The 144,179-nt window shown below is 41.0% G+C and overlaps 3 protein-coding genes across 7 annotated transcripts in view; 1 reads left to right on the forward strand and 2 right to left on the reverse strand.

Annotated features, from left to right (window-relative positions):
• Positions 1-7,068: 7,068 nt before the first annotated feature.
• LOC144595886 (transcriptional regulator protein Pur-beta-like) lies at positions 7,069-30,047 on the reverse strand. 4 transcript variants are annotated; one of them, XR_013547548.1, is made up of 3 exons: positions 28,636-30,047; positions 26,784-26,879; positions 7,069-8,592 (listed from the first exon to the last, which is right to left on the reverse strand). XR_013547548.1 is itself a non-coding variant. In XM_078403765.1 (2 exons), exon 1 carries the CDS (start codon positions 29,881-29,883, stop codon positions 28,642-28,644), a length of 1,242 nt encoding a protein of 413 aa, XP_078259891.1. In that variant the 5' UTR covers positions 29,884-30,047; the 3' UTR covers positions 19,814-26,874; positions 28,636-28,641. The 4 variants fall into 4 exon arrangements, 2 of the variants coding, with proteins under 2 accessions (XP_078259891.1, XP_078259873.1); XR_013547546.1 differs by having other exon boundaries at positions 7,069-10,012; XM_078403765.1 differs by lacking the exon at positions 7,069-8,592 and having other exon boundaries at positions 19,814-26,874.
• Positions 30,048-30,290: 243 nt separating this feature from the next.
• Positions 30,291-104,440, forward strand: wrn (WRN RecQ like helicase). 2 transcript variants are annotated; one of them, XM_078403778.1, is made up of 35 exons: positions 30,291-30,811; positions 35,221-35,322; positions 37,104-37,219; positions 37,799-37,944; positions 40,137-40,285; positions 42,033-42,182; positions 46,014-46,086; positions 46,807-46,918; positions 49,016-49,460; positions 53,548-53,686; positions 53,848-53,923; positions 56,090-56,157; positions 57,055-57,163; positions 58,894-58,962; positions 60,002-60,084; positions 63,348-63,454; positions 68,914-69,101; positions 69,954-70,128; positions 71,855-72,036; positions 74,156-74,257; positions 77,632-77,724; positions 79,471-79,615; positions 82,438-82,608; positions 84,739-84,842; positions 84,931-85,006; positions 86,523-86,602; positions 88,867-88,918; positions 91,355-91,467; positions 92,872-92,986; positions 94,539-94,640; positions 95,463-95,622; positions 97,506-97,663; positions 100,570-100,683; positions 102,078-102,239; positions 103,338-104,440. In XM_078403778.1, exons 2-35 carry the CDS (start codon positions 35,248-35,250, stop codon positions 103,452-103,454), a joined length of 4,326 nt encoding a protein of 1,441 aa, XP_078259904.1. In that variant the 5' UTR covers positions 30,291-30,811; positions 35,221-35,247; the 3' UTR covers positions 103,455-104,440. The 2 variants fall into 2 exon arrangements, with proteins under 2 accessions (XP_078259904.1, XP_078259913.1); XM_078403787.1 differs by having other exon boundaries at positions 79,474-79,615.
• A 36,254-nt stretch (positions 104,441-140,694) lies between these two features.
• Positions 140,695-144,179, reverse strand: part of LOC144592469 (uncharacterized) — a 12,397-nt gene continuing 8,912 nt past the window's right edge. The window contains exons 3-4 of the mRNA XM_078397100.1: positions 142,142-142,312; positions 140,695-141,342 (exon numbers count right to left, since the gene is read on the reverse strand). Of these exons, the coding sequence (XP_078253226.1) occupies positions 141,214-141,342; positions 142,142-142,312 (300 nt within the window). The 3' untranslated portion in view covers positions 140,695-141,213. The remainder of the gene's footprint in view (positions 141,343-142,141; positions 142,313-144,179) is intronic.

Here is a 144,179-nt window from a genome sequence, read left to right on the forward strand (position 1 = left end):
GCTCGCGGCAAATTTAGTGTATCCCGGAACGGCTCATCGGTGTTCCGTGGAGGGGGTCTGGGACATCGACATAGGTCTACGGGCTGGGATCCATCCCACAGGCCGGGAAATCTATGTGGACGGTTCCAGCACGGTGTCAGCTGGCGAACGGCTCACGGGATGTGGAATTTATGACCCCAAGGCAGGCATTGCCTTGGCAATTAAGCTCCCCAGCACCATGAGCGCGCAGCAGGCCGAGCTGTCCGCAGTGGCATACGTCGTTACCCACCCAGAGAGGTTCCCAACCCCGTACACGATCTGCTCGGACAGTATGTTTACATGCAATTCGTGTACCGAGTACCTGGCCATCTGGTCCCGTCGCGGATACACTTCCTCAGACGGGAGGCCTTTAACGGTTAAGCCCATGCTAGAGCAGATTTTGGCCGCAGTAGGGGAGAAAGGGGAGAAAGGGGAGGTTTTTATCCATAAGGTAAAGGCCCATTCCACCACAGAGCCCCGGGGGGAGGGCAACAAGCAGGCGGACGCCCTGGCTAAGGAGGGCGCCCGCAGTGGCATTTTTTGGGACCCCTATGGGCACAGGCAGATAGCAGCGATCCAGGGTAAGGAGGGTAACGTCGGGACCCCAAAGGTCACATTGCCTCTGGACCTGAGGACCGTCCAAGCTCAGGATCCTGTTTTAAAAGCCGTCCTCAGAGCTGTTAGTGAGGGCGAGCAGGTAGAGGGTCTCTACGGTAATGCGGCCCTCTCCGTAAAAGAAGGCATGCTCTTCCATGCCGAACAGTGGCTTGTGCCACAGCAGCACAGGAGGGAGTTCCTCCAGCTGGCACATGAGGGTCCAGGGGCAGGGCACCCCGGACCGGAGGTTACGTGGCAGCGGGTAGAGCAGGCGGGATGGTGGCCGGGGCTTAGGGACGAGGTCCGTGAGTTCTGTGCCAGCTGCCTCGTCTGTGCTGCCAATAACCCAGACCCCCAGAAAAGGAAAGCGCCCATGGAACACGTCAGGAGGGTGGAGGGACCATGGCAGTCGATCCAGATCGACTACATCGGGCCCTTGCCCACCACCCAAGGAGGCTATAAGTACTGCCTCGTCCTCATTGACGTGTTCACAAAGTGGGTGGAGGCTTTCCCCTGCAAGGCAGTTACGGCACTGGGTACTGCCAAGATCCTGGTCCGGGAGGTGTTCTCGCGGTGGGGGCTCCCTCGTTTTGTGGAGTCCGACCAAGGGAGTCATTTCACCGGACAGGTGATGCAGAACACCCTCATGCTCCTGGGCATTGAGGGGAAGTGGCACGTAGCCCACAATCCTCAGTCATCAGGGATTGTGGAGCGCATGAACAGGACCCTGAAAGAAAGGTTGACGAAGGAGGCTACGGGCTCGCCCCAAAAATGGGCGGAGGTCCTGGCCCTAGTCCTCATGGGGATCAGGGCCAGCCAGTCAAAGAGCACGGGATATTCCCCATACGAGCTGATGACTGGCAGGGTTATGCGCACTCCCACCCATGTTCTGGCCCCGGTGCTCACGGAGGGTCAGCTCGAAGAGGTTAAGAGGGACAGGTTTGTCCAGAACCTCTTCGAGCATCTGAAGCAGGTCCACGGGCAGGCGGCTGGGAACATGGGAAGGCAGCACCTCGGCAACAAGCTGTTGCTGGAGCTGCGCAAGCTGCAGGAGTGGGAGGTAGGAGAATTGGGAATGGTTCGGAACTACGCTAGGGTAGGTAGTTTCGAACCACTCTACATGGGGCCCTACAGCATTGTAGATAAAGCCAGCCCCATGGTCTATGCCGTGAAGATGCCCCGGCGGATTAAATGGTTTCACATTAACCAGTGTAAACTATATAAGCCTGGAGCACAGGGGTCAACCACAGGGGCCAGCCTTGTGAGTGGGGACTCACAGCCAAGGATGAGGCAGGTCACGCAGACAGGCAAGGTTGCTTGCGTGAGGGGGGAGGACATTCCCCCGGAATGGAGAGTCTCACGTTGTGGGTGGGATTCAGATGAGGAAGAGCCTGATCAGCTCGACCAGAGGCTGGATCCCATTACGGAGGAAGAGGAGTCGGAGGGGGACGACAGTAACGTCCCCGACTCAAGCACCAGGAAGGCGGGGGTAGCGGGCGGAGGCTCACCACCTGTAGGTACAGGCAGGGTGAGGTCGGATGCCGCGGGTATACCCAGCACCAAGGGGGCAGAGCTGGATGAGGAGGGGGCCAGGGTCGGCAGCTCTGGGGGGTACCCGAGCTGCAACACGGCAGGAACCGGTCCTCAGCCAGGCTGTCCAGGGGGCAGTGCCTAAGGTGACTCTTCGTAGGTCTAGTAGGGAACCCCAACGTAGAAAGTTTTGGCCAGAGGTCAATCACGCCCCGAGGTACGGGAGCCAAGTGAGGAGGAGGGAGCTAACGTTTCAGAGGAGGTTTAGCCCCCGCCAGGCAACAACAGGCTGCGGAGGATCAAAGGTGGGAGACAGCGTGGTGCAGCCGCAGGAGACGAACCGCTGCAGCCCTGACAGGGATTAGCTGAGCCGCCCTGGGAAGGCGGCGCTGTATTATATTTTAGGATAGATAAGGATAAGTAATATAGATAAGGATAAGTAATATAGATAAGGATAAGTAATATAGATAAGGATAAGTAATATAGGTAAGTTTTGTGGGGGTACTGGTAAATAAAGTTGATGCGTCCAGGATGTGTGGGTGTGAGGTGCAGGCTGGGGGTCGAGAGACCCGCCCGCAGGGGCATTAACAAAGCCAAGCACTCCCAAGAGGCTGGCTATACCATATTTTATCTGTTTTCTGGAGTGGAAGGAGGCACTCGTATGGTGGATCGTCGCCACGGCGATCGGATGTGGGTGGGCCTATCGGGGCCGCACCAAGGACATCATCGTCTACAGCTGCTCCGGGGACACGGCTCCCATCGCGACCGATGGGACTGGAAGGAGAGAAGCGGAGGAGACCGCAATTCACTTTCATGAAGGCCGGTGGCCGGGGTGGCTGGGATCGAACTCTTCAGACTATTCCAGCGCCTCAGGCTTTGCTTATCGGGACACTTCGTTATTGTGCCCGAGAGTCAAGATCGTCGCCCAAAGAATAAGCGCCACCGTTGGCAAAAGGATCTGCCTGGTATGCACGGGGAAGGTCCCCGCGAGCAGGCGGTGGTGGCTGAGGAAAACGAGCCGGACAATGGCCAACTCCACTGTTGAGTGGGAGAGACTTAACAACAACACTCACAGGACTATTTCTGGGACTAATGAACAGTGTGTGTTGGGACAAATGGTGGGAACCGGATGAGGGGATCTATATGTGTATGTGGGGTTCGAGGTATCGCTGAAGTGCGGGTGGGCGAGCAGGACCCAGCCGCAAGCTGCTAGGAGGACGGGCCCCCTCCGCACCGAGTGAACTGTGTTTTGCATTGTCCTTTTTCAAAATTGTATAAAGAGTGATTGTGTTGAAGGAATGTACAAAATGTATCGTTTTGCTGTTGTGTTGTTTTCATGTCCTACATTAAAGCTAACACCAGTAGGAGGATAGCGGAGGCATCGGCCTGGGACAAGGTGTAATTGTATAGGTAGACATGAAATGTAAATATTTGTAATATAGTTTTGCCCGGGACACGGACAGTATAGGTCAGCCTAAAAGATGGGGACTGTATGTTCGCAATGGAGCACTAGTTAGTTAAAACCTCAGGGGTCTGGATGTGGAGAATCGGGAAAACATTGCTCAACCACATTATTTAATTGATTCGATAAGCTGGGGTTATGCAAATCAACAGGAGGGACTGTAAGATATTGGCCGTGCAGAAACCCGCGAAACCAGGTCGAAGTCCAGACACTGGGGCGCTGACATCAGCATGCTTCACAATGCCCCAAGCCGACCTACACAGTTAATCTCGTTAAGGGGGCACAATAGCCCATAGAAACCTACCTGGCAGCTGATGGGAAACCAGTTAAACCCATCACCTCTTAACGAGAAACAGATTAACAGACCATCTAGCCATCACCGGTACTCCCGGACATAACACAGAACAAAGACAAAACTCGAAACCCATCTTTGAAACAAAGAGATCCCAAGATCTGGCGGGAGATAGGACGGGTCAGGATTAGTATAACTGGCCACGATTTTGGGGTTTTAAAGGCAGAGAAACTCACGCAAGAAAAGATCGGGAAAACGGAACGCAAGAAGGGGACGGCAGTCAGAAGGAAGAAGAAGTCTCACGGCAGAAGTCAGAGAACGCAACGAACGGCACGGAGAACGGAGACTCACCGAGAAGAACGGAAGGAAGAAACTCACGGAACAAGCACGACCCTCACGGAAAACAGCGGAGAAGCAGCACGAACAGCCAGTGACCCCAGTAATAGCCCCATGGTGAGCATGTACCCCGATCCTGCACATCCTGGACATAGTTTTAGTGTAGAGGAGAGGGTGGCTTAATTAACGTGGGTGTATAAGTAAATATGTGTTGGCCAATTTTGCGATGTGTCGTACGTTCCCCATCTTACAGTCGAGTATATGTCTTATAGAACTGTGCGTTTATAATTCAGAGTCAAAGTATTCATGTAATTCAGTATATGTCTTATAGAACTGTGCGTTTATAATTCAGTCAAAGTATTCATGTAATTCAGTATATGTCTTATAGAACTGTGCGTTTATAATTCAGAGTCAAAGTATTCATGTAATTCAGTATATGTCTGATAGAACTGTGTAAAAGCATTCATGTACAATAGTCCCAAGTGCACAATAAAAGCCTTTTCCGTTTAAACCCTGGTCTTCAAATGTGGCCTGGTTGAATTTTTCTGCACTATCAACGCTCCTGCATCTAAGTCCAGTGTCTAGAACCGTAGGGGGTGAGTGGGTCGAACCACTCACGGGGAACCAGTGTGCGCGGCCTGGTCGAGGGACCAGAGCAAGGCGCGGGGACCTTAGGTCGGGCGAAAGCTCGGCGCAGAAACCCCTTACACCCTTATTCTTAAACTGTGGCCCCTGGTTCTGGACTCCCCCAACATTGGGAACATGTTTCTTGCCTCTAACGTGTCCAACCCCTTAATAATCTTATATGTTGCGATAAGATCCCCTCTCACGTCTAAATGTCAGTGTATACAAGCCTAGCCGCTCCAGTCTTTCAACATATGAGTCCCGCCATTCCAGGAATTAATCTAGTAAACCTACACTGCACGCCCTCAATAGCAGGAATATCCTTCCCCAAATTTGGAGACCAAAACTGCACACAGTACTCCAGGAACGGTCTCACTAGGGCCCTATATAACTGCAGAAGGACCTCTTTGCTCCTATACTCAACTCCTCTTGTTATGAAGGCCAACATTCCATTGGCTTTGTTCACTGCCTGCTGTACCTGCATGCTTCCTTTCAGTGACTGATGCACTAGGACACCCAGATCTCATTGTACGTCCCCTTTTCTTAACTTGACACCATTCAGATAATAATTTGCCTTCTTATTCTTACCACCAAAGTGGATAACCTCACACTTATCCACATTAAACTGCATCTGCCATGCATCCGCCCACTCACACAACCTGTCCAAGTCACCCTGCAACCTCATAGCATCTTCCTCACAGCTCACACTACCACCCAGCTTTGTATCATCTGCAAATTTGCTAATGGTACTTTTAATCCCTTCATCCAAGTAATTAATGTATATTGTAAATAGCTGCGGTCCCAGCACCGAGCCTTGCGGTACCCCACTAGTCACTGCCTGCCCTTCTGAAAGGAACCCATTTATCCCCACTCTTTGCTTTGTCTGTCTGTCAGTACCCTACCCCCAATACCATGTGCTCTAATTTTGCCCACTAATCTCCTATGTGGGACCTTGTCAAAGGCTTTCTGAAAGTCGAGGTACACCACATCCACCGGCTCTCCTGTCAATTTTCCTAGTTACATCCTCAAAAAATTCCAGAAGATTAGTCAAGCATGATTTCCCCTTCGTAAATCCATGATGACTCGGAACGATCCTGTTACTGCTATCCTCAGGTATGTGAATTTATATCATCATATCATATCATATATATACAGCCGGAAACAGGCCTTTTCGGCCCTCCAAGTTCGTGCCGCCCAGCGATCCCTGTACATTAACACTATCCTACACCCACTAGGGACAATTTTTACATTTACCCAGCCAATTAACCTACATACCTGTACGTCTTTGGAGTGTGGGAGGAAACCGAAGATCTCGGAGAAAACCCACGCAGGTCACGGGGAGAACGTACAAACTCCTTACAGTGCAGCACCTGTAGTCAGGATCGAACCAGAGTCTCCGGCGCTGCATTCGCTGTAAAGCAGCAACTCTACCGCTGTGCTACCGTGCCGCCCTAGATTGATACTGATAAAAGCTTCCTTTAAAATGATCTTGTTTGAAATAAACCTTTGCACTCTCAAACACATTAGATTCACAAATTACTGAGATTGGATCATAGTGGATCAAGGAGTGGTTAAAGAATAAAAAACCATTTAAGGCAGGAGGAGGCAGTCATTAGCTCCATACAGATTTGCTACCTTGACCAAAATGTAATTGGCAAAGACACTGGGGAGCAGTGTTTAGCCATCTAGCTCTTAATTTGTCAAAAATAGCACACATTTGCTTTGCATCAGCTCAAATTCTCTTTAAACTAATTGGTGCAGCATGCACACACCAACTTCAAAGGATGTGTGGTAAATATTTCCTTCACAGACTATTGTAACGAGGGTCAGCACAGTGGTGCAGCGGTAGAGCTGTTGCCTTACAGCGTCAATGACCTGGGTTCGATCCTGACTATACTGGGTTTGTACATTCTCCGTGACCGAGTGAGTTTTCTCCGGGTGTTCCGGTTTCCTCCCACATCCCAGAGACGTGTGGGTTTGTAGGTTAATTGGCATGTGTAAATTGTCCATAGTGTGTAGGACATAACTAGTGCGTGGGTGATCGCTAATCGGCATGAGCTTGGTGGGCTGAAGGGGTTGTCCCACTCTATCTCTAAAACTATTGAGGCAATTGTGAAAATGTCATAATCCATTCATTTAATAAGAATTAAAATGTGTAAATTTGTACTGATAATTGATGCACAGAGGCTCTTTTTGAGAAAAATGCCATTTTAATCCAAACATAAGTGTCAAACATAACTGACCACTTGTTTCACAATACTACCATATTTGTTTATTTTACATACAGCATCAAATGCATTACAAACATATCAGCTGCACTAGACCTCAAATGATAAATACAGTTAAGCAATTTTATTACAAATATAATAAGTACATATTTCATAGTGATATACCATTTGAATTTGAAGACTTCAGGGGAAGAGATCATTTTTCATATAAAAATATTTTCTTAATATTTAATAAAATAATTTTGCTTCATGAATAATTCTAGCCTGATTGCTAGAAATGAACAAACGGCAAAGATCATTTTCAAAAACATGCGTAATTTAATTTATGAGTAGTTTATAGTACAAATACCACAGATTTTAAACTCTTGCAATTTATTAGGAGGTATGCATAGCTGGGATCTGTAGAAGCACTATTAAGAGGAAATGCTGCACTTCAGCAATCATATACATGAAATAGAAAGTACCCAAACTTATGGACCTAACTGAAATTGTACTTTGCGTAAAACTAGAACCAAATTAGATACGTGTGTTTTAGGCCTAAAACTTAAGGGCCTGTCCCACTTAGGCGCATTTTTAGGCGACTGTCAAAGTCGTAGCAGATCGTCAAAATTTTCTTTTACCCTTCGACAATGCCGAGTCAGGTCGAGATTACACCATCTTCGGAAACATCGTGAGAATTCCCACGATGTCAATGCTTCTCTGGAGTCCTAATTTTCGCTGAAATTACTGACAAGTCGGTAAGTACTTGAGAGTTTTGAAATATAACATCTTGCCCGGGTTACTTGAAAACCAAGCTTCACGGTAACAAGGCATAAACTGGATTTACTTCCAATTTACTAATAGCAGTATTAAGAAATTTAATTTTTAAAGTGGTTAAATGGATTTTTGTGCGGAGTGTGGGCATTCTTTGAAAATGTACGGGAGATGCATATCTGGTTTCTGGGTTGCATATCTGGGTTGGGAGCCTACTTTAAATGTAATCGCTGATGGCCATAAACATCGCAAAAATTCCCACGCTTACCTGACCGTCAAACTGTCACCTCCAATCTATCTGTCAAATGTCCTGACGGTAAATAAATTGGTTAAACACAAGTATTTTATGGTATCTTCAAATGACTTTACTTATTTTAATACTATGTGCTTCTAAATGCATCTATGAGAACCTAGCAAACCTGGGGACGGCATGCGACAGCGCCCGCAATAAGCAACAATACCTGGCGACAAGCCAGCCAGCTGTCGCCAAGAAATTTCACTCCGGTTGATTTCTCAGCGATGCGCTGAGGTCCACTACGATTCTTGGAAGACTCCTCACGATCATGCCCGCAACACCCTGGCGAACTGTCGGCGACAGCCTAGTCGCCTTAAAATCACCTAAGTGGGACAGGCCCTTTACCGATGACCATTAAACCCTACCCGACTATCATTTCAAATAGCATTTGTTTCTCCTCGAAAAATGATCTCTTCCTTCACAAGGGCTTCATGCTCAACCAATGTAGGTTCACATCCTGTAGTAAAAGAAACACATACAGTCAAGGTTTGAAAATGCACAGCAATAGTCTGATCCCTTTATTTTTATTAGCAGAATTAACGACTTACAGGTCCTATGCATGGATTTAAATAGCTCCCACAAGTCTCAGAGGGAAAAAAAATAATCAGCATCAAGCCCTACCTGTTTGTCTCTGTCATGTCATGCTATCAGACATCAAATAAAAGGCAGGTTTTCTGAGTTTCAACACATCATTTGTTGAACATGAAACAAACAGTCTAAAACTTTGCAAATACAACAATAATTTCTGCAAAAAAGCACACTTCCACTTTTCTGAATACATTGTGTGTATATTATAATAGACGGTTGGTGCAAACAAAATACAGACAGAATGCTATTGTACCTTTGTGTTGCAAGGAATCCCACATAAAAGAAATAGTTTTAATAGTAATACATGGAATAACATTTTATTTACGATACATTAAGATATTACTGACAGTTTCACATTACAAGTGAACTGATGTGCACTATAAATTATGAATCAAAGGACAATAAAAAGACGGAAAGCTAATTAAATAGACCGATGATTAAATCTAATGTTTTGTAAATTTTGACCGACATAATTATTAAGATGATTTTTAGAAGTGAATAAAGGATTTTTTTTTACCTGAGAATTTAATTTTTTTTGAAGAATTAAAAAATTAGCATTAAAGCCAAATGTTTTTAAGAGTTTACCAAAGCAAGGTTTTAAAGTATTGAGCAGACAATATAAAGTGCCTGGGACTTATTTGCACAGTGACCAGTAAGAGCTTTTTCAAGTATACAAACCTCTCTCCCTCACAAGCACAAACACGCGCTTGGATGATACACAATTAGTGCAATTTAGTTAGTGCATAAAATTTGAAATGCAAGACTTTTTGTTGATATCATATTACTGGATTAATTACTATGATAATAATACTAGCAATGGGCAGTTAGAAATAGGATTACAATTTTTAGAAAATAAACCAAAACAAGCAAAACATTTGAGAGGGAATTTAGTATGCAGATTGGTCTGAAGTATTCATACATATCATCCATTATTAAAAAATACATCTACTCACTTTCCCTCAGCATGATCTACTTGGGAATTCAAATACACACTTAGTTTTATAACACTAGTTTTAATCTCACTAATAGATTTTGAGTAACATTAAAGTGATAAATCATAGGCCAATCAACTAGGTTTCAATATTTCAAGTGCAGGAATGGTTTGACGTAAATAACAACTTTGGAAATATGACATTTTTTAAATATTAGAGAACGATAGAAAAATATTGTGATGATCATATTACATATTATTGTGTGAAGGGGAGAGTACTTAGAACAATGTAAAATCAGGATGAAATATTGTTGGTTCAGGCCTCTTACTGGCCACATTAATTTAATAATTTGAGGTGCTGAAATAAAAGTAGGAAAATGCTGCATATTAGCAAACATTAAATTCTTAACTTGATTGGTGCTGGTTAAAATACATTTTGGCATCAGTAATGCCTAATGATAATGCAGATAAAGTTTAGCAACTGTTTACTAAATAATATAATCATAAATTAAATCTGTGTGACAATTGCAGAATTTAACAAAATTGCATATTGTATAATTACTTCTGATCAGTTATATGTCCCAAAAATCTAAAAATTGTACAAATATCAGCTACATGAACTAAAATCTAGTAAATAAAATAGTTGTAAAGGAAGTACAAAATAGTTACATTGCCTTATCTGGGCATCTAAAAATGAGTCAGTGCAAATCTTCAAGAATGAAATTAAAATGTGCAAAGTCGCAGAATTTTGGCTGTTCAAGCACCAGGATTATTTTACAGAATAGTAGTGCAATAGTTTAAACAGTAAACTTACTGCCAAATAACCAGAGCAAAATCAAAATAAATGCTATTGCATCTCACAACAAGCCAATACTGGATATAAATATAAATGTTTGTTAATAGAAAGCATTTATTTGGATACCAACTTAATTTTCTCACATTTTGTACAATTCAACTGAATTCAAAGGTGTGCAATTCCCAATGTACTAATTATACTAAGTTATAACTGTAATTAAACACATTCATTCAGGACATTGTATAAAACAGGATTTAATTTTAAAAAGTTAAATTAAACTCATAACTAACTTTATTGAAAAATTCTCTCATCATAACCAATTCTGACTAAGTGTCATGTTTCTTACTATCTTCATAGAAACGACCAAATTTCATAGAAACGACCAAATTTCCTCTATTTTCCTCCTATAACTTACCTCAAATCAATGCTCAGATTTTAATCTCCCTGCCAATTCGTTGTGGCCTTCCATAGTCACATTCACCTCTGCATGCAAAGGAGCTGATAGTGTTACATCCTGCTGAACTAACATTCTGTGCAGTGTACAATCAAACAAAAAGTTATTCGCACCTCCATTTGCCTTATCTCCTCTCCCATTCAATATGATTATGACTGATATCATACCTCAACTACACCTACCTGCACAATCTACAAAATCCTTCTGCACTCTGGTATTTTTCTCTTTTAACTACCCGTTGTACTTCTGTATGGCTTGATTGTACTCATGCATAGTATGATTTGATTTGGACTGAATAATATGCAAATAAAAGCTTTTCACTGTATCTCGGACAATGATAAACCAATGCTCTTTATCTAAAAGACTAATAATCCCTTGAGTATACCAAAAAACCATCTATAAGCACCAAGGTAGAAAATTCCAAAGATTCAGAACCTTTAGAATAAAGACATTTCACTCCGTCAGCCTTAAACAAGAAACAGTAGTTATCCCCTCCTTCCTCATTTATTAGATATTTTATAAAACAGCAGAAGAAACACAAGGGGATTCAGTCGATTCATCCAAAATTGACCCCGTTTCCCCCCAAATTTCTGTCTGTAAATATATATTCTTTAGGAATTCTTAGAACTGTAAAGGAGGCAAGCTGAGGCCAGCATTTAGAATTTCAAAGAATATACAGATTTCTCAAACAAGATTTTCCTTTGATAAATCTTTTGACTCGGTCCAGCCATGCTTTTTCAAGTTCCCTGCTACAAACATTATAATACATTCAAACATTTTCACTGCTGCTAATTTCAGAATAACTCTCCTTTGGTCCCATTTCTTTAGCTCTCTTCTTTCTGAAATTGTTATATTTGCTGACTTCCAGTTCATGAGAACCATACTAACATTTAAAGCAATCTGAAACAGGAAAACCAATCCACACATTATTTCTTTTGAAAACACTAGGAACTATGTAATAAGGTCTCAGGACATTTTGAGATTTAGTCCCAGTAATTGCTCCGGTGTTACACATTTCCCACTACTTTGGAATGATGTTTGTGTTTTCTTCTGTGAAGAGTACCCTTTATGTCTCTGCAATATCCTTAATCTCTATTTTAATCCTCTATTTGTACTCTAAGGGAACTGCATTTAGTTCCAGATCTGCTTTTGTACATACAACGGAGCTTCTATAATTTGATCTTAATGTCTGTTGCTGTTTAAATCTCATTACCATTTTCTCTCTCTATCCATTTTGTCTCAATTATGTCTAAATTGTGAAATCCACCAGTTTACTATTTTAAGCCTGATTCTTTTAACTTGCCTTTGCCACAGTTTTAGAGGGTAGGAGTATTTTTGTTTGAATTAATCAACGTCTTGTTCATGCAGTTTGCTCTATACAGATTCTGGATGAAAAGAAATCCCCGTTATAACCATCCTTCCCCAGATATTCATTTAATAGAACATTATTATATCTTTGTAACATGGATCTGTGAGCTTGTAATCGGTTTCCTCAACATTGTCTGGAAAAGATCCTTCAGTACATTTGACAAATTCATATTTGATCTATATATTACTGAAACTCTCATATATATATATATATTTATTTAGTATGTTCCCGAAAGATAGCCAAAATGGTACACTTTAGCACAACAATTTTAGTCTCATCCTACTCACCATTTCCCCGCGGTCTCAATAAATCAAGTTTTGTTACTTTTTAAAAACAATTAACTTAATAAACTTCAATAAATGCCCTCCCCACCGGGAGGACCAGCGCCTGTCCTGGTATGCCCCATGCCTGACCTTCCTCCTGTGGTGCAGCGCGGCAGAGAGTCAAACAAGATGGCCGTTGCCACCGTTCGCTGCATGATGTTTTGGGTCTACGGCTCGCTCCGGCCGCACGGGGCCGAGGTGATTGGCTCCCTCTCCCCTTCCCTGTCCCCCTCGCCCACCCACAGCCCCAGGGGACACTCCCCGGCTGGCAATGGATCCACGGATCGTCAGTTGGGGGAGGGTTGCTGGGCCCGCAGGAGAGGTTTGCATGCAATGGGGATTGCCACGCCCGCAGGAGAGATTTGGACCCAATGGGTCCACGCCCGTCTTATATTACTAAAGATTAGCTGTACCCAGTTTACATGAAGATCCAAAAAGTCCTTTGATCACCTGTCCCTTTATTGTTCAAATCTCAAACTTCCTAATCTTATATTTTATCCAATAATCCTGCTTTGTAAAAAAGTGAAAATTTCCCCAAAGTTTATAACAGTAAAGTTTAGCCTCTTGTTATGCAAATATTCCTCAATTTATGAATATCCGATGAACAAATTATTGTTGTAATGTCATTAACTCTCCAGGGTATTTGACCTCAATTAATGATGTTTTCCTTGCATTATGAAAAATTGAATACTTGCTTCCATTCCACGTTGACTTTGTAAATGTCACAATGCTGTTTGTTGTTGAAATTCACAAAAATTTATTTCATGCATCCTCAAAATCACTTTAAGAAAACCTCAGCAGTTCTGAGGATCGAACCTCTTGGAAATTCATCAAGGAAGCTACAACTATTAACACTGAAATGTGTGTAATTATTAGAAGTAAAAAAGGTACGTGTTTGGTGTTTGCAGTTCTTTAATTTCTGCAGTTTCAAATGTGCGAACAAGCCTTAACAATGTTAATAATAGTGCTGAAAATGTTACACTACACTGCAAGCACATTGCATGTTACTGAGGGAAATGATCCCTTATCAGCACCTGAATTTAGAACATATTTTCCCTTAGTGGACTAATGAAACCCATGCATCAATGAATGATGTCTATGGATAAGGGAGTCTACGACATAGGCGTGTATGCAGATGAGAATACTTGTCAGATAGACAAATCAATTGAACTATGATGGCATAGAATAGATGCTAGAATTCCATGAAGAATTTAAAAAGAAAGATCTGTTAAGAGCAAGATAGGAGGAAAAAGCCACCAGCATTGCACCACCTCCATTACAACTTTCCATGAAGCGGCTTTCAGGTGTTCTGCAACATCAAGAAAACAATAACCACAATCAAGGATAGCATTCCATTTTGGTGCAACGTTGGATGTGGCTACATGATGCAACATATAATGCTTTGTTACAACAAACTCCATCAAGCTCAGATTCGCCAATGTCACCAGAATCTGAACACCAATTGCAACTCTGCCTCTCACCTCCAACTCAACACATAGAGGCACCATTAATTAAGTGTGTGGATTCACCTCTTTGAATCGGTTCTGCCACTCAGCAAATCAAGGCTGATCTGTAACCTCACCTGTGCATTCCCACCTAATCATTGTAACCGTTCATCACTTTGCTTATGAAGAATCTGCCCCAAAGGTGATTCTACTTCCATTGGTTTTGAGCATCCTCTGACAAAAAGATGAGTCTTAAATGGAAGATACAGTGCTATCTTTCCCACATGTCCACTCTGTCAAGAACTTTTATTTTCTACTTGGTGGTTACACTAAAAAATGGTACCTTACATGAGTTAAAAATATCTTAAAACTGAATTGCCATTGAAACGGTAGCTAATTATTTCAGATACTTCTGTTGATATATCTTTTCAGTGAATAGGTTTCATTGACTGAGATTCTTTAAATCTGAACACAACTTGAGCTCTAACATTGCAATTAATTTTAAAAGCCCTCAAATTATTGCATTCATCAATATTCTAGAATGCAATACTGTATTGAAGAATATTTCTGGTAACTGTTACTTAATCAAGGGTTTATTCACCAATCAATAATAATTTGAAAGTATGAAAGGGAAATTTGTGTCCTTGTGGAGTAGCTTGGAGGGGGTAATGACAGCTTTTTTGGGAGAGAGGGATGCTGACGAGTGGTACTGGGAGATTAAAAGATATTTGGGCATCATTGCAAGCCATTTTTAGATCCAAGATCTAGACTGATGGGTGAAAAAACTATGTATTCAAATTAAGATGGTACAAATTGGATAGCAACCTACAGCTGTTGGTGGCCCCATGCATACACTGCCCTTATCCTGGGTCATACATGCTGTTGGTGTGGCAAGTGCTGTTTTGAGATGCTCAGGTGGGTAACTGCAGCATGTGTAAATGGTGCAGTTACGTGTATTGGCGGTAAGGGGAATGCACGTTAAGAGCAGTTATCGAGGCAAGTTTTATTGGAATTTTTCTCATCCAGACAAGGGATAATATTCCATCACTTCTCACAGGGTATCTGGGGATAAGCTCACCATAGGATATCCAGCCTTTGATCATGCTCATGTATCTACATTATTTATATGCATAGGCTGTATTGAGTGTCCTGTCAGCAGTGACCCCCCCCCCCCCCCAGGATATCAATGAAGGGGGATTTGGAGTTGATAATGTGAATATCAATGATTGGATACAGTCAATACCTGGCACTTTTGTGTCATTAATGTTACTTACCACACATCAGTCAAAGCCTGATGTTGTCTAGGTCCTGTTGCATGCAGATGTGGATTATTTCATTTGGTGAGATGTGGGCGGAATCAGGAAAGATCCGTACTTTTGACACAATAGAAGGTCACAGATGCATCAACAAGTGGTTGTGCCAAGGAAATTGTACTGAGAAATCTTGCAGTTGATGCTCACAGACAGACTAGTCACCTCCACAACCATCTTTCTTTGAAGAAAGTAGGAATCTAAATCTTGTTCCTGTGATGGCGGTTCAGTTTTATCAGGCCTCCTTAATGCCACACCTGGTCAAATATTACCTTGATGTCACTTCACATCTGCATTTCAGCTCTGCTGTTGCTGTTGGTTGATGTGATGTGTTTTGAAGCTGAGTGTCCCGATGACTGGATTTTAGTGGACAGTTTATTGACAGCATCGATGGCATTGCCAACAATAGAAAGTAGAACAATTAGCAAGTAATTAGACATGGATTTTTTTTCATGAAATGGTCATACATCCATTTTTTAAATGGTCAATACATCAATCATTGATGTGTTGATGCAAGCATATAATTTCCGTGGAAGGGTCCCTGTCCTGAAATGTAAACTGGTTTATCTTTCCACAGATGCTGCATGACTGGCTGAGTTCTTCCAGCAGTTTCTGTTTTGTTTGAGAATTTGCAATTTTGTTTATTTCCAAGGATATCTTCCTCTTCGCTCCCAACGCGTCCTTTTCTTCACCCCTCTTTCCCTCTGGCTCAGCATCATATGCCAAAAGAACAAGCAATGCCCACAATGTACCTCTCTTGCCATTATCAGCAGTTTTACTAAACAGTATTGCAGTCCCATTGAGTAGTGTAACCTCTTACTGACCTCTCGTGATCCCAGACAGTATAGGATAGGCTATCAGTCCTGGAAAGTGTGGTGGAAAAATGGGGCAACAGTGGGTTAGTTTGGAGTTGGGAGGGCTGAGCATGACAGTGAGGTTTATTAAATGGGAGGTTCAACGTATGAAGATGCATGTGGCCTGATGAAGACATGTTCTCCTGTGAAATTATAACGTAATGGGTCTAAAAATTTCAAAATAAAAACAAATTGCAAAGCTGGCTGAAAGACATGTGTATACTTCATATAATTTTCTTCAAAAATGTATTCTGCAGATCATCAATAGGCAAAATTGAGGCACAGATTGTGATTGTTTCTCATAGTGGATTAAGCTACAAATACCACCAGGGAAATTTTCTACTCAAACCCAAGATCAACTTAAACCAATTTAACATTTTAACTATCTGATCCACTACCCTTTCCCTCTGTTGTTACTATTCATAAGGATATGTTTGTTAATCCTTTACATTTTGCACACCATTTAAAAAAAAAATTCACACATGATACCTGCTCCCCAGCTTCATCCACTATGCACAGGCCACATGCATCAGGCCACTATCCACAGAATCGGGTGAAATCTATTTTTTCCATTTCTATTATTAATTCACCCATTTTGTTCGAAATATTTTATGCACTGATATACTGCTCATCGCTTTAAGTGTGTTCTATATTTCTGAGGTTAATCTAACGCCTTTTTACCATTGTTAAATAACGTATTTTACTATATACTGTAATTTTGCCATATATTTGACCATTTTTAATTTTCCTTGCTCCAATCTTTCTGATAGTCCTGCCTATAATTTAAACCTCCATAGTCATACAGCATGGAAACAGGCCCTTTGGCCCAACTTGTCCATGTCGAGCAAGATACCCCAACTAAGTTCGTCCCATTTGTCTGCATTTGGCCCACAGCCCTCTAAACCTTTCTAAATCTATTTACTTCTCTTAGTGTCATTTAAATGCTGTTACAGTACCTGCCTCAACAACCTCCTCTGGAAGCTCATTCCATATACACATGACCATCCATGTGAAAAAGTTACCCCTTAGGTTCGTATTAAATCTTGTCCCTCTTACCTTAAACACGTCCTCTTGCTTTTGATTCTCCTACTCTGGGTAAAAGTGTGCATTTACCCTATATATGCCATTCATGATTTTATGCATCCAGTGCCCTAGTTATTTTGTTCACTGGGACTTGGGTCCAGTTTACTTTAAGTGAAACTAGTCACAACAGATAAGATCCCTTAATACAGTGCCCATTAATTAAATCTTCTCCCATTCAGGTCAATCTATGAGCTATGCATTCAACCTACTGAGCAATTTGTCTTTATGCCAATTTATGGATGGCTCAGGCAACAATCCAGAGATTTAATTTTGATGCTACCTCAAACTTCCTCATATGAAGCAATTAGTTAAAATTACAAAGCTTAGGTGGATTTAACATAGAACAGTTCAGCATAAAAACAGGCAGCCTCTGCCCACACCGACTGTAGCTATCATGATGTCAAGACGAACTCGCATCTACCTGCACATTACCTACATCCCTCCATTGTGTGCACATTCACACGCCTATCCAAAGTCTCTTAAATGCCACTGTCGGCCTCAACTACCACCCCCAGAAGCACATCCCAGACACACAGCGGCCTCTGTACACAAAACTTGCCCCGCACATCTCCTTTAAACCTTTCCCTTCTCACTTTAAACCAATGCCCTCTAGTATTTGATTTTTCCTTCCCGGGAGAACAGTTCTGTCTATTGCATAATTTTATATACCATAAAATTCCATAATTTTATATACGTCTATCAGGACTCCCCGCAATCTCCAGCATTCCGTAGAAAACAATCCACGTCTGTTCAACTGCGCTCTGTAGCATCATTCTGTTAAACCTCCTCTGTACATTTTCCAAAGCCTTCACATCCTTCCTCTAATGGGGGCGACCAGAACAACAGCAATAATCAAATTGTGGCCCAACCAAAGTCCTATAAAGCACAATCATGATTTCCTGACTTTTATCCTCAATGTTCCAACCGATGAAAGCAAACATACTATATGCCTTCTTTACCACTCTATCGACTTGTGTTGCCAGTCTCTGGGAGTAATTGTATAAACTTTAATGAAATAAAATAAATGTATACTTGTTTTATTTCATTAATGTTTATACATTGAAATCCACAAGCTTAGTTTGAATGTATGCATCAGTAAAAGACAAGTTTGCATGTTTTCATATTCAATGGGCAATTACTCCTGTTTATGTTCAATATAAGCACTATTAGGTTTTTAAAAATAGTAACAGGACACACGCATGCAATCCCACGCACACAATTTAAGCATTTACATATTATAACATTTTCATCTTTGGTTGTATTGGAACAAATCCTTCATGTATATTAGAGCAATTTCCTCTGAAATGTCTGTGCACAAAGACTAAGCAAGGGTATTAGATTATTGTCATGATGATCCAGGTAGCCAAGAAAAGGGATAATATTTCTTTCCTTGATGATCCCATTAGTTTCCTGCACTGATAATTCAGAAAATATTGGAATATGTTTATTTGACACCATAACAGTACAGCAGTACAAAATTGCATGAGGTCGATTTATGCTTTTAATGCCACTTAAGGATATTTTCTGGATCTCAAAGATAAATAGACCCAGCAAGAATGTTGAAATAGAACAGAGCAGCACAAGAACAGACTCTTCGCTTCACAATGTCTGTGGAAAGCATGATGTCAAATTAATCTCCTTAGTCTGCATGTGATCCATATTTCTCTATTCCCTGCACATACACGTACCCATCTAAAAACCTCTTAAATGCCACTATCATGTCTGCCTCCACCATCACCGCTGGCAGCGTGATCAAGTCACTCACCACTCTCTGTAAAAACTCGCCATGCATATTTCCATTAAACTTTGCCCCTTTCACCTCAAAGCGTTGCTCTCTAGTCTTTACATTTTCACCCTGGGTAAAAGATTCTGACTGAGCAAATGGGACTAGCTTTGATGAAGCATCTTGGTTTGGCATGGTCGAGTTGGGCCAAAGGGCCTGTTTCCTGTTTCCATGCTAATATGACTACGTTTACTCTATCCCTCATAATTTTATATGCTTCTATCAGGTCTCCAGAAAAAATAATCCAACAGAGAAAGATGGAATGACAAGATGATATATTCACACATGTTAAATCCCCAGTTTATCCTCTAGGTATGGAAAAGAGCTCCACAACTACAATTGCCAATGAACTATATAGTCTGTATTAAATGTTTGAAAATATATAAAAAAAACACAGGGGTAGATATTAAACTTATTGATGGCATGTAATTGTAGATTCATATATTGGTTGGTTGTTGCTTATAGAAAATGGTTGATTTTCATTCCCATTCATTTAATTGAAAATTAAATGGTTTCCAAAATGGCTAAATATTTGCCTTGTATTGAATGCCTTATATCATATGTCTATCAATTTTACTTTTTACCTTAACCTCCACAAAACAGAGAGGAAAATAAAACAACCTATTTTAAATTGCTGTGGAATCCCGTTTTGAACTATAACTTTATTTTTTTTCAAACTTAAATAGATCATTTTATACTCATTCACAAAATAAAATGCACAGTACCATTCTGCTTCCAACTCTGCAGTGAAATCAAGGTTTAATAGAAGATAAAGATTTACATATGAAGATTTCCCTCCTCTTACACATAAATATCAGTCAAGAAAAATATAATGATTCTGTTAACAAGGCAGCATGAACATTACGATAAATAACATGCAAAACAGCGTATTTGTATTCTCAATATCACACCTTATTAATACACCAGAACATGCGTAAAGTCCCAAATTCAGATACATTTTGTAAATGGAGCTGCAACACTAATGTTGGCCTGGCCCCATCTGTGCTTACCATGCCTGCATATAACAGACAGATCTTGCTGGCCCCCTGTATTCATGAGTCTAGAAGCATGACATGGAAAGACAAAAGGCCATTTACAGCACAGTAAGGATAACCACCTCAACATGCCCCAGAGAGCCTCTGACAGCTGCAAAATTGGGAGGGGGCATTACTGCCTGTAAAAGTTATACATTTGCTTTAATAGTTTTTAATCCATCTCCGACATTGAGACAGTTAAACTATGAAAATTGGAAGTAAACAAAATATTGATACGAATTAAAAGAAACTAAACACGATGAAAAATAAACATAAATTAAACACGTTAAATCAAAAACTTAACTTAAGAGTGACAACCTTTCCCCTTTTCTCCTAAGTCTTTAGGCCACAATTCCCAATTAAATCAATGGGGATTTTGATTCGGCATTAAATTCTTCCACTGAACATTGGGAGTACAATGGTGCAAAAAACTACCAGATTCACTTCTCCAAACATTTGCTTCCCCTTTCCATATTTCACAGTACATGTGCCATATTTCAGGATTTCAGATTCAATGCCCGAATACTAGTGCATAAGCCAAGAGTCAAGTCTATTCCACGCCATGTAAACTCAGTCCACATCCTTGCAAAATAAATTTATAGTTCTTGAATGTAATATTTAAAGTGCTCCAGTAATCAAATCAACCAAAAAGAATCCACTCAAAAGTGAGATTCCAGGAACAACACACCCACTATTGGTATCGGCATTCATTTCTGCAGGAAATTGCTTCCCAATCTTGTCAATTTGGCTCTTTGGTATTGCAGCACTAACAGGCATAAACCTTTAAACCCAATGAATAACACGATCAATTAAAATAAATATAAAACCACTCACTATAGTCCATTTGATGTATTAAAAGAATTTGAGTTATTTTCATCCATTATTAACAGCATTTGACATGATCTAAAGAGCCGAACATTACAATGGAATTGTTTCACATGGGTAGACATTGCTCAATGCAAAAAGGTGAACAAAATAAAGCAAAAAAAATGTTTTAAGAGGCTGAAATTAACTAATTGCATTTAGATCTGTAAATCTTCAGACAAAAATCAATTTGTAAGGACCAGATATTTCATGTCACAATGGAATAAGTAAATTCAGCAACAGCTTTAACATGATCAAGTATTCTCAAACCTCAGTAAACTTACTATTTTTACCTGTTCAAAAAGATTGACTGATTTTCTCCCCAAAAATAACTACATCATGGCAGGAATTTCAGTTGAATATTCCGAAGTGAACTAACAAGATTAACATTCTAAAAGATAATGCACGCATTCTTGTAAAGAAAAATACAGTTCCTAGATTCTACAGCATCTTCAGATTCTTTTAACTTTAACACAAAGGGTGACTAAACGAGATTCTGCATGAAGTATCATCAAAACATCATAAAGGGTTAACTCTATCCTTAATGCACTATGGCTTCAAATTTCAGATGTGCAAATATCTCCACATTTAGAGTAGTATATAAACTAAAATAACTGAAACACGTGTAGAAAGTTGGCAGACAATTGTATTTGAAGTTTACTGACAGCAACTTTCTGATAAAAACATTTGGATCGACACTTGTCAGCTATAACAACCTACATTTCAAAGCACGGATACAATCTCACCAAACTCACTTACTATAAGCACCATGTTAAATAAATTGCAAAAATTTGCTTGTTTCACTTCCTTTAAAAGGTTGTTTATATTTAAAGCGAATAATAAAATTAAAGTGAATACTAATTGGGGAAAAAAGACAATTGAAATAATTCCAATAAATTTGCCCAGACTGGTTAATACCTGATGAATATTCAGAACCAAATCATTCATAAGCAAAAACAGAAAAAGTTAGGAATGCTCAGGTCAAGTGATACCTGTAGAGAAAGGAAAAGAGTTGAAGTTTCCTCTTCTGAATGTAATGACTTCAGATATGTAAAGAAAGAAACTGAAGATGCTGGCAATCTGAAATAATATCAAAAATGCTGAACAGTTCAGGCAGCATCGATAGGGGAAAAAAGGTTAACCTTGTAATAACTGGAAATGTGAGAAAACAATTGCATTGATGAAGAAGGGTGGAGAGCAATGGGAACAACTGTGGAAAACAATTGCCTAAGTGACTCTTCATGGTGTCTCAGAGTAGAAAATGAAGATTTAATATTATAGTTGATCTGTCCAGAGGTGTGTGAACAGAGGAAGATAAATGAGCACAGCAGAGACGTCACACACAAGAAAGAGAGCACGAGAATGAAGATAATGGAACTGTAAATGCAGCAATTTCTGAAATTTTGAAATAAAAGAGAATTCTGGGAATACCACCATGGAAAGAGAAAAAAATGATTAGTGTTAGAGGTGGATATCTTACTTCAAAATTGACCAGGTCTAATGTAAACACAAAAACCTGTTTATCAGAATTGTTGAATTCAACAATGAATCCCAAGGGCTGCAACAAGCCTAGCTGGAAGTAAAGGTGTAGCTTGTCGAGTTCTCGGGATTCAAAGGAATGGAATAGGAGACCAAGGTAGAGATAGAGTGCAAGTGGCAGATTCGAGAAAGATGAATAAAGCATTAGAAAGAAAATAGTGGAAAACTAAGTTACAACAGATTGTGACAATGTTCTGCAAAGTGATAATCCAATCTACACTTGGTTTGTCTAATGTAATGAAGCCCAAATCATAAACACCTGAATGCAAGACTAAATTGTAAGAAAACATGATTCTACAAAATCGTGAGAGGAATAGATTGGAAAAATGTAGTCTCTTGCCCAGATTAGGGGGATCAAGAACTAGAGAACATAGGTTTAAGGTGAGGGGGGGGGGGGGGAGAGAATATAATAGGAACCCGAGTAGTAACTTTTTCACGCAAAGGGTGGTAGGTGTATGGAACGACCTGCCAGAGGAGGTAGTTGAGGCAGGTATTATCGCAACATTTAGACAGGTACATGGATAGGACTGGTTTAGAGGGATGTGGACTAAATGCAGGAATATGGGATTAGTGTAGATGGGACATAATGGCCAGTGTGGGCAAGTTGAGCCAAAGGGCTGTAAGACTCTAATGAGTAGAAGAATGGTTGGTGGAGTAAAGAGGGGATGGTTCCTTCAAAATGAGGTAAAAGGGGAAGATATGTTTGGTAATGGAACCTCGAGAAAGGTAGCAGAAATTATGGAGAATGATTCATTGAACGTGGGGGCTACTGGGATCAAAGGCAAGAATAAAGGAAATCCTAACTTTGCTCTTGTTAAGAGAGGAAGGGATGAGAGGGGAGCATGGAAAATGGAGCAGTTGTTATGGTTGCATGTTATTTCAATGTTGCAATTTGCATCTCATTGTTCCAGCATGTTGTTATCTTCCCGTTTCTCTACTCCAGTAATTCAACATCCTCTATTTACACTCCTTCACACAGACCACCGACAGTTTAGAAGCATTCATTTACCTCTTTAGTAAGATATCAAAAGTAATCAAGCTAACAGGACAATGTGGGTCTCCACCCTATCACAGACATTATTTTTTGTTTTCTCCATGTCTCTAACTTAAAAACACACTTGTATAGGTCTAATAAGATGTCATTAACCAGAAATGTTAACTTGGTTTCTCTTGTCATAGATACTGCCTGACCAGCTGAGAATTTGTAATCTTGATCTCTAATTTATAGCATCAAAAATGTTTGCGTCACAAATATAAAGTAGTTAAAATCCAGTAGCGCCAGCGACGGTCAAGCAGTATCTAAAATGTTATTTTAAGAGAAACGGCAGTTGACATTTTCAAAACTATTAATGATAAGCTCCGGAAAAAGAGACATTTGCACTGCTCTTGGGCAGGTAGCATTAATTATTTCTCAAACTAAAGTGCAAATGTTCAATTGAAAAATGTTCTACTTCAAATGGCTACCAAGTAGTAATATACATTACATAATTTGATCATTTCATTTCCAAGACCAATTTTTTTAAACAAAAACCTTTAGTTCTGCACTGCCAACTTACAACCTGGGCTCTGTACATTGAGCCTTATGCCCAATGCAATAGGGACTTTTATTTTACCATTTTCAGGCATTTCAGGAACAGGAAACCAATCACAGAAGTGTGCCCTTAATTCCTGCATGATCTAATTGATACTGGGAGTCTTTCAAACTTAACTGCCCTCCATTATATATAACAGTATATTTGTTAAGTGCAATTTGGACCAACTTTAAAGAATATCAGTAGACATAAAAATACTGACAAAGTTACAGAGGCTAATTAGGAAGGATGACAATGAAAAATACAAAACAGCCTATAACCAATAAACTCCCAACTATCACATCAACAGTACAGAAATATGAGACCCAAAAATACAACCAAGTCATGATAAATTAAACTCTGTAATCGTCGTCATCCTTTGAATAATTATCAGCAAGCTGACCATCAGAAGAGAGCAAGTAAGGATGTGCCAGAAATATTGTAGAAGATAAATATGAAAATGTTTCATTTAAGTGGCTGCTGGCTATCATAAATAGAAAGTCATTGTACTGTTGGTGATATGATGCCTGACTGATGTTTGACAAGTTCTATCAAAACCACTTAAATCATGACCTAATGTAGCCCAGCAAATTATTACTATTACAGAGTAACTTGTTTTCCAAAGGAAAAAACTTTTACTTATATTGCTAATTATCTTTAGTAATTTGCCCAATGCATGTTAGAATGCTTCATAAATTTACATGCATTCTTTGCCTTTTCTTGTATTCATAATTGTATTGCAACATTGAAATAATTTTCATTTTACCGAACTTTTCTGTGGATTGTTATTTTATAAACCAAGCACACTATAAAAGTTTTAAATCCTTTTTAACCTAGATGCTCATCGATTTGTGCAGCAGAAGTAACGGCACAGTTAAAGGCTCTAATAGGTTTTTTTTGCTAATAACTGTGCCCATGTGCAATATACTCTATCTGATGTAAACAGATAAGGATAACACTGCCCATTTCAAACAGTGCTACACTGTGGCATTACTCTAGGTTATAAATAGTTACATTAATTAACATCAAAAACACTGAACTCAGGTCACATTGTAATGAGCATATCACGCATTCCCAGCAATTCCCTTTGAGAAAACTACATGAAATTTCTCAAAACACTAATAGATTAAGTACCAAGCCAAGGGAGAGAAATGCCCAAAACTATCCTCTGGGAGAGTTCCTCCACTGTCCCCAGAAAATAAATGCTATAACTTTATAACATCAGTTTAACAACCACTTTGTGAAAAAAAAGGGTAAAATTCCATGTAAACTATCTTTTCTTCCTCTATTGTAGAAAATGTAGAGTATAATTATAAATTTCAAAGCAAAATTATTTTGATTGTCATCTTATGAATTTAAGTGACAATTTAGAATAGTCACATTTTATTCAGCTTTCTTGCGATTGTCTTATGCAAAGATTGAGTTGCAAGGAATTAAGGGGCTGCAACAGCTAAATGGGAGTTAATTTGCAGGTTAACGCTCTGAACTATTTAAAAATATTTCCAAATCTTTACATATGGTCATTAATCCCTTATAATACATTTAGTTTTCTAAAAGAGAGCAAATGAACTTGGCAAAAATACTTGGTTGGAATAAATTCCAACTGATGTTATAAAGTTACAACACGTGTCTTCGTTAATAGGTCACAGTGCAAAAAAGCTGTCATAACACTAGAAAATAACCTATGTGGGGGTATTAATGTGCATCAAAAATCCCCAAATATACTGGTATCTGTTCTACTTATTGATGCTGAAGATTAATCTCATACACCCAGTACTGTAGGTGCAGCTCTTAATTCATGACCCACATCATCACAAAAGTAGCAGCATGAAGTGGCGTAGTTATTTCATACTTATAATTCCTGTAGTTTATTATTGAATGTTTTGGTTCTCCATCTACGTGCCTTTGCTACAATTTGCCATTTTGTTTAGATAAATTATAGCACCACCGAAGTGGCTGACTAGGTGCAAAACTGTACTATTAGTCAATCGTTGACTCCAGTTGATATAGGGAAAATAGGGTAGCACCCAATTGCTATTCTTTTAAAGAAGTGCAAAAACATTAAAGGCTATTAAATACCTGTCAAAGATATAACATGTCAGCGACTCCTCTTTCGCTGCCCATAACCATGTCCTAACAAAAAGGAAGAAGAATTTTATGCATCCTTACATTCCAGACAATTCATTCATGTCTGGGGGCAATCCTTTGGCACACTGGTCTGTGGATTATTTCCCATGGTTATTCAATATGTATGGAATAAAAAATGTGTAATGCACTTTTTGTCAGTTAGAAATTGGTAAAGTGCAACAAATAAACTAAACTGAGCTAATAGGGAGTTATTGCCTGCTTTAAAACCCCATTACTTTATCAACAAAGGGAAAGTTCTGGGATGGGGGTGGGTGGGGTGGAAGGAAGGTGAGGTGGAGAAAGAGGTGTACTGGATTCAGTGCAGATTGTACAAACCAGTACTAAATATTTCATAAGGTACTGTTCAAATTTTGTAAACTGAAGGTCACAAACATACAGTACATGCAAAATGTAGATCACATTTTGTGCTGATGTGGATTTTATGTTGCCATATTCTATGACAACAACATAGATTTGATAGCTTAAAAGCTGTACAAAAGCTTGATTCAGTAAAGTAATGGGCTTGTGGCTCATATGCTGTGAATCAAGTGGAATAAGTTGGTACAACTTTACTTACAGCAGGCAGGCTGTAACTGTTCACGTAGAGAATTGATGCACATTTTTCCATGAAGGTTTTACGAGAAGTCAGTCTTATTTCTGTTGGTAGGCTGTACTGAAAAAAAAAGTAACTGAATTTTTAAATTAAAAATGCTTATTTGTAAAATTAACATATTTCCAAAGGTTAAGATGACAAGTTTTCAAAATGCAATAATTACCACATAAAACTCAAAAGTTTTTTTGAAAATCAAAATTAAACACAAAGAACTATTTAAAATCTTTTGTTTCATTGAGGAACAGACCAATAAAACTGGGGAAATTACTTATTTTACATTGTATTTTTACCGCGGAAGGATAAAGAGAGATTTGGTGGGAGGATGACGGCAGATGGCAAGGATTGGATGGATAATATTGAAAGGAGAAAAGAAATGGTGGACAAAGGAGGGAGGAAGGAATATATGCGAATATATGTAAGGAGGAGAAGGAGGGGCGGTGTGGGTGAAAGTTGATCAGAATAAATTAAACAGATGGGTACAGGAGATAAAAATGGCGAAGCAAATGAGGGATGAGTGAAAAGAAAGAAGTAGACAAGGTTAAGGATTAGTGGGAGAAGGAACATAAGAGGACATGGATGGAAGGTAGGGAACAGGTGAGGAGCGAGACTAGGTGAAGTAGTGACTTTGGGGAAAGGGATCAAACCTTTCCACAAAGGAAAGGTCTGATCCTTTTTCCAGGAAAAGCAAGCAGATGTGTTTATCGTGAGGAGGGATTAGGGAGGAAGGGAAAATAATATAATGAACCAGCACGTTGGACAAACATGTAAGCTGACGGAGTAGAGTGACGGCAAATAGGGTGGGAACTGAAGACAAACCTGATAATGGGGAGGAAATAAATGGTGACTACAGATGGGCAGGTCAGAAGGTATCAGCTCTGCAGGGACGAGGGGACATGCATGTGAAGATACTGGCATAGAAATCAGGTAGGTGGATGGGTCACGCAACCAAGAAGCTGGAGTTGAAACAGGAAAGATGACAGTGTAAGGAAATTGTGCTGGATTCGTGCGATGGGATGATAAACGATGGGAAGGTTTAATGATGATCAAGGTGGGTGGTATAACGAAACTAGGAAGAGAGGCAAGAATTATTCAAAAACATGGATTTGGGAGGTCTTGCTAATAGAGCCAACAAAAACAGCTTAAATAAATGAGCAAATGAGACTTGGAAAGGGCCAGGGAAGTAATCACAGCCCAAAACTTGCAGGGAAGGGAGCTGACTGAATGGAAAGTGGAAAAGACTGACAAACAAACTGATGATTATTCAAGAAAGAGCAATGAAGTGGTGTGGATGACAAAAAACAAATCACATTGTTGAGGGGTAGATACTGGTGAAGAGCAAGAAATGAGTGAGTAGATCAAGGCACCTAAGGTTGAAATGAGGAGGTACAATAATCATGCAGAGGATGGGACAATGAATGGGAGTGTAAAGACATTCAAATAGAGAATAGAAGATGACTGTGTTGTGAAATGGATGGGATGAAGAGAAATAGAGGGGCGAGATGCTGGGAAGACGAATGGCAATCAGTGGAATGGACATGTTGTTGATCAGAGGTGAGGGATGAGGGAAAAGAGCAAACAGGGTGAGTGAGTTGGCCGCTTGGAGGCTGATGATGGCAGGATTGTGGTGATTGGGATCAGAAACCAGTGAATAGGTAAGAGACAGTAATCGGGCAGGAAGGGTGATCCACTAAGGGAAAAGGAAATGGGAGAGATAGCATTCAGGAGAAGGGGGATAATGGGATAGAGGCTTTGGAAATGATGAAAAAGTTCATATCGACAGTGAAAATAAAGGGTGAAAAAATAAAAGGCTTAGTACTGGATGTCAATCTCCTTCTTCTTCCTCTTCACTGTTTGCTACGGTCTCCCTGGACAGCTCGGCCCTCCTGTCCCTGCGCTTCTCTTGGATTGCCCTCATCTCCTCGGCGTATCGGATGAAATTGTCGCCGAATCGCTCCCAGGCTTTGCTGGGGACGGTGATGGAGTGCCGGTAAGCAGGTTTGACTTCGCTCACCCTCAAGAACACCCCATAGCGGTTGGAACCGACGTCGAAGAAGAACCTCTTGTTGTCGACTGGCACCGAGGTGCCCTCGGGCAGCTCGGGCGGCACAAGGGCCGAGGCGCCATCCCCAAGGAGACCGCCGCCTCCTCCTCCTCCCGGGCCTGGCCCGCAGCCAACACCGTAATCTTCGATCAACCTGGCCAGAGCGTCCCTGAACTCGATGAGGCCTTGAGCGGGCAGGGCAATGGTCTGTCCCTGGCCCGAGTAGCCCCAGCCCGGGCCTCGGCTCATGGTCTGGCGGATGCGCAGGAAACGCCCGCGTTGATTCTCCTTCAGGTCCAGGTAATACTTGCGGTTCTCCCTCACCAAGTACTCGCTCTTCAGCACCCGCTGCGGCGGAGGCGCTTCGCCCTGCCCATCCTGGGCCCGAGGCTGCAGCGGAGCCTGTGGCTGGGAGGTCGAGGCCGGCGTGGGCTGATGGTGGTGCTGTTGCTGCTGTTGCGGGGGCCTGCGGGAGCTGGCGTCGCCGATGCCGCCGCCCCCAGGCCCCAGCTGCGCGTAGTGCTCGATGAAGTCGCCCAGGCGATCGCGCATCTCGGCCGCCAGCGGCATCGAGACGGTGAGGCGGCTCTTGCGGCCCGCCGTGCCCACCTCGGCGATCTTCAGGAAGCGCCCCTTGGCGTTCTGCTTGACGTCCAGGTAGAAGCGCTTGTTCTGGATGTCCACCCGCTTGGAGGCCAACTCCTGGGTCTGCAGCAGCAGCGACGGCACAGCAGGGCCAGTGGCGGCGGCGACGGCGGCGTCGCCATTCCCCGGCTCGGCACCATCGTCGGCCTCCTCGTCCTCCGCAGCCACTGCCGCCGTAGTGGTGGTGGTGATGATGTTCGTCGTCGTCTCCTCCTCCTCCTCCTCTACTTCTTCTACTTCTTCTACTTCTTCTTCTTCCTCTTCTTCTTCTTCTTCTTCTTCTTCAGGCAGCGGCTCCGCTGCCGGTAACGGAGAGCCTGGGCGCACGGTGGTGTCAGCCGGCGCTCCTCTGTCACGGTCACCGTCTTTGTCCGCCATTAAAGGAGGCGGGATGAGAGTATATTCTCGGCCTTGTAGGTCTGCCTGTCCCCTCGGCCTTGTAGGTCTGCCTGTCCCCGCGGCCTGGTTAAACCGCACAGCTCCAGCGCGCCGCCTCTCAACCGCCGCTTCCTCTCGCGCGGAGTGACAGTCTGATACGGGGCGAGAAGGAGTCAGTGCGCATGCTCACACTCGGCGTGAGCGCTGGACGGGGCGGGAGAGCCGGCGTGCGCATGCTCGCACTCCCCACTCGGCGTGAGCGCTGAACGCGGAGAGCCGGCGTGCGCATGCTCGCACTCCCCACTCGGCGTGAGCGCTGAACGCGGAGAGCCGGCGTGCGCATGCTCGCACTCCCACTCCCACGTCAACGCAACCCCCGTCACCATGACAACGTGCTTTCAGTCGGCGGTGAGGTCGGCGCTGGCTGTGCGGCGGTCGATCGAAATACAGGCTTCATTTTTTTTCCCCCTCCCCCAAACCGTTTATTTTGAGATCCACATTTAGGTTTATTTGCCTTACAACCCACAACGTAGGCCGTCGATATTGTTATTTTAACCGGAGGAGCGTAGAGAGTTAACTTAGTGTAGGAAAATAACTGCAGATGCTGGTACAAATCGAATCGAATTTATTCACAAAATGCTGGAGTAACTCAGCGGGTCAGGCAACATCTCAGGAGAGAAGGAATGGGTGACGTTTCGGTTTCGGGTCGAGACCCTTCTTCAGACTGAGGAAAGTTAACTGGTTGGCCAATGGAGCGATGGGGAGGCCGATGGTTGCCGTGTGTCACGTTGCGTCCTTGGGTCACGTGACTGGCGGAGCGCATCACTTGCCACTGGCGGCGGCGCTGGACGCTGGGCAGAGGTTTGGCCGAGTCTGGCTGGTGGCAAACTCCAACTCTGCGAGAGAATAGTTGCCACTCTTCACCATGGTGAGAATTCAGTTACTTTTTCATAATCTAGCTTTATTTTTTTGTTTCAAGCACAACGCCAAAACCGAGAGGAATGGTTAAAGGACAGATACAGTATTAAAAAAATAGTAGCGCAGATCGGTCAACGTCAGCATGGATTTATGAAGGGGCAATCATGCTTGGGCAATCATGCTTGACCAATCTTCTGGGATTTTTTGAGGATGTAACAAGTACCACCGGGTGGCGTCAGCAATGGCTGCTTCGCCAACAGTCTGTCACTTTATGTTTTAATAGTAGGTGTTAAATGTGTGTTTTTAGTGTTCTTTAGCTTGTTTGATGTGGGGGGGGTGGGGAAAACTTTTTCTAATCTCTTACCTCGACAGAGATACAATTTTTTTCCGTATCGTATCTACGTCCGCACTGTGGCCTAACATCATGGAGTTGGCAGACTTTGTTGGAAACCAACTTTTGAGAGCTTACGGGACTTTAACATCGCGGAGCCCGTGATCCCTTTGCCAGGGATCGATCTCTGAGCTCAACCCTGGGTGCCGGTGGACTTTACATCACGGAGCCCGTGGTTTCTGGTCAGACAGAGACCGACTTCGGGAACTCCAAGCCGCAAGAGCTTCCACTGCCCCGACGCAGGTGCTTCGACCGCTGGCTCCTGGAGCTTCGATTGCCCCGACGGATGGTTCGACTCTCCTGACCACGGGAGAATAAAGAGGAAGAGGGTTGAACGTTTTTGCCTTCCATCATAGTGAGGAATGTGGGGAATCCGCTGTGGTGGATGTTCATGTTAACTTTTATGTAGTTGTGTGGCTTGTTGTTTTTTTTAATGTGTGGCTGTATGGTAATTCATATATCACTGTACATTAATTGGTACATGTGACAATAAAAGACTTTTGACACCTTTGAACCTCTGAAGCAGAATGGATAAGGGAAAGTCAGTGGATGTGGTGTATCTGGACTTTCGAAAAGCCTTTGACAAGGTTCCACATAATGAATGAATGAATAAGTTTATTAGCCAAGTATGCATATACAAGGAATATGCCTTGGTGCTCCGCTCACAAATGACAACACAAACATACAGTTAACAATTAAGAATAAAACATAACCACATAAAAACAATAAGGATACAACATTATGTTCATAAGAGACATGAGATTAGTGTGCAAAATGTGAGCACATTGTATTTGGGGTAGGGTATTGACATGGATAGAGAACTAGTTGTAGTAGGAACTAGTAGGAAAATAACTAGATGCTGGTACAAATCGAACGTATCACAAAAGGCTGGAGTAAATCAGCACGTCAGGCAGCATTTAGGAGAGGGAATGGGTAGAGAACTGGTTGGCAGACAGGAAGCAAAGAGTAGCGATTAACGGGTCCTTTTTAGAATGGCAGGCAGAGACTAGTGGGGTGCCGCAAGGCTTGGTGCTAGGACCCCAGGTATTTACAACATATATTAATCCCGTGTAGAGGTTCACGTGTTGTATGAACACTCAGTTTAATATTTAAACGATACAGCTCAACAATTAGTACTAGAGGGCAAGGTGTGTGTTAATGTGTTGACAAGCTCTGTCGTCCGCAGCACACTGCCAGCAGACCACAGAAGTCGGCGTTGATTGGACCGCCCAGATCATGCCAGGCCCACGCGAGTGCTGGAGCTCGATGAACGACGGCTCAAGACCAAATTGACTTGGCCCGCCACATAACCCCCCACAGCTGGGGGTCGGTGAAATCCATGAGGAGCAGGCGGATGTCCTCGTGCATCTGCTCGAGGAAGACCTGTTTGAAACGGAGGCAGGTCTTGTGTCCATCCATCCGGGCATGCATTTTGTTCATGAGCACGGATGGTTTGCGGTCGCCTAGGCCTTCCATGTGCAGGGGTTTTGCAACCCCGTCGCGGCGGCTGAGATCGAAAGTGGCCTTGAAAAGCGTTCTGATCCCTTCGTATTTGTCGGTTGGTGGCTGGTGAAAGTAATCGATCAGGCACCTGGTGGTGTCCTGGTCCAGCGCACTGACCACGTGGAAGTACTTGGTGACGTCGGCAGTTATCTGGCGGATGTGGAATTGGGCTTTGGCTTGTTCAAACTATACTTGGGGCTATGATGTCCAGAAGGTGGGCAGTTTGAGTGAAATTGTGTTCTGCTGATCTGGGTTGTCTCCTCCAGGCATGATGAAATCCAAAAGATTTTGGATCGTCGGGGTCACCACCTTAGAGGTTCACATGTTGTATAAACACTCAGTTTAATATTTAAATGATACAGCTCAACAATTAGTACAAGAGGGCAAAGTGTGTGTTAACGTGTTGACTGTGAGTTTAAGACAAGCTCCGTCGTGCGCTGCACACCGCCAACAGACCACACAGGTCGGCGTTGATTGGTCGGCCCAGATCACGCCAGGTCCACGCGAGTGCTCGAGCTCGACGAATGACGGTTCGAGACCAAAGTGGCTCGGCCCGCCACAACCAGGTGGCGCAAGCAATGGCTGCCTCACCAACAGTCTGTCTGCCCTTTCTTCTGTTTTGTTATTTTAAGTACGTGTTAAAGAGTATTTTTTAGTGTTCCATAGTTTGTTTTATGTAGGGGGGAGGGCCGGGGGAAACCTTTTTCAATCTCTTACCTCGACGGAGATACAATTTATTTTTTTCGTATCGTATCTCCGTCCCCCACTGCGGCCTAACATCGTGGAGTGGCGCGGCCTTTCCTGGAGACCGTCCTGGCACTTTACCGCAGGCGCGGCACGGACTTACCATTGTGGAGCTTGCCGGGGATCAACTATGGAGAGCCCCAACTGCAGGCCTTTGGACTTTAACATCGTGGAGCCGACGGTCCCTGGTTGGAGACCAGGGATGCAGGAGTTTCAATCACCCCGACGCGAGGGCTACGGATCGCTGGCTGCGGGAGCTTTGATCGCCCAACTGTTCGACAGCCTCGACCACGGGAGAATAAAAAGGCAGGAGATTGGACTTTATTAGCTTCCATCACAGTGAGGAACGTGGGGAGCCACTGTGGTGGATGTTTATATTAACTTTTATGTTATGTGGCTGTGTGTCTTGTTGCTTTTCACTTAGTATGGCTGTATGGTAATTCAAATTTCACTGTACCTCTGTCCAATAAACCGACCTTGAAACCTTGATTTAGACGAGGGAATTAAATGTAACATCTCCAAGTTTGCAGATGACACAAAGCTAGGTGGCAGAGTGAGCTGTGAGGAGGATGCTATGAGGCTGCAGGGTGACTTGCAGCGGGCAGATGCATGGCAGATGTAGTATAATATGGATAAATGTGAGGTTATCCACTTTGGTGACAAGTACAGGTCCTTCCACCGGGTGGCGCCACCAGCAATGGCTGCCTCACCAACAGTCTGTCCTTTCTTTTGTTTTTGTTATTTTAAGTCTGTGTTAAAAGTACATTTTCCTGTTCAGGGTTTGAATACCATCACCTACCATGCGAAACCAGGAGGCAGCTCAAGCCACAGCAAAGCATCACTCCCTGACGAGCTCAATGCATTCTACGCACGCTTTGATGTGCCTTCTCGAGCCCCCATATGCCCTGATGGTATTACAGTCATAGTCACAGAGGCCTATGTCAGAAGATCCTTCAGGAGGGTGAACCCTCGGAAAGCGCCTGGACCTGATGGTATACACGGTCGGTGCAGACCAACTGGCTGGGGTTATTGCAGACATTTTCAATCTCTCACTACTGAGGTCTGAGGTTCCCACCTGTTTTAAGAGGGCATCAATAATACCGGTGCCCAAGAAGAGTAAGGTGCCGTGCTTCATTGATTATCGACCAGTGGTACTAATGTCTGTGGTGATGAAGGCTGGCTATGGTGGATATCAACTCCTACTTCAACACGAACCTTGACCCACTACAGTTTGCCTACCGTCACAACAGGTCAACGGAGGATGCAATCTCACTGGCTCCCCACTCCACACTGGACCACTTGGACAATAAAAACACTTGCGTCAGGCTGTTGAAACTTTTAAAATTCAAAGGGGCTCAATACGATAGAGGCAAGGAGGCGGATGCTTCTCTGACTGAGGAACCAAGGATTGTCAGGGTGCATGCTTATAGAATATTGAATAGGCCATTTAGGACTCGGATGACAAATACGTCTTCACTTATGGAACAGTAAACATTTGGAATTCTGTACCCAGAAGTTCTGTGCTTATTTATTGAATACTGCAATAGGTGTCTTTCCCTTTGCTCTATTTATTGTACTTGTGTTTGGCCTGATTGTATTGTATAGTATGATTTGATTTGATTGAATGCAGATCAAAGTGCTTCACTGAACCTCTGTACAGGTGACAATAATAAACCGAAGCCTATTATTTCAGATTCCCAGCACCTGCTGTTGTTTGATTTTTAATTTTGTATTTAAGAAACACTTATTGCCTTTTTTAATATTATTTCTTCTTTTGCAAGTCATTTTGAAGCAATGCATTAGAAAAGATGACCAATCAACAACGTAAATTACCCGAATGGATGGCATCAGAAGAAATAAAAGAAACTAATAAGCACCCGCAGGTATTCAGAAATTACTGACTATGTTTAAAAACAGTTTATGATTACTGCATTTCTTTGAATGGTATCTTTATAAATTGGAAATGTATTTTTTTTGACGACACATTAATCAGAATAGAATGTTCTTTGTGGAAAAAAAAGTACTCCTGACTGCAACATTCAGGGGTGACATGGAAGGTGTTAAATAATATATTTATGCACGGTGGTGCAGTGAGTAGGATGAGGATTCCACTGCTATTAATATTACCTTTGATTTAGTTTTCATAGGAATAGCATTGCAAAAGATTTCTGTTGCAGCAGCACATTTGCAAAGTAAACTACAGAAATAATAATGCAGGATTATAAAAAATGTGTCCTTGCAGGACATGAATAGCTTCTGGAATTTTACATGTTTTTGAACACTCTTGTCAAGAAACTACGACTGGAGAAAAACGGCCACTGCCATTCCTCTGATTTTAGCCAACATTCACTAAGACTAAAACTTAATGGCATTGGGCAACATTGGTTTTCATCAATGAAAATATTCATCTGATGGAAGGACCATACATCTTCTCTCACATGCATGCTGTTTGACCTGCTGGTCATGAGAAGAAAGAAACATTTGCACTGTGTTGGAGGAAATTGTGTGTTTAACCGACGCCCTGACTTTCATGTGGGGTTCCTTTTAATTACGGCTCGGTTTGGGCAGGCACAAAGTACATCCCATAGAGCAGTGGTGAGTTTTCTTAAACAAGTCAGTTATTCAAGGCCTTAACAGTACGAACTGGGAAACATGCTGAGATAACCCAAAATGTTATCCCAAGATTCGCAGCACCCGCAGCCTCTTATGTTTTGTGTTTCAATGGTTACATGCAGATATTACATTTTTCATAAGGTCATGTGATAGGAGTAGAATTAGGCCATTCGGCTCATCAAGTCTACTCTGCCATTCAATTATGGCTGATCTATCTCTCCCTCCTAACCCCATTCACCTGTGCCTTTTCCCTGTAACCTCTGCCACCTGTACTAATTAAGAATCTATCTCTGCCTTAAAAATATCCACGGACGACCTCCACAGCCTTCTGTGGCAATGAATTCCACAGATTCACCACCCTCAGACTAAAGAAATTTCTCCTCATCTCCTTCCTAAAAGAACGTCCTTTAATTCAGAGGCTATTACCTCTAGTCCTAGACTCTCCCACTCTCCCACTTGTGGACACATCCTCTCCACATCCACTCTATCCAAGCAGATGTTTGAAATAATTAATCAGTTATCAACTTTTTTTTGTAATCAATTATGCTTGTTTTCTCTCTTGGAGTAACCATCAACTCTAAGCTGTTTCCTGTTGATTAATTAAAATGCCATCTTCCTATTTGTCTGACCAATTTGTCTAATAAAGAATCCTTCTAATCTCATGCCCATAGCCTGGTTTATATCATACTGTGTTTATCTTTAATCTAACCAGCTATGCCTTGTCATCCAAACACCACCATAAATCTATCTTTTGCCTCTCCTAACATGACCTCTAAATTACCTTCACTAAGTTGGCCTCTCTTCCTATCATGCTCTTCTCAGTATGAATGCTCTTAGGTTACATGTATTACAAACCTACAATTTTTCTTATAATTTCCAGCATTTCCTACATCACACAGAAAAATCCATTTGCTCTCTCTTTTGGCATTTCACTATCCCATAGGGGTAAAGTAGAACTTTGTTTAGAGGATTACTCTAGAGAGCTTTTTCCTTTGAGAGATTAAGCCATTTTTCAATTGGCAGCAATGAATAAAATGGTTTTGTTTTGTAGGTTTCTTGTATCACGAAAAATTGTCTGGAAGACAAACTTCCCTTCTTGGAATTTCATGGCTCCATAATTTACAGTTATGAAGGAAACGATTGTTCTTTTCTATCAGAAGATTTAAGGTAAGGTTTCCAATTGAGCGTTGAAATGGAAACCATATTGTGAGTTATGCGAATTGTATATTACAATGGATGAAATAGATTGATTAGTGCCTTGACTGTTTCCTTGTTGATGCATTGTCTTGGTTGACCAAGACTTTTTTAGTACTTTGCCGATCCTCGGCAGAGAGATCAAACAAAAGTAAAACGTGTGCTGCTTTCTAATAGAGTGAAAGAAAATCTCAAGTTTGTCTTTTGTTTCTTCTTTTGTAAGTAGTATAGGGAGAAAAAAAGAGGACATCTATCAATGAGTGAGTGAAATAATAGTGCAACCATTTTCTTTACCTCACAAGAAAACAAATGTATGAGGAGCTGCATAATTTAAAATTAATTAAAATTTCTTGTGCTGTCGAAATTGATAAATCTATCTTCATATGGAATTTGTCTGAGTATTAAATGTAGAGAAGTGTAGATAATTCTTTAAGTTTTTATTTTCAGAAGTTCAAGGATAAGATTCTTTTTAGTGTGAGATTTCATATTATAGTAATTGCTGATTATAAACAATGACTGTTCTTTTTGAACACTATTATTTTTCTGTTTCAGGTTTTCTGTTCCAAGTCATTCAGCCATTGGGTTTGACATTGAGTGGCCTCCAACATATACAAAAGGAAAGGAGAAAAAAGTAGCACTTATTCAGCTGTGTGCCCCTGAGAGCAAATGCTATCTGTTCCATGTATCTTCCATGTCGGGTAAGACCTTGACAATATAATTTTAGTTTTCCTTCTCCTAAAAGTAAGTATTTTCCAACTTTTGATACTTAACAGAATTATCGTCGGTCAGATTGTCTCACAATTTTCTTAATAGTCGATCAGTCCTAACTTCTGCAGACATCCACAAACTTGCAAATTCCAATTCCTTGAAGAAAAGGAGAGGAATTTCATTTAAAAAAAATGTCCTTGGGCCTTTCTCCAGCTTTGCCGTTTCCATCTTTCTCATTGATCTACATTGGCCCCTGATCTAAAAGTTATAGTTTTTATCCTCATGTTTATATTAATTCATGATTTCATCTTTGGTCACTTACACTTTCCCTCCCTCCCATGACCTTGAACTCTGTCTCTGGGTGAGTGTATTATTATTGATATCTGATGCCTGGATTCGGGGGTATTAGCTCCAGGGAGAGGTTGGACAGACTTGGATTGTTTTCTCTGAAATGCTGGAGATTCCAGGGACATCTGACAGAAGTATATAAAATTATGAGAGGTACAGATAGGGTAGACAATCAGAACCTTTTTCCCAGGATGGAAAAATCAAATTGTTGAGGGCATAGCTTTAAGGTGAGAGCTACAAAGTTTAAAGATGTGAGGGGCAAGTTTTTTTGTACAGAGAGTGATGAATGCCAGAAACATGCTGCCAGGAGTGGTGATTTTTTGATAGATATGTTATCTCCTATTTGTGAGTTTATAGTATTGGTTGTGGTGTTAATGTCAGTGATATTCGTAGGTATTTTTAGCAACTTGACCCTGAAGTACTTCCTTGTGCATGTGAACCCAAGGCTTGATTGCAAGTTACTTCACAAGCTGCTTTTTTTTGTTTTGTTATTTAATTACCCAGGATTTGACTGTCACTGCAAGATCAACATTTATTGTCCAATTCCAATTTTCCTTGAGGAGGAGTTTGTGGGTCTCCTTATTGAATCATTGTAGTCCTTCAGAGAAGTTTCTCCCACAGTGCTGTTGGGTAGAGTTCCAGAATTTGGACCAGTGACAAGGAGTAGCAAAATATTTGAGTCAAGGTAGTGTACGATTTGGAGGGAAACCTGGTGGGATGGTGGTGTCCCCCGGAAGCGCCTCTTCATGGTGGTTGAGGTGTGTATTTAGGAGTAATGCTTTGAGTGGCCTTGTGAGTAACCATAATACATTTTGTTGATGGTATATTCTTGAGTTACTGTGCAGTGTTAGAATGAAAGTTTAGGGTGGTGGATGAGCTGCTAGTTGAATGAGGACTTTATCCTGAGTGACATTGAGGTTTCTAAATGTTGCAGCTGCAATATGCACACAAAATGGAGAGTATGTCATCACATTTCTGACATGGTTCTTGTAGATCGTGGGTAGGATTTTGATTATCACGATGGTCCAGTTCTGGTCAATATTGATCTACTGAATGTTAATTATGGGGATTTAGTGATGGTAATGCCATTGCGTGTTAACATGCAACATGTTAACATGGTCCAATTCTATACTGCTATCATTGAGTCCGTCCTCACCTTCTCCATCATGGTCTGGTTTGGCTCAGCCACCAAGCACGACATCCGGAGGCTGCAACGGATTGTTCGCACAGCTGAGAAGGTTGTTGGCTGCAACCTTCCCCCCCCATTGACGAACTGTACACTGCAATGGCCAGGAAGCGAGCGGGCAAGATCATCTCTGACCCCTCTCACCCTGGCCACAAACTCTTCGAAGCACTTCCTCTGGAAGGCGACTCCGGACTGTCAAAGGAGCCACAGCCGGACATAAAAACAGCTTTGTTTTCCACGAGCAGTTGCTCTACTCAATAACCAAAGTCTGTTGTCTCTTTTTTGCTCTGGTTTATTTTCACCCACATGTTTAGACCATAATGATGTATCCTTATTGTTTTGATGTGTTTATGCTTCATTCTTAATTGTTAACTGTATCTTTGTGTTGTCATTTGTGAGCGGAGCACCAAGGCACATTCCGTGTATATGCACACTTGGCCAATAAACTTATTCATTCATTCATTCACATGTGGGTAAACACACATGGGTTTGAGGAATTTGGAAGGATGTTTAAATGTGTATCTTTGGAACAAAAGTGTCACTATATATAACATCATTTGTCAAAGTGAAATATTTCCTTGGTTAAAAAATAATCCCAATTTAAAAAAAGGAATTATATCTGTGATAGTGAAGTGAATTTTGTTTTAGGATTTCCAAGTGGACTCAAAAGATTACTGGAAGATGAAGCAATTAAAAAAGTTGGTGTTGGAATTGAAGGAGATCAATGGAAACTAATGCGGGACTATGATATTAAACTGAAAGGCTTTGTGGAACTATCTGACGTGGCGAATAAAAAGGTAAAAGCATATCTTCAATCTGCATATCTTCAACCTTAACACCCCCAAACCTGTGCTGCATTAATTTAAATTGGCTTCAGGCTTTTTAAAGAGCCGCACTCACCCACTCCATCCACACCCCCTCAACGCCACTTATCCCCCCCTCAATCCCCTTATCCTCCCCTCAGCCCCCTTATCCCCTCTCCTCCATCCACCATTCGCCCAATTCATCCTCCCTGAACCCCCTTTAAAACTTCCCCAAACCTCGACTGCATTGGTCTAACACCCTCCCCTTACTCAGCCACCCCATCCCCTCACTCACGCACTCCATTCCCACCTCAACCCCCCCCCCCCCCTTAAAACTCCCCCAAACCTTTCCTGCATTAACTGAAATTGTGTTTAGGATTTTTCTTCAGAGCCCCACTCACGCACTCCATTGTAATTTGTTCAGGTGGTGATCTGAGGAGTGATGAACTCTCTCCACAGACTATTGGCTGGTCCACTGAGTGTTTCCACCACTTCATTTGTTTGGGGGATAGACGCGAATGCGCGTAGTGGAGGTCATAAAATCACTTCAGGATAACTTTACACGATGGTTGGTGGCAATCAATCATGTACCGGGGGGAGGGGGAGTATAAAAATGAGCTGAGGAAGGGCGGAGCTCTGATGGAAATATAGAATGTTCCACAAAGGGACAGGCACAGCTTTGATCCATATGTTCTCATTGCCTCGTCTTTTATTTGCAGGGAATGAAGTTGGTTCAGAGTAGAACAAATTAGATAGCGGAGTAACCAACAAGATATTGGTGAGGCTACACTTATATATTGTGTGGTATTCTGGTTGCCCATAGGAAGGATGCAATTAAGCTGGAAAAAAGATTCACAAGGATATTAGTAGGACTGGAGATGGTAAATTATCAGGAGGGAATGAATGGGCTGGGGCTTTTTTCCTTTGAGTGTGAGAGGCTGAGGAGTAACTTCAAAGAAGTATTTAAGATCGTTAAGGGCATAGATAAGATCTATCCATAATCCATGGTCTTTTTCCTCAAGGTAGGAGAGTCTAAAACTAAAAGGAATAGATTTACAGTGAGAGTGGAAAGATTTTGAAAGGGACCTGAGGGACAGAGTAGTGGGAAATGTGGAAACCCGTGGTGATGGGTTACACTATTATAGTTTAGTTACCAATGATTTATTGTATTATTTATTGGACATATGTTGTGTTAATGTACCTGTAATGCTGCAGAAAGTAAAATTTTCATTGTTTCAAAGCAAGTGGTAGACCTGGTTACTGTTACACATTTGAAAGACATTCGGTCAGATATTTGCATAGGAAATATTTTGAGAGATATGGGCTAAAGAAAGACAAATGGGGCTAGCTTAGATAGGCACCTTGGTTGGCATGGGCCAAATTTGGGCCAAAGGGCCTGCCTCCATTCAATATAACTCTGACTCAATGACTTTAGCCAGTGATTTCCATTAAATCCAAATTTAATATCCTGCATTTATTTTTAGATTTGTTTCTGATTGTGACTGAACCACTTAAGAAGTGCTTGTCCACAGTTGCCTCATGTATTAGTGTAAAACACTGGTCATTTGTAGAAACGTCTTCCTTTTTGAGAAGTCTTTACTGAATTTTATTTTTGTGACTTTAAAAGAAAATTGTAATACATAACTGAGTAGAAATTCAACAGTTCTTAAAAGTTTTGTTTTGGACCTGAAACAAGTTTTCTTTTTTGGACCTGAAATATATTTTCTATCTTCTAATTTAGTTTAATTGTGCAGAGAAGTGGAGTCTGAATGGATTGGTGAAACATCTCTATGGCAAACAGCTGTGGAAGGATACAGCTGTCCGCTGCAGCGACTGGGATGCATTTCCTCTCAGCAATGAGCAGCAGGATTATGCTGCAGTCGATGCCTATGTATGTATTTGCTTCTGTTATAAATAAAGCAATATAAAATTGTTACTTCTCTTATTTAATTGAAAATGTTCTTTCACGTACTTTTTAAAATATAGGTTATTCTTATAGGAAACTGAGCAGTTCTTGTATCTCATATGACCTTTAAATTGGCTTTCTTAAGTAACTAAAATAGCAAAAAATAGGTAATAGAACATTAAGGGAGAATGGTGGTGCCATGCTACTCAGTGGAAAAGAGAAATTGGAGGAGATTAGGCTGCTGGAATCTGTTTGCTGTTCATCTAGATCTCAGTTGATCTGTACCATCAACAACAGGAAAGTAATGCTGAGGCTCTATAAGGCATTGGTAAGGCCACGTTTGGGATATTGTGAGCAATTTTGGGCACCATATCTGAGGAAGGATGTGTTGGCTCTGGAGAGGGTTCAGAGGAGTTTTACGAGAATGATCCCAGGAATGAGTAGGTTAACCTATGATGAGCGTTTGTCGGCACTGGGCCTGTACTCGCTGGAATCTGGAAGAATGAGGGGGGACCTCATTGAAATATACAGACTAATGAAAGGCTGTGGAGAGGATGTTTCCACAAGTGAGAGAGTCTAGGACTAGGGGTCATAGCCTCAGAATTAAAGGACGTTCTTTTAGGAAGGAGATGAGGAGAAATTTATTTCGTCAGAGGGTGGTGAATCTTGAATTATTTGCCACAGAAGGCTGTGGAGGCCAAGTCAGTGAATATGTTTAAGGTAGAGATAGATAGATTCTTGATTAGTACAGGTGTCAGAGGTTATGGGGAGAAGGCAGGAGAATGGGGTTAGGAAGGAGAGATAGATCAGCCACGATTGACTGGCAGAGTAGACTTGATGGGCCGAATGGCCTAATTCTACTCTTATCACTAATGACCGTATAAACCCACATAGCGTTTCACCAGAGAAGGAATGAAAGTCAAGTATGGAGAGCAGGGAAGTAGACCATTCTGGACTTGCAAAGCTTCAGATAGCTTGTTTAAGACTGTTATTGTTATTGGGATCTTAAATGGTGCCACATATCCTTGATAGTCTTGTTGCATGGTATTAGAGTCAAATTTATCAGTAAGGAAAATCGGGAGATTTAGAAAAAGATTTTTTTGTTTGGGTTCTACTTAAGTACCGAGTAGACAAGTTACTAATTATGCTGTTTGTTTTCATTTGACTTTCATATAGAATCCAAAATGGCATCAAAGCTCAGTGATTCCATGTTGATTCTCTCAGAAAATTTTAACCAATCCATTACCATGTTCTACCCTATAGCCCATAAGTTTATTCCTTCCTCAAGTGCCATTCCAATACCTTTTTTGATGAATACTGAATGTCTTCATTTCCATTGCCCATACAAATAGTCAGTTGGAGATAATTACTAAGCTTAAAAGAGAACCTTTTAACATCCTTTCCTGTATCTTGCTCAATATCTAAAATATATGGTCCTAGAACATGTATCACTGCATTTCTTGTGTAAGAAAATAACTGTAGATGCTGGTACAAATCGAAGGTATTTATTCACAAAATGCTAGAGTAACTCAGCAGGTCAGGCAGCATCTCAGGAGAGAAGGAATGGGTGACGTTTCGGATCGAGACCCTTCAGACTGCATTTCTTGTTGTGTTTTGCCATTTGGGCCATGTTTTTAATTTTCAATGCCATGTTTTGCTATTTTCATGCTGTTCATAAGTTCTAGAGCAAAATTAGGCCATTTGGCCCATCAAGTCTATTCCACCATTCAATCATGGCTGATCTATCGTTCCCTCTCAACCCCATTCTATTGCTTTCTCCCCATAGCCCCTGACACCCTTACTAATCAAGTATCTGACAATCTCTGCCTTAAACATATCCATTGCCTTGGCCTCCGCAGCCATCTGTGGCAATGAATACCACAGATTTACTACCCCATGACTGAAGAAATTTCTCCTCGCCTCCTTTCTAAAGGTACGTCCTTTTATTCTGAGGCTGTGGCCCGTGGTCCTAGACTCTCCCACTAGTGGAAATATCCTCTTCACATTCACTATCCAGGCCTTTCACTATTTGTTAAGTTTCAGTGAGGTCCCCCTCATCCTTCTTTACTCCATTGAGTACAGGCCCAGTGTCTTGAAATACTCATCATATGTTAACCCGGTTACTTTTTTGAGAGCCCTGCACCAGCACGCCCAAGTCCCTTTGCACCTCCGATTTCTGAATTTTCTACCCATTTAGAAAATAGTCTACACCTTTATTCCTACAACCAAAATGTATGACTCCACACTTGGATATGCTGCATTCCATCTGCCATTTTCAGCCCACTCTCTCAACCTGTCGAAGTCCTGCAGAGTCCCTACTTTCTCTACACTACATCCACCTGCTAGCATCTCCTGAAATGATCAAAGGATTAGATTTGTAATCTATGTCTTCTATGGTGATATTTTATGGCTGACAAGGGAGAGCCCTAACAAGGGAGTGCAGAAAATCAGAACGGAGGTGGAAATGTGATAAGCTTCAAATTTCCTTCGAAATTCTGAGAAACAATCTTCTCAAATACCAGGAAGCAGTAAAGTCTGCGAGAGCACAATACTTTTCCGACCTTATTTCCCAAAACTCTCATAATTCCAAGGTCCTATTTAGCACTTACCTCTGTCATATGTCCTGCCCCCAGTATCAGCTTAGTTGGGTCCCCTGCTCAGTGCGAAGAATTCTCTACATTTTTCACTAGCAAAGTTGAGAACATTAGAACAAATATTTCCCCTCCCACCCGTGACCTAGCTGCCTCAGTGGTCTATTCATCTAAATTGGACTGTTTCCAACCCGTCACTCTATCCTCCCTTGCAAAGCTTGTCTCCACTATGAAACCTGCAACCTGCCCCCTTGATGCTGTCCCCACTGCCCTTCTGAAGGATGTCATTGCAATAGCCGGTCCCAGCATCCTCTCAACAGTTCTCTGGCCACTGGCACTGTTCCAACCTGTTTCAAGCACGCGGTGGTCCTGCCCCTCCTGCCATCCCTGTCAAAAGTCCTTGGAAAGGTAATTCTAAATCAACTACTGCCTTACCTACACCAAAATACCATCCTGGAAAGTTTCCAGTCAGGTTTCAGGGCCCACCACAGCACAGAGTCTGCCTTGTTGAAGGTACACAATGACCTGCTTCTTGCCATTGACACCGGCGACTGTGCAATCTTGCTCCTTCTCGACCTCAGCGCAGTGTTCGATACAGTGGACCGCACCATCCTTGTTGACCGTCTCCGGTACGGGGTTGGTGTTGATGGCACTGCACTGAGCTGGTTCGTTTCCTACCTCATAAATAGGAGTTTCTCCATCAACATAGGCAATTATTCCTCTTCCCCAGCTAGCCTCTCCTGCGGGGTTCCACAAGACTCCATCCTCGGCCCCATTCTCTTCTCTCTGTACATGCTCCCCCTCGGCCAAATCATTCAAAGGCACAGCATTTCTTTCCACTGCTATGCGGATGACACACAGCTTTATCTCCCCCTGAAACCCAACAACCAGTCAAATTTAATCAGCCTCGGAGTCCACGACCATGTGTGCACTTTTAGAAACCTGTCTACGAGATCTATAATAAATTACGAATAAGTGAGGTCTGTGCCGACTCTGATTATTATCAACCAACTGACTGGGAACGTGAACTGTGATTAACCTAGCACACAATGTTGCAAAGTCCAGTGGCCCAAGCAAACAAATAAGATATATCTGGCTCTGCGTTCCTCATCTCCACATTATGTTTGTATGCCATTGTATGTTCTTTTAGTACCTGCACTGATGTACAGCACTTTGGTCAACGTGGGTTGTTTTTAAATGCATTCATTTGTTTTCCTTTCACTAGGCTGGTCTTCTAATTTATCAAAAATTAAGTAGTTTGGATCTGAGGAGAGGGAAGCAGTTTCAAAATACAGATGGTAAGTTATATATGGGTTGGATAAGTTGTGCAATTGTTGTTTGTTCATAGCCTATGCTTTCCTAAGCTCGCTTAATTCTATTACACATCAGGGTAGGCTTTGCTGCCCTCCAGTTAAATCAGGCTTGTACCATTACAATTATTAGCAGTTGCTGTTGCACAGTTCAGTGAGCTTTGACCAGTTTAATGCCCTTTGGGGGAGGTTAAGGGGGAGGAAGGAGGAAGTGTCTTGCACTCATGCAAGATTTTGAGAGACAAGAGAAATGTCTTCCACCAGTTGGAATGCAGTACTGCTTTCTCTTTAGTACATGCTACAAGCCAGCGATTGGCAGGCATGCCTTTCCCTTGGAGAAATAGAAAATGGCACATGAAGTAATCATCGGAGTGAGGATTAGGTATGCTGGGTGACTAGAAATAAGGCTTTGTGTAGAAAATATTTAGAAAGGGAAAAGAACATAATTTAAAAGCTTGTGATGCATTTATAATACATTGGCTCATTAACTTATTCTTCCAATTACTATCAAATCACTTCCATGATCTTGTTTCACATATTCATTGGTGATTATATAGTGATGAGATAAAAACTACCTTTTTCTGTAGATAAAAGGAATGCCAGACTATTTCTTGACCAGTAATAGTACTGGTTGTGACTAATATTAGCTAAATACATGGACCATGCAGTATCTATGTCAGGTAATAATTTTCTACTTTTATGTTCCAGATCAGAAATTGCTCCCATCTGCTATGCTCAAGTCAAATCTGATCTCTATTGCACAAGATATGGAAAATCTAGCAGAGATGGTTCCTGATTTTCACATTAATGGTGTGCAAAGGTGAGTGATGAGAGGTAATGATATGTAATAATGTAATGATATGATAACCTTGCTATCTTTGCACAAAAAATGCTTTTTTCACTGTACCTCGGTGCATGTGGCAATAAACTAAACTAATTTCCTCAGGATTGTTATTCAGCAAACAACCCACCGTGTTGTGTCTGTGCTCCTTACCCTAAGCTTCATGCGTTCGTTGTCAATCAGCGATGGCGTGTACTCCTCCAACTCGGCAGGTCATGAATCTAAGCACCACTGAAGAAACTTGAGCGGATTATCCAGCACCAAACTAAACAGAAGCCAAACCAAATGTCTGCTTTAATATGAAGCAAGTTAATCCAGATGCTGGATATTTGGATTTTTAAAAAAAAGCCAGAAACACTTAGCAGGCCAAACCGCATCTGTGGAGAAATAAAACAGAGACCTTGTTTCTGGCCGATGAACCTTTACAAGAACTTTAAAAGTGGGGAAAACAAGGAAGCAATGATTTTTCAGAAAAGTGGCGAGTGGTCTTTAATAGAGTGGAGACCAAGGCTGGTCAGCTCTGATTAACGTTATTTACCTGTGACAATAACTCAGTTTTTATCTTTCCAGAAATGCTACTTGAACAGCAGCTGGGTTATACAAGCAGAAAGGGTCCCAACTGAAACTTCACTTGTCGATTTCCTCCACAGATGCTGATTGAACTGTTGAGTTCCTCCAGCACTTTGTGTTTTGCTCAAAATTCTAGCATCTGCAGTTCCTTGTATTTCTGTAGTTCCAACATATTCTTTTGGTTAAGATTTTTAACAATTGTTCTTTCACTATTACAATATGTTCTCTTGTTTATTTCTCTTTTCTGGTATCAAAAGTAATATTACTTGGGTAGCTTTAGTCTCCATCGTATTGCAGCCATTTTTTTGTTTTCTCCACATCTTCCCCACCTGCAACTTAAAACATGGTTTGTTTTGCACTATTTTAATTTTAACTAGGAGTCATTAACCTGAACTATTGATTCTGTTGTTCAGATGCTGCCTCAGCTGCTGAATGTTTCTGGTATTTTTGCTGCCTTTAATTTACCTGTCAAGTTGTGCTTGTTAGTCTTCAAAGTTCTGGGCTGTTGTCTTCTCTTTCAGTAGTATATGTGACCTTCAGTAGTATATGTGAACCATGCAATTTGAAAATTGACATTTTTGTACTCCAATGTCCATCTTTGAAATAATTGCACTATGTAATCTAAATACATTTCCTAGATACAAGGAACTGCAGATGCTGGTTTACAATAAGTGACACAATGTGCTGGAGTAACTTGGCAAGTCAGACGGCAAGGGTCCCAACCCAAATGTCATCTATCCATGTTCTCCTGAGACGCTGCCTGACCTGCTGAGTTACTCCAGCACTTTGTCTTCCTCGATATATTTCCTGCAGGCTGGTTAATCACAAAGTTTTAAAGTGAAGTTGCCATAAACTGGAAATCTCAATATTTATAGAAATGAATAGCAGTATGAAGCATAGCTAATAATATTGAAAGTATAACACGTAACAAACATAATCAAAAAATTATATTTCTGTTGAATTTATTATTCTCATTGATAATTTCAGAGTTCAGATCTAATCGTTTTGGCAGAGAAATTGGTTTCCTAGAAGAGAAAGTAGAGTTTCCCAGTTTCAGAAGATGTGTTAAAGATGGCTGCTTTTAAATCCGTGTGAGCAGCCAAAATGTTATTTGCTTTTTTTAACCATACTTACTCTAGACACGTATGACGACCGCAGAGCTCCTTTGGAGGCCTATGGACATGCATCAGAAGGCCCAACTACAATTTGTGAATAATATCTTTGCAATTATCATTTATTGAGATAGTTTGGGTTTACAGGAAATTATTTCATTTCAGGATATTCAGACTGCCAAGATTACCTAGGGAATGGTCCATTGAAATAAACATGTTCCTCTATCTATTAGAAGGAACAGAGACATTTCTGATAACATAGTCCAAAGAGGAATGCATGCATATGAACATAAATGCCTGGTACCTGAAAATATTATAGTTTACATTCATGTTAACATCTACTGATTCCTTTGAAATTGGTGTACAACATGCTAACGCTTGATTTCCTTAATAGATCTACGGACATCTTGAACGTCATTTCTGAAAATGTTTCTGCTTTACGGAATATCTTGATTGAAGCAACATCTGGGATTGATCCTCAACTAGGGAATGAAACAAAAACTGAATTGCTTGGGGGTAATCGAGTAGAAAATGATTGTTCAGAAAATAGTTTGGAAATAATTGAAATGAAAAACCGAAGTCTCCAAGAACAGGATGCAGAAAATAACTTGAATAACATGCGACTAGATCCACATACTGGCAGTGTTGACCACAAGCGAAACTTGGAATCCCAGTCAATTAACCAAATTAATGCAGATGTTAGTGCAGAAGGCTGTCAAAATGAACATGAGGATTACCCGATGTCTTTGGACATAACAGAGTATGAGATTCAGATGTTAGAACGCCAAGCACAAGAGGAAGATGCAGTGGATAATACCATTTCTTATTTGACAAATAAGGTAAAATATATTGAGGGGGGGGGTTGTTTTGTCACGTGTACTGAGATAATGAAACACTTTTATTTGTGTGCTCTCCAGTCAAATCAAACATGCTCCACGTGAGTACAATCAAGCCATATGCAAATACAGCAGGTAGTGCAAAGAAAAAATAGCAGAATACAGTGTTACAGCATTTTAGAGGTGCAGTTACAGTGAAAAAGGTTAACGTCCATAATGAAGTTGGTTGGATGATTGGAACTACACCCCAGTTTATTGGAGGACTGTTTAGTAGTTGATAATGTTGGGGAAGAAGCTGTCCCTGATTTCTGGAACTCCCTTACCCCCAACCCGACAGATGCTGTTTAACCCGCTGTCCTCCAGCAGCTTGCTTTTCGCTCCATATTGCAGCTTCTATAGTTTCTGTCTTGAATAAAATTGATGTTAATGGGGTGAATACCCCGGTAGTTGGAGTTGTTCCTTGCACAAAGGAGCATAATTGTGTCTGTTAGAGGACAATTATGTCAGCCCTAGAATATCGGAGTAGTGTCCTTCTTCAACCCATCTTCTGCTATTTCATCAACAACCTTCCTTTTATTGTAGGCTTAAATGAGGGATGTTTGTCGACAGTTGGAATTAAACTTAGCATATGCACACCTTAGTCTTCAGTTGCATGAAGCAAGACCGAGATAATATTTAGAGACAAGGCACAATTCAGGAAGTGATAGAATGCTCTGCTTGGAAGACTGCAGCTCCAACAGTGCTCAAGAAACCTGACACTATTCAGGACAAAATGGCATTCTCTAAGTGGCACACCGTCCTGACTTGGAAATATATCCCTATGTATCATCACAGGATTGATTTCCTGGGACTCACTCCTGATTGCCTTCAACATTTCTCCTGACAGAGAGGAGGTCATTCAACCCATTTACTTTCTATGTTGACTATCAGAGCAATCCCATTCCACCAATTATTTCCCAGCAGCTTATTCTCTCTCACATGCCCATCAACTGTCCCTTGATCCTCTTGCCATCCACCTACTTTATGACCATTTACAGTAGGCATTAACTTACCATCTTTGGACTATGGGAGGAAGCCAGCGCATTTGGGAGAAACTTGTCGGGAGAATTTGCAAACTAAAAATTGAAGTAACAAGGCAGTTGCTAGGACTGAATAGTTCGAATGTCCAAACAAAATATCAGAATTCAATCTTGCCTCCACACTCTTGTGTGTTATGATTTCAATAAACTATAGAGTGCATTGTCGACTGGGGTAAGTATATTAAAAGTATTTTATGTGCAACAATGTCTCAAGGCAAATGTCCCATTTTGCACTTTTGATGAAGTCTGTAAACCAAATCATTGCTTACCTTTTAAGCAATGATAATAGTTATCGTTTGCAATCAACAGTTTTTGTCTGAGCTCAGTAATTGGGGCTTACTGTTGCGGGTTAGTAGGCCTTTTAAGTGTACTGGCTAAATATTGTAATTCAGAGCCGTTTTATACGATTCCTTTAAAATGCCCACTAGATGGCACTCCTTTAATAGATATGCACAAAAGTGCAAATGCAATGTGCAAGTTATTTTCCCTTGGGCGTTTATGCAGGACTGTTTCGGCTGAACTGGTACCCAGATGTTCCCATCAGTATAGTTTGGGATTTAATATGTTATTCCCTCCCCCCATGAGAAAATCTCTGGAATTCTGCTCCGAGGAACCAGTTATTGATTTCATTCAAAACTGAGAAGGTTAGACTTTTGGATATTACCAAGATCAAGTGGTACAGCGGTTGGGAAGGCAAATGGTAGGTAAAAGGTCATCCATGATATTGAACGTAGAGCAAGCTCAAAGGTCCAAATTGATTTATTCACACTCCTCCTTCCTACAGTGCCCTCCATAATGTTTGGGCCAAAGACCCATTATTTATTTATTCGCCTCTGTACTCCACAATTTGAGATTTGTAATAGAAAAAATCACATGTGGTTAAAGTGCGCATTGTCAGATTTTATTAAAGGGTATTTTTATACATTTTGGTTTCACCACGTAGAAATTACAGCTGTGTTTATACATAGTCCCCCCTTTTTAGGGCACCATAATGTTTGGGACATGGCTTCACAGGTGTTTGTAATTGCTCAGGTGTGTTTAAATGCCTCCTTAATGCAGGTATAAGAGAGCACTCAGCACCTCGTCTTTCCTCCAGTCTTTCCATCACCTTTGGAAACTTTTATTACTGTTTATCAATATAAGGACCAAAGTTATGCCAATGAAAGTCAAAGAAGCCATTATGAGACTGAGAAACAAGAATAAAACTGTGAGAGACATCAGCCAAACCTTAGGCTTACCAAAATCAACCGTTTGGAACATCATTAAGAAGAAAGAGAGCACTGGTGAGCTTACTAATCGCAAAGCGACTGGCAGGCCAAGGAAGACCTCCACAGCTGATGACAGAAGAATTCTCTCTATAATAAAGAAAAAGTCCCAAACACCTGTCCGACAGATCAGAAACACTCTTCAGAAGTCGGGTGTGGAGTTGTCAATGATCACTGTCTGCCGAAGACTTCATGAACAGAAATACAGAGGCTACACTGCAAGATGCAAACCACTGGTTAGCTGCAAAAATAGGATGGCCAAGTTACAGTTTGCCAAGAAGTACTTAAACGAGCAACCACAGTTCTGGAAAAAGGTCTTGTGGACAGATGAGATGAAGATTAACTTATATCAGAATGATGGCAAGTGCAAAGTATGGAGGAGAGAAGGAACTGCCCAAGATCTAAAGCATACCACCTCGTCTGTTAAACACTCTAGTGGGGGTGTTATGGCCTGGGCATGTATGGCTGCTGAAGGTACTGGCTCACTTATCTTCATTGATGATACAACTGCTGATGGTAGTGGCATAATGAATTCTGAAGTGTATAGACACATCCTATCTGCTCAAGTTCAAACAAATGCCTCAAAACTCATTGGCCGGCAGGTCATTCTACAGCAAGACAATGATCCCAAACATACTGCTAAAGCAACAAAGGAGTTTTTCAAAGCTAAAAAATGATCAATTCTTGAATGGCCAAGTCAATCACCCGATCTGAACCCAATTGAGCATTCTTTTTTTATGCCAAAGAGAAAACTGAAGATGGCTATCCCCCAAAACAAGCATAAGCTAAAGAGGGCTGCAATACAGGCCTGGCAGAGCATCACCAGAGAAGACAGCCAGCAACTGGTGATGTCCATGAATCACAGACTTCAAGCAGTCATTGCATGCAAAGGATATGCAACAAAATACCAAACATGACTACTTTCATTTACATGACATTGCTGTGTCCCAAACATTATGGCGCCCTGAAATGGGGGGGAATATGTATAAACACTGCTGTAATTTCTACATGGTGAAACCAAAATGTATAAAAATGGCCTTTATTAAAATCTGACTGCACTTTAACCACATGTGAATTTTTCTATTACAAATCTCAAAGTGTGGAGTACTGAGGCAAATAAATGATGGGTCTTTGTCCCAAACATTATGGAGGGCACTGTATGTTCTAGCTATCCAGGGACAGGCAAATCTAGCATTGGTGCCCATCCTAAGTTTTTTAAAAATCCAAGTCATTTTGCTGGATATCTCAGAGTAATTGTGAAATAACCAAACTGATGTGGGTCTAGAATTATACATAGACCAGGTAAGGGCAGCCATTTTCTTTTCCTCAATTATATTAACGAACAAGAAAGATTTTTTATGACAATCGCATAATTTCGACATCATTAGTTGGTGTTGTTGGTCGGCATAGATGCAGTGGGCTAAGGGACCTGCTTCAGTCATAATTTTACACCCTTTGGCCAACCTTTTCATGCTGATAAAGATGCCTACCTCAGCTAATCCCATTTGGATGTATTTGACGCATTGCGGGATCGTTTTTGTAGCAGACTAACCAAAACTGAGCACAGCACATCAACCTCTGAGGTACACCACTGGCCATGAGCCTCCAGCCCAACAAATAAAATAGGGCTCCAAATATAATATTGTGATTGTCTACAGGAAATAAACAGGCCACACTAATGCATCATCTCTCTGCTTCTGCCTCGCAGTATGCATTTTCTGGATATTTTTGCTAATCATTTTCCAGGTACTGCAAGATGTGGACAGCGGTTCTGACAAGGACTCCGAAGAATCTCTAAGTTTACTTGACAAGACTGCATTGGAGGAATTATTTGGACTGCAGGATGAGGAAGATGAAAGGATCGAGGAAGAAGAGGAGAAGTGGGGTAAATTGACTGAGAAAGGCTGGTTCTTTGTTCCCTGCAATATTTTACCTTTTTATCAAAGAATGAACATGATGAATTCTTATTTTAGACGTATATAGTAATATATCACCATATTATTTTGGTATGCATTCCATTTTTGACTTTTTTTTTGTTTGATCTAGATACTACAATACCTGAACCAAATGAAAAGCAGATCAAATGTCTAAAAACTTACTTTGGACATTCTAATTTTAAACCGTAAGTCTTATTTTTACAAAACATTTGAATGAATTTGCAAGAAGCATTATTGCTATTTCATAAAATTTGCACACACAAATAAAAATCTGTGAACGGCAAAGAAGAATTAACCCTGTTCTCTGTGCTATCATTGGACAGGAGGTACAGAAGCTTGAAGTCCCATACCCCTGCAGTTAGGAACAGCTACGTTACTACAATTATTAAGCTATTGAACCAATCTGCACAACCCTAATTCTACTTTAGCAAGAGAGTATGACAGAACATCTCTTGCACCATCATGGATTTGCTTTCTAATTGTGAATTAGCACCAATGTCTTGTGTTTGTATTTTTTCTTTACACTATCGTTTGTGTTGAGTACTTTTGTACTCGCTATACTTTTGCACATGACAATAAACGTGACGACATTATCTGAAATATTAACTCTGTTTCTTTCGTCACAACTCGTACCTGACCAGCTGAATATTTCCAGCACTGTCTTTTGTTCAGATTTCTAGCACCTGTTTTTAATTTTTTTTCGTAAAGTTTATACATAATATTCTTTCAGTTTTCTTGACAAAGGGATAATGAATAAAATATTCCAACAAAATAGCTTCAATTATTTGAAATTCTAAGCCTTAAACATTTACGGAGATGGAAGTGAAGCTCACTGACCTTAGTACTGTTATTTTTATCTTTGATCAAACCAAATGCTTTTAGCAAATTGTGATTGAAGGACAATGGAACTGGAATTCTGCATCCTTTGAATCAGCATTGAATTAGTTTACAATTTAGAAAATATTTTTAATGTGGTCTGAGGTGGCATTTTTGTAATTTACTCTATAAAATGTTGCAATTATCATTATAAAAGTTCCCTTTTAAAATAAACAATCCACGTTATAGTAAACTATCGGTGAACTTCAAATCCAATTTTAAAATTGTGCCTATTGATTTAACTTTTTCATCATGCAGAGCTCACTCAAAACAAATGGATTTGGTAAAATGCATGCTGCTCTTTTAACTTAGATCAAATCTTCCATTGTAAACTGGATACATTCCAAAGGCTGCATACTAAAATGATTATACTTTTTATGGCTTTTTTTAATTAAGTTACCACATCTGTTGGTTTTGTTATAAAAAGGATGGGATGAGTTGGAGCACTGCACCCTTGAATGTAGTTTGCAGTATCTTATTGAAATGTTTGGGCACATTGGGTCTGTTGATGGTGTCACATTTAGATTGGCACAATTCAGCCAATTAAGTCTACCACCATTCAATCATGGTTAATCTGTTTTTGTCTCCTCGACTTCATTCTCCTGCCATATCCCCATAAATTTAGGATTAATTTAATTGCAGATATTTAAATTATTTTGCTCTTCCAAATGGAATATGTATATTGGCATGTTGTGCAGCTGCTCATCTAGGCAATCGTTTCCATTCATATTTCCCAGTTCCACTTCTTGACCTATTAATTATTTGAAGTGCACTTCTAATCAGATTTATTACATAAAAATTACACTCATGGATGTGGCATCTTACGGTATCTATTATATTTACAAGAAAACAAATCCACCATGGTTTCAGAAACTGCAAATCATTGAATGAGATACCAGGTCACTGAATGAATTGGCTATCTACTAGTATTTTGGTCCATATTTCAGAATAGACTTGCACATCCGTATGCTTTAACTTTTAGATAGAGCTAGATAGAGCTCTTAAGGATAGTGGAGTCAGGGGATATGGGGAAAAGGCAGGAACGGGGTACTGATTGAGAATGATCAGCCATGATCACATTGAATGGCGGTGCTGGCTCGAAGGCCCAAATGGCCTCCTCCTGCACCTATTGTCTATTGCTTTGGATATTTTTGGTCGGTTGACTCTTCCAACCCTGCTACTCCTCGTTAAACCCTCCATTGGCAGTTGCTTAGGTCTGCTGAGATGTTGGTCAGAGGTTATCATCCTGACCCTCGTTGTTTAATAATTCTCTTTTTTAGAAATCTTCTTAAAGTCCATTACTTTGGGCTTCTGGTTAATCCTCCTAATAATCTATAGTTTAATGTTTGTTTTCTTTTTATTAGCCTCTATGAAGCATTTGTGGTAATCTGAACACTTATAAATTTAATTGCTATATAATTTGAAGAGATGAAACATATAAAGTTAATTAAAATGTGTTTTGTTATGATTTACAGGGTTCAGTGGAATATTATCTATTCGGTGCTTCAAGAGAGAAGAGATAATCTAGTAGTTATGGCAACTGGTAAGTATTAGAAAAATGTATGCATTCCAGTACACAGATTTCCTTTTTTTAAAATAATTTCTGGGGTTTACTTGCAAGGCAATGTTAATTATCCATCCAAAGTTGTCTTTGATAAGGTAGAGGTGGACTGCTTTTGATTGTTGCTGTACCTGTGATAAAGTTACACTCAGTATAACTCCAGGATTTCTCCTGTAGCAACAACAATGAAGAAATAGAAATAGTATTATGTTAAGTATATTAAAGGAACTTTAAAGGTTATGACCTTGATATGCTGCTGGTCTTCTTATACTAATTGATTGTAAAGATAATTGATTTGACATATGTTACAGGAGAAGTCTTAACAACTTGGTGTTAAGCATCACTTAGATATACGAATAGAATATTAACATACAGGAACATTTTAAATATAAGATTAGCCATACAGCATGCTTTACCATTCAACAAATCCGTTACTGAACCTGTGCCTCATTTAGTTTCTCACCTGATTCCCCTATTCTCTAGTTCCCTGTGTATTCAAAAAAATATTGACCTAAGAAATATTGATTTTAAATATTGAAATTATTAACCTTGAAAGTACTAAAGGATTGAACATCCAAAGCCCTTGGATGGAGCATTCCAAAGATTAATAACTCAACCAAAACAAAATTTTCATCACCTTATTTATAAGTGGTAGACTTCATATTCTGAAACAATGCCCCAGAGTTCCTCCAAACTTGATATTCCACTGAAGAATCTTGTATGTTTCAAATAGATAATTTCTCATTGACTTCTGTTTATACTCTATTTCAGCATGTTAGTACCTGAAGGACATTAAGGGAATTTAGTATGTAACTCGCTGGTAATTTTCATCTACCATGCAGTTTGAGAAACCAATTACTTTTTTTTTTAATTGAACAGGTTATGGTAAGAGTTTATGCTACCAGTTCCCAGCTGTTTACACAGGAGGTGTTACAATAGTGATTTCACCCCTCATATCTTTGATGGAGGATCAAGTATTACAATTAAAGTAAGGTTATTCAATATAATTCCTTTCCTTATTTTCCCTTTCTCTTTTGTTGGAATTTTCGCTGTGCTTACGTCCTTGATTAGTTGATACCTTTGGACCCAATTATTCTTGTCTGAGACCAAGAAGTGAATATTGGTAAATTATTTACTTACCAAGGACACCTTATCACCACTCCATCTGATGCCCGGATGTGAGCACTGCTTGTTAATGTGGACTGAAAAATAGGCTGTTCATGAGAACCACTATACATGATCAATGGAAGTTAATGTGCAGATTCATTGACCAGTTGGGGACATGTGCTATAATGGTGTTTCTATCTCAAAGACTTTGGTACAAGAGCATTTGAGAATTATTGGGCCAATTACATAGAGCCCTGGTCAGATTATATTTACAATGCTTTGAAATAAATGCAGAAAATTCTGAAAATACTCAGCAAATTAGACACTACCATCTGTGGTGAAAGAAAGCGAGTTAAGATTTCAAGTCGGTGATCTTTTATTGGAATTGGGAACATTTAGAAAGCAGATAGGTTTTGAAGTGGCAGCATTGTAAAAATGGAAGCAGAGCACCAACTGGAAGAGTATAATCTGCCACTGCTTCATCTGGAAGAATTGTTTGGGGTTTTGTGAGCGATTTCCATCATTTGCAGTTTATTGAATTAAGGTTACCCTGGAATGTTGTTCATTGTCTGATCTCCCTACTTTGGGAACAATATATGCTATCAATGATGTGCAGAGGGATCCTGGAGGCCAAGTTCATAGCTCACCAAGGGTGGCCGCATAAGTAGATAGGGTGGTAAAGAAAGCATATGGTAATTGCTAGTGACATTGAAAATGAGTCAAGTTATGATGCAGCTCTATAGGACTTTAGTTAGGCTGCATCTGGAGTATTGCTGATCGCCCCATTCCAGGAAAGATGTGGAGGCTTTGGAGAGGGTGCAGAAGATATTACCAAAATGTAGAGGGTTTCAGCTACAAGGTGAGGTTAGATAAACCTGGATTGTTTTCTCTCGAATAGCGGAGGTAGAGAGGAGACGATAGAAGTATATAAAAATATACAGGCAGATGAGATCAATTTAACTAGGCATGTTTGGCAGAAACATTGTGGCCCGATGGCCCGTACTTATGCTATACTGTTCTATGTTCTATATTTGTGATAGAAGTAATGTTGCAAAAATTGTCAATTGAAAGCCATCTCTTCAGCTACTTAAGGCCGAGGATCTAGGATTCCTGAAAGCTCTATTTTTATACTCTCGTGAATAATGTAGAATATTTTACTCCCTCAGTGCAAGTACTTCATGAAACTGCATCTGCATAATCCTATATGAATGCAGTTCATACAAAGTTGCTTTGTGTCGTTAAAATGTCTCTATGACTACAAACCTAACTACTGTGAATTGTTATTGTTGTTTTGAACCCAAACTAGTTGCTGTCGCTACTAGTTTGGGTTCAAAATAAGCACACATGCATGTGTCTTTAATTGGAATGATTCAAAGAAGGGCAAGTAAATGCAGCAATGATGTTGGCTTTAGGATAGTTTTATTATCTTACATTTCCAGTGTGTTCTAAGTACAAGATTGTCATCAGAAAAAAATGGTGGCATTAACTTTACCAGTTGTTGTCATTTGTCATTGATAGTTTCTAATTCTGCTTGACAACGTATCTAATTAAATGAATGGTACCAATGCAACAAAATGTCTCACTATCCCTGTATCTTATGTTCTTTTGTAGCATGTCCAACATAACAGCTTGTTTCCTTGGCTCGGCCCAGTCGCAGAAATTTTCCCATGAACTAATAAAGTGAGTGTACTGCCAGTGAATTCTTATGTGGTCTCCTTGTGAACTTAAGTTGAAGACAAAACAAAACCAGCTATTTTTCTTTCATCATTCAATGATATGAAGAGATTACGTGTCCTTTTAAAAATTAATTCTCAATCAATACCCCATAATTGTGCATATTAACATTTTTTAAAATATGAGGTATTAATACATTCCACACTTGTAAGGAGCTGCACGTTGAGTGCCCTGTTTTGCAAAGCATTTGATCATAGTGCTGGTAAGTGGATTCTAGCTGTTCAAGGTAGCTTATTTACAGTAATAGGCAAATAAAACCACCTGCAACTATAGTTTTAATTGAGCAATAATCAAATCCCCCAGTGACAAGTAGGATGCATGGATTTATTTAGAAATTTCAATTGTTTAGCTTGTTAAGTAATAATCCACGTGGCGAGCTGAGCTTTGTACATTATTTGCAAGAGGATTAACCTGGCTTGTTCTTGGGAATTAAATGTTACAACATAGAATGAGACCACTTATTCTATTCAGTTTTTGTTTCCTCTTTGAAAAAGCTATTTATTCCCATTCTCATTCCTTTGCTCCATTATTTCCATTCAACTGTTATTTCCCCAGAGCCCTAGAATGTTTTCCTCATCAACATTTGAGTTTTGCTATTGAATTTGGTTCGTCCTATCTTTCAGTGCATTCTGGCTTGCCACAACTCATTGCATCTAAGGAAAAACATCTCTGATTCTCTTCCTTGATAGTAAAGGGAATACCAAGTTACCCTGTGTGGTGTTAGCAATGCAGTGAAAAGACAGATTGACAAGCCAAAATGACACATAAAGGGGAACATTATATAAAAGGATCAAATGGATCTCTTATTCAAAAAATAATATGGGAGAGCACTTCATCATACTGAAAGATGATCATCTTGTCTAATTGTGAAACAGCAAACAAAAGGAATCGTAATTTGGTTGAAATTGATGCAATTAATAATGATATTAGCGTATAAAGTGTATAAAGAATGACTTTAAATAACTTCATTTTTTTTAACTTCCAGGGGTCATTTCAAAGTTATTTACATGACACCTGAATACTGTTCGCAATCGATTTCATTACTGAAGAAACTTGATGATACCATTGGTATTTACAATCTACATTTTTTAATTGCTCTTTCATGTGCATAACAAAACACAGAAATCTAATGGTTGAAAGATCTCGGTTTATTGTAATGTATGTGCTGTAGTTTGCATACATTATTCAAGTTAAATAAAAATGACACTTGGCTTTGAGTACTGTACTGTTCATGCCAGCAGCGATCAGGACTGACAGACTCTGGCAACATTAATTCCAGGTCGAATTTACATTTTGAAGTCAGTTGCACTTTGTTTGTCTTCTATAAACTAATGGTCATAAAGACAACAGTATATGGCGGCACGGTAGCACAGCGGTAGAGTTGCTGCTTTACAGCGAATGCAGCGCCGGAGACTCAGGTTCGATCCTGACTACGGGTGCTGCACTGTAAGGAGTTTGTACGTTCTCCCCGTGACCTGCGTGGGTTTTCTCCGAGATCTTCGGTTTCCTCCCACACTCCAAAGACGTACAGGTATGTAGGTTAATTGGCTGGGTAAATGTAAAAATTGTCCCTAGTGGGTGTAGGATAGTGTTAATGTACGGGGATCGCTGGGCGGCACGGACTTGGAGGGCCGAAAAGGCCTGTTTCCGGCTGTATATATATGATATGATATGATATGATATAAGTAGAGGGGTGTAGATAGCTTTCACTGGGCTGAGAACACAACTTTTATTATCTTTCTAAGAACATTGAAATCACTTTCAGCATTACAGGCCAAAAATAAACCACGTAACTTTACATTCTGACGTAAAATTATAATGTTGCACTTAGAGAGTAATAGAATGGAATTAGCAAGAATCCATTTTCCTATTTCCATTTTCAAATTATGTATTTGATCCTTATGTTTATGTGTTAAGGAAATATAGGGCCTGTTTTTTTTTTCAATCAACGGAGTTCTCGGCAGTTAGAATTAAGTGGACGAAGGGTTCTGAAAATGTGCATCAGTGCGTGTAATTATCAGTCTGTGATTAATAGAGGATGTAACTACATCGTAGCAAGTTGTGATAGATATATAGAGTGATAGGATGACCATGCAGATATAAGTTTTTATTTTTTCTTTCCATAATCGTACTTCTTTGAAAGGAATTTTTGAGAAAATTGTGCTACATCCCACATATAATGACGAGCCCATAAAAATGGTGTAATGCGTGCAGGCAGTCACACAAGTAGCAGCCATTTATACCACCAGGCTTGAACCATCCCTTAGTTCATCACAAAACATTTGTTGGTTTCTTTTCAGGATCCATTTCAATAGCTCTTCAGCATCAATTATGCTTTTAATATGTAGAGCAATTGATTCCATAAATATCAAAACGTATTCTCCGTGATATTTCAGTATGTTTCAGTCGGGAGCATTCACCTGAAAGCCATCAAAGGCATCAAAAATGGATTGGGTTGTCCTTGTACTAAACAGCAATCAGATTTTTGTAAATAAGGTTTTGAGTTAGATTTGTACTTTCAATAATTGCATTATAGACAATAGACAATAGGTGCAGGAGTAGGCCATTCAGCCCTTCGAGCCAGCACCGCCATTCAATGCGATCATGGCTGATCACTCTCAATCAGTACCCCGTTCCTGCCTTCTCCCCATACCCCCTCACTCCGCTATCCTTAAGAGCTCTATCCAGCTCTCTCTTGAAAGCATCCAACGAACTGGCCTCCACTGCCTTCTGAGGCAGAGAATTCCACACCTTTACCACTCTCTGACTGAAAAAGTTCTTCCTCATCTCCGTTCTAAATGGCCTACCCCTTATTCTTAAACTGTGGCCCCTTGTTCTGGACTCCCCCAACATTGGGAACATGTTTCCTGCCTCTAATGTGTCCAATCCCCTAATTATCTTATATGTTTCAATAAGATCCCCCCTCATCCTTCTAAATTCCAGTGTATACAACACAAAAATTGTCAATCAAGATATTATTCTTTATGAATGGTGGATGAGAAAAAGGGAGAAGAATCATTAAGCCCTCAATCCCACTCTGTCATTCAGTAAAATCATTTCTTTAACTCCACTTTCCTCCCTGTACTCATAATCCTTGAATTAAAAATCAATCTCTGCTTTGAATATGTTCAACGATTCATCCTGAATAGCTTTCTCGGACAAGGGATTCCCTTTGGGGGAATAAATTATTTTCATCTCAATTTTAAATAAGTGCTCTATGTCTGCATATTCTGATCCTAGACTTGTTGGTAAATTGTATTTCAAGTATTTAAATGAAAAAGTTGTAGTTGCTGGAAATCTAAAATAAAAACTGGAAATACTCAGCAGGCCAGGTTGCATCTGTGGGAAGAAAACAAAAGTTAATGTTTCAAGTCAAAGACCTTTGAATTGCTTGGAATTGCTGTGAAATTATGTTTTCAAAAAAGAAACTTTTCAGTCCTGCTTTTCATTGAGGATCATAGAGAAATTGAGCATGGAAATAAGTCATTCGAACAAAGAGCCTATGCCGACAATCCACTGTTCATTTACACTAATCCTATATAATCCCAGTTGTTCTATTCTCTTGACATTTTAATTCACTCCCCCCCAGATTTTACTGTTTACCAACATAGGAGGGGCGATTTACAATGGCCAATTAACCTACCAATTTGCACATCTTTTGGAATGTGAGAGGAAACCGGAGGATCCAGAGTGTATGCATGCGGTCACAGGGAGAACGTGCAAACTTCACACAGTGTCTGAGGTTATGATTGAAATGAGATGTCTGGCACAGTGAAGCAGATGCTGTATTAATTGTGCTGCTATTCCTTAGCAAGTGCACTGTGAATGTTTTTGTTAGTGCATGTACTAAAGAATAGTATTAGCAGATAAGGAGGCATTGCGTGAGATTAACCAATATTGGAAAAAGACAATAACATTTTAAATCCCTGAGACCCTGCTGACAAATAAATGACTATTGTTGGGGGTATTGTGCCTGTGGAGATCTACGGAACACTGGGGATGCTGGTCACATGAGATTTCCCATATGATGGTTTCTAATCTTCAACATTCGGACCAAAGAGCTATTGAGCACAAGTGTCATGAGGATAGAAAGCAGAATAAGTAAAAGACCTGTCTCATCATCCAATTTTGTGAAGTTCCCGTTGGTTTCTGGAGAATGGAATTGCTAGTAGATTAGGAGAATCTCTCTGCCTATCCTTTCATTCATGCAAATTACAGATGTTGGAAATAGATGTATTTTTGAAGAATTTCCAAATAGTGAATATTATTGTTTTAAATATTGCACATGTGGATGTAGTTCAGCATATTTATTGTCTTTTGATTTACATTAGGTATCACGGTTGTTGCTGTGGATGAGGCTCACTGTATATCTGAATGGGGACATGATTTCAGAAGTGCCTACAGAAAATTGGGATTTTTAAAACAATTACTGCCACAGGTAAATTGATAGATGTGTTTAATAAAATTTTGGCATTCAAGTTCCTAAATTATCATTGTGAGACAGACAAATAAGTTGTTTGTTAACAATATAGTATATTATAAAAAATGGTACAACTAATGCATGATATGCTTGTGGCACGAGCATGTAAATGAAGCAATCCATTTGGCTTTAATTTAAAATAAATGGATCTAACAAGCCGTGATTGTGTGCGCAGTGACAATGAAGAAGAAAACAATACAATTTTTGGTAATTGCAGCTTAATGTTTTCCACTGATTAAAGCTCTGCTCCCCATTTTTCATATCAAAGTAGCATTAATGGGGAAAAGAGAGCTAAGTGTACTTCAATTATGAAATGTATCAGTCTTGGCGTTGATAAGGTGAATAATTACAATCTTCCTTCTGCTAGTCAAAAACTAGAGGGCATCGGTGTTTGGTGAGAGGGGAGTGATTTAAAGGGGACCTGAGATGCAGCTTTTTCACATAGAAGGTGTCGTGTACATGGAATGAGCTGTCAGAGGAAGTGAAGATGTGGGATAATTTACAATATTTAAGAGACACTTGGACAGGTATATGGATCGGAAAGATTTGGAGGGATATTCGCCAGATGCTGGCAAGTGGAAGTACTCGATTAGGCAACTTGGTTAGCAAGCATGTGTTGTGCCGAAGGGTGTGCTGCTATGCTATACAGCTCTATGGCTATCTTTCAGTTTTACAGCGGTTAGTTTGCATGTTTGGGTTGGATAATACGGGAAAATATAGATTATATTTTATTAAGTAATTAGGAGACTCGGTTGCATTTATCATTTCAGTTTTAACAAGATAACATCAAATTTCATTCCAGGATACCAACGTTGCTATTGTAATTATTGAAAACAGATTCGGATTAGTTTATCACATACATTAGGGTGCAATTAAATTCCTTGTTCGCATAAAGCTCACAGAGTAAACAGTACACGTACAATAATGATAAATACAACAATATTTAAATTCAAAATTTGTGATTTTTTTTTTTGTCCACTGAAGAAATGACAGGCAAGTTGGTACAGTGAGTTTCCTGCAGAATGTGGGAAGTCAGGGACACTGCTGGTACTTCTGGAAACTACACCTGTAGAAATTGTGTCCAGGTGCAGCTCCTGAATAAATGTGTTGGGGAACTGAAGCAGCAGTTGGATGACCTCAGGGCCATCTGGGAAAATGAGAGTTTCCTGGACAAGACCTACAGTGAGGTTGTCACACCAAGGATACAGGAAGAGCGAAAGTGGGTGACTGTGAGAAAGAGGAGTAATCGTGGTGCAGGAGGCTCCGTTGGCTGTACCTACTGAAAACGGGTACACCCTCTTGGGGGCGGATGACACGACAAGATTGAGTGGTAGCCAGAGCTGTGTTTCCAACCCTGATGCCGAGGCTCCACGGGAAAGAGTGATGTCAGGCAGAGCCATAGTGGTGGGAGACTCCATCGTCAGAGGTGCAGATAGGAGATTTTGCGGCAGCAGGCGAGACTCCAGGATGGTATGTTGCCTCCCTGGTGCCAGGGTCCATGATGTCTCAGAGGGGCTGCATGGCATCCTCAAGAGGGGGAGCAGCCGGAGGTTGTTGTGCATGTTGGCACAAATGATATAGGTCGGAAGAGGAAGTAGGTTCTGCAACAAGAATTTACGGAATTGGGTAGAAGACTGAAAAGCAGGACCTGCAGGGTAGTGATTTCAGGATTGCTTCCAGTACCTCGTGCTAGTCAAGGTAAGAATAGGAAGATAGGGGAACTGAATGTGTGGCTGTGGTTGGTGCAGGGGGCAGGGATTCAGATTTCTGGATAATTGGGATCTCTTCCGGGGCAGGGGTGACCTGTATAAAAGGGACGGGTTGCACCTAAACTGGAGGGGGACCAACATCCTAGCGGGAAGCTTTGCTAATGCTACATGAGAGGGTTTAAACTAGATGGGCAGGGGGGTGGGATCTTGTGCAGGACAGAGGCACGTGAGAGGCTAGAAGTTGGTATGGATGGTGGTGTGGGAAAGGTTAGTGGACAGAATAAGTAGGTGAAAGGCGGAGAGAGAGGAAGGAGGGTTGGTTAAACTGCACGTATTTTAATGCAAGGGGCTTGACGGGTAAGGCAGATGAGCTTAGGGCATGTATAGGTACGAGCGACTGGGACGTTGTAGTCATGACTGAAACCTGGTTAAGGGAGGGGCAGGACTGGCAGCTCAATGTTCTGTGATATAGGAGCTTCAGGAGAGACAGGAGTGAGGGAAAAAGAGGAGGGAGGTTTGCATTGTTGGTTAAGGAGGATGTCACGGCCGTGTTCAGAGGTGACATTACGGACGGTTTGTCTAGTGAAGCTATTTGAGTGGAGCTGAGGAACAAGAAAGGGATGATCACCTTGTTGGGGGTGTACTACAGACCCCCGAATAGTCAACGGGAATTAGAAGAACAAATGTGCCGGGAGATTGCAGACAGCTGCAGGTCAAATAAGGTTGTTGTAGTAGGGGATTTTAACTTTCCTAATATCCACCGATCAGCCAAAACATTATGACCACTGACAGGTGAAGTGAATAACATTGGTTATCTTGTTACAATGGCACCTGTCAAGGGGTGGGATATATTAGGCAGCACATGAACAGTCAGTTCTTGAAGTTGATGTGTTGGATGCAGGAAAAATGGGCAGGAGTAAAGACCTGAGCGACTTTGACAAGGGCCAAATTGTTATGACCAGACGACTGGGTCAGAGCATCTCTGATACGGCAAGGCTTGTGGGGTGCTCCCGGTCGTCAGTGGTAAGCACCTACCGACTGTGGTCCGAGGAGGGACAAACCACAAACCGGCGACAGGGTGTTGGGCGCCCAAGGCCCATCGATGTGCGGGGGCAACGAAGGCTATCCCATCTGGTCCAAACTGACTGAAGACGAGGAGGGAGTGTGATGCTCTGGGCAATGTTCTGCTGGCATACCCTGAGTCCGGCCATTCATGTGGATGTCAATTTGGCACGTGTCACCTACCTAAACATCGTTGCAGACCAGGTACACCCCTTCATGGCAATGGTATTCCCTGATGGCAGTGGCCTCTTTCAGCAGGATAATGCGCCCTGCCACACTGCACACATTGTTCGGGATTGGTTTGAGGAACATGATGTTCACGGTGTTGCCCTGGCCTCCAAATTCTCCAGATCTCAATCCGATTGAGCATCTGTGGGATGTTCTGGATCGAGAAGTCCGATCCACGGCGGCTCCACCTCGCAACTCACAGGACTTGAAGGATCTGCTGCTAATGTTTTGGTGCCAGATACCACAGAACACCTTCAAGGGTCTTGTAGAGTCCATGCCTCAGTGGGTCGGTGCTGTTTTGGTGGCACACGAAGGACCAACGGCATATTAGGCAGGTGGACATAATGTTTTGGTCATAATTGTTGTTGTAGCCTGGAAAAATCATAGCATGAAGGGTTCAGATGGGGTGCAATTCCTCAAAGGTGTTCAGGACAGTAAGCAGTAAGTGGAGGCCCTCATATGTGACAGGGCAACGCTGGATCTAGTATTGGGAAATTGCGATGGGCAAGTTAATGAAGTGTGAATGGATGAGCCCTTTGGGATCAGTGACCAGAGTTAGGTTTAAGATAGTTATGGATAGGGACAGAGGCTCCACGTGTTAAAATGCTCAACTGGGGTAAGGCCAACTATGGGGATTTGAGAGAAGGTCTCGTTTAAGTTGACTGGAGCAGGTTTATTAGAGGGGAAAGGAACATCGGCCAAGTGGGATGTTTTTAAAAATGTACTGAAAAAAGCTCAGGATGTGTACGTCCCCGTTAGAGTGAAGGGCAAAGCAGGCAAACGTAAGGAAGCTTGGGTGACGAGGGAAATTGAGACGTTAGTTAAAAACAAGAAGGATGCATGGGACATGTATAGGCAGCTGGGATCAAGTGCACCACTGCTGTATTTATTAAAGTTTTTTAGATAAATTGTTTAAAAAAAGTAACAAAAGTGGGTTTATTCACACCATGGGGGAATGGTGAGTAGGGTGGGCCTAAAATTGTCGCGCTGTCCTGAACTGTTTTGGCTGTATAGAGGGCATGGTACACACATAAACACAAACAAACTGAGAATTTTAGTGATAGATAGATGGATGGATGGAAACAATGAATGCAAAACAGCAAAGTGGTGCAAGATAGTAGTGCAATCTGAAGTAGTGCAAAAATAATTAAAAGTACAGGAATGGAATAACAAAATGAGGAAGAGGTAAGTGTACATGTCAGTACCTGTAGGAAATGGCATGAAGAAGTTGACACGTGAAACTGCAGATGCTGGAATCTTTGGCAAAACAAATGTCAGGGGGCAGAGATTTTAAGATTTCTACCTGACTGTGGTTTCCAGACCAGGAAGTTCTGAAGCCAGTTGCAGATGGAAGGCCCAAGGCAGGATGGATTGCCAATTATATTTCAGTCAAACGATTGAGTTCAAATCTGACCATGGCAAGATGCTAAATGCTGACTTACAGAGCAATACAATTGACCATAGATTTTACCAGCCAAGTGATTCGCTGATGTCCTACTTTTGCTTTGGAATGACTCTGGAAACCTCACATTGTTATGACTGTTTAAGATCCACAAAGCTAATATGAATGACCAATATCAAGCCTCGATTATATCATCTACTTTTTTTGTTGAACTGTATGTCATAGGATAGACACAAAAAGCTGGAATAACTCCAGCATCTCTGGAGAAAAGGAATAGATGACATTTTGGGTTGAGACCCTTTGGACACGAAGGGTCGACTTTTCGACCCGAAACATCACCTATTCTTACCTATACATCACCTATATAAAAGCTATCTAAAAATAGCTTTTTTCCACGAGTGGTAGTTCTACTCAATCACCAAAGTCTATTGTTTCTTTTTTGCTCTGGTTTATTTTCACCCACATGTTTAGACCGTAACGTTGTATCCTTATCGTTTTGATGTGTTTATGTTTTATTCTTAATTGTTAACTGTATGTTTGTGCTGTCATTTGTGAGCGGAGCACCAAGGCACATTCCTTGTATATGCATACTTGGCCAATAAACTTATTCATTCATTCATTCATTCCTTTTCTCCAGAGATGCTGTGTGATCCACTGAGTTACTACAGCTTTTTGAATCTATTTTCGGCTTAAACCAGCATCTGCACGTCCTTCCGACACTATGTCATAGGAGCATGCAACACATTGTTACCCTTGCCAGCCTAAATTGTACCATTAGGGGTACTCCCATTTCCTAGCAAATGGTCCACAGCTTTGTAGGTTAGAGTTGTTGTGTTTATCTAGGTATCTTTTTAAATGTGCAAAGGTTTCTGCTTCCATTACTCGTTCAAGCAATGGGTTATCATTTCCACCACTCGCCTATACCCCAATACTTGCCAGGCTAACTAGATTAATGTGAATGAATATTAGATGTTAACATTTGATGAAACTTTCTTTGTTTTCATTTATGATGGTAGGTTCCAATTGTTGCCTTAACTGCTACTGCCAGCCCTTCAATCAGAAGTGACATCATAGAGAATCTGAAGATGACGAATCCTCGGGTTGTCTGCACCACCTTTGATCGACCAAACTTGTATTTAGAAGTTGGTCGTAAATCTACGGACATAAAACGAGACTTTAAACCATTCTTAATCACAAAGGACAAGTAAGTATTGGCTTACAAGCATCAAACATGAAGAGAATGGCATATATAAACATAGCACAAAAAGTAAGGAAATTTGTGTTTGGTAGATTATTTCTTTGTTGTAACAATGCTTCTTGGCAATAAATCTTATACCGTTGGAAAGCCTGTTTATTTCCCTTTTAAATGGTGCCACATTTGTAAGGAACATGCATTTGTGGGATGAGCAGCAGAGCTGAGTATATGGGTTGCGCCCATGAAAAATTTGCCAAATCTTCTCTGCCAATGCCAAACAGCTTATTCTGCCATTGACTCTTGTTCGATGTTGTTTGGTGGATTGGATGATTGAAGTCTGAAGAAACAAGACATATTGGCAATTTAACAATTTATTCATTTAATAAACAGGAGCCACAGTAGCGTGTGGAAGAACCATACACAGCCATAACAGCCTGGCACCTCCTCCTCATGCTGGTCACCAGCCTGGTCACACACTGTTGTGGGATGGCATCCCATTCTTGTCAGCACCTGGGGGTACCAGAAGCTCAAAACAAGAGTCAATAGCAACAGCAGAATAAGCTGTTTGGCATTGGCAGAGAAGATTTGGCAAATTTTTCATGGGTGCAACCCATATACTCAGCTCTGCTGCTCATCCCACAAATGCATGTTCCTTACAAATGTGGCACCATTTAAAAGGGAAATAAAAAGGCTTTCCAACGGTATAAGATTTATTGCCAAGAAGCATTGTTACAACAAAGAAATAATCTACCAAACACAAATTTCCTTACTTTTTGTGCTATGTTTATATATATACGGTTTACCTAATACAGTATGATTTGCAGTTTTGTGATGGCATTTTTTTTTTCTCTTGAATGGTAGGTACTCCTTGGAGTTTGAAGGGCCCACCATAGTTTACTGCCCATCCAGGAAAACTACAGAACAGGTGGCTGGAGCGTTGTCACAGATGAATGTTGTTTGCGGCACATACCATGCAGGCATGGGCATCAAAGCCAGAAGAGACGTGCATCACAAGTTCATGAGGGATGAAATTCAGGTCTGAAATATTTTTGTTCCTGTTAAATTACCAGGGCAGTCTGAGTAAGGTTACATGTAGAGTATTAAATAATTATAATAATAATAATCCTTTATTGGTCCCACAACGGGGAAATTTGCAGGGTTACAGCAGCAAAGTGGATAGCAAAAATAAATAATCATTCATTAAAATATAAAATAACAGTAATTATCTTTATTTACTGGTCTGCTGGGAGCAGTGCTGATTGTGCAGTTTGACGGCAGCAGGAAGGAAGGACCTTCGATTGAGATTGAGACTGAGATTGAGATTTAAACTGAAGTTTTGAGCATTAATATTAAATAAACAAAAGGCTGAGTGACATTACCAAAAGAAATGGGTTAGTGTAAGAAATGGTACTTGACCTATGATCACAAAGTACATTGGTCCAAATAATGCTCAACTCGGCCTGCCACGTGTAGTCATTCCTCTCCCTCCCCAGCTACTGCCTGCTTTTTGTGTAACCACCTTTACCTTTTGCAGCTCTTCAAAGGACAAGTTGACTTGTAGCCCGGTTGTCCAATGAGGTGAGGTGTATTATGCGTATTGAAAAAAACTTCAGATGGCAGTTTCTAAGACCCTGTTTCTCAATCACCCTGATTCCCTATGGCAGCTTGCTAATATCAAAGGCTTATTTCAATTACGATTGGATGTGTCTGAGAAGAAGCAGTGATATTTACAATTGAGATATTTAACTAATTGAAAATGACAAAACTGCTGGAAATTAATTTAAGGCATGAATGTAAACACATACCTGAAGTTGTTAATAATAATAGTAATCTATTCCTTTATTTGTCCCACACCAGGGAAATTTGCAGTGTTACAGCAGCAAAGTGGATAGCAAGAGACATTCATTATAAATAAAAATAAGATAATTGTCATAATTTACAGTGTTTTTTAAAAAAAACGTTACTGTTAACTGGTCTGTTGACCGGTCTGCTGGGAGTCACGCTGGTTGTGCAGTCTCACAGCAGCGGGAAAGAAGGACCTCCGATATCTCTCCTTCACACACTTGGGGTGAAGGAGTCTGTCACTGAAGGAGCTACTCAGTGCAGTGACAGTGTCCTGCTTGGGGTGGGAGTCGTTGTCCAGCAGCGATGTTATTGCCTGGTCAGAGATGTTACTGCATCTTGGCCCAGAACTCAGACTTTTTGTGCTTCGCCCCTGGACCCAGTAATGACTCCAGTGCCGACTTTGCAATTTTTTTTGCAGAACTGCCTTTCAGCCCATTGTACGTGGTGCCAGAAATAATATCGGTAATTAGCTCTCAAGATTGTTAGATTTAAAAATCCTAATTTAATTTTCCTGTCACACATTTAGTTTAGATTTAATGTACAAATGCTGCAACTATAATGCCGCTCAAACTATTTAATTGAACCAGACGATAACTTGCCCCTGATAACAATGATTTAATTTCCATGTTTAACTTCAAATTAAAGGACATAAAATGCTGGAGTAACTCAGCAGGACAGGGTCTGGAGAAGATGAATAGATTAAATTTCAGGTCGGGATGATTCTTTAGACCTTCAGATTAGTCGTGGATAGGGTTCCTTTTGGATTTGATCATGAATAATGATTGTTATTCTCACCATATATTTCAAGTGCAAATTATGGGCCGTGGTTTTATTCTGTACGTTTATTTATGTTACAGCTGTACAGAATGTTCTAATTTAGTCATTCAAATTTTCAACGGGCCATTTTGTTTTGCCAGTGTGTAGTGGCTACAATTGCTTTTGGCATGGGAATTAATAAGCCTGACATTCGTAAAGTCATTCATTATGGAGCACCAAAAGAAATGGAATCATACTATCAAGAAATTGGGAGAGCTGGGCGAGATGGTTTGCCCAGTGCTTGCCATGTCTTATGGAGTCCTTCTGACATGACGTTTAACAGGTATGAAAACATTGTTCCAGATGAATAGGTGAGAATTTGCAGAAGGGGATGTGCACTGTTTGTGGTCAGAGAGAATGCCCTTTATGTGACTTCATTTTGCATAATGACATCGTTCTTAATGGCAAAATCCTGTATCTTTAGAGATAACGCGTGGAAACAGGCCCTTTGGTCCACAAAGTCCTCGCCGGCTGGCGATCACCCCTTACATTAACACTATTCTACACACAAGGAACAATTTAACAGAAACCAATTAACCTACAGACCTGCACTTCGGCGTGTGGGAGAAAACCCATGTGGTCACAGGGAGAACATACAAACTCCGCACAAAGAGCATCTGTAGTCTGGATCAAACCTGGGTCTCTGTCGCTGTAAGGCGCAACTCTGCTGCCGTGACACTGTGCCATCCTTTCTCGTCTTCTCACTTTTCCATTGGGAAAGACACAATTATTGAGGCCAACCAGTGGTCCATTGATATTAAAGGGGTACCTCAGCGGGTCAGACAGCATCTCTGGAGAATATGGATGGGTGACAATTCGGGTTGGGACCCTTCTTCAGACTTGTGGTAGCAAGGCCTGATCAGAACATGGTCGGAGACCTGGAGAGCAGCAGGAGTCACACGCGGAGCAGTGAGAGAGAGTCTCAGAACTCCTGTCGGAGAAAAGAGGAGAACTTCAAGGTGAGCATACCTTGGAAAGTTTTCATAGTGGGCAGTTCAATGAAATTAAATAGTTTTTACTGGCAAATAATGTAAAGGTAGACTGGAATTATTTCCTTCCCTCACTTTCATAATTGTCTCTACATATAGCATATTTCCAGCTCTTCTTAGAAAGGTCCCTCTAAACCAGACTTTAGTTCAAGACATTATGTGAAAAATCACTTTTTTTGTATCAGAAGAAAACCATTGACCAAATTTGTCCATGTAAGTATTTCTTAAACATATTTAATGCATGCTACACTAAATTTTAGTAGTTTAATCATATGAATAGTTACGAGTGATTTCTTATGGCATAGACTCCATAATAATTTCACTGTTCTGATGCCAGTGCATATGGCAATATAACTCTCTTAACTCTTGATTTCTTGGCTGACACAAAGGTGCTAGTAGCCTACTGATCCTGCACTAATTGACTATTTTTCACTAATGAATCAAGATGGAGAGCTTTTAATCTTGACTCGGGATCCACCCACATACACTTTTCTGTTGGGACTCGTATTTGGAATTAGCATTAAGAATCCTGGATGATGACTCCCTATTTGAGGAAAATACTGAATTGCAGTACAGGTTTAAACTACTGGAAAACTCCTGTAATCCACTTTTTTGCTGTTTGGAAATTCTGATAGTTTGTTATCTGGCTTAATGGAGCACTGCTTCTGTGCTTCCTTTAAACCTACAGCGGTCCCAGTTTCTTGCACTCCCTTTGGACTCGACAGGGCCCCTTCAGACTCAAAAAGCAGTAAATTAAGGTGCAGGGGTATTATCAGGAAAACATTCAATTGTGTGGAAAATCTGCTGGTTTGGCAGTACCAAAGTTCTGATTCTACTGAATCTTTGGAGTTTAACATCATTTAAAATTCCCTCTTACATTTGTGACATGGTACTGTTCCTTGTATGGAATTTTAAAATATAAATAGATGCATTAAACCAACAAAGGCACAAAAATGCATTAGAATCCTTTGAATGTGTATGTTGTAAGTTGTGTTAATTGCAAAAGAATAATAAAAGCTATGTCCTTACTAAACGTTTACCAATCAGAGGGCAGTAGGTAGGACATCACACTAGAACCAGGTACACTGTGATTTTAAACAGTGGGTCTATGTTTCCATTTTTAAATGTGCTGTTGTGAATTATTGATCAAACACCAATAAAATGCTTATTTCTAAGGGATGATAAATTTAGAAAGCTAGTTATACTAAGTTATGTTGTATACCATCATGTTGTTAGCTCGAATTAGTTCACCAACATACTTGCATTACAAACTTGCTTTCAGTGAAAGATTTACTGGAAAAACTGAAGTGAGAATTACGGTATCATGTTATTTGTGAATATGGTAGAAAACCTGTATGTCTGTTGGGAATATGAGTGTGTTCTTTGTAATTGATATGGTTATTTCTTCTGCAGGCAGCTGCTGAATGACATTAAGTGTTTAAAATTCCGTAACTACAAAATTATAATGATGGAAAAAATAAAGAAATACCTCGCATCATCCAAGTGCAGAAGAAAGTAAATCCTTTGTTCTTATTGCATAAGTTTTATTCATTTTCTGTGTCAGCTAGTGCCAGTTTGGCTCTGTTTGATAGCAGTCATCTTTGAGTCAGAACTTGTGTTCTGGAGCTCCATGCAAATATCTGAATATATAAACAACGTGCTGTGGGTTGAATTGTCAGAAATTCTATCTTTTAAAACACACGTTCAACTGAGTACTGGTCTACTTAAATAAGGCTAGACAACTCAATTGAGCTATTAAAGGAGGAGCAGGGAGCCAACATTAATTACTTCAATATCTTCAGTTAAGCATTCATTGATTCGTTGTGTAATTCCTCCCCTGTAATTGATTTGAATCTTTCAATCTGGATTTTATCCCTTCTATGATAATGAAACTGCCGTAATCAAAGTTAAAAATCACATGGAACGTGATTGTGACCTTGGTCCATAATCTCTTTTCATCCTCCTTGATTATTCCATACCCATTATCGTGGCCAACCAAACCAGTCTTTCATTATCTAGCTGGTGGACTGCACTGAGCTAGGTTCACTCTTTTCATCTCTGCAAGTTGAAAACTTTCTGCATCTTTCAAAGATTGAAGGGTGTCCTACAAAGCTGCCATACCTTTATTCCTCATTCTTGACCCTTTCCAAAATCTCATGCCAAATATATTGTAGTAACATCCAGATCTCCCTTTCGACCATATTTCCCAACCACAGCTATCTTTATTGACAAACTGCAATGTGGGTTAAACGGAGCATTTTTACTTGGTATAGATTATTTTAAACTTATTTTCGACCATGAGCAACAACAAGACTGGAACAAATACGTTTCTGTGGAACAGAATCAAGGACAGCATCATGATTGAGGAGGTTCTCAGCATGTTACTGCCAACAGGTGATGGCACTCATCATCATCGGCAGTCACTCGAAGCGAGTATGACTGTCCTCTCCATAGGATCGTCTACTTGTGGGTCTGCAGATGTCTGTAGAGGCCGATCCATGATCCACACACCTTGGTGCAACGTGGGCAGGGGAGACTGGCGGTGGTTGGTAGTGGTTGAGCCCCTTCTCTCTCTCCTTGCGGTGCTGTCGCTTTGTCTCTGCAGCACGGCGTAGTTCCGTTTCACGACGTGCAGCTCCTTCCTGCACAGGTTTCCTCCAGGAGCGCTTGTCCAGTGCAATGTGCTCCCAGTTGCTCGATGTGATGTGGAATTTCTAATGGGAAACTGTTCAAACAAAGTTTCTGCTACTTCAAAACTAAGGGCACCCCTACCTCGGTAGTCAAATTGTGTGAGGATAATGAAAATGATGCTGATGAAGATCATCGGTATGAAGATAATGCTTGCATTTCAATAAGTTTGGGGGCCAAGGTTGACTCCTTAGTGGACTCACGATAACATTCAACCTCAGCAGAACAAAGATCCTCTGCCAACTTACCCTTGAACTCTGACAATAAAGATCAATGGTGAGGCCCTGGAAACCTTGGACCAAATACGATAACATGGGAGCCATCTCTCAGCAAAGGCACACATCAATTCTGACATTCATAATCACCTTCGGTTGCCAATGCAGCCTTTGGCTGACTGAAGAGGAGCATGGCTGTAGATCAAGACCTTGGACCTGGTACAAACTGTGGTCCACTCAACAGCCTGCCATACTTTATGTTTCTGATTATCTTCTGTATGTATATCAGGAAACTGGAGAGATACCACCGATGTTATCCTGCAAAATCCTCAAGCTACTGCTAGGATAAACAGTCCACTATTCATAATTTCTCCCAGTATTGCAACCCTAATTAAATTGTCAGCATTGATGCACTTGTTTGCATACATGACACCATGCTTCCAAAACACTTTATTGCAAGCTGTCACAGAAATAGGTGGGCAACATTTTCAAATGCGGTCTAAGCCTCCTTGAAGAAATGTATCGTCCTCATTGACACCTGGGAATCCATCTTTGCATGTTCCTGCCATTTCATATTTGCATTGAGTTCTTTGCCCCACTGAAGATAATAAAAGTACCTGAATGTAAAAAAAGTGAGGGCAGCACAGTAGCCCAGCGTGGATTTTCTCTGGGATCTCTGGTTTCCTCCCACACTCCAAATGTCATACAGGTTTGTAGGCTAATTGGCGTGGTATAATTGTAAATTGTCCCTCGTGTGTGTAGGATAGTGGTAGTGTGCGAGGATTGCTAGTTGGTGCGGACTTGGGCCGATGGGCCTGTTTCTGTGCTATATCTCTAAACTAAACTAAAACTAAAGTAGAATAAAGTGTTTTGGGCAACAAGTAACCTGGGATTGCTTGACTAATCTGAGAAAGTGAGGCTTTACCCTTTGGGAGGTTGAATGTAAAGCAAAGGTATATAGTTGATGGCAAAACCTGTAATAGCATTGTTGTGCAGAGGGATCTTGGAGTCCAGGATTATAGCTCCCTAAAAGTGGCAACACAAGTAGAGAGACTGGCAAAGAGGGGTATGGTTTGCTTGCCTTCCTTCATTAGTTAGGACATTGTGTATAGGAGTCAGGAAGTTATAAGACTTTGGTTAGGCCACATTTGGAGTATTGCCGGCAGTTCTAGTCACCACATTACAGGAAGGGCGTGGAGGCTTTGGAGAGGGTGCAGAAGAGGTTTACCAGAATGTTGACTAGATCTTGTGGTATTAGCTACAAGGATAGATTGGATAAACTTGGATTGTTTTCTCTGGAATGCTGGAGATTGAGGAAGACCTGATAGAACTATGGAAAATAGTCAGTCGTCAGAACCTTTCTCTCAGGTTGGAAATGTCAAAGATTAGAAGGGATGCTTTAAGATGAGAGGGGCAGAGTTTAAAGGAGATGTGTGGGCATGTTTTTCTGCCCAGAGAGTGGTGGGTATCTGGAGCATGCAGATACAATAGTGGAGTTTAAGAGGCTTTTATATAAGCACATTTGTATGGAGGGATATAGATCATATACAGGCAGATGAGATTAGTTTAACTTGGCATTATGTTTGTCACATACATTATGGGAAAAGGACCTTTCCTTGCGCTATACTTTTCTATGTCTTTTGTTTGAACATCTGTTGGGATGTTTTCCCACATTCAGTGCACTATGTAATGCAGGTGGTTGTAGTTTGTATGAACTTACTGTCTCATTGGCTACATGTGACTACATTTAAGAAAAAATAATTTGCTGGCTTTGAATTGAAAGATGTTCAATTAAGACCATCGGTAGATCAACGTTTCCTTGCACATCTCATACTGGAGGATCCATTCCCACCCCACTCCCCCTTTAATTCATTTGAAATCCTGAACAAAATATGTTTTACAATTCTATGGTTAGGGTACAGAACGTTCTCATCGGAATGTTTGTCGAATGCTTTGTAAGTGATTCCATTTATTCTGTTCCTGCAGTATCATCTTGTCCCATTTTGAAGATGAAAAGCTCAGGAAAGCCACTCTTGGGATCATTGGAACTGATAGATGTTGTGACAATTGTAAATCAAGGTAAGTGATCCTGCTGGGGATACAGTCAGTCAGAAGATTAACGATCAAAGTGTTCTTTTGCGAATAAAGATGATTTATGTGCAACACAGGCTTCGTAGAATTCAGATATGTATTTCTCATTGAAGTCCAGTTTTATAATTTATCCATAGAGTATCCTCTGGGGATAGTTTGTGTATGCACTTAAAAATCACTGTTTTGTTAATATTTCCCATATTATTGTAATTTTACAAGAAATTACTCAACAATATATTGTCTGACCAGGTGCCATATATGTTATCATTTTCAGGCGAGAGTGGTGTTGAGCAATTCACCTTCAAAATAAATTCCTCTAAAGTTCTACTGTGGCTGCCACCTGTTTATATTCAAGACATTGTGGAATCTTATGTTGCAGAAGAAAAACTCAAAACTCAGAATATTTAAGAAAGTTCAATTAATATTAAAGACTAGTAACTTTAGACAATGATTGTCTAAACTTTAACCAGTGATCCAGAAGGAATTCAGATGAAGGATGCTTAGGTCCAGGCTTCCCTTGTGTAAGAGACGGTGATCATTTGAGTTGAGCACCAAAAGAAGATTTGGCGAAAGGTCTTTGACCTGAACTCTATTTCTCTGCCTGCCTCAGCGATATACATCGGGAAACAGTGTGAGCAAGCTCAAACTACTTCTACAAGCCAAAGTAACTAGAATTATTTATGCCCTCATGACACCATGGTTACTTGTGGGGTTGAAATAAGCCATAATTAATCAATGTCTCTGTATCCTTTCATCTTTGTCTTTCCCCTGAGTTAACTTTAATCTTATGTTTCTTGTTGTTTTGAAAAACTCTCCCCCATATATCTATCACATATATACCATAAATGTCAATGTCCCTGGGGACACTTTGATTCTACTCGCTAAATGGGGTTCCCTCATTAAAGAGATCATTCGTTAATCTTTGGGAGACTTACCTGCTAAACACAGTGACAAAGACCAGCTGTAATCTCAAAGTTCCAATAGATAAGACCTAGATTGAACTGTGAAGGACTATCCTCCCCCCAATAGATAAGTAAGCCTGCTTTTCAGCAGAATGTTTCCGCTTTAGCCATTCCATCTACATTCTTGGCCATTTTTCCCCATCATGCTCCCCAGTATGTGAGCCCTAGGGTTAACCAAATTATAACCAATTCATCTTTCTTATAATTCTCAAAATTCCCGACAACACTCAGAATATTTAATAAAGTACAATGGATATAAAAAACTTATAACTTTAGGCAAAGCTTTAGCCAGTGATTCAGAAGGAATCCAGAAGGATCCGTAAGAGACGGCGGTCATTTGAGTTGAGCACCAGATAAAGAAGATTGAAGATGTTTAGCAAAGGGTCTTTGACCTGAAACATTAACTCTATTTCTATGCCTGCAGAAGTCACCCCAGCTGAGTATTTCCAGCATTTTCCGGTTTTATTTTAGATTTTCAGCATGTGCAATTTAAAAAAATATTTTTGATGACTTGGCCAGCCACCCAATGGAATATCTATCTTTGCCTCTCAAATGAAGCCTGTTTGGTATTTGCATGATCTTTCACCCCACGGATTTGGATTTTGCATTTGGGTTAACTGAATTTCAAAGGTGACCACAAAAGTTCAGAGTATTTTTGTATGTTTTAAATATGTGTAATGATAAGCATATTTTTTTCCAAAAGGGATGCAATAATTTTCACGTTTCTGATTTTAATTTTCAATTTATTTCACATTCCCCATGTTATTGCTAGTAGAATCGGAAGCTGTACTTATACAGATGAACCAGAAAATGAGATGCAAGATTTTGGAAAAGAAGTATATCAGCTGCTTACTGCAATTTGTATTTTAGGAGAAAGATTTGGTATTGGAGTTCCTGTTTTGTTCTTGCGGGGTTCTGTAAGTACTTTGCTTATTATGTCAAATGTTCCAGGTGTTATTTTTATTTAGTGGAATTTTGGTACATGTTTTCAACTAACATGTTTCTGAGCTTTTGCTGGCAATTTGCATCAAATTCAATATATCACTGCTGATGCTCTTGAATTTCCCACTTTTTGGAATAAAGACGAAAATGTGGAACAGTTAGAGAAGGGATGATGGCAAATAGGTGATGTTCTAATCTTGCCCAGTGTATGTGTGTGATTTAAAATTTCAAATTGAGCTATTTGTGTCAGTTTGGTATATGAAACTAAAATTCTGACATAATTCAGTGTCATATTTATATGTTTTGATTCTATTTACATGTCGATATAGGAATTTGATATGTTTAACAAAAGCATACATTTTTATATATTTATAGAGTTATATAGGACAGGAAAATCATCCCACTGACCAAGGTGCCCCATCTAAGCTAGTCCCATTTGCCCGTGCTTGACTCGTGTCCCTCTAAATCTTTCCAGTCCATGTACCTGTCCAAGTATATTTAAAATGCTGTTATATTTCCTGCTTCAGCTACCTCCTTTGGAAGATCATTCCATAAACCCATCACCCTTTGACTGAAAAAGGTGCCCCTGAAGTTCTTAATAAATCTTTTCCCTCTCACCTTAAACCTATATCCTCTGGTTTTTGATTCCCCTGCTCTGGGTAAAAGACTCTGTGCATTCACCCTATTTATTCTACTCATGATTTTATACACCTGTGTAAGATCACTCTTCAGCCTCCTCTGCTCCAAAAAATAAAGTCCTAGCCTGCCCAACCTCTTCCTCTAGCTCAGTGTCTCTAGTCCTGGCAGCATCCTCATAAGTCTTCTCTGCCCTCTTTCCAGTTTAATGACATCCTGCATGTGGCAGGATGACCAAAACTGAATACAATATTCCAAATGCAGCCTTTCCAAAGACAACATAGGGAATTGTCCATTGCAACAGGGCAGTGGGTCTAAGCTGCATTTCAATTGTTTGTCCTCTGTTCCATGATTCTTTGGCAGTTTCTGTCACACTCTGGGCAGGATGACAGTTGGGTAATTTTTTTCCAGTGTTAAAGTATGTCTTGGAGTAAGGAATCAGTCATCTTTCTGATTTGCTTCCTTTCCTTTTTAAATGCGTTACCACCATTACGTGATATAGGGATTCTGCGTGAGTGAACTTTCAAAATTAACATCTGTAGCATCTTTTGAGGCAGTATACAGCCCAAATGTTAATATTTTATAATACCTATTGATCAATGCAGTTATTTTAAATTGTTATGTTGACTCTCACTGGTGTGCTGATTTTGTACTGATTCTGAAGAATTGAGAATGGCTGTCTTCAACAAAGGTAAAATTACTTGGTTGGTGAAGGTGGTTCGGGAAGGGTATGTGGGGCGGCGGGTGAGGGGGGGAGCCAAGATTTCATATTATCTGTGAATATGTTGGGTGTGAATATATATGCTATTTCAATCTTAATTGAAGTAAGAGTATTTCAGAGTCAGTAATAAAGCTGCTTATATTTGTAGCTGTCTTATGATAGGCTTTGGAATCATAAATCTGCTGTACAGGAGGGTGATTAACCCATTGTGTCTGTACCTGCTCTTTAAAGGGCACCCTAATTAGTCCTATTCTGATTTTACACAAGAGCCCTGCAAAACGTTATGGGTATATATTCAGTTCCATTCATAAAACTTTTATTGTAATTTTCTTTCCCACCATCCTTTTTCAGTAGTGCAATCCATATCATCATTAGCCAATACATTTAAAATAAATTCTGCATGTCCACTTTAGTCCTTTGGCAGTTATGTTCAGCTTTGTTCTGTGATTGTTAGCTGTTCCATTATTGGAAAGATTTACCCCTTATTATCCAAATACTTCATAATTTTAAAGAATTTACTTACATCAAGTGCTCTCTAATCTCAATCATTCTACGTAATTGAGGTTACAGATTTTGGGTACTCCCCTTTTAGATAATTAGATAATTTAGATCAAATTATCTAAAGGGAATACCCGAGATCTGTAGCCCCAATTACGTAGATTGAATGAGATTAGAGAGCAGGTGATGTAAGTAAACTCTTTAAAATCATGCAGTATTTTGATAATAAGGGGCACATTTTTCTTCTCAGAGACTTATCTTCTTTCCTAAAATGTATTTCCCAGAAATGCATGCAGTTATACAAGATAGAACTGTGCAGCACAGGAACAGACCCTTTGGTCCACAGTTCCTTTGCTGAAAATGATGCCAAGATAAACTAATCTCCCATGCCTGGATCCATATGACTCCATTCCCTGCATATCTATTTGCCTATGTAAAAGCCTCAAACCTCCACTACAGTATCTGCTTCCACCAAGACCCTGATGGCGTGTTCCAAGCACCCACTCTCTATATATTAAAAAAACGTCACATTGTTAAACTTTCCCCTCCAACCTTAAGGCTATGCCCTCTGGTATTTGATATTTCTACCCTGAGAGACATGTTCTGACTGTCTACCCTATCTAAGCCTCTCATAATGTTATATACCTATCAGGTCTTGTCTCAATCTCTGATCCTCTAGAGAAAACATTTGAATTTAGTCAAACTTCTCCTTATAGCTTATACTCCCTAATGCATTCAGCATTCTGGTAAACTGCCACTGCACTGTCTTCACAGCCTTCACATCCTTCCCTTAAGGCTTCCTGTAATTTTTATACTTCATAAACTCTTGTTTCAAGAGAGGAAGCCAAGGATCTTGACAATTATATAACTAATGTGCAATGCATTTCATGGTAACTATGATCTATTTGATAAATGAGGGAAATACTTTCCTTATATTCGTAGCACTCGCAACGTTTGCCAGAACATCATCGTAATCACCATCTGTTTGGCAGTGGAAAGAACCATCCTGAAAGCTGGTGGAAGGCACTGGGTCTTCTACTTATCACTGAGGATTTCTTGCAGGAAAAGTCCAGCTGCAAGAGATTTGCTGTCACAACTGTTCTTTCTATGAAGGTCAGCTTGATTTATGTTTGTGCTGGGCAATTGGGGAGGGAACAGGGTGGTTACGTATTTAAAATACATGGGTATTTTAAAAGTCACAAAGAAACAAATTGACTGCCTATCTTGAACACAAATTATACTCATTCCAAAGAGTTAAATTAGTTCCTTGATGAGCAATTGGTAGTGGCACAACTAGGAATTGTGAATGTTTGTAATTCCTATAAAGAATACTTGTTTCATCCCAGAAGGATTATTACATTCCTTTCTGCTGACAAATTAAAATAATCTGTCATTTGTCTCCAGCAAGTAGATAATGGATGGAAATTATATTTTGCCAATCAGAACTACTCATTAGATTTTGAATGGAAATATTTAACTCTAATATACTAAAAGAACGATAATCCAGCATGCTTGGGCTCTGGAGCTGGATTAGTGGATTTTCTAGACTGTTGGATGTCCATGTCATATTTTATGCACTTTATTTTAGACGTTACTTTATGATAACTTTTCCAGTGAATCAGGTTGATTGAAAGGGAGCACAGGAATTGGGGATGGGTGAGAGGAAAAGGGAGCGCAGGAACTGGGACCCAGATGAGTGGAAAGGGAACAGGGCAAACATTAATTGATGATCCAGGTGCTGAACTATTGATATTTCCAAATCACGGATAACTGATTATCAGAGGTTCAAGGTCAATTTATTGTCACATGTACCAATTAAGGTACAGTGAAATTTGAGTTACCATACAACCACATTAAGTGAAAAGCAACAAGACACACAACCACATAAAAGTTAACATAAACATCCATCGCAGTGGATTCCACATTCCTCACTGTGATGGAAGGCAATAAAGTTCAATCTTCTTCCTCTTGTTATCCCACGGTCGGGACAATCAAACCATCCGCCGTCAGGGCGACCAAAGCCCCCGAAGCCCCCGTCGAGGTAATCAAAAGTCCCGCGTCGGGGCAGTTGAAACTCTCTGCGGCATGGAGCTCCCGAATCAGCCTCTTGTTGCCAGAGACTGCGGGCTTCGCAATGTTAAAGTCCACAGGCCCCTCGGTTGGAGCTTCGATTCCTGGCAAAGGGATTGCAAGCTCCGCGATGTTAAAGTCCCACAGACTCCCAGGTCGGTCTCCAGGAAAGGCCACCAACTCCACAATGTTCGATCGCAGTGGGGACGGAGATACGATACAGAAAAATAATTGCATCTCCTTCGAGGTAAGAGATTGAAAAAAAGTTCCCCCAACTCCACCCCCCACATAAAACAAACCAAGGAACACGAAAAAACATACTTTTTAACACATACGAAAAGTAACAAAAAGAAGAAAGGGCAGACAGACTGTTGGGGAGGCAGCCACTGCTGGTGGCGCTTTACTGTATTGATAACTTTTGGTTGTTGTTCCAATAAATGTATTGCCATTTTTCATTTGACTTTTTTTTCTACTCAATAACGTTCCTGAAGGAGTAATTCACTTAAGCAGCAGATACAGATTAAGGGTCTTCCAGTACCGGAGGATATGCCAAAGCATTTTATATTCAGTAATTACCTTTAAAATATATTTACTGTTATCATTTAGGAAATACCCCAATCATTTTTCACACAGGTCTCTCATAAATGCAGTCCTTTTCTACTTAGATCATTTGTTTCAGTGATATTCATTGATGGGTAACCATGAATCCTGTAAAATTAGGTTTTTAACATTGTCTAAAGAACCATACATACTTCAGCAGTTGGTGTACCAGTCTATGCATGTTGTGTTTACAATTGGATTGGAGCTTGAATGCACAAACGTTCTGACTTTGACCAGGGGGCATTTTGTATACTTAAAGCCTCCCTTAACTAGTATAGAATACCAGCACTCCAAGGGTAAAATTATGAGATATGACATGAAGGAGAATTTTGTTCCCTAAAATATAAAAGGTCAAAAGGCAGGATGGTGGAAAGGACTGAGGATAAAAGAGCTTAACCAGATCAATGCCTGCCTTTCCAGCAGGTAATTAAGAACTGGTGACGCAAGGAACTGCAGATGCTGGAATCTTGCGTAGTCTGGAGTAACTCAATGAGTCAGATAGCATCTCTGGAAGAAATGAATATGCGACATTTTGGTATATCATATTAAATCTTTTTTTTTTTTTTTTCACAGGGGCGAGCGTGGTTCATGAAGGCAGCTGATGAGTCTTGTCGTATTCTTTCGCTTCCAGCCACTGAAGAACTGCGTTCACATAGTCTTCCAAAAGTGTATGCAAGGTGTAGTAATTTGATTTCTGTTTTCAGTGCCTATTTCATTTTAAAACAGTACCATTTTCTTTAAATAGTTTTATGCATTTCTTTACAGTCAGTTTCAGCCACCGACCTCGCCAGCAATTGCCTCTCAACGTTCTCCTTCATTGGTCACCCAGCCAGAGCATCAGGTTTTTATTATTCACCATTTTACTTGTTTTGCTTAATGTAAATAATGCATATTATCTTCAGTGCCCTCCATAATGTTTGGGACAAAGACCCATCATTTATTTATTTGCCTCTGTACTCCACAATTTGAGATTTGTAAAATAGAAAAAATCACATGTGGTTAAAGTGCACATTGTCAGATTTTAATAAAGGCCATTTTTATACATTTTGGTTTCACCATGAAAAAATTACAGCAGTATTTATACATAGTCCCCCTATTTCAGGGCACATAATGTTTGGGACACAGCAATGTCATGTAAATAAAAATAGTCACGTTTAGTATTTTGTTACATATCCTTTGCATGCAATGACTGCTTGAAGTCTGTGATTCATGGACATCAGCAGTTGCTGGGTGCCTTTTCTGATGATGCTCTGCCATGCCTGTATTGCAGCTGTCTTTAGCTTATGCTTGTTTTGGAGGTTAATCCCCTTCAGTTTTCTCTTCAGCATATAAAAGGCATGCTAAATTGGGTTCAGATTGGGTGATTGACTTGGCCACTCAAGAATTGACCATTTTTTAGCTTTGATAACTCCTTTGTTGCTTGAGCAGTATGTTTGGGATCATTGTCTTGCTGTAGAATGAACCGCCGGCCAATGAGTTTTAAGGCATTTGTTTGAACTTGAGCAGATAGAATGTATCTATACCCTTCAGAATTCTTTATGCTACTACCATCAGCAATTGTATCATCAATGAAGATATGTGAGCCAGTACCTTCAGCAGCCATACATGCCCAGGCCATAACACCCCCACCACCGTATTTCACAGATGAGGTGGTATGCTTTGGATCTTGGGCAGTTCCTTCTCTCCTCCATACTTTGCACTTGCCATCACTCTGATTGATATAAGTTCATCTTTGTCTCATTTGTCCACAAGACCTTTTTCCAGAACTGTGGTTGCTCTTTTAAGTACTTCTTGGCCATCCTATTTTTGCGGCTAACCAGTGGTTTGCATCTTGCAATATAGCCTCTGTATTTCTATTCATGAAGTATTCTGCGGACAGTGGTCATTGACAAATCCACACCTGACTCCTGAAGAGTGTTTCTGATCTGACAGGTGTATGGGGATTTTTCTTTATTATAGAGAGAATTCTTCCGTCATCAGCTGTCGAGGTCTTCCTTGGCCTGGCAGTCCCTTTGCGATTAGTAAGCTCTTTTTCTTCTTAATGATGTTCCAAACAGTTGATTTTGGTAAGCCTGTGGTTTGGCTGATGTCTCTAACAGTTTTATTCTTGTTTCTCAGTCTTATAATGGTTTCTTTGACTTTTATTGGCACAACTTTGGTCTCATGTTGATAAACAGCAATAAAAGTTTCCAAATATTTTTTTTTTTAACATATGCATACTAAAGAATTAATTTCATCATTCAACTTGGCACTCTGCATCTCATCTTTTTTCATTTGGTATTTTGGATAATTGAATTTATTTTCTTTTTTAATTCGTACTTTTTTATTCATTACCAATTCGGAATTTTCTTTTTCAGAATATGTCACTACGCGAACAGTTTGAAAGAAAGAAAAGAAAAGAAAATGAAAGGTCGTTTGCCACATCTGCAATTAAAAGGTAAATATGTTTCCATGTTGTAATGTTCAGGAGGTCCATTAATAAAGAATAACATCCTTTATAGTTAAAAAATTCCTAGATGCATGCAACAGTTTTTCGAGGCTGAATTCAGAAACAGCAATAATGGTAATACTGAATGGTGCAATTTCTGGTGTCAAAAGTCATACAATGGAGTGGTTGAATATTCCATTCAGTTGAGGTTGGCAGAAGGTTTGGCCATTTGTAATTTAGGTGGCAGGCTGAGATGAACAGCTGATGTTGCTGCTGATAGGAAGTCTGAACCGTTCTAATCTGAAAGCCGTGATGAGAATCCTCTTTGACTAGACTGGCAAATAACTGAATTCATAACTTCTGAATAATTCAGACATTACTCAACAAAACTTGGCCCCGTATCTAATCCGGGGAATCAGCTGCCTTCTTTTGTGAAGTGTAATCCATAACATGAGATAGGTTTAAGTTGAGAGGGTAAAGATTTAAAAGGAACTGCAGGGGCAACTTATTTGCAAACAGGGTGGTGGACATATGGAACGAGCTACTGGTGGAGGTAGTTGAAGCAGGTATTATATGACAACACTTAAATTACATTTGGACAGGTACATGGATAGGAATGTTTTAGAGGGAAACTAGACCAAGTGGACCCGTTGGGCCCAAACAACTCCTGCATTGGTGCAGCACCCTCTCCTCCCGCCCCCCTCTCCCACACCCCCCTCTCCCACTCTTCCCTCCTCCCCCCCCATCCCTCCCCTCCCTCCCGGGAGCAACCCGCGTTTGCCATAGCAATCTGCCTCCCGGCCTGGGTGGCCGCCATTGTTGGAGCGGGGGTGGGAAGAGTATTGTCCCGTCCCGGTGCAGGGATGTTCAGTGGTAGATGGCGCTGGACTCTGGGCGGCGTGGGGAAGGCGCTGAGCCAGCAGGGGAGAGGAGGGGGGACGGGGGAGCCGAGGGCAGGCCCAGTCCTCGGCCCCCACCTCCACCAATGCCCGGCCTCACCGCCGCTGCTGCTGCTGCCTTTCCCTTTGGCCCACGTCAGGCTCGCGGTTACCCGGTCATGTCCAGGCCCAGGCTCCGGCTGCTTCCCCCGGCACCAGGCCTGGTTCTCCCGCCGCTACGGAGCCGGCAAACCCGCTCCCATGTTGATGTGGTATTTGCGTCTAAGACTGTTTACAGTTTTGTTTGGTGATTATAAAAAGATATTAATACTATCAATGCAGCATGTTGTAAAGGGTTTGTGAAATTTGATTACTAGTGAACTGACCAGTAATACGATGATGAAAAGCAATCGGTTCTAAAACACTATTGAAAACTTTGGTCTGTGAAGGCTGTTTTTCCACTAGCTTAAAACAGTAACACATATCACTGATTAAGTTGTTTATCTTCAGATTGTCGTGCAAGAGAACTGACAACTGGTTGGCTCCCGTTGTCTGAAACACAGATGTTTTTTGGAAGGCTAGGATACAGGGCAGAAAGAGAAAACACTTATTTTCCAGCTATGTTCAACACAAATATATATGTATCCTGCAATCACTAATGAGCCTTCGTGCAATCACTAATGAGTCAACGTCCACCTACTAATTCATTCCAAAGTTTAATTCAGTTTAGAGATACAGCACGGAAACAGGCCCTTCAACCCACCAAGTCTGTGCTGACCAGCGATCCCCGCACACTCGAGACAATTAACAATTATACCAAGCCAATTAAAGTACAAACCTGTACATCTTCAGAGTGTGGGAGGAAACCAGAGGTCCCGGAGAAAACCCACGCAGGTCAAGGGGAGAACACACAAAATCCATATAGAGACTACACCCTTAGTCAGGATAGAAACCGGGTCTCTGGTGCTGTCAGGCATCAAGTCTGCTGCCGTGTCACCATCCCTAAAAGCTTTGGTATACTTTCTCTGTTATACATTAATGCCAAATAACTCTTTGTTCTCTCCCTACTCTCCTCTTCTCTCAACCCCTCCCCCTCCGCCATCCTTGCCCTCTTAAGCCCCTTTCTCCATAACCACTGTGATCTTACATTTATTTCAGTGACTCCATGGTTTTCTGTTTTCGCAGCCAGCTTACATCACTGCCTTTTTAAATTCATCAAACTGTTCTAGATGCCATCACATCAATTTTCAGACCATCTGTGACTTTTAATAAGCATAATATTTTGATCAATGTACATAAACATTATAACAGAAGTTTTCAAAACTTTGAATGCTAATTGAAATAGTAACATCTTTATATTCTGTGCAGTCATTTATTTATTCCTCCTTCATCCAGATCTCCAATTAAAACTGAACCAGTCCCAACAGCCAGGGAACTGGAGCTGCAGGTAAGCATTTTGGCACAGAAAACTACTTTTGTCATTTTGTGTCTTTTTTCATAGACAGAACTAAGCAATCTCATAGCCAATGGACTGGAACAGAGCTCTGCAGTCTTAGTTTAAAGATACAGCGTGAAAATGGGCCCTTGAGCTTACCGAGCCTGCGTCGACTAATGATCGTCCATGCACAAGTTCTATCCTAAACACTAGGGACAATTTAAAGAAGCCAGAGAGGAAACCGGAGCACACGGTGGAAACTTATGCGGTCACAAGGAGAATGTGCGAACTCCGTATAGACAGCATCCATTGTCAAGATCAAACCCGGGTCTCTGGTGCTGTAAGGCAGCAACCCTGCCACTGTGCTGTCCTAGTCCTGTCACATCTTGTTGTGAATGATGGAGGACAATTAAATGGCTAACAAGAGGAAACTCCAAGGTCATCCCAATGCTCAATTATGGAAGGGCCCAGCACAAGAAACATTGACAACCATATTTAGCCGAATGTGATATGGAAGATCCAACTCGACTTCCTCGAGGTGCCAACCATCTTGGAAGCCAGTCTTTATCCTATTTGATTTTATCTATGTGATTGTTAGAAGTGGCTCAGAGTGCTGCATTCAGCAAAGACCATTTCGGCTGTGGTACTTAAGATAATTCTTCCAGAAATAGCAACTCCATGAGCTAAACTGTTCCAGAACAGCTGCTTTGGTGCAATTCTTTACATTTGCAACTCTTAAGCAAGTGAAGTAGTCAAAGCCCGAGTGCAGCAATACTTGGACAGCAGTCAGGTATAGGGAGGTAAGCACAAGTGTCGGACAGTGACCAAGAGAGAGCCTTGTGAACAACGACTGACATTTAATGATATTACCATAGCCAAATCTTCCACAATCAACATCATGGGAGAGTCATCATTGATGTGACATTCAGCTAGACCATACACATTAGTAGTGCGTTTCCTACACCATGTAATACACCACCTACACCGAGGCATCTCTGCCATTAAGGCATATTAGGAACATAATGCAATCCTCTTCTCTTGATAATTCCAGCTATAACAACAGTCAAAACTCAACACCATCCAGGACAAAGCAGTCTTTTTGATTGGCATTCTTTCCCTCTGCAATGACACACAGTGGGTACAGTCTGTGCAGGCTTTGTCAGCAGCACCCCCAAAGCCTCTGCTGCAAATAAAGCCAAGGATAACGGGTGTGCAGGAATGCCACCACCTGCATATATCATTCCACTCTCACACCATTCAGACTTGGAAGTATATCATCAGTCCTTTGTTGTAGGGAGTACCATAATCTAAAGGACTGGTGGTTCAAGAAGGTGCTCATCACTACCTTTTCAAGGGCACAATAAATGCTTGCCTTCTTCACCCTCCCCCCTAAATAAAACCAATAAGTGCATAAGGTATGAAGAAAAATGCTTAACTTTTGTTTCCTTTCGCATAGACAACAAAGGAAACAAATGTGTTGTGATGGTTTATGAATCTATTTACGGTTTTATCCTGTAATTCATGCTTATGAATATATTTTTATATATGTTAACATCTGATCTGATGCCTCAGTTAGACGTTTACTTGTTCTCTGCTGTTTATTCCACAAATAAGGAGCCAAACATTTTTTGGAGATTGTGACTGTAATTCAGTTCTTGTGTCTATTCTGTGTATAAACTACTTCCTCCTCCCACTCTACCACAATTAGCCTGCAGCTTGACATCGGCACAATGAGCTGTACAACTTCACCCTGTGTTGTATCATTCGCACTGCAGAGTTCAACAAATAATATTTTCCACTACCTCTTGCTCTGCTTATTATATTTCAATATGTTTTATCACAGTAGAATGTTCAGTGAAAAAATCAGCACAGTAGAAAAATCAGTGTATTTTTGATAGTGTCCTTGAGAAAAGGAATAATGTTTTTTGATTCACTTATATTGTGGTGGATTAGTATGATTTTTGAGGTGTGAAACAAGTGGTCTCATTTGCTCAGCAGTAGAGAATTTGAATAAAACTTTATGAAAAATTTAAATTGTTTCAGTTGTTTATGATTGAGCATGTCAGTCGTATATAATCAGTATCAATAGTGTCTTAATGTGTTTATTTCTTGTTTAAAATGAATTTCATGATGGCCTCCTGAATCTTATGGACCTTAATTGCTTGCCCAATTCCTTGCAACTTTCAAATGAACAAGGGATTTCTATGTGTACATTTTAAGTTGACAGCAGCTGATAATATGCCCCTTCCCTATGCATTCTGCCTTAATGCAGTTGTTCCATTTATAAACTCTGAGATTATTGCATTTTAGTTGATTATTGTACATTTTCCTTATCGTTTTTGAAATAAAGGATTCATTGTTTTATAAGCAAGATTGTTAAAAGAAAATTTAGATTATAGTTTGTTTTCTTTTCATCATATTCCATTTTTTCTGTCATTTTGTCAACAGGGCAAATTGTATGGCAAATTGTTAGCAGCAAGGCAGAACATTGCCAATGCTAAAGATGTTCCTCCAGCTATTTTGGCTACAAACAAGATATTACTGGAGTTTGCCAAGATAAGGTACATTAAAAAACTACATTTGGTTTCAATACATTGTGTAAGACTCAGCTGATGCAAATAATTAATTAGCTTCTTGACTATGAGAAACATCAGTTATTTTGCCAATAGTTAGAATTCTTAGTTGGAAATTTATGTCTTTATTTCTAAAGGCGATGAATGCTTCTAGATTTGAAATTTAGTTAATATTTTATGATAGTACTTTTTGACATCACATTTTTGTTTTGGATCTATAGAATTCAAGACTTTAATTAAAAGCATTTTGACATGGTAAATGGAAAGAGAACATTGGTAGCACATTAAAATTTTTGAAACAACAGAAAACGGATTATTTTCTTATAGTACAGATGTAGTCCTTCAGGTCAGGCAATTGAAGGTTATCTATGAATACAATGGAATCTTGATCAACTGGGCCAATTGGCAAAGAAATGGCAAATGGAGTTTAAATTGGATGTGCAAGGTGTTGCATTTTGGTTGGACCAACCACACCAGGATTTACACAGTAAATGGTGGGAACCTATGGAGTGTCATGGAACAAAGAAACCTTGTGGTGCAGGTACATAGGTGGTGACACAGGTGAACAGGGTGGTGGTGAAGGTAGCATTTGGCACACTTGTATCGAATACAGGAATTGGGATGTCACATTAACAACTGTGCAAGGCATTAGTAAGGCTGCATTTGGAGTACTGTGAACACTTCTCATTGCCCTTCTATGTGAAGGACGGCGCCAAACTGGAAAGGGTCGAAAAAAAGATTTATGAGGAAGGTATCGGAACTGGAGGGTTTGAACTAAAAGGAAAGGCAAAATAGGTTGCCTGGAGAGTAGGAGGCTGACTTTGTAGAGGTATATAAATCATGAGGGGCATAGAGAGGCGAACAGCCACAGTCTTTTCCCAGGTGTGGGAGTCAAAAACTATACAACTTCAGTTTTTCAGGAGGTGATTCAGGAAAGATTTAAAAAGAACTTGAAGCCGCAACATTCTCACACAAAAGGTGTTACGTACATGGAACAAGCTGCCTGAGGAAATAATAGAGATTGGTATAATTCTAAACAGGTAGATTTGGAGGGATGTGGACGAGGTGCAGGCAAGTGGGACTCGCTCAGTTTAAGAACCTGATAGGAATAGACGAGTTGGGTTGATGGGCCTATTTCCTTGCTGTACAGCACTATCACTATGATGTGTGGTATAATTGATTGCAAGGGAAGGGAAAAATGAGGGGAAAGTGGGGTTGAAGGTAGGACTGATTCAAATGATAACCCTGCTGTCAGACTTGCCGGATGCTTTCAGTATTTGTTTCTATTTCCATTATGGTGCCATTATAATTACCTTTTCTAAAGGTTCCACATGAATGATATTTATGTTGATGTGGAAGTGCCCATTTGAATTAATTTCCTTATACCAACAGGCCAACAACTGCAGACAACCTGAAGAGAATTGATGGTGTATCTGTAGCTAAGGCTGCTATGTTGGCTCCACTCCTGTATATTATTAAGGAATTTTGCAAAGCCAATGAATTTGAGGTATTTTTATATTAAAAAAATGTTTGGATCTTAATCTGTTGAAAAGGGTAGGAGGAATTCACAATGACTTTAACTAGGAGCCATCTGTGGATGAAGAAGCACATACCGTTCGACACTGCTGCTGATCAGGAGACTGGAATATGGAATGACTGAACTCTTTGCCTTCTACTTGTGTCTATTTTGACTTCTATTCATGTCTATTTTGAATCACTTTGGATATCCATTGATGTATACCTACAATCCTTCTTGGGATTTGGGCACCAGAACAATAATAGGATCAAACATTTGCTTTTAGCCAATAGACATCAGATTAGTGCCACTCCCGAGATACTTCAGTATACATGGTCGCTTCAGCCAGCCGCGCCAGTTGATTTTTAAAACAGTTCACAGAGTACAATTGTGATTGAGTCATTTGAAACATGTCTATAAGGTAAGGAAAGAAGCTCACACAACCCGTAAATTGTGTAATTCTCACGTGGCTTTAAGTTTTGCCAGAGGAAGCACATGGGTATTAATTACAACTTTCTGGGAGACGGATGACATTTCCAAAATCTTGCGTAGTTCAGATTCTGAGCTCCAAGGTACCCAGTAGTGAAAAATCATTTGTGAAGCAATGGTTGTATTCTTATTAGGTTAAAGAAATTAGATTTTCAGAAAAGAACAGGAAAGTGAAAGTGATTTTACTCTTTTTAAATATAACCCTATAAGAGCCATGGATAGTATTAACCCAGAGGTGGTTGTGATCACAGTCCAATCAAGACACAGTTGAGTTAATTAATTAATTAAGATTCCATGGATGAAACTAAAAGAACCATTTAGCGCTTATACTACAGTGCCAAAGAAGAGCTGGATAATTATGGGTGTCATTATCTGTCCCTCGGGTAGATACATGGTAATGTTATACTGTTTGAAGATGAGTAGTCAGGTGTTGCTGTATTTCATCCTGTTTAGCATAATAGCTTTTTTAAGGTATTACAAAAATAATATGTTTTATTAGGTAGACCAAAATGCTGGAGTAACTCAGTGGGTCAGGCAGCACCTCGGGCAAGAAGGAATGAGTGATGTTTTGGGTCGATATGTTTTATTAGTGAATTGGGTAGACCAACATATGCTTGTGGCAATTTTTACAAGCCTCCATTTTTATTTTCAATACAAAATGTCTTTCTGATTTTTTGAAGTAAATAAGATTATTGAGCAAATATTCAGAAGTTTTGTTAAGTTAAGCAGGATCATTTAAAGTGAATATCTGGCCATAATTAAGTTCTTTGAAGCATATTGAATTTAATTTCATTAGAACTATTTAATAATTTATTTACTCATATAGCTTGGGAAGTTCTATTTACTTTGCTTGAGAATTTGTTCCCTATCCATAGTGACACTAGATGACAGTGGCCTTACCTTACCTTTAATGGAACTCAATTTTAAAAGTGAATTAGACAATATTCAGTGTTTAGCACTATGAAACTGAGATGAATTTATTGGATGCAGTAGTCACCTAAAGTAGGTGTGTGCCATGCCATAGCTGAATTATTCACAACTGTTTTTTCACCAGATGGACACATTTTCTATTTCAACACTGAATGTAGCGCAAAATCCAGTTGTTCAACCAAACTCTGCCCTTGGCCCCCGGTTTAACGTTGCATATGTATCAAAGGTAAGAAATCATTCAAAAGAATCCACTGTATCCAGTTGTGATTGTTGGATTTGTATGGGCTATTTAATAGGTGATATTTAATTTAATAGCACGGATTGTTGCATTTCTTAACGTCTGAAGTGTACTGTCTGTGCTGCTTTAGTTTTAAAAAACAAACCTATCTATACTTTCACTTTTCATTTATTGTAATGCTTAATCTTTTTACTTCTCTCCTGTTAAAGAACTTGACAATAACAAAATCCAAGCTCTCTTACCTTGCTTGTTCCACTCGGAGAGCTTGTTTTTTGCTGGTGCCTGAAAAAGATTTGATCAATGAATCCACTATTGAATTAACTTCTATGGTTTAACATTTAGACTAAGATCTGACTTTAATTTGTGTCAATACTCTTGTATTCTCCATAATCTCCAAAACAAATATTGGAAGTTCACATAATTGTTTTTTTAAGATTATGGGTACTTAACAAGATGCTTCACTTCCCCAAGCCCCCAGATCCCTTTATTACTTGGCTGTATAAAAATAAAAAATAATCAAAGGATAATTGCATGCTTGAATTGAAAAGGACTATTAGAAGACTTACCCAGTAACTATTAAATAAAAGCCTTCCCGCTCATTTGGATTGCTAAGCAGCAAAATCATCACATTTATTTAGTCACATTTGGCAAATCATGTTTGCAGTTATGAATTTGTGGCATGTTAATGTATTTATCATTGTGCTATGTGCATTCAAATAGATTTGCAAACAATTTCCTGAGAAATGACTGAGACTCTGTGGACCAAATTCTGAAAGGCTTTCTGATGATTTTGTGTGCTTTTGCTTTCAGGCAAGAACCAGCGATTCAAGTAATATGATTGCTCCTACAGTTGGTCACCATTCATCTCATGTGCCAAAATCTGATTACATGGATGTTAACCACACTAGACTTGGTCATCCAGTTCAGGAACTGAACATAAAGTCCAATCAGAACCATTTGGTTCAATCAGGTAAAAATAATTTTGGTGGTTGGTTGTTTATAAGATTGGCATTTGTAAATCGTTTGTCACAATAAAACAAGATGATGGATAAGTGACATTGAACAGCTCTTGCATATTTGCCTTTGTGAGGATTAGAGAATGGTGCAATGAAGTCATTGTTGGGGAAACAAAATAAAAGGAGAATAGAAATGATCTTTCTATCAGCCATGGCATCTTCCTGGGGAGGACATTTTGGAATGGACACTGGGCAGCATCTTTGTGTGTGGACTGCTGATCAAATAATCCGTTAGCTAATTTCTTGAAGCAATATGTCTAACTATCAATTTAGGATCTGATGTATGTGACCTGTTAGAATGGAACATGTTCGCATATTGCTGAAGTACATATATATTCTCCATTAAAAAATGATCCTGTTGAATCCAAGTGCACAATGAGGTGTCACTGGAGCATACTATGTAGATATCCAAATCATGATTTACAAATAAGTCAAAGGAGAAGTCTTTCATCAAGTATTGTTTTTGTTTGAGATATGCCTTCCCTATGGCATTTGGGCAAATGTCTGTCTAACTTTGTATCAAGTTATTGGTACTCTGTATTGGTTATTGTTTGGCCATTAGCCAGTGTTTTGAGGTTTTCTGCATTTTGTTTTTGACAATTTGTTCTTGGGAATGTGGATTTTGCCAAAAAAACATAATTTGGTGTTCATCCCTAGTTTAATGGAACATAATTGTTTTCTATGAGATTTCATAGCAAGTTTGGGACTACTTACATTTAGATCCACCCAGAGAGGAGGGTCCTTTTCCATCTGGAAAGAACACCAATGAGCTTTGACGATCAAACAACTTCAAGGCGACTTCCTTCTACTTAAGCAAGCTTTTTAAACTTTTATTTATTCACAGAATTCAAACCCTCATTGTGCCATGAACAGTAGATAAACTCAAATTGAGTGAATTGTTCAGAAAGTATTATTAATACAATAGCGATCACTTCATTACCAGATTTATTCATTCATTCACTGTGTGCCTCTCAGTACAGGCTTTGTTTTAATGTTCTTATGTGAAGACATTTGATTCAACCATATCATTTTGTTACTCAGTGTTGCTCGAGGTGCCGTGCCATTACATGATGTTGACTGGTGAATGAAGTGTAATATTTTTAAAGCACTCTACATGTTAATGTTAATCCCAAATGGAAATGTGTTAAGATGTGTACTATTTGCCATTTTTAAATTTCATGTGGAATGGGAGCATGTAAACAAACTTTGGCACTTCAAGTAATGTATTGTTGAGTAGAGTGACAAGGGTCTGTATTACAGTTCCCCGAATTCTTATTATGTGATGTGATACACACTGAGCAGCAAACTAAATGTTTATGTGCGGCAAGTTGGCGCAGCAGTAGAATTGATGCCTTACAACACTAGACTCTGGTTTGATCCTGACGATGGGTGCTGACTGTATGGAGTTTGCATGTTCTCCCCGTGACCTGCGTGGATTTTTGCCGGGATCTCTGGTTTCCTCCCACACTCCAAAGGTTTACAGGTTTATAGGTTAAATGGCTTGGTATAATTGTAAATTGCCCCTAGTGTGTGTGTGTTAGTGTGCGGGGTTCTCTGGTCCGCGTGGACTCTGTGGGTCGAAGGGCCTGTTTCTGCGCTGTATCTCTAAACTAAACTAAACTATTTTTTTTTAAATGGTTAGTGCTAATTCTGAATACTACTAGTGGTAGTGAGTAGAGTGTCACCAGAGGCTTGAAATTAACCACCTGATCTTAATGTCCAGGGAAGATATGAAGAAAGAACAAAACAGGAAGCGTGTTTTTCCTCATTTACTATTAATGTCATCAAATGATTGTATTACCTTTAAGTGAACCCTGGATTTTTGTTGAATCCGTAGATTTCAACTGGGAATCTGTTCAGAGACAGAATGATGACAAGCATCCTGGAAAACCACAAAGTTCTAGTGTTGAAACAAAATTTCCCAAAGCAGATTCCCCAGCATTCAGAATTTCTGAATCTTGTGTCAAAGAAGAAATAGACTGGATTGAAACAGCAGTGAGTATTTTATTTAAGACCCTTATATTCCTTTGTGTAGGAAGGAACTGCAGTTGCTAGTTTATACAGAAGACAGACACAAAATGCTGGAGTTACTCTTCAGGTGAGGCTGCATTTCTGGAGAAAAGGATGAGGTGACATTTTGGATCAGGACCCTTCTCCTGATTGCTTCAGTCTGAAAAGGGTTCCGAGCCAAAATGTCACCTATTCCTTTTTTCCAGAAATACGATACGATAAACCTTTGTTCATCCCCGGATGGAAATTATCTGCCGACAGTCACAACACACAAGGTACACAAAAACTTGAAATTAAAAGTAAAAAGAAAAAGACAGACGACTGTTGGTTGGCTGTCGTGTGCACAGCGCCTTCACCAGAACAAACTAACACAGACTTATCCGCTGGGCAGAGGATTCTAAACTAGTGTCTCTCCCACCCCCCCCCCCCCTCCCTCCCCCACACCGAGCCCCCCGTTGTTCTCCCACCGTCTCTCACGGTGGTCCCCCCACGTCGGGTCCCCATCGATCTTCACGGTGGTCCCCCCATGCCAGGTCCCGCTTGTCTTCCCCTCCCCCCCCAGAAGCTGCCGCATCTGCGGAGTTACCCCAGCACTTTGTGTCTTTCTTCCTTATTTTCCTTTTCCTTGAACACGACCAAATTCCTAAACTGTCCTAAATGTGATATGTTTTGATTAAAAAAAGTTAATTGAAAGAAAACAGAGTGCTGGAATAACTTCTGGAGAACATGGGTACATGATAAAACATTAGCTATCCATGTTCTCCAGGTAAACAAGGTATTTGCAACTATAACCATGGGCACTGATCTGAACTTACAGCACGATCGTTGAAATATAAAATAAACTGAAACTTGTAGTTATTGTATGTTTCAGTACATTTTGCTATTGCCATGTGTGGAAACAGTAGTCGGCACACTACTACTGTTGTGTGTATATAAACACACGCAAGCAAGAATAATCATTGTAAAATAATATTTGTATCATTGCAATATAAAATGATGTATGCTTGCTCTTGATGTGGTACCATAGTATTTCCTAACTGAGATTCTTTTATTGAATCGTATTTGTTTTGGAGTATTGGTAAGCCAATAGGTGGCAGCAGAATACCAACAATTATTTAGCTTTTTTTTGCATATTTATATCACGATTCTTCTGGAGCATGAATTATGAATTTATTTTTGTTTTTTAATGCTAACAACATCAAACTTAATGTGTTTCTGAGTGGGAGGTGGAGAAATAAGCATTTTGTATAATTTATATACTTTCTGTGGCATAAATAAATAAATAGATTAATAATTTAATAAATAGATTAATAAATAGATTAATCTAAAAGTTTGAAATATTATATGTACAATACACCCCTGTGTAACAGAGTTGTGCGTTCCTTGAAAATTGTCTGTATTGCGATTTTACCTAATGCAAATTCTTGGCAAAAGATGACCAATTTTTTGTTTTTTATTTTGTGTGAAGGTAACTCCACATTACTACTACTCGGGTTATGGAAATTCGCTCTAACAGATTTCACACCTCGCTAGCCAAAAAATGTAGATACCGAATAGAATTTGAGAGGGGAAAATAAAATAAATCACAATTTACTTTGTTTTCAACTTGTGCATCTTGATTCATGTGTAGATGATAGAAACATAGAAAATAGGTGCAGGAAGAGGCCATTTGGCCCTTCGAGCCAGCACTGCCATTCATTGTGATCATGGCTGATCATCCACAATCAGTAACCCGTGCCTGCCTTCTCCCCATACCCCCTGATTCCGCTAGCACCCAGAGCTCCATCTAACTCATGATGCAGATTTACGTTATGGAAAATTGTGATGTGGACTGATTTCTAGGAACTCAACCATCACATCACAACCACTACACCCCTCCATTCTTCCCCGGCCACATTGCAGAAGGTCACCTGCATTGAGTTATTTGTTTTGTTCTCCCTGGTGATTTATAAATTCCATCAGGGCAAACTTCTATTACCTGAATTGTTCTAACAGCGGGGTGCCATGTACTTTTTATACTTGTCCTTGGTCACAAGGTGAACCATGAGGAATGTAGTTGTTTTTCTAAAACAGTTAAGTTTCCTTTATTATTGGTAGACACGTGGAAGCAGATATGATCTGGCACCTGCAGGCTGATGATATTTCTACCTCTGTCCCAACAAACGGCTCTTTTCTCCAATATCCCCATCCTGTATCAGTGTCCAGTTTTTCAGTTTACACACTAGTCATCTTGAATTTCGTATTCATACAGCTTTAATCCAGTTTGCTTGAGAACACCAGTTCTGTCATGACAGACTTCAATAATCAGTGCCAGGGAAAGATCCTGTTACCCTAACGATAAGTCCTTCATCCAGTTGTTTAGAAAGTTGTTTTTGGTGTTCAAATCAATGTGCCAAATTTATTTTAAATGGCCACAAACAGTAAGAGAAATATAAATTGCATCTTTGAATTGGTTAAATAACTATGACTACTACAATCTCAGGTTATCTTTTTTTCTTATAATTATGACTGGAGAAATAAATATTTTATTGCAGATTTTTATTTTTTGCTGCATTTGAAACTTGTCTAAAATTTTAATCCCAGTAAATAAATGTTCTGATTAATTTTATGGCTTGTTGTGTAAAAAAGATATTCATCAACATAAACTAAAACAGATTAATCGGGCAATTATCACATTGCTTAAAGGGAACTTAGCATCTGCAAGTAACAAATTACTTTCACGGCATTAGAGCAGTGACAATGCCTCAAAAGTAGTTTATTAGCTCAAATGTACTTTGAGCTGTCCTGACAATGTGAAAGGGTCATATTCCATCATTGCCTTAGTAACTTTATCTTTTGCACAAAGCATCTTGAATTTTTTTGGACTAAAAATTAGCATGTTTTGTCATCAGGGAAAGCATGCGGGAAGCAGTCACAAAATGCCTATCAGTGCCTCTGTTAGTTTAGAATCACCAAAACAGCCTACTGCAAGTACAAAAATGTTGTCTGATGATTTTCAAGCACCGGTGAGTGAGTTCCAATGATGACTGTTTATGTTTTGTTGTCCAAATATTTGATTTGTAAGCATATATGGTTCTTTTGTGCTTATATATAATTTTGAAATCTAAACATCCACCCATCTACTTCTTAGAATCAATACAGAAATATAAGATAGAAAAATGCATATGATTTCTGTAACTGAGGCTTTCTTTTGCAAGAAGTCATCAGAAACAATTTTCAGGAGATGAGAAGTACTTTGTTTAAGCATTGTAATTTCCGTGTCTAATATGCCCAAACTTCATACATCCTTTTAATCCAGTTAAATGGTACTATTTATGATGGATGAATCCTTGTAGATCCATTGTGAATCTTTTGGAACTTTGGATTATGCTGAATATCTGTCCTCAGGTCTCCCACTCTCTCTCTATACCTCTGGTCTTGCTGTTGCTGGTCTTGAGACCCAGTTTTGTAATAGCCACAATTTTATCCAACTAAACCACTTTCACGATGTAACATGCTGCCAGGAATGGTGGTGGAACCAGATGGAACAGTGGCATTTAAGAAACTTTTAGAAAGGCACATAATATGTAGGGGATGCAGGAATATAGATAACGTGCAGGCAGAAGGGAGTAGTTTAAATTGGCATCATGTTTGGCACAAATCTCCTGAGCCGAATGACCTGTTTGTGTGCTGCACAGAGCCATGTTCTATGTTTTGTTGCATGATTATTCACATCACATTGCCTACATGCATTCTGTTGTCTTCCACCATCCTCATGTCATGTATTAATCTCAGGAAGATCTTGCAGTTTGAGTTGTCTCTCAGTGTATTTTTGTAACTAATTGAATAGACCTGTAACTTGCGCTCGTTTTTCCCATCTGTGTTCCTGGACTCAAGAACGTTCATTTAATAATAATAATAATAATAAGCATTTATTTTATATAGCGCTTTACCAGGTGCTCAAAGCGCTTTACAAAAACAGTCATAACATAAAAACAAACAGACAAACTATCCTGACGGAGAAGCGGCGAACAAACAGCGCCAACGTCCTCTCACGTCAGGGTCCGGCAGTAGACAACAAAAAGCACAGGACACACAGATACAATTTGAACACAAACAGCCATCACAGTGATTAAGATTTGAGATTTGTTTTACCGATCTTTCTGTTTATTCAATCAATTGTTTTTAGTTTTCTTGAACCTTGTTTATCACTCTATCTCCCTCTCGACCTTTTAATGTTTCCCTTTAATCCCGCCCCTCAACCATCTCATGGTCACCCCTCTTCAAACGTCCTCCTTTAGCATGGCTTATGATGTTTTAGATTATTCCCCAATGAAACATTTTTTAAAGATGCTGTGTGTAGTCTATTGAAAGCTATTTTACTAATTGGTTTTTAAATCACTCCTTTTTTTTTCTACAGGAGAACCATAGCGACACAGAAAAACCTGCAGTGGCACCTTGCAGTCAGTATCACACTGCTAGAAGCAGTCAGAAAAGCATCTCCTCTGTTAGTTTTGCATCCTGGAACGACCCAATGGTTGATGCCTCTGTCAAGGATTTATTTGATGATTCACAATCAGAGGTGAGACTCAGTGAGACAGTTCGCTTGATGGACATTCATACGCCATTTTGTTGATCAGGTTAATTTAATTCCAATTATTCAGCCTATGCACTGCTTTTGGGGCATCTTTTAAATTTTTGGTGTCATCACATTTCTTAGACTGTATTTTGGCATAACAATGCCAATACCAGTGTCATATATGTAGATGCTGGTTTACATAAAAGGACACAAAGTGCTGAAGTAACTCAGTCTGGAGAAGGGACCTGGCCCAAAAAGTCACCCATCGATGCTGCCTGACCTGCTGAGTTACTCCAGCACTTTGTGTCCTTCACTATCATATATTGTGTCTTAAAATATTGGCCCACCATGTCCATGCTGTATTAATGAATATGTTTCAGTATTATTAATGGCTAACTACGTGACTGACTTGACAACAACCACGTTAATAAAACTGAAATTTGTGCAAAAGATTGGGAAAATCAGTTCTGTAATTTATCGGAATTTTGTTCTCTGTCCATTCCACGATTCATAAAAACAGTGAGCAAGCAACATTTGAGCTAGAATCATGATGCGTTAAATTTGCTTTTCTGGTTGTATAAAAGAGTGATTAGGTTACCCTAACAGGATCTGGAGATGTGCTGCCAGGCAATTTGACACGTATGTATTATTAATGCAATTGGAAATTATGTTTATGACGTATTAATCTATCATTAACGATTTGTGGAAAGTATTTAACTATAGTATAGTTCAATCACTCGTGTGCCAATTTATTGCCTCAGTTTTGCTAACAAATAATACTGCAGCAATTTTGTTTGGTGTTTTTGCCAGTTCATGATCACTATCTGCTGTAATGTATTTTATGCATGATGTGAAGTAGAATCCTACAATCATAGAAGCTCTTGATGGTTAACTTTTATATGCAGCTAGAATGATTAAAACAGACCTATTAATTGGCAGTAGCGAGTGTTTATGATATGATTATAAAAGTGAATGGAGTGTACAGAGTGTGGTTAGAGCTGCAGCAGATTTTGGCAGGGTTGTTCAGGCTGGGCCCTTGTGGAAGATCCAAACTCTACGATTGACTTTAATAATACCATGTTTAACTTCATTGTCTTTCAGAGCTGCAGTCAGTCAACCAAAAGAAAACTCCCAGAATGGTTTGGGTCTTCAAAACCTCAGGGCCTCTCTTCTACTGCAGTAAAGACAGTAAAAAAGAAAAAAGGACTCTTCAATTGAAGCTGTTTTGCTACCACTGGCCAAGGGAAAAACCGCTCAACACTGCATACTGTTGTTGACAAAATAAAAATAAGCTTTAAGGCCCACACCCAGCATTTCAATTATATTGTGCACACTTTATTTCTGCCAGGGAGAGCCTGGTGAAAAACATGTGAGGCAGATAGAAGCAGCAGAAGATGACAAGATGATAATTTTGTTGTTGTAAAACCTAATCTTGAATGTATTCAAAATTCACTGCATTCTCGTGCAGTGCGAAAATGTTCTCACACCACCTGTTGCTTTGCTCATATTGGATCTATGAACATATATTGCTGAATTCTGCAATATATGTAGGATCATTCCCGCACTACCATGAGCAATAGGAAGGATGTTTTGACGAAGTATTGTTTCTCATTTACTTTGAATTTGTATAAGATAGTCTAGAACAGACATTTGCAGATTAAATGTAACAGTACAGGTCCATCACTGATTTTCCAGCACCCAAAGCCTTGTTGGATTATCTGTTTTGTTGGACCATCAGAGACCACAGCCTCAGGGGGCTGGGATTCCAGCCATAAAGTTGACCTCGGAAATCGATTATGGGAATGCATCTGCCAACTCCGGCTGAGCTGGAATTCCAGAGCCATGACCGCAGGAGGCAAATTCGACCTGCCAATTGGCTGCAGAAATCCCAATGCCACACCCAGTCTAGGCATAGCATTTTGGGGGGGATTTCAAGAGGATTTTTGTAATTTAATTACAGATTAAAGGAGGTGCCGGGCCACCAGTTATCGGTAAATCAGTGTTGGACCTATATTTGCAAAGAAGTTCTTCAGAAACTATTTTTATACAATAATGATATTGTTGATTCTAAATAAATTTAAAATGAATAGTAAGTGTTAGCCGGTGCCAAAAGATGCAAATAATTTTTTTTCATGTTTTTTTTTTATACTAAGTTTGCAGATGATTTCAAGGTAATCTCTTGTGACAAAAGGAATTAAAATGTTCTCCCATATAATGTGTTGACTGCAATAGCTTGGTATATCAATGCACTCTGCCACTGGTACAATAATACAGATTAATACCATTTCTAACCAGTGGTGATTTTCCAAGTTTGTCTATCAATTGTAAATGTCAAGTACCAAGACACTTCCATAGATGAAAAGAAAACAATGATTCGTATTTTACAGATTTTTTATTGGCATATATGGAAGGGTGCGATAAAATTGCTTGTTCACATGAAGCTCACCGAGTAAACAGTGTACATACAGAAATAATACAACATACAAGGACTGTTGGGGTCCCTGAATGGATGTGAGGGAGGAGGTATAGGGATGGATGTTGCATCCTCCTGATGTTGCAGAGGAAAGTATCTGGGGAGGGGGTGGTTTGGGTGGGAGTGAACCAAGGAGGTTAGGAGGGAGAGCGGAAAGAAGATGTGACTGATGAAGGGATCAGGTTGAAGGTTGCATAAATGTCGGAGAATGATGTGTTGGATGCAACGACTGGTGGGGTGAAAGGTGAGAACCAGGTGAACTCTATCCTTGTCCTGTTGGGAGGGGGGTGAGGTGCATTTGAGAACAGCACTACAGGATACAGTGGGGATGTAAATGAGGAATACACCTACGGGGATGAGGGGGGCAGGGGGAAACCTAATTTAAGTGACCTAAGAGAGTACATCGCAGATGTCCTAAAATGGAAAGCTGCATCTTGGAGGCAGATGCGACAGATATGAAGAAATTGAGAGGAGGCGATGAGAAAGAGGGGGAAGAAGTGCAGTCTAGATAACTGGGAGTCGGAGGATTAGTAGTAAACTCAGTTGATAGTCTGTACCTTGTAATGGAGAAAGACAGATCAAGAAAGGAGACGAGTGTCTGAGATGGTCCAAGTGAATTTGAAGGCAGGGTGGAAGTTAGTTGTAAAGTTAATGAAATCAACATATACATGGGTACAGGAGGCCCAATGCAGTCGTCCACATAGCAAGAAAGAGTTGGGGATGTCTGGAACAAGGATTTTGTGACATAATCAACAAAAAGGCAGCATACCAGGGGTCCATGAGAGTGTCATAGCTACACCATTAACTTGAAGTAGTGAGAGAAGCCAAAAGAGAAGTAATGTCCAAAATGGAGGGCACAGCTTTAGTGCCCGGGTTGGTTGTGGAGGCAGAAACAACAGTGAAGTTTGAGGTTTTTAGATATGCCGGGAGTGGAAGGATCTGGATCATTTTTTCTTGCCATTATGTCAGCGCAAACATTGTGGGCCGAAAGGCTGTTCTCGTGCTGAACTGTTCTAAGTTCTAAATATAATTTTGGACATAATATAAATTGGGCATAACATAAAATGTAAATTTGGGCACCATATCTGAGGAAGGATGTGCTGGTTCTGGAGAGGGTCCAGAGGAGGTTTACAAGAATAATCCCAGGAATGAGTAGAATTAACCTGTGATGAGTGTTTGATGGCACTGGGCCTGAAGTTTAGAAGAATAAGAGGGGTCCTCATTTAAATGTACAGAATAGTGAAAGGCTTGGCTGGAGTGGATGTGGAGAGGATGTTTCCACTAGTGGGAGAAACTAGGACTAGAAGTCATAGCCTGAGAATTAAAGGACTTTCTTTTAGGTAGGAGATGAGGAATTTCTTTAGTCATAGGGTGGTGAATCTGTGGAATTCTTTGCCGTGGAGGCCGTCAGTGGATATATTTAAGGCAGAGATAGATTCTTGATTAGTACAGCTGTCAGAGGTTATGGGGAGAATGCAAGAGAATGGGATTAGGAGAGAGAGAGAGATCAGCCATGATTGAATGGCGGAGTAGACTTGATGGGCCGAATGGCTTAATTCTGCTATCACTTATGATCTTATGATAAACATCTAGTGACAGGTATATGATTTACAATAACTCTTATAGCAGGTATTTGCAATCTGATCTTAAGCTTTAACCAGGATTTGGTTATGAAATCAATTTTTCTTTGTGACTGCTTAAAAAGTGAAATGTGGCAATTAATGTTTGGCACTGATGCATTTAGTAGGAGCAGGCATTAAATGTAAATGATTAGGTGTTTTACAAGGAAGGCATCATGTCAATGCTGGGGTAGTTTGCTAAATTTAGAGGATTTTTAAATTAAATTATTATTCATTTCCATTATATTGCATCAGTTTGCCACTCACTGCAATAGTATTTTTCTCAAGCAGATTTTTACCATTGCCTTTGGTTAGAAGATGGTCTAAATATCGATTGTACTCTGTCAAGAAGCACCCATGAGGACACTGCATTCATGTGAGCAGTTGATTTAATTCTGCTTTGACTTAGCACCACAGCTATTTTGCTAAGTCCTATCACTTTGATTTGACTTTCCAATCAGCCCCTTCTATATTTGTAGATTAGGTACCAGAACACAAATAACCCATCTGTTCCCAACTTGTCGTTAGTTTGAATGATAAACACTTTATTATTTCAAAGGAAAAGAAAGAAAGAACTGGTGTGTATTCTAACAATTACATATTGCACAACCATGAAAATGCTTGAATTGGAGATGCTCTTGGAAGGTAGTGAGAGTTAGCAGCCAATTCATACAGAACAGGAATCCATAAATAGCAATAAAATAAACAACTGGGTAATCAGATTTTATTGTGGTTTGATTAATAGGCATTAACCATGTCACTTAAAATATTTCCATGTGATTGCTTTCTCCTGAAGGAGTAGATAGTACCGAGTGGATAGGATAGGATTAGAGGGATTTGGGCCAAGTGCGGGCAGGTTGGTCGGTATAGGCAAGTTGGGCAGAACGATCTGTTTGCACGCTGTATGACAGACTAGAATCTGTTTAATCTTGTCAAAAAGGCAGTACCTTCAACAATGTAAGGCTCTCTCAGTATTGGACTGAGCACATAGATAATTTGTGTTTAGGAGAAATGATTGATCAGCAGCAAATGTGGGTATAATGTTATGATACTAGATATACTTTGCTCGTGTTTATAGTTCCCTAGCAAGCATTCAGTAAATACTTGTCCACTGCAAATGTGTAATTATTTTTTTCAAGGAGTGACGTGTTTAGCTGCAAATGGCCATTACAAATATTAAGGCTGAACAATTATTGATCTTATTATCGTGCCCTGTAAAACAGGATCTGGGCAATTAATATCCCAAATAAAACACCTGCAGTTTAGGCAGGTTCACAGGGTTGAAGTTGATCTACTTTCAGTCCAATTCTGGGGCCAATACAGAATCTTCAGATTCCCAGTTTGGTTAGGAGGTACTTGATGGTGTGGGAAAGTGTTTTTTTTTGTGGGGGGGATGGGGAGGGGGGGGGGGGGGGGTGGGGAGGGGGAGAGAGTTTTGACCTTATGAAATCAATGCCACCTTTGGGAGACAAGTGTTGGGCAACAGATCATGTGGAGTCAAATTAGTGTGTTGGAGTCTTTAGCCATGTTACTTTGGGAGAGCAGGCTGACAATGTTCACTAAGTCAATGGTACCTTATTGTCAAACGTACCTAAGTACAGTAAAATTATTTTGCGTTCAGTGACAATCCTACTATTCATTAAGCATAATCATAATAAGTACAAGAGTGAAAGACAGTAGAAAAGGGTCACCATGTTTCAGCCACCATCTTGTACCCTTCAAGTCCAAAGATTTAAAAATAATGTTAGTGTCTTAACTTGGCCATAAAGGCCCGTTGTTCTGGCAGTGGCACTGGGTTGGATTTGCAGGGGATGACCTCGCCCTGTGTGTTGATGTCTTCCACCGTTGCTCTGCCGCTCTGTCACTGCAGGCCACGTCTATGTCTGCGTGCTTGGCCATTTGGAGCTGCACCCCATCTAATGGAGCCTCTGGCTGTTTCAGGGGTTCCTGCAACCCACTGGACCACGTGCCTCCAACGCCCATGGCTTGGCCTCCCTGTCCCAGGGTGTCTCCTGCAGCTGACCCAGTGCCTCTGAGGTAGGAGGAGGGGAGCCCCCAACCCGCTCACAGGCATCGTTCATTTCTTCCCTTCTCCACTACCGCCGTCTTGAAGGCCGCCTTTAAGCTGTGCAAACTAATTTCGAAAACATTGCTAAGGTTGGCGGGACCCATCCAGAGTATCAATTGTAGGCAGTCCATGCCTCTGAAATAAGTAAGGAGTTGGAGATATCTGCTGTCATGAGGTCACTGCTAAGCTTGTGAACCTGATCATCAAATGCTGTTTTCTTCACCATCCAAAGTCTTTGCTGACTCACTAAAGATGGTAATGAATGCATCTACAGCATCTGCCTTGATGGACATGGGGCTCCAGAGTTATGGAACATGGCCCGTGTTTTCCAGGATCTCACTGTCGCACTTTATTTTGGTGAGTGATGTCATGCAGAGTTTTATAGACAATCTTTGTTTTATCATTTTTCATTTTGTCTTCAGCGAACCCGGAGACACTGAGTTTGCAGCACTTACACAAATGCCATCTGGGGTCTGCAGCTCAGTGAGTGAGATTGGGGTGACATGAGTTCTGGAGTGGAGGCAACAAAGGTTGAAAGGTTTCCCATCAATTTTGTAGATCACTTTATTTTAGCTTTGAGATACAACGTGGAAACAGGCCCATTGAGTCTGCACTATGACCCGTACACTTGTTCTATGTTATCCCAGTTTTGCATCCTACATACTGGGGGCAATTTAAAGAAGCCAATTAACTTACAAACCAGCGCGTCTTTGGAATGTGGGAGGAAACCGGAGCACCCGGAGAAACTCGACGAGGTCACAGGGAGAACGTAGCAACTCCATAAAAGCAGCAGCCGCAGTCAAGGTCAAACCCGGGTCTCTGGCGCCAAGGCAGCAAATTCTACGGCTGAGCCACTGTGTCGCAGAAGAAATTCTTGGGAAGGAGGTGCAATAAGGTGGCATTTTGATAAAATTGATAAAAGGATTGCGAAGATTTGGTCCTGGTTGACCTCTTTCTGGCTTGGAATTGGAATTGTGGTGGGCCCATTGTTTAGGACAATTGTTTGAACGATGTCCTCCACTGTTGATTCCGGCAGAGAGGAAATGGACACAAGTTTCTGGGGCAGACAAATTTTCAGAATTATTCTCTCGTATGACAGTTGATGGAATCCCTTGCATTTTCTTGGAATTGGCACGTATGTCCTGGCAGATGGAATCTGCACAGTGACTCAGAGAGCTCTTTGGCCGTTGGGAGGAAACAGCTGAGGAGAGCCTTTGCAATTCCTTTCCCTGTGGCAGACAGCTGGAAGACCTCTCTGTAATTGCTGTAATCGAATTTGATTTTATAGAAGCTTGTCGCAATTATGGCTTGTCAGATTTTCACAAACTAATTACCGTGAATGCCAAAATTAATCCAGAATTGACCTCCAATGTGTTCCGAGTTAGAGTATCTCCATTCTAAGGGCTCTGTGCTAAAATACCAATAGGTAAAATACTAGATGTTCTGAGATTCCACTTTTCTGGGCAAGTTCACCATCTGTATTGGTCTGGTGCCCGGAATGGCAACACATACTCAGTGCATGCACAACATGAAAAGATGTGGCCACTGAACTTTAAAGGGCAGTATCTAGAGTGAGTTAGTGCTGCATTGGCCTTAGTTTATTATTGTTCACATACTGTATACCGAGATGCAGTGAAAAATAATGTTTGGCTTGCTATCCAAGCAGATCATTATCGTACATAAGTACAACAGGTAGTGCAAAAAAAGTAAACCGAGTGCAGAATATAGTTTTACATCTAGAAATTAATGGTTCACGAGCAATGATCTAGGCGGGACAAATATATTTTAACTTACAATTGACATTTGGGATATCCAATAGCTAGTTATTTTCTGCTTTACAGAAGGATGAACGAAGGCAAATGAGAATGGCGCTGGTGAAATGCAAGGGAATTTAGGGTAACACAGCGGCACAGTGGTAGATTCACTGCCTTACAAAGCTAGAGCCCTGGGTTCAATCCTGACTATGGGTGATGTCTGTATGGAGTAGGAAAGAACTGCAGATGCTAGTTTAAACCAAAGATAGACACACAAAGCTGGAGTAACTCAGTGGGACAGGCAGCATCTCTGGAGAGAAGGAATGGGTGACGTTTCGGGCCGAGACCCCTATTCAGTCTGAAGACGTTGTCTCCAGATTGAAGAAGGGTCTCGACCCGAAACATCACCCATTCTTTCTCTCCAGAGATGATGCCTGTCTCGCTGAGTTACTCCAGCCTTGTGTGTCTATGTCTGCATGGATTATGTACATTCTCTCTGTGACCGTGTGGGTTTTTTCCAGGTGCTCCAGTTTCCCCCACATTCCAAGACGTACAGATTTGTAGGATAATTGGCTTTGGTAAGTTGTAAAATTGTACCTAGTGTGTAGGATAGTGTTAGTATATAGGTTGATCGCTGGTCTGTGTGGACTCCGTGAGCCGAAGGACCTGTTTCCGTGCTGTATCTCTAAAGTCCAAAGTAAGGTCTAAAGTTCAATGTGCAGCTGATATGCTAAACTGGTCAGTAAAAAAGAGATGCAAAACTGTTAGGAAGGCAATGTTTTTAACTGCTGCATTTAATGCTAGCTCTACGGTACAGATGTGTTTCAACATAGGTATATAGTTGGTTCCTGTTAGCCTGAAACCCATTCACTGTGATCGCTGTTCAGTTCCAGGGTTACTGGTTATTATTTGCATAGTGATGATTACTGACGCATACTAACCTCAGATGTGACACATAATAAAGCTGGAGGCATTTAAGATACCTGACGGATGAATTATATCATGAGTCATGGATCGAAGGGCTTCAATTTCTTTACCTTAAGGGAGTGTTTTGTACTCGTTCTACTAAAAAACACTTCAGGCAATGAAAAATCCTCAACAATTTATTCTGCCTTATATTGCGAAATAGTCCTAAGTTACATTAATGTATAAAGAAAAGAACAATAGCAATTAATAGTTACACATGAGACTGCAGATGCTGGAATCTTGAGCAAAATATAAAACATTGGAGAAACTCAACGGGTCAGGCAGCATGTGTGGAGGAATGGACATGCCACGTTGCAGATCGGGACCCTTCTGGTTTATGATTTATGGGTTGGGGACATATATATATATATTAATTAAAAATTGCCACAGAACAAGGAAATATTTTTTTTAATGATTCTGCACAAAAAGTTGGTGGATTTGAATTGCTTTCCCACAAGGAATAACTGTGGTAGTGCCTATTGTATCTTTTAAATGCAATTGGGTAATTTTTTCAGGCAATTGATATGGGGAAAATGGAGATTTGGAAAATGTTCTGTTTGGACTGCTCCATGAGAGACAGAGACCTGAAAATTTTGGGTGTATGGATCTTATATAACATAAAAATATAGTAATTTTAGGAGAGAAAAGTTGAAAGTGATAGATTAATATTACCATAAAATTGACGTAATTGAGTGCTGGAGGAACTAGGCAGATCAGGCAGCATCTGGGGAGGGAAGAGGAATATCCAAATGTCGCCTGACCCACTTAGTTCCTCCAGCACTCCATGCTCAAGATTCCAGCATTTACAGTTTCTTATGGCTTCATTGATGATTGGCAAGTCATTTGGTCAGGAGGGTATGTACTCTATGATTACTGATAGAAGCAAAGGTAGTGTTAGCAGCGGCATTGGTTACATGATTTATGTTGTTACTAGATGCAGGAATAGTGCTTAGCTTAGTGGCAGCATGAAACAGGCCCTTCAGCACATTGTGTTCACACTGACCATCAAACACCCATTCATATTAGTCCTATGTTATCCCACTTCCTCATCCACGCCCTACTCATGAGGGGTATTTTCTTTTCTTTTACTGAGACCAATTAACCTACAAACCTCCTCAAAAACTGGAGCAGCAGGAGGAAACCCATGCGATCACAGGGAGAACGTGCAAATTCCACGCAGGCAGGAGCCAAGGTCAGGATCGAACCCGGGTCTGTGGTGCTGTGAGGCTGTGGCTCGATCGGCTGTGCTACTGTGCATGAATACTGGAGAGATGCTGCAGTTATGAGGATGGTGAAATAAATCAACAACTCGCAGGCCACTTTGCCTGATAGCAATAGTGGGCAACTTGCTGGCTGGGTCAAACAATTTGGAAAGGCACTGGTTAATTAAGAGAGCCTGCTTGGATTTGTTAAAAGCAACTCATGCCTGACTAACAGGATTGAATTCCATACAGCGGGAGAGAGGTGTGTTAAGATGATCAAAGCGTATGGAATTAAGGGGAGTGTGATAATAAAGGTAAGAGTCAAGGGTGGTTATTTGTCAAATGCATCAGATATGAACGGAAAGAATATAATTCTTACTTGTTGCAGCTTTACAGGCACATTAACTGCAACACCAATATAAGAAAATACAATAATCATCAGATATTCTTAATAAACTCGACCCAGATAGTGCAAAGAGCTGATGCAACCTTAATAGTGCAAGTTTCAAGTAGTTCAGTGCGGAGGTAGGGTTGTGGTTAGGGCTGCGTAGGTTGGTTCCATACGATGAGTTTGTACTTCTGAGGAAGTACAGACATTGGTGAGATCTCCTTGTCACCACATCAATGTGCTGGGCCCAGGCAGATCATCAGAGATGTGCACACCCAGGAATTTGAAGCCGTTGACTCGCTCCGCGGATGTAGATATTTGTATGGTTCCTTGGCCCTTCCTTCCTGCAGTAAAAAATCAGCTCCTTATTCTTGCTAACTTTGAGATCAAGATTGTTCTGGCAGCACTTAATCTGATTATCAATCACCTTCCTGCACTCTAACTTTCCTTTACACCTTATTCATCCAGCAACAGGGGTATTTTTGGTGAATTTAAAGATGGCACGTGAGCTCTGTCAGACTGCACAGACATAGAGTACAGCAGAGCAGCGGAGTGAGTAGGCAGCCCTGATGTGTCTCCGTGCTGATGGTCTTGTTGCCAATCCGTATTGACTGAGGTCTGTCAATGGAGAAGTCGAGGATACACAGGGATGCACAGAGACCCAGTTCCCTGGTCTTGACAATAAGTTTGGAGGAGATGCTGTTGTGCATCAAGTTGTAGTCAATGAATAACTGCCTGATGTATGTTTACAGAAGACAATTAACGTACAAACCTGTACGTCTTTGGAGTGTGGGAGGAAACCAGAGCACTCGGAGACAACCCACATGGTACATTCTTCCTGTGACAGCTAAAAAGACATATTCAAGTATTGGGAGAGTCGTAAGGTTGGCAGCCCACACAAAACATGTAAGTCTTGTAAGAAAAGTATGGCAGTAATCGTACATGGTCTTAATTATCATATAAACAGCAAGAGTCTGCAAATGCTGGAACCTTGAGTAAATGAAAACCTCTGGAGGAACTTGGCGGGTCGGGCAGCATATATTTGAGGGAAATGGGCAGATGACAATTTGGGTTGGGACCTTTTTCAGACTCGCCCTTGTTGCCCGTCCATTTCCCTCCACAGATGCTGCCTGACCTGCTGAATTCCTCCAGCAAGGGCCACCAGCATAATCAAGGACCAGTCTCACCCCAGTCGTCTCTTCCCATCTGGCAAGAGATGCACAAGTTTGACAACACACACCTCCAGATTCAGGGACAGTTTCTTCCCAGCTGTATCAGGTAACTGAACCATCCTCTCGCCAGCTAGAGAGCGGTCCTGACCTCGCATCTACCTCATTGGTCGACCTTTGAACTATCTTTAATCAGACTTTATCCTGCATAAAATATTGTACCCTTTATCCTGTAATCTTACACTGTGGACAGCTTGATTGTAATCATGTCTGGTCTTTTCTTTGACTGTATAGCACACAGCAAAAGCTTTTCACTATACCTTAATACCAATGACAATAATAAACTAAATTAAAATTAAACTGTACATCGTCTGTCCATGTTTTCCAGAGAAGCTACCTGACCTGCTGGGCTACTCCAGAACTTTATTTCTTTTTTTGTGAAAGAGTCTAAAGTTCCTTGTGTCTACATCCTGCAGCTATTTTTTTTGGACTTAATCATTTTATAGATTAGACAAATAAAAGAGGAAGGAGATCATCGAGGATGAGTTAATGAAATATTTTTGAGATTGTTTCTCAGAGGAAACCAACCAGAAAGCAAGCAATTCTATCTATGGTATTGTGTATCAAGACAAGATTAATTATTTTATACTGCAGATCCTCTAGTAAAGAGTTAATCTTAGTGTGGTTTAATTTCCAATTTATTTTGAGGGTGAGAAATGTTGAAACTGATGTCCTCAACTTGAACAAAGGCAATCTCAGTGGTGGGTAGATAAGATAAACTGGGAGAATAGATTAATGGGTGTAGCTTTAGATCAGCAGTAACAAACATTGAAAGGAAATATTTCATAAACCGCAGCAAATCTACCGCTTTGTACATTCCAGTGAGGGAGAAAGGTTTTATTAAAAGATGCACCATCTCTAGCTAACGAAGGAAGTTAGGCAAAGTATCAAATTGAAAGAAATGCCGTTAATTGTTGCAAAGATGTATGACTGGCTGGAGGAATCGAACATCTTTAGAAAAAACAATGGATAACTAAAAAATACAAAGAAGGGGAAGAGTGTGAGAGTAAATTAAAGAAAATATCTAAAAACATGTAATGTGTATAGGCACATAAAAAGGAAGAGAATCATTGCAGTAAATGTTAGTCCCTTACAGGATGACATTGGGGAATTAATTCCTTCAGGAAAGGAGAGAAGCACAAAGCAGGAAACTATATAATCTCAGATCTGTCATTGGGAAATGCTAGAATTATCCTCTCGGGGCTGTCTAGAATTTAAGGCATAGTTTCAGATTAAAAGGTCACTCATTCACAATAGAGAGGAGGAACAAGATCTTCTCTGAGGGTTGTGAGTCTTTGACCTACTTTGTCCCACCACAGAGGTGGTCATCAAATTAAGACAGAGACTGCCAAACATCTGAATTATGAGAGAGTCGAAGAAAATAAGGAATGATTGAAGCCACCATTAGATCAGCCATGATCTCATTGAATAATGTAAAATGTTGAGGTGTCAATTTGGCATTTTATGCCTGATTCTTATGTTGCCAAAATAGTAAGTGGTATTGGTGATTGCTGCAAGTTTCAGGCTGATATGGATAAGATGGTGAAAGAGCAGGAGCTTGAAACATATATTTGAAAACACAAGGAACTGCAGATACTGGAATCTTGAGTACAACACAGCGTCTGAAGAAGGCTCTCGACTCGAAATGTCATCTATTGTGTAACAAAACAAGCAGGCTGCCTGACCTGCTGAGTTACTCCAACGTTTTGTGTCTGTCTTCAGTTTAAACCAGCATCTGCAGTTCCTTCCTACACATCTCAAGTTGGGACCCTTTTTTAAGATTGGGGAGGAGAACTTCTTCAAAGTAGGCATATCTTGAGGAGAATTTGCAATGGAGCAGTAAAGTGGAGACACAAGGAATGCAGATGCTGGAACCTTACATAGAACACAAAGTGCTGGTGTAACTCGGTTTGTCAGGCATCATCTCTGTAAAAGCATGGATAGGTGATATTTTGGGTCGAGACCCTGCTTCAACTTCCAAATTCATACACTTTGAAAGCACATTAATGGAAATAGCACATTTTTTTTACATGAGCAAAGTCGTCTTGATATTTCTATATGGAAATTCTTTAAGATTGTACTGCAAGTTGGCAAGTGGTTTTCAAAAAGAATCATTCAGGTTACTGAAGTTTATAAATTTGTACATGAGTTAATAAATAGAGGAACAGAGCCAAAGAAATCATGGTAAGACTTTATTATTCATTGGTCACACCACAGCTGGAGGATAATCCTGGGCACCCCCTCTGAGGACTAATATAGAACATCGAGCAAGATAGCACAGGAACAGACCCTTTGGTCCACAATGGCCTATCATGCATTCTGTCTGCACATGGTCCTTACCCCTCCATTTCCTGCATATTCATGTGTCTAATTGCCTCTTGAAAGTCACTATTGTATCTGCTTCTACCACAGAAGGCACATTCCAGGCACCCACCACTCTCCATATAAAAAATAAACCTGCCCTGCACATTTCCTTTAAGCTTTCCCCCTCCCAACTTGAACCTATGCCCTCTAGTATTTGATTATAATGAAGACTCTTAGTATTTGACTATAATAAAGACTGAGGCAACTGAGGAAGTTTATTGGAATATTACCCACCCTGAGAGTTCGCAGACATAGTGAGAGGTTGCAAAAGTTAATCCTGATCTCCTTGGGGAAAAAAACATTTTCTTTGGAAGTCACCCCATAGTTGTCTTCCAGGTGATGAGTGATTTTGAGACTGGATAGGGATAATCTATCCATTCCAATGAAGGTGTCAACATGCAATGTTTTAGATTTCAAGTCAGTGGAGGAAAAAAACTTTCACGGATTATTGTCTGTACATTGAATCACTTGCTCTCAGCTACTTAAGTTCCCTTTGATATTTTCATTGACGGGCAGCTTCGGTACACGTCTGCTAACACACCTACAGGATGCTGCAGTGACTCAGCCTCACACCAATGCTGCTTTTGTTGGATTCAGGTGCAGGAGAGCGCGCACACAATGCAGGCCCAGCCCAGCCCTTGCCGAGGGAATGTGCGCCAATGATTCCAAAACACGTTCAGACCTATTCCGCGTGTAAGGAATGGCGTGGAGAGTTGAACAGGAGAATATTCCTGCATGCGTCATCAAAAGGAACATGAGAGATTTTTTTGGATTAATTTTTTATGGTATGAATTTCAGTTGGAAGGATTGTGTAAGCATCGATACTCATTCCGAGAGAGAGTTTAAGATTTACTTGTTATCAAAGAAAGTTATGAAAGTAAGGTGTTTACTTAAATATCATAAATATTACCCAAGTTGCTCTACAGGAAATTATTGTTAATTAAAATGTAAAATGACTAAAAGACCTAAAGATCTTCGTAACTCCTTTTTTAGGATCTTTAGGTCTTTTAGTCATTTTACATTTTAATTAACAATAATTTCCTGTTTATTGATTTAAAAACAAAGCACGTGATATGATGTTGGAAAGTCTTTTCCCCAGTTGTCCTTGTGAAGCAGTTACCTTGAATCACCATAGTCCATGTGGTGAAGGTACTTTCACAATGGAAGAATTTGTGACTGTTTCACAAAGCTTTGACCCAACAACAATGTGCCAGTGGCACATCCCTAGACAGCAGGGTCTATGACTTGAAGGTGCCTGGGGCTTCTTGGTGGTTTTGGGACTTGACTCATGACCTCAGTTCTCGGGAAGCAGTGATTCCTGTGAACCAAGATAAGGGTGACACTTTTCTGTCCTGGGCCTCCTCCACTGTCAGCTGACAACCCAGCAGTATGAATATTGATTTCTCTAACTCCAAATAACCCTTGAATCCCCTCTCACTCTGTCCATCCCCCACCCTAGTCCTTGTACTAGTTTTACTGTCTTCCTGATGAGTATGCAGTGTTTGTACAACTCGTTATCACCTAGCCCACAGCCAACAATGGATCATTGTGGGCTCTATATTTCCTTGATTAACATTGCCTTTTGCATATCTCCCATTCATTTGTCCTAAAAACTTTCTATATCTCTTGTTCCCCTTTCCCCTATCACCTATTCCTTTTCTCTAGAGATGCTGCCTGACCTGTTGAGTTACTCCAGCTTTTTGTGTCTGTCTTCAGTTTAACCAGCATCAGCAGTTCCTTCTTACACATATTATCAATGTAGATGAGAGTTGACACAGCCAGTATAGTTGACATAGAGTAATGAGGTAACATCACCATGGATGATGCTTTCATTAGAGGTGGGAAAGAAGATTCAAAAAGTTGAGGAAGTTAAAAGGACAGTTATTCCTTGGAGCGCAGGAGGATGAGGGGTGATCTTATAGAGGTATACAAGATCATGAGAGGAATAGATTGGGTAAATGCAGTCTTTTGCCTAGAGCAGGGGAATCAGGAGCCAGAGGATATAGGTTTAAGGTGAGGGGGGGAAAGATTTAATCAGAACCCAAGTGATAACTTTTTTAAACAAAGGGTGTTGCGTATATGGAATGAACTGCTGGAGGAGGTAGTTGAGGCAGGTACTATCATAACATTCAAGCAACATTTGGACAGGTGGATGGTCAGTGTGGGCAAGTTGGGCCGAAGGGCCTGTTTCCATGCTGTATAACTCCAGGACTCTATGACCCAGGGATGTATTGGAAGTCTAAACCTGATTGAAGAGCTGTATGAATTACCTATTGTGTAGTGTGATCTGTCTTAGAGATAGGATTTCTCGGGTGATAGGGTTGGGGTGGGGTGTGTGATGTGGTGGATTTGTTATTGATTGTGGTGCTCAATGTCAAGGGCAATAGTACGGAGTATTTGCCAGGAAGGGGTTAAAGTGGCATCAATTGCCTTGGCTCGTATTTGTGAAGCTCTCAACCACCCACAACTCAATACCAGAGAGAAGAGATTTCAGAAAACAATTGCTAGGGAGACCTATTTCATTACATGAATTCAAGCAGGGCCCCTTTGCTCTGTGTCCTTGGGCAATTATCTCCCTGACAGGATGTTTCCTGGCATTTGCAGAAAGCCTTGCCTAATTCCCCACATGTGTTCATGGTGCAGCTGATCCGGCCAATTCCCGAACGAACGTTACAAGAAACACTGCCCAATCTTTCCACCCTTCTTCCTCCTCAGCGTCTTTAATCTTTTGAGCGCAGCATTATAAGAAAAGAAAATCTAATACTTTAGCAAAAGTAAATATTTAAATCATTCTTAAAGTTGCACTACTTCTTAGCAGATGAAGAATCACAGATTTTCATCAACCAGTAGGTGTCACTGTTGGTTCGTAATACCGGCTATTTTAAGGGATGCAGTTTGCAACATAAACTTATTTATAAATGACGAATTACCACAGAGGTGTGCTGGCATTGTGATGTATTCAATAGAGAACATTTTGTACTGTTGTGTAATTTACTGTATTGAAGGTAAATTTTCCACTTTAAGTTTTGATATGTATTAAATAATGACTTACCTCACTGATGAGATAAATTGAGACCCTGTTTACCAGTGCAAGTGAACGTGTGCCTAAGGTGAGAGAAGTTCTGCCCGATGGCTTGGCCACTGTTATTCCACTACTGTCAGTTTTTTAATCCAAGGTTAGTTTAGTTTAGAGATACAGAGCGGAAACAGCCCCTTCTGCCCATCGAGTTCGCACCGACCACCGATCGCCGCACATTAACACTATCCTACACACACTAGGGACAATTTTTTAATATCAAACCAATTAACCTACAAACCTGTGCATCTTTGGAACGTGGGAGGAAATAGAAGATCTCGGAGAAAAACCACGCAGGTCACAGGGAGAACGTACAAACTCCATACACCCTCTGGCGCTGTAAGGCAACAACCTTTCTGCTGCACCACTGTGCCACCCTTATGTCCTCAAGATTCTCAATAGCATCCCACATGCTCTATCTCCACTTTGAACAGAGGTTCCCAGGAGTCGGTGAGGATGTTGCAGTTCTCAAAAGAAGTTTTGAGCACATCCTTGGATTGTTTTTGCTATGGATATATTGCTGAAGAGTTGGATCTGACCCTGGGCATAATCTTTTTCAAAGTAGACCTGACCTGGACCAAGCCCATAGTCAGTCTGGATGGCCAGACTGCAGGCTCTTGCTTGAGTTTTAATTTTGAGGTTAATTTATTGTCACATAGACTGAGGTACAGTGGAAAGCTTTTGTTGCGTACTAACCAGTCAGCAGAAAGACAATAGGTGATTACAATCAAGTCATCCACAGTGTACAGATACATGATAAAGGGAATAACATGAATAACATTTAGTGCAAGATAAATCCAGTAAAGTCTGATCAAAAATAGTCAAGGGTCTCCGATGAGGTAGACAGTAGTTTAGGACCGCTCTCTAGTTGTTGATCGATGGTTTTGTTGCCTGATAACAGCTGGGAAAAAACTATCCCTGAATTTGGAGGTGTGCGTTTTCACACTTCTATACCTTTTGCCCGATGGAAGAGCGAAGAAGAGGGAGTGGCCAGGGTGCAACTCGTCCTTGGTTATGCTGGTGGCCTTGCCGAGGCAGCGTAAGGTGCAAATGGAATCAATGGAAGGGAGGTTGGTTTGTGTGATGGTCTGGGCTGCATCCACAATTCTCTGCAATTTCTTGTCGTCTTGGATGGAGCTGTTCGCAAACCATGCTGTGATGCATCCCAATAAAATGTTCTTTGCGGCGCATGTGTAGAGGTTGGTGAGAGTTGTTGGGGACATACCAAACTTTCTAAGCCTCTTAGACTTGACGGTCCACTGACTACAAAGCAAAATAAATTAATGAAATGCTTGCAAGGTGAAAGAATGAACTGTTTAGTATTTCCTACTCAAGAGTCAAGAGTCTTTTATTGTCATATGTCCCAAAACAGAACAATGAAATTCTTACTTGCAGCAGCACAACAGATATGTAAACATAGTGCTCTTTAAAACGCGTAATAAACAACAAAAAAAGTTCAGTATATGTAAATTTTTAAAAAATAGACAAATAAATAACCACTAATAGCGCAAAGTCAAAACTAATGCCCCAGGACTAAAGAGTTCGGAACCTATTTGGAGGTTGTGGTGTTTAATAGCCTGGTGGTTTTAGGGAGGAAGCTGTTCCTGAACAATACCATTCCAACAACAATCTTCCTTTCATATAATGCCTTCTAACATTAGGCCAAACCTTACTTTTTAAACAAACTTCTGCCTTTGTCATGTTAGATTTAAATGCAATGGCTGAAAATAAGCTTTGGCACTCTTTAGCAGACCTGACAAGGAGATGCTTGAGTAATCGATCCTAATTTCCCTTCATCTCTCACACAACCTGAGGTTTCCAGGAGCTCATTATCGTGGATGAAACCAGATTCTGTCTTGAGACTCTTACTGAATTAGTTTTTGTCAAAAACCCCAGTGAAATATTTTGAATGCAATTCATTCTTATGAATTACACTGAACCTGCAATCAGTAAATATGGATTTATAAGTTAGAATGCCTCCTTTGGGTGAAAAGAAAAAATGACATTCTTCTTTCTTGTCCCAATTGGGACTGTTAGGAATCTCAATGTATCACGAATGAAAACTGGTAAAAGGATTTGTTGATGCTTGTCCATTGTTGGTGCCAAAAATGTTGGGATTGTGAGGCCAAGGTAGTATAAGAATCAGTAATCACATGATTGCCTTAAAATATGTCAACAATTGAGGCATTTTCTTCCAATCCATTTTACCGTCAAGATTAAACACAGACTGTAGTTCATATATTAAGTCTCAAAACAGCCCCACACACTTCAAGGTCAATGCAATGAAATGTTTTATCCAAGTATTTCTGATACTTGTATTAATATAGGGAATGGTTCAGGAACTTTGCAAGCAACATGATCTGACTGGCAGCATTAATAACTAGACAATCGTTTTATATAACATGTTGCTGATTGAAAGTTCATGGCTCGACAGAACACCTGGGATATTCCATTGCCTTTATTTGAAATATTATCCTAATTTCATTTTGGGCATCAGTTTCAAATCTCTTCCAAAAGATTGCATGTCTGATGACACATTATTCCTTCAGTGGCCTGAAGCCAAAAGAGACTGTAAATGCTGGAATCCAGAACCAATTCAGAACACTGGAATAACTCAGCAGGTCAAGCAGCTTCTGTGGAGGCAGAAGATGTAAGTCAACGTTTCCGGTCAAGACCCTGCATCCGGACTGAGAGAGAACAGGAAAGAAAGTTGGTACATTGCAGTGTGGAGTTGGAGTTGGAGGGGAGGGGAGGGGAGGGGAGGGGAGGGGAGGGGAGGGGAGGGGAGGGGAGGGGAGGGGAGGGGAGGGGAGGGGAGGGGAGGGGAGGGGAGGGGAGGTGAGGTGAGGGGAGGGGGGGGATAGAGGCTGTTTGGTGAAAGTTGGAGCAAGATGGGGAGGGGGATGATAAGCAGATGAAATCAGGTAGAGAGAGAGGTGGAGGGACAAAGACAGACAGCTAATGGCAGCCATGTGCAGGGAGTAGGAGAGGAATGGGAGGGATGGTCAAAGATAGCAGAAAGTTGTGCGGACAAGTAAGTGTGTGTGGGCAGAGAGAAGCAAAGCTGCAGTTTAATTGAAACTGGAAATTCCAATGTTCACACCATTGAATGATAAGAAATCCAGGTGGAATATGAAGTGTTGTTCTACCAACATCAGTAACTTTAACATGTAACCAGAACCCTGAGATGGCTGTTGTTGATAAGACATAGATTCTCTGCAAATTAGTCACTGGTCTACACTTGGTTTCTCCAATACAGAAGAGGTCACATCACGAGCACCAAAAGCAGCAGACCCGTTAGGACTGCATGGTGGTGCAGCCATAGAGTTGCTGCCTTAGAACACCAGAGACCCAGGATTAATCCTGACTGCAGGTGCGGGGATCAGATGCGGAAGGCAAAGAGAACTTGGGAAAAAGGTAGAGCTCCTATTTGGGACCCATTAATTAGTTTATCCATCTCTGAAACTTGGCCCTTACAACCACCTTCACCTTCCCCTCACTACCATACTGCGACATAGACAGCGCTTCCAGGTATGGCAGAGGTTGTCTGGCACCTCTTCCAATCTGGCCAACTGCGTTTGGTGCTCATGATGTGGCCTCATCTAATTTGGTGACATTGAACCAATACTAGGTGGCCGTTTTGCATTGCACCTGAGTTCCGTCCACAACCACTATCAAGAGCTTTCAGTTGAATATCATTTTAACTCTCCTTCCCATTCCCACATCGACCTGTGTGTCCTCGGCCTTCTCCATTGTTATGGAGATGCCAAATACAAATTGGAAGAACACACCTCGTATTCCGCTGAGGTAGCTTACAACCAATTTGGTATGAATATTACATTTTCCAGTTTTTGGTTACCCACACTACAGGTACTCTCCTTCCACACACACTCGTGTCCACCTAGTTTTTCCCCCCTTTGTTCATTCCTCACATATCCTCATCCTGTCCCCATCTGGTTTCATCTATCACCCTCCGTCCCACCTTTGATTTCCCCTCCCCCCAGTTCTAAGTAGTCTCAATCCTTTCCCCATCTATTCCACCTATCATCTACCAGCTCTATTCTACCCCACCTTAGATCCATCTGTCATTTCATATCTGGCGTCATAGGGGCAGCAGTAAAGTTGCTGCCTTACAAGGCCAGAGACCCAGATTTGATCCTGACTACGGGTGCTGTCTGTAAGGAATTTCTGCGTTCTCCCTGTAGACCGTGTGGGTTTTCTCCGGATGCTCCAGTTTCCTCCCACATTCCAAAGACGTGCAGGTTTGTAGGTTAATTAGCATTGGTAAAATTGTAAATTGTCCATAGTGTGTAGGATAGAACTAGTGTACGGGTATTGCTGGTTGGCACAGACTCATTGGGCCAAAGGGCCTGTTTCGTTACGGTATCTCTAAAGTCCAAAGTCCAACTGGTTCCACCCATCACCTACAAATCTCTACCCACGCCCCCCCCCCCTTTATTGCTATATACTAGCAATAGTTCCTCTTCCCCCTCAGTCCATATGCGGGGTCTCAGCCTGAAACATTAACCATCCCTTTGCCTCCGCAGATGCGGCTTGATCTGCTGAGTTCTTAGAGTATTTTGTTACTCCTTCTGTAATTCAATTATTTTATCAGCCTTGAGTTTTGTGCTTCTGTGTGCAGAATAGACGATGAAAAGTTAATTTGGGGAAAAAAATTGCTCATTAACGAGAAACCATAAAAGTCAGAAATTCACCAGTTGATAATTTTTGAATAAACGTGGCAGAAAATATGAGTCCTTTAGCAATATTGAATCCCTATGTAAACCGCCTTTTTTTAGAGACCAAATGGAAGCAGAGGTCAGGGGTGATGGGAGAAGGCAGAATAATGGGGTAGATAGGGAAAGATAGTTCAGCCATGATTGAATGGGAGACTTGATGGGCTGAATGGCCTAATTCTGCTCCTAGAACTTACGAACTTATGAAACTGGCTCTTTGGCCCACCGACTCCATGCCGACCATAAATCACTCATTCACACTAGTTCTATGTTATCCCACTTTCTCCTCCATTCCCAACATATTGGAGGCAATGTCTTCAGAGACCAATTGTCTTTGCCACATGTCTTTGGGATGTGGGAGGAAACCAGAGCAACCAGAGGAAACCCACTGTATTGCAGACAATATAAGTGCGTGCCATTTTTTGACTGTTTCTTATCTGTTAGCCTCTACTTGTGGTCAAATTAATGGCAATACAATTGGTGGAATATTTAGATGAAATGTATTGACTTGGCTCGCCTTGGATTGATGTGAAAATGACAGAACCCCTCCTTGAATTATGGTGTATTGAAAATATTTGGAATGTGGGTGACAAGGTATCAAATCTGGACTGGATAACCCATGGAAAGTCTGCTCAAGTTATAGGGAGAGTTATACAATGGAGAGGAATGGCTGTGAGGTATTTAGATAAGCTTGGTGTGGCACGGTGGCTCAACGGTAGAGCTACTGTCTTACAGCGCCAGAGACCTGGTTCGATCCTGACTACGGGTGCTTGTCTGTACAGAGTTTGTACGTTCACCCCATGACCTGCGTGGGTTTTCCCCGAGATTTTTTGTTTCCTCCCACACTCCAAAGACATATAGGTTTTCAGGTTAATTGGCTTGGTATAAATGTAAATATCCCTAGTGAGTGTAGGATAGTATTAGTGTGCAGGGATCGCTGGCTGGTGCGGACTCGATGGGCCGAAGGGCATGTTTCAGCTCTGTTTCTCTAAACTAAAATGAACTAAACGAAGCTAAACTAAACTAAACTAAACTAAACTAAACTAAACTAAACTAAACTAAAATTAAGTAATTTGCATTCTTTAATTAAGGTTAATTATTTGAAAAGATTCCCAAGTAGTCTGGATTTTAGTTTCTTGACTTTTAATAATTTTTGCCATCTTCGTGGATCTGACCAGCTTGGGTGGGTCAGTAAAGTGACGACGGCAGATCTATTTTGTGTTGTGTTAACCCTGTATGTGGTTCACGCCTGTGAATTAATCCTGCTCTGACGAATGTTGCATTTCCCTCTGAGCTGACACTAAGTGGAGCTCTAGCCTCATCTAACCCAACTTTAAATAAACTTTAGTACGCAATAATCATCTCTCCCGGCTTCACAGCTATGTTTGAAATTGTAAAGGTAACTTGGGAATTAAAAAAATAATTAGAAAGTAAGGGACCAAATAATAATGTCAGAAATTAATTTCAGTGTTGATAATTTTCTGGATGAATGTGAGAGAAAATATAACTCCTGCAGCATAATGAATTCCTACACGAGCCACCTAGCAAACATCTTCTATATACCAAAGAATATATTCACCTTGAACAGTGCAAAATCTTGAAGGGGATGGATAAAGTGAAGGCTCATAGTCGTTTTCCAAAGGTAGAAGATTTTAAGGTTAGAGGTTTAAGGTGAGAGGGCAGTCGTAATGGAATGAGCTGCACGCGGAAGTTGTTGAAGCAAATACAATTATGATTTTCATAAGACAGATATATGGATAGGAAGGGTTTAAAGGGCTATGGGCCAAATGCAGATGACACAAATGTATGTGGTATCATAGGCTTTGAAGATGGTTACCAGAAATTATAGGAAGATCTTGATCAGCTGGGCAAGTGGGCTGAGGAATGGTTAATGAAGTTTAATGCAGCTAAGTGTGAGGTGGTGCATTTTGGAAAGTCAAACCAGGGCAGGACCTACACAGTGAATGGTAGGACCTTGGGGAGTTTTGTAAAGCAGAGGGATCTCGGAGTACTGGTACATAGTTCCCTGAAAGTAGCATCACAGGAGATAGGGTGGTTAAGAAGGCTTTTTGGTACATGGGCCTTCATCAGTCAGTGTATTGGGTATAGAAGTTGGAATGCTATGACACAGCTGTACAAGATGATGGTGAGGCCGCATTTGGAGTATTATGTTCTGTTTTGTTCAGCCTACTGTAGGAAGGATGTCATTAAGCAATGCAGCAAAGATTTATGAAAATGTTGGCAGGACTCAAGGGCTTGAGCTACAGGGAGAAATTGGGCAAACTAGGACTTTATTCCTTGGGGTGATCTTATGGAGGTGTATAAAATCATGAGATGAATTGATAGGCCTTTTACCCAGGGTACGGGAATCAAGAACTATGTATAGATTTAAGGTCAGAGAGGCAAGATTTAATAAGAACCTGAGAGGCAACTTTTTCATCAGAAGATGTTTGGTTTATGGAACGAGGTGCCAGAAGAGGTAGTTAAGGCAGGTTCGTTAACAGCATTTGAAAGACATTTGGATAGACACATGGAAAGGAAAAGTTTAGATAGATGTGGGCCAAACATGGGCAAATGGGACTAGTGTAGATGGGGCATCTTTGTTGGCGTGGACGAGTTAGGCTGAAGGGCCTGTTTCTGTTCTGCATCATTCTATGACTTCAAATGGGAATAGCCCAAGTTGGCATGGACAAGTTGGGCCAAAGGGCCCGTTTGCATGCTGCAAAGCTCTGGGATTCAATGAATGCCACTGAAAAGGTATCACATCCCCTATTAAGCAAAGGCAGTATGGAGAATTGAATCCCTTGAGCTGCCTTGGACCACAAGTGTGGATTTATAAAATAACATGAAAATAATATTACAGAAGGTGCAGAACAAGTCGAGGTTAAAGGTTTCCGTCCTTGGAGTACTTTAGTGAAGCAGTTTGGATTCCCCAATAACTCTTTCAAAAGCATTAAATTGCAGATGCTGGAAATCAGAAATAAAAACAGACGACAAGAGAGGACAACCTGAAACATGGGCTGTTTCTTTCTCCTGTCTTGCTGTGCATTTCATGAATTTTCCGGGGGGGGGGGGGGATTCACCGAAACCTACTAAAGAATGAAAAGCGTAGATAGAGTGGATGTGGAGGGGATGTTTCCAATAGTGGGAGAGTCTAGGACAAGAGGCCATAGCCTCAGAATAAAAAGACGCATTTTTAAAATGGAGATGAGGAAGAATTTCTATAGTCAGAGGGTGGTAAATCTGTGGTATTCATTGCCACAGAAGGCTGTGGGGCCAAGTCAATGGATATTTTTAAGGCAGAGAAAGATATATTCTTGATTAATATGGGTGTCAGGGGTTATAGGGAGAAGGCAGGAGAATGGAGTTGAGAGGGAAAATAGATCAGTCCTATAACTTATGAACTTGAATGAACTATTACCCGGTGTGTGTGAGTTGGCCACAAGATGCTGGGATTGCTGCCATAACATTAACATCACAGTAAGGCACTACCCTGATTTGTGCTCATATTTTGCTATTGCCGAAAATGCTGTTGACAACATTAACAGCCAACTGACATGCAATATTGCTTTGTATCCTGTCAAAGCATGACCCCAGGGAAGATAAAGAAGATAATGGTGGGACTAAATTTGCAGAAAAAGGAATTGAACATAGTACATGAAACAATACTACACAGGAACCTATTCCTTTAGCCCACAATATCTGTGCTGAACATTATGCCAGGTTAAACTAATCTCCCCTGCCTGCATGTGATTCATATCCCTCCGCTCCCTGCATATATGTGCCTATCTCAAAGCCTCTCAGATGCTACTATTGCGTCTGTCTTTATCACCATCCCTGGCAGTGCATTCCACACAGCTGCCACTCTTTGTATAAAGCTTTCCCCTTCTCACCATAAAGCTAAGGCCTCGTCTTCCACTCTGCAGAAAAATGTTCTGACTGTCAACCCTACCTATGCCTCTCATAATTATTTATCAGGTCCCCTCTCAGCCTCTGACACTCCAGAGAAAACCAAATCTGCCCAACTTCTCTTTGTAACTAATAATACCTAATTCAGGCAGTTTTCTGGTAAACCTCCTCTGCACCCTTTCCAAAGCCTCCTCATCCTTCCTGTAAAGGCAGGGAGCAGTACAGAACTGCACACAATACTCCAAATGTGGCCAAACTAAAGTCCTATAAACCTGCAACATGATATGATGGCTCTTGTACTCTATAAAGGGAAGCATATCATCTGCCTTCTTTACCACTCTATCTACTTGTGTTGCCACTTTCAAGGAGTTATGGATGTGTAACTAGAAACTATTGAAATTAGAACTTAGAACATAGAACAGTGCAGCACAGGCCCTTCGGCCCATAATGTCTGTGTTGAACATGATGCCAAGACCAACTCTTATCTGCCTGCACAAAATCCATATCTCTCCATTCCTTGTATATCCCTGTGGCTATCCAAAGTCTATTAAATGCTGCTTTTTAGTTTAGTTTAGAGATTCAGAATGGAAACAGGCTCTTCGGCCCACCATGTCCACGCCGACCAATGATCTCCGTACACTGGCTCTATCCTACACAACGGGGACAATTTACAATTTTTACCAAAGCCAAATTAACCTACAAACCTGTGCATCTGTACATAGGAGTGTAGGAGGAAACGGGAGCACCCGGGGAAAACCAACGCAGTCACGGGGAGAACGGACAAACTCCATACAGACAGCACCCGTAGTCAGGATTGAACCATAGTCTCTGATGCTGTAAGGCAGCAACTCTACCGCTGTGCCACTGTACCCTATTGGCCTGGAATGTCACCTGAACTCCAAGGTGATAGTTACTGATGTTATGTTTGCTTTCGGCAAAGGTCAACTATATTGGAGGCCATGCCTATCAGAAATCCAGTGGCTTTTCTAGTGATTGTTAATGTACTTTCAGAGTGGGTTCAGAGTCAACTCATGGGATCAAGATTGGATATTGATATGGAAAACTTGTTTCTCAGAAAGACATAAATGAGCCAGTTGAGGTGTTTTCTAATACTGGCCAAGAAATGACTCCCTCTGATGAATTTAGATGCTAGATCTTCCAAGCAGGAGCATTCACTAATTCAATGCCCTGCACAATAATTTACAGTAGGAAATTAAAGGACAGAGTCTGCCTCCCTCTGTTTAGCCATAAATTGTTACATTGCTCAATTCGTTTATAAAGCATACAGTGTGCGATACATTTTATAGTTGTTTTACAGTTGTTTGAAGATTTTGCCAATCTGGGAAGGAAAGAAATAGATCAGATTGTATTGTGGTTAAATATTGGACATGAGCAATTCAGGCATATTCAATCATTTGGAAGAGAACTTTCAGATGGCCTGATCCATTGGACATAGCATCACGAGTCAGGGTGGCACGGTGGTGCAGCGGTAGTCTTGCTGCCTTACAGCACCAGAGACCTAGGTTTGATCCTGTGACAGAGTGGGTTTTCTTTGGGTGCACCGGTTTCCACCCACATTCTAAAGACGTGCAGGTTTGTAGGTTAATTGGTTTCTGTAAATTGTCCCTAGTGTGTAGGATAGAACGAGTGTAAACTAAACTAAACTTGGGGTGGCACAGTGGTGCAGCGGTAGAGTTGCTGACTTACAGCTCCAGAGACCCAGGTTCGATCCTGACTATGGGTGCTGTCTGCACAGTTTGTAGGTCCTCCCTCCGTCCTCTGGGTGGGTTTTCCCCAGGTGCTCCAGTTTTCTCCCACACTCCAAAGACGTGCAGGTTTGTAGGTGAATTGGCTTCTGAAAATTGTCCCTAGTGTGTAGGATAGAACGAGTGTAAACTAAACTAAACTTGGGGTGGCACAGTGGTGCAGCGGTAGAGTTGCTGACTTACAGCTCCAGAGACCCAGGTTCGATCCTGACTATGGGTGCTGTCTGCACAGTTTGTAGGTCCTCCCTCCGTCCTCTGGGTGGGTTTTCCCCAGGTGCTCCAGTTTTCTCCCACACTCCAAAGACGTGCAGGTTTGTAGGTGAATTGGCTTCTGAAAATTGTCCCTAGTGTGTAGGATAGAACTAGTGTACTCAAGGACAGCGTGGACTCAGAGGACCGAAGGGCCTATTTCCATACTGTATCTCCAAACTAAACGAAACTAAACTAAACTAAATTAAACTAAACTTAATCTCAGCTGTCAGCAGTGTGGTTGCATTTGTGTGCAATGCACTTGGAAGGTAAAGTATTGGCTACTTTCAGCTGTGACACTTTGAATGGATCCCACTTGTATAGACCGATGATGAGCAGGTAAGGCTGAGGCAGTAAAGTACTCCTGTCTAAGGATGAGTTAATTGAGAATATTAGGAGAACCAGCCTCCTGGGGACATCTGTCTTTTGTGCAATAACTTAACTGAAATGCGTCAAAAAAAGCATGTTACAGATGTTGACACAGATTCACCGTGAGCAGATAGCCAAAATGATAGTCCTCTTGAGACGAAAAAGCAATACCATTTCCAAGATGTGTTGTCTATTGAAAAAGAGACCTTCATTTTAAGGGAGCAGAGCGATCGTCCCCTGAGGCAACAGGGCAGAGATAATGCACAAAATCTACTTGGATTGTAGTAGGATTTAAAGATTCTGTATGAAGACAAGAGTGGTTATATACTGAAGATATACAGGCTTGCTCTGAATGCTGATATTTAAAAAAACACTCCAGTACTTAGTGCAAAACACAAAGTGCTGGAGTAATTCAGTGGGCCAGGCAGCATCCCTGGAAGGCGATGTTTTGGGTGGAGACTCTTCTTCGTAGTTTTGGTTTTAGAGATAGAGCACAGAAACAGGCCCTTCATCCCACCGAGTTCACGCTGATCAGTGATCACCACACACTAAAACTATCCTACACACACTAGGGACAATTTACAATTACTCCAAGTCAATCAGCCGACAAACCTGTATGCCTTCGGAGTGTGGGAAGAAACTGGTGCACCCGGGGAAAACTCACGTGGTCAGAGGGAGAACGTAAAACTCCGTACAGACAGCACACGTAGTCAGGATCGAACCCGGGTCTCTGGTGCTATAAGGCAGCAACTCTGCCGCTATGCCACTGAGCTGCCCTTTGTGATTTTGTGTCTTTTTTTGTAAACCAGCATCTGCAGTTCTTTGCTTCTACTTTTGTCCCTCCGTTATCCTTGAGTAGTCCGACCTTCTCCCTGGTTAACCCTCATGTTCTTAATACAGATGTAAAATTATATTCCAATTTGATAGGTTTTCATGGGACCACATCTGAGGTGCAGCATGATTTTTTTAGTCAAATGAAAGGATATTCTGTGATTGCCTTTGTAAGCGGTGGCAAACTGCTAAAGGTAGACTAAAAGTTTAGTTTATTGCCATGTGTACCAATGTACAGTGAAAAGATTTGTTGCATGCTAACCAGTCAACAGAAAGACAACACATGATTACAATTAAGCCATCCACAGTGTACAGATACATGATAAAGGGAATAATGTGAATAATGTTTAATGCAAGACAAAGCTGGTAAAGTCTGAGCAAAGATAGTCCTAAGGTCCCCAATGAGGTAGATGGTAGCTCAGGACTGCTCTGTAGCTGTTGGAAGGATGGTTCAGTTGCCTGATAACAGCTGGGAAGAAACTGTCCCTGATTCTGGAGGTGTATGTTTTCACACTTCTATACCTTTTGCACGATGGGAGAGGGGAGAAGAGGGAGTGGTCAGGGTGCGACTCATCCTTGATTATGCTGCTGGTCTTGCTGAGGCAGGGTGAGGTGTAAATGCATGAAGTGCTGGAGTAACTCGGGGGGTCAGGCTGCATCTCTGGAGAAAAAGGATGGGTGACATTTTGGGTCGGGATCCTTCTTCAGATGCTTCCTGGGATGAAAGTTGGCCAGTGAGGAGAGATGGAATAGCATTTGTGTTTAACCATTGAAGACACAGTAATCTCACTGTACCTTGGGGAGTACTTATAGGTTAAATAGGAAGATACTGTAAGGGTTTTGTTTCATTTTGGAAAATTCAGAATTTTGGGAGAATAAGGATTTTTCTGTGATGTTTCCTCACACCAGAAATCTGTGAATCGTTGTCATTCTATACTCCAGGGAGCTGTCGAAATTGAGTCACTGGATATGTTCAAGACAAATTGATAGCTCCTGCCCATAATGAAAATCAAGGGATGGAGTGTGGTAATGTATGTTAGTTGATGGAGCTGATCAATAATAATCTGATCAAAAGGCAGCACAAGGCTAAAGAGCCACTGAAACTACATCTGTGCCTGTTTTTGTCATTTATATATTCTGATAAGCACTTTAACATTTCCTTTTCTTTTAGCTGCTAATCTTTCACAGACTCTCCCTTTGCCACCTTGGTTTATTTTCAGATAATCTCCATACTTTCTATATTCAGACTGGTTCTCTAGTTGTCTCCTTTGTGTATTTAGAACATAGAACACAGAGCAGTAGGATGTCCATTGACTCCACACTGGTTACACATAATGTGCATTCAGTCCATCATGGACAGGTCCTCTCGGCCCTAGAACTGGCCCTGATGTCCAGCAAGGTGAAGTCCACCTTACTTTACAACCTGTTTGTTAATTTGCTGGAACATCCTCGTAAATCTTCTCTGCACCCTTTCCAGTTTGACAACATCTTTCCTATAACACGGTGACCAAAACTGAGCACAATACTCTAAATGCGGGCACACCAACGTCTTATACAACTGTAACATGACCTCCCAACTATTATACTCAATACTCTGACAGCTGCCAGAAGAAACTATAAAAGCAGATACAATTATGACTTTTAAAAGACATTTGGGCCTTTCTGTGAAAAAGGAAAGGTTTAGAATGATATGGGCCAAATGCAGGCAAATGAGATCAGCCCACTATGGTTGGCATGGACAAGTTAGGCTGAAGGACTTGTTTCTGTGCTGTACAACTCCAAGATTCTAAGACTCTAAATTCCAAAATTGACCACATTTTTGGCTGTTCTGTTCCCTAGATGGATTATCTGCCCGTTCTCTTTATCTGGGATTTCATTTTGAATTTTTTGCAACTGCAGTGTAGCTTGCCGTAAATGCTGAGGAGCTGAGTGGAAGGGGAGATACCTCGAGGCTGATTTGTCCCATCACGTGGTACTTGTAAGACAACATGGCCAGAAGGAAAACTAGGAGGTCTCATAAGCGCCCAATCCTTAACCCGAATGTAAGGTTAGTCCAGGCTGCAACTCCAACCAATAACCTCTCAATAAGCTGAAGATATTTGCAATGGAAAATTTATAAAAACATCACAAAACATGACACCATTTGCAAGAGCTGCCAAAGGCACAGGACAGATTAAAACTAAGTGACTGTAATTGTTTTAAGAAGGAGGTTCTAATTGTCTGGACAGTTAACATTGGGATTATTACAAGCTTTTGTTTACTTCTCTGATTTATGTTGCACATCATCTGTAAAACAAAGTAATGAAAAATAAAAAAGGAGAAATTGATGAGATGGCTTCTGTCCAAGTATCCCACAGCCTGCCTTTTTTGGCACTTGCATTACATTTGTTACAAGTTTAATGCTCCATTTAAATTTGATTGATGTGAATGCTTTAAACGATGCACTTCAGCAGGAGACTCCCAGCACATAAATGAGCCATTCGTTCAATATGATTTACTTCGAAGAACCGCAGCAGTTTGTCAAGTTAGCTACTCTATAACATTTCAATATGGATGCCAAAGTGAGTATTTGTCAGTGGTGAATGGATGATGGCTCCCAGCCTCCGAGAGGAGATGGAGGGGAATGGCGATTATGATGGCAGAAAAAAGAGGGCAAAAAGGGGCAGCACAGTGGAGCAGCGGTAGAACTGCTGCCTCACAGAGCCAGAGACCTAGGTTCAATCCTGACTACGGTTTCTGTCTGTGTGGAGTTTGTATGTTCTCCCTGTGACTGTGTCGGTTTTCTTGGGGTTTCCTCCCACATTCCAAAGATGTGCGGGTTTGTAACTTCCCTCTAACGTTTGAGTCATGGAGTCATACAGCACTTAAACAGGCCCTTTGGCCCAACTTGCCCATGTTGACCTAGATGCCCTCTCTGCACTGGTCCCAGATGGCTGTAGTCCCACAAGGCCCATATGCCTCTAAACCTTTCCTATCCATACACATGTCTTTTAAATGTTATTTGTGTATCTGCTTCAACTATCTTCTCCAGCAGTTCGTTCCATGTGCCCACTACCCTCTTTGTGGAAAATGTTTCCCCTCAGTTTCCCAGTAAACCTTTCCTCTCTCATCTTAAACCAATGCCCTCTGGTTCTTGACTCCCTTACTTTGGGTAAAAGACTGTGTGCATTCACCCTGCCTATTCCCCTCATGATGTTTTACACTTTTATAAAATCACCCTTCAGCCTCCTGCTCTCCAAGCAATAAAGTTATACCCACCCAACCTCTCCCTATAGCTCAGTCCCTCTTGTCCTGGCAACATCCTCGTCAACGATCAATCACTGATCTATTTACTCTCAGCTTCCTCTTTGGTGGGGGAAACAAAACTTGCTTTACAGTGAAATAAATGACTGAAATAAGAGGTCAGATCTTTGCTCAAATCCCCCCCTCCCCCCCCACCACAAATCCTTGCTTTTATCATTGTTTTAAAGGGGGAGGGTGGAGACCTGGTCTGACTCCAGCCTCATCTCTGGATGACACTGCACTGCTTTGCTGCTAACCCTGGAAGATAAGGCCACAAATACATCAGCCCTCCCTAAAGTAACATTGGGAGAGAGCTCCACGAGTGCACACATCTGACAGGAGGGCTTGCATTGAGATGGCACCAAGCATGGATAGCCCAAAGTAACCCTGAGCCAATGAAAGAACTCTTCATGGGTATTTACTGCTATAATATAGAAAATGGGCCATGAAGGGGCGGCACAGTGGCGCAGCTGCAGAGTTGCTGCCTTACAGCGCCAGAGACTCGGGTTTGAATCTGACTATAGGTGCTGTCTGTACAGAGTTTGTACGTTCTCCCCGTGACCTGCGTGGGTTTTCTCCAGGTGCTTTGGTTTCCTCCCACACTCCAAAGACACACAGGTTTGTGGATTGTCTTTGGTAATAATTGTAAATTGTCCCTAGTGTGTAGCACGGTGCTAGTACACGGGGTGATCGCTGGTCAGTGCGGACTGGGTGGGTTGAAGGGCCTGTTTCTGTGCTGTATCTCGAAACTGAACTAAAGATCACCCCTCAGCCTTCAGTGCTCCAGAGAAATCAATCTAAACGTGTTTAATCTCTCCTTACAACTAATATCCTCTGATGCAGGCAACGTCCTGGTAAAACTGTTTTATCGTGAACTACTCCCTGTTCTGATATAAGGTGACATGTTAACTCTGTTTCTCTCCACACTTTCTGAGTACTTCCAGTATTTCTCTTCCTCCGCATCTATTTTCTTGGCTGCTGCACTCTTGGGGATGGCTGGAGAGTGCAAAGGATGCTCTGTTAATGCAAGTTTTTATTGTTTCCCCTCGGTGACAGCTTAATAGCAAGTGATAGCTGAGTTTGATTCTGTCAAGAAGGGGATGAGTGAAGAGGTTTTGTTGAAAATGTACAAAACTTGGCAACTTCGACCCTGTGACACGAGAACACAGGACAATAGGAACGGGTTTAGTTTTAGTTTACTTTAGCTTAGAGATACAGCGTGGAAACAGGCCCTTCAGCAGTGTTGCAGTGCTAATTGTTTAGGTGCCGGGGCGGCCGCTGTTAAATTCCCCGCTGTTTATTTATTAATTTTTTTACAGAGGTGCCGGAATGGCGCTCCGGTGAGCTCCGGCAGCACTGCACCCCTGCCCTTCGGCCCACAGAGTATGCGCCAACCAGCGATCCCCACACACCAATACTATCCCATATACACTAGGGACAATTTACTATTATACCAAGCCAGTGAATCTACAAACCAGTACGGCTTTGGAGTGTGGGAAGAAACTGGAGATCCCGGAGAAAACCCACGCAGGTCCTGCGGAGATCGTACAAACTCCGTACAGACAGCACCCGTAGTCAGGATTGAACCCAGGTCTCTGGCGCTGTAAGGCAGCAACTCTACTGCTGCACCACCTTGCCACCCTTGTGTCGGCCACTTGTCCCCTCAAGCCTGCCTCACCATTCAATATCATCGTGCCTGTTCCGCCCTGGTACAACGCCTCCCCTGTGCTTGAAACATTAGCTCTGTCCCCCCCCCACAGATGCTGCCTGACTTGCTGGGTATTACTTAGCATTTTCTGTTTTTTATTTCACATTTTCAGCATCTGCATTTCTTTTTTTAATATGTTTTTCATTTGTTCTATATCCCTGTAACTGGGCCTCCACCATTGCCCGAGTGAGGCCACATTTAAACTGGAGAAACAGTTTTGCTTGGGTTGCTTAAACCCAAGTATGATCATTGAATTCTCCAATTTTAGGTAATAGAGGTTACAACCTCCCCCATCCCCTTTCTCCCCACACCCCCCTTTTTTCTCCTTCCCTCCCCTGTGCATCACCTGAACTCACACCTATGCTCCCCTCCCCTCCCTCTACATTCCTTCCTCTAGCTTCACAATCACAACTCCAATCCTTTTGTCTCACACCTTTTGCTTTTTCACCTCTGGCCTTTGTCCATCATCTGTTAATCAAACCCCCCTTCTCACCTGCATCAACCTGTTACCTGCCGTGCTTTGTCCTGTGCCTCCTCTCTTCCAGCTTTCATCACCCTCCCCCCCCACCTTCGCACAACAATCAGTCTGAAGAAAGGTCCCGACCCGAATCATTGCCTCTCCATGTTCTCCAGAGATGCTGCTTGATCCGCTGAGTTACTCCAGCACTTTGTGTCTTTTTTTCCCCCTGATAGCTCTCGATGCCTTGATCTTCCAATGAGCCAGTCGCCACAATGCTTTGGGACAGAAGATTCCAGAAACTCCCCATCTTCTGCGTGAAAGATTTCTATGGCCCTCAGTTTTAAATGACTGGCCTCACATCTTGAAACAAATGTCTTCTTGTTTGAAATTCTCCCGTGACCTTGCAGATTTTCCACATGGTATAGATGCCCAAAAATAAATCAATGGAATACCAAGCCTGAGAATGGTGCAGGTTAATATCAGTCTGAACATGCTTACATCCGAGGGAAGGGATATCATCCTGGGGGCCGCATGGGTGGCAAGGGTTCCTGGTATAATGATATTACTGTGGACACTGCCAAATACAATGCTAATTAATGTATGTATAGCCTCTGAGAATGTTGGAAAAATTTTGCACAGTTCTAGTTTTGTACATAATTTTTATTCTGAATAACATTTATTTTAATTTAAAAAAAACATGCTTACATCCTGCTTCTTACCGGCTGATGAAATTGGTGCCAAGAGCTGTAAAATAACTTAGTTTATCTGGAAGAGTGCTGAGTTCCTACAGTAAACGTGTACGGCCCAGGATAAAGTAAGTGTCTGCTTTTTAGATTTAAGTCTGTTATTGTCACGTGTACCGAGGTATAGTGAAAGGTTTTGTTTTGCATGCTATCAGATAATATTGTACATGGATACAATCTAGCCAAACTCAAGTACAATAGCTAGAGTGAAGGGAAAGATACAGAGTTCAGAATGTAGTTCTCATCATTGTAGTGCATCAGTTCCATGGACAAATCCCAATGTCCACAAGGGTGTAGAGGTGAATTGGACAGTGCCCTAGCTTATGAAAAGACATTTTAGAAGTCTGATAACCAGGGGCGCAGTGCTGCCGGAGCTCACCGGAGCACCGTGCCGGCACCTCTGTAAAAACAAAACCAAAATAAATAGCGGGGAATTTTAACTAGCGGGGAATTTAACAGCGGCCGCTCAGACACCAGTGACAGCTCCAGCACCTAAACAATTAGCACTGCATCACTGCTGATAACAAAGGGGAAGGAACTGTTCTTGAGTCTGGTGGTGTGTGCTTTCAAGCTTCTGACTTTTCTTCTTGATGTGAGCATGTTGAAGAAGCAATGACCAGGGTGGAAACCATCTTTGATTATGTTGGCTACTTTCCCAAGGCAGTGTGAAGTGTAGGTGGAGTCAATGGTGGGAAGTCTGGTCTGTGTGATAGACTGGGCTACATCTACAACTCTCTGAAATTTCTTGCAGTCTTAGGCAGAGCTGTACTGGCAGGAGTATTAATTTAGTTACATAGTTGAAGTTATGGAAATAAAATGTATGTGGAATTAACATTTAGAAATTAAATGTAGAACATAAGTTCATAAGTCATGTGTGCAGAATTAGGCCGTTTGGCCCATCGAATCAACTCAACCATTCAATCATGGTTGATCTATCTTTCACTCTCAACCCCATTCTCCTGCCTTCTCCCAAGAACCTTTGACATCCTTACTAATCATGAACCTGTCAATCTCCACTTTAAAAATACCCAATGACTTGGCCTCCATTGCTGTCCATGGCAATCAATTCCACAGATTCACCACCCTCTCACTAAAGAAATTCATCCTCATCTCCTTTCTAAATGTACATCCTTTTATTTTGAGGCTATGCCCTCTGGTCTTAGACTCTTGCACTAGTCGAAACATCCTCTCCATATCAACTCTAACCAGACTTTTCACTATTCAGTAAGTTTCAGTGAGGTGCCCCACCTCATCTCTCTAAACCTAAATGAATCCAGCACAAAAACAGGCCCTTTGGCAAATGATGTCTGTGCCGACCACAATGCCAAGTTAAATTGCATAAATACCCACAACTCAGTGGATATTTTTAAGGTAGAGATAGATAGATTCTTGATTAGTACAGGTGTCCGAGGTTATGGGGAGAAGGCGGGAGAATGGGGTTAGGAGGGAGAGATAGATCAGCCACGATTGAATGGCGGATTAGACTTGATGGGCCAAATGGCCTAATTCTACTCCTATCCCTTATGACCTTATGACCTTACGTTGACGCCATCCCTCCATCCCCAGCCTATTCATGAGTCTGTCTAAATAACTCTGAAGTGACTTTTAAACAGACAAACTGAATGCTTTAAGTTTTCAAAAGCACCAGCCAGTTCCAGTTGCAACTAACTAACAGACCATTCTCCAGATTGTTAGAACGCAATAAACATTGGCAGGAGGCGACTTCATTGAAAAACAAAATGCGTTTCAAGCTGTTAGCATTTCATCCACACTCTTACTTTGTACCTTTATTGAAAAGGTTTGAGGATTAAAATATGGACATAATCTTTTTCCAATTTACATTCACGTACTGTTAAAAATGGAACAGTTTTAATGGACAAAAGTGGCCAATTGACTTTGAATTGGAGGCATTTTAAGCAGTCTTGGTGAACAGTAAGCATGTGATAATTTTACTTGTCACCTGCCAGGAATCTCATTGATTCTAGTTAATTACTTGATCAATAAACTCCATTCTTGCTTTTATTGACAGTTCTCTGGGATAATGATGGCCAAAAATGGCCAAGTGTTGAGTGCAATGAAATAGATTTCCATGAATATGCTATTGACTTATCAGCTGCTTGTAACCTATTCTTAGCGATCCGGAGCGATCCGGAGTGTTCCGACCATCACAAAGTTAGCAGAAAGAATCCCATTTTGTCATTATGGGCACTCCTCAATTTACATTCCGTGATCCCTTACGCAAGTCAGATTTTACGTATGACAGAATCACCGCCACCATCCCCTGCCCGAAATAACTCACTTAGAGTATTGACTGTCTCGGCAGCATCCGGCTGCATCCGGGGCACTTTCCGCGGTGTGCGGCCTTCAGGGTAAGTACTTCTGCCATTGCTGGCTTGTTTCAGATGTAAACGTGAGTGATGGTACATTGTTATAGAAATTACAAACTACCTTCATTGCACTAGGGACTGAGTACGGAATTGTTTACGTAAGTGCGAGTTTACGAAAGTCGGATATTGCGTAAGTCAGGGAGTATCTGTGGTTCTATTTGACTTCAGCAAAGGATCCCATCACATTGATAAAGTTGTGAAGGAAACATTTTTCATCCACAGAATAGAGAGATATGGGTCAAATGCAGGCAGGTGGGACGGACTATGTGGGGTATCTTGGTTGGCATGGACAAGTGGGCTGAAGGGCCTGTTTCCATGCTGTATGTCCCAATGACTATATAATACCAATACCAAATCTTTCTGTCCCACCTTTCCCAACATCTGTTTCCTTGCTTCCCTTAATTAGCTAAATGGATGGTCTGTGTAGGAAGGAACGGCAGATGCTGGTTTAAACCGTAGACACAAAAAGCTGGAGTAACTCAGCGGGACAGGCAGCATCTCTGGAGAGAAGGAATGGGTGATGTTTCGGGTCGGGTCTCGAGTCTGAGTTACTCCATCTGAATGGATGGTCTAACTGGCACATCCAAATATTTAGTTACCAGACCATTTTACCCATTATCAAATAAAAAGACCCAGAGACAAAAGTCAAACGAAGGAGAAAGGAAACGAGACAGGTAAGGTAGGGCATTTATTATTCTTATTGATAACAAGGAATGTAAGTAATTCCTCCCCAAAACCAAAATCACAAATCACCCTTTAAGTTGCATTCTGGGCCTTTTAAAACCTTAATTATTTTGATTTCTTTTTTACAGGTTTAAGGATTTTCAGAACCCTGGCCTAACCCTGAATTAGCAGTCCTGAGCTACCATCTACCTCATTGAAGACCTTCAGACTATCTTTAATTATTTCATATTTTATATTTATTTTATTTCATATTTCAGATACAGCGCGGAAACAGGCCTTTTCGGCCCACCAAGTCCGCACCGCCCAGTGATCCCCGCACACTAACACTATCCTACACACACTAGGGACAATTTTTACATATACCCAGTCAATTAACCTACATACCATACTAATTAGACTTTGCTGGACTTTATTTTGGACCATACTTTATTCCCTTTAGCCTGTATCCATACCCTGTGGACAGCTTGATTGTAATCATGTCTTTCCATTGACTGGATAGCACGCAACAAAAAAGCTGTTCACAGTACCTCAGGTACATGTGACAATAATAAACTAAACTAAACTAAACTAACCTTTTGCTTGCAACTGAAGACACACCATGAGGTTTGAGTATTTAAAGACTGCATTTTCCATCGTCCCTCGGTACACTTTAGCTGGTTAATTGCTCTCGATTGGCATCGTGTCCCTGGGATCATGCCTGCTGCTCCACCAGCATCAGAAGCTGAGCTGGAATACCTCGTTGCTTATGTCTGTGTTGCCGCTATCACGCAGGGCACGTTGTAGTGTGGGGGCTCCACTCAGCAGCTCTGTCTTCCTCAGCCACGCCCGCAACATCTCCACGATCTGCAAATCACAAAACCCGCCTCGCATTAATGTCAGGAATCCCTCTCATTGAAGGATGTCCCCGATGATGCTGCCCACTTTGTGGGTGGCACAGTGATGCAGCAGTAGAGTCACTGCCTTACAGCGCCAGAGACCCGGGATTGATCCTGACTACGGGTGCTGTCTGTATGGATATCTGTACGTTCTCCCCGTGACCACATGGACTTTCTCCAGGAGCTTGGGATCTCTCCCATATCCCAAAGGCATGCAGGTTTGTAAGTTAATTGGCTTCTGTAAAGTGTAAACTGTCCCTAGTGTATAGGATCAAGCTCGTGTACAGCGTGATTGCTGGTCGGCGTGGACTCCGTCAGCCGAAGGACATGGTTACATGCTGTGTCTCTAACCGAAACTAAACTTGCACCACCACCCTGATACTTGTTTACTGTGACACCCAGTGCCATGATCGCAACCTTGAGAACTTTAAATGTACAACTCCCCCCTTCTGTCGTGGGGTAGACTGAGACTGAATCCCACCCCCCCTCCAAATCTTCCCCCAAGCCTTTCCATTCGTCACTTTCATTTCATGTTTCATGTATCTTGTGTTTTATGACTGTTGGCAGATCAATTTCCCTCCTGGGATAAATAAAGTCCTATCGTATCGAACCGCATCGTATCGAGAAGGCCAATTCGGTTGAGGCTAAACGAAACACTGGAAGCAGATTTCTACTGCTTCCAAAATGAGGAGCAGTGCACTTTTTACAGATCATTGTCGTACAGTGGGTAGGTTTATCAAGTTACAGAATCTCTTTTCCTCTGTTACCTGCTGATTGTCCTCTGAATGTTGCTCTTCAAAGACATTGGTCTCCTGCTCTAGAAATCCCAGGTTGTTGGCCAGAAGCCTCCAATCTCTCTTTCGACCTGACACTTCACTGGCAATCTGCAGAAGCTGCCTGTCTGTTACCGCTGAGGATTCTTCCACAGTTGCAACATCCTAAAACAAACAAGCAAGGACACAGAGTTCATTGCTGACCCTCACGTTCATAATCCAGTCTTATTCCTCCTGAACGTAGTTTAAATTAAATAAAACTTTGTGCATAAAATACAAGTTCATAACTCCATGAAAGTGGCAGCACAAGTAGATAGAGTGGTAAACAAGGCATACGGTCTGCTTGCTTCTATTAGTCGGGGCATTGAGTAGGAGAGTCAGGAAGTCATGGTGCAGCTGTCTAGGACTTTGGTTAGGTTGCTTTTGGATCTTCTTCTTTCTTCTTTTGTGTCCATCATCTATGTTTCAAATGTTACATCACTGTCATCTTTATTGCATGCAATTCTAGTTGCTTACAGGAGGACGCGGAGGGTTTGGAAAGGGTGCAGAGGAGGTTTACCAGAATGATACCTAGATTAGGAAGTATTAGCTACGGGGAGACTGGGATTGTTCTCTCTGGCAAACTGGAGTTAGAGGGGAGACCTGACAATCAGAATCTTTATCTCAGGATGGAAATGTCAAATACAAGTGGGCCCAGCTTTAAAGTGCGTGGGGCACAGTTTAAAGGAGATGTGCGGGACAAGTTTTTACACAGAGTGGTGAGTGCCTGGAATGTGCTGTTGGGGGTGGTGGTGGAGACAGGTATGATGGGGCCATTTAAGAGCATTTTGGAAAGGCACATGGACGCGCAGAGAATGGAGGGATATGAATTATGTGCAGGCACATACCAGTTGTTCTCGGCATTATGTTCAGCACAGACATTGTGGGCTGAATGGCTTGTTCCTGTGCTGTAACACAGTGCCACCTGTTCCAATACACTGCAGGTGAATATATTTGCAGGGTAATTTGAGCTAGAGGGCATAGCTTTAAGTGAGAGGAGCAAAGTTTAAAGGAGATATGCAAGGTAAATATTTACACAGAGAGCGGATGGTGCCTGGAGTGTACTGGCTGGGGTGGTGGTGGAGTCAGATACAATACTGATGTTTAAAAGGCTTTTGCATCGGCACATGGATATGCAGGAAATGGAGAGAGATGGATCACGTGCAGGCAGAGAAGATTAGTTTAACTTGGCAATATGTTTGACATGGACATTGGGGGCCAAGGGGCTCCTTCCTGTGCTGTTCTATGGTCTATGGTCTATGGTCTATGTCTAACTTGTAATGGCTCTCAATACACTCTCAATATCCCGATAGTGCAGTTTAATATAGCACGAGTTTGTTCAATAACTATATTGTTTTCGTCTGTCTCTTTTCACGTGAGCAGCAAATGAATGTATATTACACACGGTGCGTGTAAAATGCACATGGTAATACCAGCTGCATATTGTAGTCCACTTATAACATTTCTTTCCATTTAATTCTCTGAGGATGAATTTCCACCCCATAATCCAAAAGAGGCAAACAGACCAGCCAATTTGTTCACAGCCACTCCATAAAAGAACAAGTAATCTGTTTTATGTGGTCGTTGAGGGATTACTTTGACCAGAGCACTGGGAGAGGTGCACAGCTCTCCGAGGTTCATGTAAGAAGGCCAGTAAATGCTCAGCATTGGATTTTATAGAAAATGCTGCAATCGTGTGGCATTGTAATAGAGTTAATGTTGCTCCTGCCCAGCGCTTCCCCGGATCCTTCAGATTCACCGTGTTGGGTTTAACTAAACATAGGATGTAGAACAGAGAACAGTACATCTCATGAATAGGCGCACAATGTCAGTGCAAACATGATGCCAAGTTAGACTCATTTCATCTGCCTGCATGTGATCCATATCGCTCCATTCCCTGTATATCCTTGTCCAAAAGCCTCTTAAACATCCTTGTCTTATCTGCCTCCACCTCCCCTGGCAGCACATTCCAGGGATTCATCACCCTCTGTGG

This window comes from Rhinoraja longicauda, chromosome 1 (genome assembly GCF_053455715.1).
Source record: "Rhinoraja longicauda isolate Sanriku21f chromosome 1, sRhiLon1.1, whole genome shotgun sequence".
NCBI classification, from domain to species: domain Eukaryota; kingdom Metazoa; phylum Chordata; class Chondrichthyes; order Rajiformes; family Arhynchobatidae; genus Rhinoraja; species Rhinoraja longicauda.

What these genes read in the sequence shown, in the direction of transcription:
- LOC144595886 (XM_078403765.1), bottom strand. Translation starts at nt 29,883, where the DNA reads ATGGCGGACAAAGACGGTGACCGTGACAGAGGAGCGCCGGCTGACACC.
- wrn (XM_078403778.1), top strand. Translation starts at nt 35,248, where the DNA reads ATGACCAATCAACAACGTAAATTACCCGAATGGATGGCATCAGAAGAA. An exon ending in GCAGTTTCAAAATACAGATG is followed by an intron (nt 46,087 to 46,806) that starts GTAAGTTATATA and finishes TTTATGTTCCAG; the next exon opens with ATCAGAAATTGCTCCCATCT. An exon ending in TCATCCAAGTGCAGAAGAAA is followed by an intron (nt 74,258 to 77,631) that starts GTAAATCCTTTG and finishes CTGTTCCTGCAG; the next exon opens with TATCATCTTGTCCCATTTTG.